This window comes from Nicotiana tomentosiformis, chromosome 4 (genome assembly GCF_000390325.3).
Source record: "Nicotiana tomentosiformis chromosome 4, ASM39032v3, whole genome shotgun sequence".
NCBI classification, from domain to species: Eukaryota; Viridiplantae; Streptophyta; class Magnoliopsida; order Solanales; family Solanaceae; genus Nicotiana; species Nicotiana tomentosiformis.
In genome coordinates, this window is record NC_090815.1 from 11,453,889 (window position 1) to 11,556,982 (window position 103,094).

The 103,094-nt window shown below is 35.4% G+C and overlaps 3 protein-coding genes across 5 annotated transcripts; all 3 read right to left on the bottom strand.

Annotated features, from left to right (window-relative positions):
• Nucleotides 1–14,214: 14,214 nt before the first annotated feature.
• On the bottom strand, nt 14,215–75,909 carry LOC104116849 (16 kDa phloem protein 1). 3 transcript variants are annotated; one of them, XM_070199559.1, is made up of 6 exons: nt 75,665–75,890; nt 75,341–75,409; nt 74,114–74,252; nt 73,849–73,984; nt 14,483–14,536; nt 14,215–14,299 (listed from the first exon to the last, which is right to left on the bottom strand). In XM_070199559.1, exons 1-5 carry the CDS (start codon nt 75,735–75,737, stop codon nt 14,486–14,488), a joined length of 468 nt encoding a protein of 155 aa, XP_070055660.1. In that variant the 5' UTR covers nt 75,738–75,890; the 3' UTR covers nt 14,215–14,299; nt 14,483–14,485. The 3 variants fall into 3 exon arrangements, with proteins under 3 accessions (XP_070055660.1, XP_009626087.1, XP_009626088.1); XM_009627792.4 differs by lacking the exons at nt 14,215–14,299; nt 14,483–14,536 and adding an exon at nt 72,647–72,956 and having other exon boundaries at nt 75,665–75,909; XM_009627793.4 differs by lacking the exons at nt 14,215–14,299; nt 14,483–14,536 and adding an exon at nt 72,647–72,953 and having other exon boundaries at nt 75,665–75,891.
• A 6,415-nt stretch (nt 75,910–82,324) lies between these two features.
• LOC104116848 (uncharacterized) lies at nt 82,325–88,738 on the bottom strand. Its single transcript, XM_009627791.4, has 4 exons — nt 88,620–88,738; nt 88,022–88,159; nt 83,342–83,529; nt 82,325–82,921 (listed from the first exon to the last, which is right to left on the bottom strand). The coding sequence occupies exons 1-4, from the start codon at nt 88,664–88,666 to the stop codon at nt 82,728–82,730; spliced, it is 567 nt and encodes a 188-aa protein (XP_009626086.1). The 5' UTR covers nt 88,667–88,738; the 3' UTR covers nt 82,325–82,727.
• Nucleotides 88,739–91,164: 2,426 nt separating this feature from the next.
• LOC104116847 (receptor-like cytoplasmic kinase 176) lies at nt 91,165–94,844 on the bottom strand. Its single transcript, XM_009627790.4, has 6 exons — nt 94,626–94,844; nt 93,277–93,575; nt 92,973–93,108; nt 92,728–92,870; nt 92,513–92,636; nt 91,165–91,875 (listed from the first exon to the last, which is right to left on the bottom strand). The coding sequence occupies exons 1-6, from the start codon at nt 94,675–94,677 to the stop codon at nt 91,442–91,444; spliced, it is 1,188 nt and encodes a 395-aa protein (XP_009626085.1). The 5' UTR covers nt 94,678–94,844; the 3' UTR covers nt 91,165–91,441.
• Nucleotides 94,845–103,094: the final 8,250 nt, after the last annotated feature.

Genomic DNA, 103,094 nt, shown 5'->3' on the forward strand with positions numbered 1-103,094 from the left:
AGATATTAAGTCTTTACTGTTGTCCAGTTCATCTATTTCTCTCTCCTTCACTGCCCTCTGTCATTTTCTTCTTGCTTTGCGACTTCAAGAGATCAAAGGTGTCATCTTTCACTGGTGAGTTTTTCAATTTTTCTAGGTGATCACGCCCAACTATGCCTTATAAAAAAACTAAGCGGTCGTTGTAAATATGATCCGGTTTACAAGTCCGGAGTCGACTCCCACAAAGAACTAAGGCTTAGCTACAGTTGTTTAATATCGCTAAAAAATACAAGTCCAAATAATTTCCTAATTATAAAGAGTATAATGTTTATTTTTTATCTAATTAACTAATAAATACTAGAAAGCAGTAAAACTATCAACTAACATAGATAAAATTATAGACAAGACTAAGGAGGTCTAGAGTTATGATTTCCCCAATTGTCGGAATCCTTTCCGCTACGTTTCCTATAAATTTGTCTAAGTCTTCTCTATCGACCATGAGCACTCTAACTGTCGTAACTCTCTCCCGAGTAATTATCACAATTTACTAGGCATATTCTCCTGAATTACGCTAGCTAGCATTAAGTACAGCTCACTCAGATCGCACCAAGGTTTCGTTATCCCTAATTCCACCTTTAAACCTCCGTATTGATCCCTCATATACGTTTAGGAGTGATGTTGTTCAACAACTAGCTAAATATGCACTCTCTCCCGAGTAATACATACTAAATAGGCACAGCTAATTGAGGGCCCTTCAATCAACCACAAGAATAATATAGTTGAACAAATAGAGAAAATACTACGGCAAATCTATATTAACATAACAAGAAAATCATCCTTCAATAGGTTCCATCAATACCCTAGATTAGGAAGTTAGCTACTCATACTCATAGTAACAATATCCCAAAGATTTTGCATAATTAAAATACAGAGTAAAGATGAAAAGATGTAGAAATGATAATTCTAACTCCCAAGAGGTGATTCCACTAGCTCTCCTTGCCTCTATCTTCCCAAAAACGTGGCTGCTGAAAAAACCCTGCTCCAAGTGGTGTTTTTAGGTATATTTATATGTATAGAAGAAACCCTAAACGTGTGGGCCGAGTCTTAGTCAAACCCGGAACGAATTAAGTCTTCAAAAGTCGGATTGGACTTGGCCTCAGGCCTGGCGTCGCTAGCCTAACGCCTGAAATTTGGCTGGCCTCGCCAGGCTAAAGCCTGGTCCAGCCTGGCCTTAGGCTGGCCTCGCCAGTCTAAAGCCTGGTCCAGCCTGGCCTTAGGTTGGCCTCCCCAGGCTAAAGCCTGGTCCAGCCTGGCCTTTGACTGGCCTCGCCAAGTGTCTCCTTTTCACTGTTCTCGAGCACACTTTCAACGTTTAAGTATCCATTTTGCTCTACTTTCATCTCCAATTCACCTACACATAAAATAGACTCCATTATGCACAAATAAAGTGTAATTTATCATTAAAGTATGTAAAATGCAAGGCACATAATGTACGAAACTATAAAATTATAGCCACATATCAATACCCCACACTTAAACATTGCTAGTCCTCGAGCAATCAAACTACACTTATTGATACGGCCTTTTTAAGAAATTCTCCTAACTCATTACACCAAGAATTTTTAAAATAGTTTAAGCACACAAGTGTGACATCCTCGCCTCAAGATTCGACTCACAAATACCATGCCTTATTCACAATTCACTTACTTACTCCGACATGGATGTCAATAACATTACCTTTTCTTTATGAATCATGTGCCCTCACCCAATCAAAGAGATTAGTTCCACACACAATAAATTTTAAGACCGTAGGAACTCAATATAGGAAGAATTCACTCGCTCTCAGAAATAATATTTATATGCTACAAAAGATGCACCATAGGCTTGCCCGTAGTATAATACTCTACTAATCGAGTTCATTCAGTCTAAGATCAAGTAGGACTTTCATTGGTTGTAATGTAGGCTGCGGGTCGGGTAGGATACATTTGGATATGAGTGACTACACCTCCCTTAAGCACTTTAATACATATACTTTAACACGCATCCCATACTTATGTCAAACCATAACTCCACCTTCACCTCAATATATATTAACTCCATATTTCTTTAAGCACAATTACATCAAGAGTCACCACTATCAAGGGATATTTTTCACAGCAATACAACTAATTTTTCGTTTCTTTTTTTTTTTTTTTCAATTCAAGTGGCTCTTACTTTTTCAAAACAATGCACCTTTCTCCTTATTTCATTAGTTCCACGCCAAAGCCGAACCAACCACCCCACACTTTAACTTTTACAAAGTTCATAACAATTAAAGTGCTCATGAGAGGTGAAAAGGTTCAAATATATGGTCGATTAAAATAAAGGGGTACGACTTGTAATGTGGTTACCAAAGAAACAAGATTATAGGCTCAACGGGGTTAACTACGGTACATAACATTTAGGTGGGTAAACTTTATATATGTGGCTTAACAAAGAAACGCCTATAGCACTTTCTAGACTGAATAATACTACTATTTCGCTTTGCAAACACACGGGGCAAGTTCTAGACATCAAATGTAATGCATATAATACATACAAAACCTCACACATACATGGCACATAACTCACTCAGGATTGGTATCATCGCGACATTCCAGTCAAAGCAGTTAAGCAAATTAGGAATCTACGATTTAAGGTACTTATGCGAGAGTCAAAACCCGAGCCTAAGCGTCACAACCATAGTACTAACTATTCTCAAGGCATAACAAAGCTAAGAGATATTGTTTCAATTCAATTCATGGCACAATGGTTCCTATTCCTAAAAACAAATAAAACTAACTACACTCGGTTCAAACAAAACCCTTGAAAAAGAACCGCGGTACAAAGAAAAATCAAGGGGAAATTGCTACACTACCTAACAAAAGAAAATCTTTTTGTCTTTTTTCTTTTGACTTAAATCCATCAAGAAAATTGTCTAATAGATCCATCGTCAGGAAAAGTCCAATCTTTTCTATTTTTGTTCTCTAAAAAAAAATTTAATTAAACTAACATAATTAAAATAGTATAGAAAGTCACCTAGACAATCTCCTCACCCCACACTTAAAATTGTGCATTGTCCCCAATGCACACCATAACTAATAAGAGGGTAAAAGAGACTCCCTGGTAGGCCAAAGGCCGAAGCACTAGCAACTCATGGGGTACTCAGACTTCTCTCAGGCTTGGTCATTCGTGCGGGTACTTCACACTTAGTTCAAACTATCTGGTTTGCTATTGAATCCTTCCAATAGTTTTGCTTTCCATGCTCCTAGAAAAGTAAAAATTGACACTACAAAAATAATAATAAAATAAAAAATAAAATAAAGCAGTAAAGTTGGGTTTTCTCCCAACAAGCGCTTGATTTAACGTCGCGGCACGACACGAATCACTTTCTGCCTCCACTTTGAACTTATGAATTGGACCCCAAATTTTGATTCTGCTCTATGATCATGCTGTTGGGGTGGTGGAATGAATCTGACTGGCCCAATAAAATAATGTAGTATTCTGCACTTCTTGGCCTTTAGATGAGATGTGTATTCCCGACTTTCTCGCAAGAAATATTTCAGAATGTAGGCGCCTTGTTCCTCATTCCTTGACTACTCAAGTGGCTCAAATGACTCTATTTCTATATCATCATCCAAACACAATGTGAAAAAATACTTGGAGTGTGGACCAATGCGTTCAACTACATAAATATTGGGACTGTCTATATCCTCAACACTAATGACACTAGAGTTAACTAAATATGTATCATCAATGTCCTTGCTTGACTCTAGTATCTCTTCTACAACATCGACATCATCAAATTCTAGTTGGTTGGTTTGGTCAAATTCTACTCTCAACTCCTCCATTATAATGGCAATTTCTGCAGCCCATTCATGCTCTTCTTGGCTATTATCCACAATGTAAGCTTGTTGCACTTTACAAGATTCAATTAGTTTATTAGCTTGAACCTCCAAGTTGTGAATAGTTGTCTCTTGCCTTTGTATCTGCAGTAATTTCTCATCATATTATTCCATGAGGCCCTTTAACATATCTTTGATCTCCTTCAGGTCAGCTTCCCAAGATTCTTTGTTCTTATTCACTTCACATGAAAATGTAGAACCATCAAAGTAAGGGGTTGGGGGAGGATAAAATATATAAGTACAACCATGAAAGTGACCATCTTGACCACCACACATATCACACACATTCCACACATAAGATTGAGTTGGTGCACATAACTCGCTCTCAGAAATATTTTAATAATTTTGCCAAGGGTGGTTTCCTCCACAATATGCATAAGGAGGATCAAAAGTAGAATTACCAACATCAAAACTGTCATAATTCCAAGATGTCATGTTTCTAAAATCAACAAGTAAAACAAAAATAACAAAAATCAAATACAAGAAAATAAAATAAAAGTTCAAACTTGCAACCTAGCAATATGTACACCAACATCTATACCGTTAGTTCCCCGGCAACGGTACCAAAATTTGATCACGCCCAACTATGCCTTATAAAAAGGACTAAGCGGTCGTTGCAAATATAATCCAGTTTACAAGTCCGGAGTTGAATCCCACAGAGAACTAAGGCTTAGCTACAGTTGTTTAATATCGCTAAGAAACATAAGTCCAAACAATTTTCTAATTATAAAGAGTATAATATTTATTTTTATCTAATTAACTAACAAATACTAGAAAGCAGTAAAACTATCAACTAACATAGATAAAATTATAGACAAGACTAAGGAGGTCTAGAGTTATGATTTCCCCAATTGTCGAAATTCTTTCCGCTACGTTTCCTATAAATTTGTCTAAGTCTTCTCTATCGACCATGAGCACTCTAACTGTCATAACTCTCTCCTGAGTAATTACCATAATTTACTAGGTATATTCTCCCGAATTACGCTAGCTGGCATTAAGTACAGCTCACTCAGATCGCACCAAGTTTTCGTTATCCCTAATCCCACCTTTAAACCTCCGTATTGATCCCTCATATACGTTTAGGAGTGATGTTGTTCAACAACTACCTAAATATGCACTCTCTCCCGAGTAATACATACTAAATAGGCACAGCTAATTGAGGGCCTTTCAATCAACCACAAGAATAATATAGTTGAACAAATAGAGAAAATACTACGGCAAATCTATATTAATATAACAAAAAAATCATCCTTCAATAGGTTCTATCAACACCCTAGATTAGGAAGTTAGCTACTCATACTCATAGTAACAATATCCCAAAGATTTTGCATAATTAAAATACAGAGTAAAGATGAAAAGATGTAAAAATGATAATTCTAACTCAAGAGGTGATTCCACTAGATATCCTTGCCTCTAGCTTCCCAAAAATGTGGCTGCTGAAAAAACCCTGCTCCAAGTGGTGTTTTTAGGTATATTTCCAAATAAAGCCTGGTCCAGCGTGGCCTTAGGCTGGCCTCCCCAGGCTAAAGCCTGGTCCAGCCTGGCCTTTGGCTGGCCTCGCCAGGTCTCTCCTTTTCACTGTTCTCGAGCACACTTTCAACGTTTAAGTATCCATTTTGCTTTACTTTCATCTCCAATTCACCTACACATAAAATAGACTCCATTATGCACAAATAAAGTGTAATTTATCATTAAAGCATGTAAAATGCAAGGCACATAATGTACGAAACTATGGAATTATAGCCACACATCACTAGGCTTCTTTGATTTGTATTTTCGATTTTTTTTTATGTTCAGATTTCTTTCATGATTTTTTAAATATTTTTGTTGCTATAATATTCTACCTCTGCTGTGTTTGTTAAGTCTAGTAAGTTTTCTCCTCTGTTTCTTTCTTTCTTGCGCTGTGTTCTGGATTTCACTCCTACAATTGCTTGAATGTTTTGTCGTTTTTAGGACAGCAAACTAAAGCTGGAAAAGATTTTAAAAGATCAACATATCTTTGTGATGTTGCTGACCACAATTCAGGTGAATTAGTAGTCAGATAACAATTTCAATGTTGGACTTGGGTCACCAACTCCTTATTTGGAATTGCACTTTTCTTTATGAATCCTGACAACAAAAGGATTATCAACGTTAGCAATTCTTCTTGAATTACTAATATGCAGAAGCCTTGGGTTGAATCGATTGTGAATAATTTAGCATATGGTGGACAGGTAGCTGCTCAGAGCTTCTATAGTGTAACATCTTTACATGTTAGGCGGCTGCCAAATGGTCAAATGGGAAGAGCACGGCTGCCAAATGGTCAATACACGGATTGGGGAAGAGTATTAGGCGGCTGCCAAATGGTCAATACACGAATTGGAAAAGCGGATAATCTTACGTTAATATTTACTATTAACAAATAAATTTGGTCCAAAAAATTAATCGAAGCCGTAGCCGAGCGACGATGACGGCGCGAGGCTTGCTTTCTTCTTAATTCTTTAAGAGCTACAAGAAGAGCAATTATATATATACCCACCAAAAATCTCTTCCTCTTCCAATATGGGACAATGTCTCATTGTCAAGAGAGGGAAACTTAAAATTTTACTCAAAAATTTCATTTTCCCTCCATTTCCCATTCACTCTCATTTTAAGATTATTTCATCTTAAAAATAACTTTTTGGAATTTTTCAAATTTTCAAAAATTTTCAAAATGCATTTTCAAGTGAAAATTGAAAAATTTATGAACAAACACTGATTTTGAGAAAAAAATAAAAATTCTTATGTCCAAACGGGCTCTTAGTTAAAGCACATAGTAGTTTAATGTTTTCAACATGTCTGCTTAGGATTTACTGGATATTTTGGTTATTTCAAGTTACGATTAATATTACTGCTTTATTAGCTGACTCCTTGTATATTCCTTTTTCAAAAGCGCTAAATCACCAAGTGGCTTTTGATTATCACTTGATCAACTACTAGCAGCTCAAGCAACTTCAAGGCCATTCTTATTGCGCTTTGACAAATTTGAAAATTAAGACTTCTCTTAATTATTTACAACTATGTATCAGCAAATGCTACTGGAAAGCTAGACGTTTTTGGGTAACATATGAATTACAAATAAAAGGATTAGAAAAAGTAACATTTTTTTAATAACTCTGTAGTCTTTTATTGCTCTGTTAAGTAATATTTTATTTTGGAACTTTTACTTTCTTATACTATATATGAAACTTTATTACCCTCTCTAATCATGTTTTAACTTAATTACATGGGTATATACAATTTACCAATTATATACAATTAGTATTAATGAGTATCTCTTTATATTATGAATTGAATAGAGAAATATTTATTTCTCATCGCTGCTCTCTCTCTCTCTCTCCCGGTCTCTCTTTCTCTCTCTCATTCTCTGTTCTTTCCCCAATTTTCTTCCTTCGTTTTTTTCTGCTTTTTGTCTTGTCTTTTTTTTTTTCCAGGAAATTCATCAATGAATTTTAATTGTTTCAATATAGAATTTTAACTTAGCAATTTTCTTTCATGTTGCACAATTGGTGTTCGAATTAAAATTATCAATCAATAAATCTTGAAGGTGTTTGATTCTCCATCATTGACATCTATTAAAAAATTTCAAAGATTTGAATTCGAATTTGGGTTTTCAAAATCTATTATTTGTTTGGATTGGATGTTGTTGCAAACACTTAGAAATCTTCTTTAGAGTTTATATCTCAATTTTGAGGGTGTATGGTGAAGATTAAACTTGATTTTGGCTGAATTTCAGATTGAAACTCGAAGAAAAAGAAGAAGAATATAATTATAATAATAATAATAATAATAATAATAATAATAATAATAATAATAATAATAATAATAATAATAATAATAATAATAAGAAGAAGAAGAAGAAGAAGAAGAAGAATGAAATTTGTATTTAAGTTATAAATATTTTCTTTTTACATAAAGTTGGTGATATGTATCAAAATTGTATTAAGAGAGGAAGTTTTGATTAGAATTTCAGAGAGGAAGAAGAACACACCACTTAACAAAATATATACAATCATATACAAAATACATTCAAAAAGACACATTGTATAAAATTTTTATGAAAATTATATCTAAGTTGTATGATGTTGTAGTTGTATTTAACTGTATAAAAATGATGTATGAAAGTTGTAGATAAGTTATAAATAAGTTGTATATTATATAATTTGTTGTATAAAATTTATTTTTAGTTTATATGTTGTTGTATATATATCAAATTTGTATCAAATACTTAAGGACCTCTTCTCTCCAAAAAACATCCTCGTCAGTTGAATATTTTGTTCCTTGATGTTCTTGCCTTTCGAGTAAAACCTTGGTGCCAAGCAGTGTTTTAAAAGGCATTTCTGGGACTCGCCCGGGGCTCGTCTTTGAGCGGGACACTTGCAAAACATCTTGGGGCTCATGTATGGGGTTTAGTTATGTGAGGCTTACGCCCCAAGCACCCGACCGTGCACCCTAAACACGCCTAATGCCCAACGCTCAGGGCTCGCCTAACAGTTCTAACGCAAATCACGTGTCAAATTTTCTAATTTATATCGTTGACCTTCAAAATTCTTTAACAAATTAATAATAAAAGTTCTATTCATCGATAGAAATATGAAGATTGAGCATAACTCTAATAATGAGGTATAATATTGCGAATTTATATCTTCACTTGTTATTGGCCGTGTCTTAGTTCATTTGTCCCTCCTTGTTATACACTTTTATTATTTGATATCTTAAACTAATTTGTATTTATTCATGAAGGAGTAATATTATAATTATCGTACTAATGATATTTTATTAATTATTTACTTTTAGGAAGGTAAAATGTGGAGTTTGATCTTTTTTTAAAAGAAATTGTAAGTTTTTAATTATTTGAAAGTTAAAGACATTATACGTGATTTGTATGCATTAGTTCTACTTAAGAATCATGTTAGATATTTTTTTTCTATGAGTTCCTTTAAGGGTAGCAAGTGGGCCGGTCCCGGGCCTACACGGGCTAAGTGGGTCGTTCAAACGGTTCCGGACCCGGACCGGTCCCAAATTAAACGGGCCAAATAGTTCCGGACTAAACGGTCTTTTTGTAAGGACCGGGACCGGGACCGTTTGGTCCCGGGCTAAACGGTCCCGGCCCGCGGGCTAAATGGGCTAAGTGGGCCCAATAAATTTTTTTTGTAGAAATTAGAGACAAAAGAATGTTAAAAATAATATCTAAGGCAATGCCTTGTAAAATTTATTATAAAATTATAACCTAAATTTTTAAATATTTTTTAATTCAAATTTAAAGTCTAAAGACGAAAATATTGTAAAGAGATATTTAAAGCAATGCCTTGTAATTTTATTATAGCATTAAAAATATGGCAATATCTTTCTTAGTCTTCATCCCTCTATGGAATGAGCACAACAAGGTGCTAATACTACCATTGAGAAGAAAAAGAAACTAATCAAGATGTGCCAAAATACAAGTTACATAATACATATTAATTTTTGTTCATACAAGTTATATGGTATCTCTTACAAACTTCATAAATCTATCAAGGTCCGGAGAAATTTTCGTTGGTGGTGTCGGAAAAGTAGCTTGGTCATCGCCACTTTCGGGCGAAGCAACATCCTCCGCAAGTTCAGCTAGCATTTTTTCGTAAGCTTCGTCTTCATCTGGTTGTGATTCAGCAAGTCCAAAATTTCTTCTTTCCGACCGGATCCAATCTCTGAAAAGTACTGATTTTTCCAAGCTCTCCTTCATAGACGCTCTATAATCACCAAGTTGAAGTTTTGCTTGACTGAAAGCGCTCTCTGATGCCACTGTTGAAACTTGAATAGTTAAAATGTCTCGGACCATCCTTGAAAGAATCGGAAAGTATTTTTCTTTGTCCTTCCACCATTCCAAAAGATTAAAGGAGCCGTCGGGATTCACTTCCTCAATTTCCTGCGACAAATAAACTTCAAACTCATTTAGTTGTGAAAAATCACTACTTATAGAACCTTGAGAATCCCTAAACCCCGCCCAAGCACTAAGTGCTCTTACTCCCGCAGTTCTTTTAGATGATTGAGAATCAGAAGAAGAAGGAGTCGGAATATTTGGTCTAGCATGATTTAATGCAACTTGATAAGTATTAAAAATAGTTTGAGCATTTATTCTAATTGAGGCTATTACTTCCGGAAGTTGAGACAATTCCTCATCTTCAAGTGCTAAACCATTATAAACAGTTTCATACCAAAAATGAGGACATCCTAATTTCATACAAGGATTTAACAAAGCAGAAATACCATAAATAGGGGGAATAGAGAAAAAATATTTTTTAAACGTTTTTCTCATAGAATCAATAGCAAGTTTATAAATTTTCCACCCTCTAAAAAATGAGCAAACAAATTTGCAAGTTCTGCAATATAAAATAAACAGTTAGAAATAGTAGGATAATATTGCCCAGAAAATTTATTTGTAGTAATATAAAAAAATTTTTTAAAAACCTACAAGTATTTTAACATTAGCCCAATCTCCATTTGTAAGGTGTTCATCATCATCACTTACATGTGCATTAAATGTTGAGTTTATGGGATTTCTATATTCATATGCAACAACCAAACTTTCATACATGTAATTCCATCTAGTTAGATAAGGTTTAGGAACCTTTCTTTCTCTTAGGCCAAATTCATCGCATCTTTTAAAATATTCTCTAAGTCTACTTCTACGATTTGAATAAAAAAGCCAGTTAAGAACTATTTTAACCTTTTCAATTTTAATATTTAAAATTCTCATACCATCACCCACAATTAAATGGTAAATATGACAAATACATCTAATATGAAAAATATCACTAAATGCAAGATTTAGCGTAGTGGTAAGCAATGCTATAGCATTTGTGTTACTAGTAGCATTATCCATTGAAATTGACATTATTTTATCACTAATGTAAAAATATCTACAAATATTTGTAACTGTGCTGGCAATAAACTGCACTATGTGACGTGAATTAATTATTCTATAAAAAAATAATGCGCTTTTGCATTATCCAATCCTCATCAATCCAATGACTGGTAATAGTAAGGTATCACAGTCGTTACCACTTCTACCAATATCAGTTGTAATAGCAACACGATAATTTATATGAGTAAATAAATAGCGCAAATATTGTTCATATTCATGTTTATATTTATAAATATCGCTCTTTACGATTGTGCGAGGAAAACCTTTATAATTAGGATTAAAAAAATTTCTAATATAATGCACAAAGTTAGGGTCAGAAGGAAAACTATAGGGTAAACACATAACAGTTACCATTTTTACCAATTCTTCCCGATATTTTTTTGGATCATAATATAAAATATCACCGGTAACAGTGTTAATTCCCGGTTGAAATTGATTTAAACCGGTACTAGGGTCAACCTGACTAGGAGTAGGTAGACTTTTCCCCTCGGCCAAAGCTTTCAGACGAAGATATCTCACTCTATCTTGAGGGTGTTTCATTATGTGTCTAGCCAAAGTTCTCGTCCCCTCCCCCCCCCCCCGCGATCCAGAATATTTAAAAACTAACTTCGTGCCACAAGTTTTACACTTAGCCTTATTTTCTGGAATTAGTTGAGTAAAAAATGGCCAAACGAGAGATGTTTCCGTCCGTTTGCTAGGTTGTCTAGAAAAAGTAAGGGTAGTAACAGGAGTATCAGATGGGGCATCATTTGGATTAGCAGGATTATCACTAGTTGGGTTAATATCAGGAGCATGACTAGTTGGTGTATCATCATCCGGTTGAGTTTCATCAAAATCTATTTCCTCGTCATCATTTTCATCAATAGTTGGATTAGAATAAAGAGCATTCATTAATTCATGGTCTAATTGTTCACCAGCTCTAATATTATGGCAAAATTGACTTTAAGTAAATTATAATAAACTATTATCGCTATCAAGAATAGCAGGTGTAGGACGGATATGGAGTTTGGTTCGGGGAGCCCGGGGTAGTGGAGGAGGAACAGATTGAGCACTAGATTCGTCACTCTTGGATTTTTTCTTATTTTTACCAAAAGATTTTTTTAAGGAAGCCATCTTAATTAATAAAGTAATAGAAAATAAATAAAAAAATAAAATTATAATATTAAAACTTAAGAGTTGGAACGAGTTTACCGAATTGACGAACAACTTGTTGAAAATTGATTATCGTTGAAGAGTTCAATTCACCAACTTCACAAATTGTAACAATAAAGTAAGCAATAGTTTATAGAAGAAAATTAGAGAGAGATTGTGATAGATTGATGATTTTATAAGAAAAAATGAAAGAATGAGAGGGTATTTATAGTTGAAAATAAGGAAAAAGTGTAATTATAAAAAGTTTGGGATTAAAACAAAGTTGGGGGGTTAAATGTCTATTTTATAAATAGCCAACGGCTATTTTTGACAGCCCAACGGCTATATTTTAAAAAAAATAACCGTTGTGACCGTTTGGCCCGCTAAAGGACCGGTCCGATACCGGGCCGGTCCCGATCCCTGGCGAGCCAAATGGTCCTGGGCCTGGCGGGCTCAAAGCATAGGACCGGCCCACGAGACCGGCTCAGGCCCACTAAAATCTGTCCAAACGGTCCTGGTCCATTTAGCCCGTTTGGCCCGCGGTCCCGGGTCTGGACCGACCCACTTGTCAGCCTTAAGTTCCTTTAATTTTCTTTTAATTTTTAACTTTTAATTTATATTTTATATTTTTTGTATTATTATGTTATTTTACTAATTTATAAATTAAAATTTTTAAAGATCCCTGGCAAGCAGGTCGTTTGGTGTCAGTTGATTTATTAGAAAATATTTCAAGACAAATGGCAACTCGCCAATTGGTTAGCCGAATGGACTGAAACATCAAACGATTCTACTATATTTCGAAAGAGTGTAACCAAATCCCTTAATTTAAATCACTAATAATAGATTGTACATAGATAATAGATTGTACACAGAGAGAGGCGATAGAAAATAGGGAAAGAGGAGAGGAGTGAAAAAAAGGAAAAAAATGTAACTGAATCCTCTAATTTAAGGCACAAATAATAAATTGTTAAAAATTGTAAGCAAAACTTATTTAGGACGAATAATATACAAAATTAGGATAATTTTAATAAATAAATTTTAAATATTATATAGGAACGAAAAAAATCCCTAATATTTTTTGTAGCAGATCTGTATCTTCTATTTCTTTTCTAGACACAACTTATTCCTTGCTGATAACAATATAGCTTTGTTGACACTGGGCCGGGCACTACGCCTCCGCTAGTATTAAAGAGAACCAAAGTGCCAAAAATGTGTTAATTGGTGAACCAGAAAAGATAAAGGAATTAGAATGGCGAATGATGTCAAAGTGCCCAGGTGAGGTCAGACAATATTAAAAATCTGAGAATGGAATAATAAGTCTAGGAAGATTGTAAGAAAAACTAATTAACTAAGCTGAAGAAAACTTTAAACAAGTCTTTAGCTTATTGATAAAAGCTAGACTAAAGAAGATATATATATATATATATATATATATATATATATATATATATATATATATATATATTGTAAATTTCTTTCTTTTAAATAAAATAAAACTAATATCTAAAGGTGCTACTCTTTTTTGTGGTTTTTAATTTTTTTAAATACTAAAAAACAGAAATAAAGGCTAAAATATGTAGATTAAACTAAAAAATATTTACATACTAAAAAGTGTTACAAATTTAAGTATACTCAAAAGTTAAGTGCTCACAATGTGCATGGTCAACGGTTAAATAGGTTTATTAGTTATCAAATACGCGAGTTTAAGTGTTTAAACCCGAATACTGTAAGTTTGTGTATCGACTTTGCAAATGTAAGCAAGTTTAAGTGGCGACCAGTCATTTCGCTAATATAATAACTTTCTTAATGCATTTTTATTTTGTCTTTTCTTCTTTTGGTAGGTGCGTTTTTTTTTTTTCTCTCTTGTGGAATATTCATTTGGTTTAGCTCGTTTTTCATTATTATATTCTTCTCCAACACTTACATATGGTGCATTATAATGAGCTTTTTCTTACGTTTAAAATACTTCAATTGCTTTGTCAAGTACAACAAACCAGTGGTTTTGGCAGAATTTCCGCAAAGGCCGTCAAAAAAACAAATTGTAGTCAGTAGTATTTGAACTTATAACTTTTCAAAGATTTTGAACCCCTTGACCGCTAAGTTATACTTTTGGGCTGTGTCAAAGAGGTTCAAAATTTAATATATAGAAATAAAAAAATAGATTTTGCCTTATATATACCGTGTAATATTTCGACGAAGGGGGTTCGGATGAACCCTTCCGTCCCTAAATCCGCCCTTGCAACAAACAGTCGCTTTAACATAAGAAAAAGTTGTGAAGACCTTCATCTTTACGCTACAACAGCAAAGTGTACAAAATCAGGCAAATACGTATAGGAACTAACTACTAAGAGTCGGAGCCAGAATTTCAAGCTTATGAGTTCAGAATTTTAATTGTTTAAGTTATTGAGTTCTAAATTAATAATTTACATATATTTAATGGATTTTTTAAGTTAAATACAGAATTTGAATCAAAGCTACTAAATTTCAGCCGAACCCGCTCCTAATACTCTAGCTCAGCCATGATAACTACTCAGCAGTCACTCTCCTTCCATCTACCATATTCTTCTTCTGCAGCTGTCTTCTGTCAAATTATTTAACATATCATGAGCCATTATATTCGCATTCCACCGCGAGGGGAAAAAAAGAAGAAGGAAGCATCGTTAATGGAAGCTGGCATTTTGGAAGAATTTTCTAAATTTGAGTTGAAGTGCATTTCAATGTTATTGATATACGTTTGGGATTCGAGTCTGGGAATAGCTCCGTATGGTGATTCTGGTATTGGGAGCGCGTCCGGATGTGGATTTGGAGGTCCGTAGGTCATTTTGAGGTCATTTGACGAATTTCGGAATTTAAAGGTTTTTGGGGATTTGATCGGGAGTGGTCTTTTTCATATCGGGGTTGAAGTTCGTAATGTAGAAGTCTGGAATTTCAAAGTTTATTAAGTTTGAATTGGAGGGTGATCCGTAGTTTCGATGTTATTTGGCGTGATTTGAGACCTCGACTAAGTTCGTAATGTGTTTTGGGACGTGTTGGTATATTTGGTTGAGGTCCCGAGGGCCTCAGGTGGATTCCGGTTGGTCAACATATCAACATGGAGTTTTGTTGTGTTGTTGAAGGGTCTGAGTTCTGGTGTAATCACACCTGCAGAAAAAGGGCCGCAGGTGCGATGCCGCAGAAGCGACAAGGCAAACACAAAAGCGGAGGTTGGCCAAAAGGCTTGGGCCGCAGAAGCGCGTACGCACGCGCAGGTACGCACGCGCAGATGCGCTGCATGGGGTGTAGGTGCGGGGGCTGTTGGGCCGAGGTTGAACCACACCTGCGATGGAATTTTCGCAGGTGCGGAGCCGCATGAGCGGCTGTTGGACCGCAGAAGCGGAAATCGTGGCTGGGCAATGTGGTTCTTTAAGAACGGGACTTCGCTTATTTTTCCTCCATTTTTCTTTCTGTTGGGGCTAATTTGGAGAGCTTCAAAGGGGGATTTTCATCAAGAAATACAAGGTAAGTGATTTTCACTTATTGCAAGTTAAATACATAGTTTGTATAAGGATTTAAACATGGAAATTAGTAGAAATTTGGGATTTTGAAGAAAAACCTAAAATTAATATATTTGAATTTTGACCACGAAATTCGACATAAACTTTGGAATAAATTATATATTTGAGTTTGGGGTGTTATGGGTAAAGTTTATTTTCGAAAATATTCGAATTCCGGGCACGTGGGCCCGAGGGTGATTTCATCGATTTTTCGAGCGGAGTTGAAAATTATTGTAAATTGAATTATAATGAGTATTAGGGTATATATTTATGGGTTTGCACATTTATTGACTAGTTTTGAAACGATGGGCATCAATTTGAGTTGTTGGAAGGGCTTGGGAGTCGGTTATGGAATTTCGGAGCGAGGTAATTCTCCTTTCTAACCTTGTAAGAGAGAATTAACCCCATAGGTGAACTAATTTAATATGTGCTTCTATTTGTAGGGGCTACGTACGCACGAGGTGACGAGAGTCCGTGCGTAGCTACTATTATGCTTATGCCCGATTTGTCTAGGACCCAAATCATGTTATACTTGCGATGTTTTTGCAACCTACTTGTTAATTTAATTGCTTAAATCATATTGAAACTTGGTAAAGGAATTGTAAAAGGTTAAACTTTATTTTCTCGACCGTTAATGAGAATTGGTAATTCCTTGAATAATTGCCCGTTAATAAATCTTGAATTGGTTGTTTTAAATGTATTTTATCTTTTATGGAGCGGGCAGAATGCCTCGGTAGCAGGTAGATGCATCTATGATTCGCGTCGTTTGACCCTCGGCAGTGCATATTTTAAATATTTATATTGGATTGGGTCGTACGCCCTCGGCATGATTTGCGCATGATTGAAATGTTTGCCTTGGAATTTATGATGATTGATATTGCTTCATTGGCCTGAGATACAAAAATGATAAACGGTGAAAAATAAATTTGGAAATTTCTTATTAACACAACAATTGTTTACTTATTTCATGATATTAAGTTTACAACCGTTCTACGTAATCCATACTAAATTATATAATTGGTATTTTATTTATGGCCCATGGTAAATGTCGGAGCCGACCCCTCGTCACTATTTCTTCGTGGTTAGGCGGGATACTTATTGGGTACGCGTTGATTCACGTACTCATACTACACTTGCTGCATATTTTTGTGCAGGTACATATACGCCTAGTGGCCTGGTGGGCGCAGAGGCACGGTTATAACGGGGATTTAGGTGAGCTACATTCTATACTATAATCCGCAGCCATCAGAGTCTCCTTCAAAGTATTTATATTTTTTCTGTCCTATTTATATTTCAGACAAATGCTGTATTTTATTTTACATTCCTAATTGATGCTCATGCATTTGTGACACCAGGTTTTGGGGTGATTATGGGTTGTCCTATATTGAAGGATTTGATCGCTGCGGGTGCCACTATTTTAATATAAAACGACCACTAGTGAAAGAAGATTGAATTAGGGTGTACATTCAGTCGATTTGATCCGTTTTGGATTACTTCGGTTCGGTTCGATCCATTTTGAATTTATTCAATCCAATTTAAAATTTATTTTATGCATAAATAAATATGTGATATACCCCTTTCATCTACATGTAGCTGATTAATATTATATTATGTCTTTGATGCATCACTATAAAAAAAATTATAATTAATAAAATAACATTATATGGATAAAAAAAATAATTAGATTATATCCATCCAAATAAAATACGAACATCCATAAAAAAATAAGAGAAATTAACAAAAAGAACATAAAGAAAAGAAAGGGAATAACAAGAGCATCTGGAGAGTCTCGATCCCAGGTGTTGTGCATGGAATTTCAGCACTTCAATCATGGCATCTTCTGTCATTTTGTGACATGGGGTGCCACTTGTTCCTTATGTAGACGTTTTTGTGGAAAATACTAGTATGTATATAAAACTTTATTCGAGCAACCGGGTGGCATGCCACCCCCAATTCCATACATAGATCTGCCCCTGTATATAACATATATTGAACATCATTTATCAGAATTTTTTTCACTTATGAGGAAAAGGAATCATGACCCATGAGCTTAAGAGGGTATTTGGATTGACTTATTTTAAGTGCTTGTTGGTTTTTAAGCATTTTTTTAGATTTTGTGGTGTTTGACAATAATAAAAAATACCTAAAGGCACTTATTTTTAGGCATAAAAAGTACAAAAATAAGCCAAAAGGCAAAAGTTGAGTATTACCAACTTATACTTTTGGCTTTTAGCTTATAAGCTACTTTTTAAAAATCAATCAAAACACCCTCTAAGTGTGAGACAAAATAGATGTATTTAGTTCCCTTTTTACAAGGGAAAATGACACCGTATAACCGCTCTTAAAATAATAGTCGAATAATATATATTATTTTTTGTATATATATACATTTTATATGTTATATACTAAAATTATATAAATTTTATATTTTTTTTTGTTACCAAATATAAATAATTTCTGGCGCGGTGTAAAATTAATAATACCCCTTTTTACAATGTAGTTACGCGGCCCATTGGGTGATTTAGAAAAATGGTCTTGAAAGTGGGTGTTCTTGATTTTTTTACTTTGCTTGACTCCCGCAACAATTTTGACCTTAAAGGTTTACAAACGGAACAAGCCGGAGTAAAAACAAATGAACAACAAAGGTGATTGAGTGTAATTTCCTGCGGCTTCTTCAACCATGTATTGCTCATTAAACAATTATTATTTCGCACAGTCCACAAACAAAATGTCGGTCGGTGTCAATTAGTCTTGTTTAAAATATCTTAGTAGTCAACCATATTTTAACTTTTAATTGTTGGATGAAGCTCATTCCTAACTTGTGACTGGTAAAAAGTATTAGCATTAATTAATGATTTGATTAACATATTAATGCATGTCATACAAATTAAATGGACTGACTAGACTCTCACTAATTACCAAATATTATATACAGTAAAGAATAAAAAAATGATATTGTATAGCCGCTATAAAAATAATAGTCAAAAAAATATATATAATTTATATATTTTCTTGTATATATATACATCATGTATGTTATATATAAAAATTATACCATTTTTCGTCTAGCAAATATAAATAATTTTTGACACGGGTTAAAAGTAATAATACCACGGATTAAAAAATTGGAGCTTAATGGCTAAGATTCTTAATTTATTCGTCCAAGTGTACGTAATATGTTGAATTATTTTGACTCGCAAAACCGAAAGATCGATAACTCACCATGATTTGATAAGAACTTCTTGCTGCTGTAAGCCATTATCTTCAGATACATTAAAAAAAGAAAACAAAATACTATATCATGTAAAGCAAATTGATTATTTTGACTATGTTACCAGAAAATCTTCTTATATAAACTGGATAGCATCCATGTCCTTAAGCAAAACAGCTATATATTCATCGAAATCAACGAAAATGTCTATTGTAAAAATCTTTCTTTGTCTATTTATAATTCTGATTATGGCACGACACACAGAAGCTCCGACTCAAGAGCAGAAAAGAAGCCAAGCCGAACATTTTCGAGTTTCTCTCGAGAGAAAGATAGCAATTATTAGGGTAGATTATGAAGATCATAACAGAAAAGAAAGAACGTACAAGTTCATGCATGAGTATTAAGCCTGGGGTACCTGATCCCCAACACCATTAATCCAAGAATTCCGAGTTATTCCTTCATATTTGAATGAAAGTATAATCGTATTTGAAGGTAATTTGTTGTAATTTGATGAGTTTTCTGAAGAGAATAAGCAGGAGCCATATTTCAAGAAAGCCAAAATACTAGTTGCATAGCCGAGCCAAAAAGAATGTTAGGGGCAGCTCTAAAGGCTGGACACTCAGGCCGTCGCCTTAAGCCCCAAAATTTAAAAGCCCCGAATTTATTTTAAATTCTTCTTATTATTATTATTATTATTATTATTATTATTATATATTATATAAATTATATAAATAATTAGTATAAAGAAAAGTGTTATAATTTTTTTTGTTATTTGATTGAGGTTATTTAATATCAATAAATTCATAAATTATGATAATTTTCTTTACTGATTAATTAGTATATTTGCTTCAGTCTTCAATTTTAATTTTACCCTTTTTATATAGAAATTAGGTTATATATCTATATTATTATAAAGGCATGAATAAAATATTAGAATACAAAAATAACCTTTTAATATTAAGTATAATAACTCACAATAAAAGGGCATAATCAGAATTCTAGACATTAGCCTTGTAATCCTATTAGTTTTAGAACATAATACTATACATTAGGAATCCTACATGATTACCTTTTGGAATCCTATTAGTATAATTATTTTCGGGCATAGATTTATAATACTACATGTTATACCTTTAGGAACATGTTAGATTTTATAGTAGTGTAATTACTTTCGATGTATAGACATAGTTTTAGCCATGTAATCTTATTACTTTTAGGATATACTTCTTAAAAAATTTCTATTACTAATTTAATTTGAAAACGTATTATGTTGTCCAAATCCATTTAAAAACATGAGAGCCCATATATCTATCTATATCTATATTATTATAAAAACATGAATAAAATGTTGGATTACAAAAATAACCTTTTAATATTAAGCATAATAACTCACAGTAAAAGGACATAATCGAAATTCTAGACATTAGCCATATAAACCTATCAGTTTTAGAACATAATACTACACGTTAGGACTCCTACATGATTACCTTTAGGAATCCTTTTAGTATAATTTTCGGGCATAGATATATAATACTATATGTTAGCATGTAAACCTAATACCTTTAGGAACATGCTAGATTTTCTATTAGTATAATTATTTTCGGTATATGGGTATATTTTTAACCATCTAATCTTATTACTTTTAGGATATACTTCTAAAAAAGTTTTTGTTACTAATTTAATTTAAAAATATATTATATTGTCTAAATCCATTTAGAAACATGAGAGCCTATACTATTATAAAAGCATGAATATAATATTAATAAGCCAAAATAGCCCTAAAATATTAAACAGAAGAACTCATATGAAATGACATAGCTGTAATAACTTATTTTTTTTGGACTATAATAACTTCTATGTTAATTTTTTAATATTTAATATTTTAAAATTAATACAATCTTTTCTATTGAATTCTTATGAAAAATATGTAGAAAGGTTTAATAAAATCAATTTCATAAGAATCCTCCATATTGGTAATAATTTACCACTCTATAATATTCAATACCAAAAAAGGTAATGCTAAACGGTCTGCATAAAGCGTTGAAATTGAGAAAAAAATTCCCATTATAATATATTATAATATTATATTTGAACTTCTTTCCTACTAAAATAATATTTTTTATTATTAATTTTTCGTGTAATATAGAAAAATATACCCAATTATTAAAGAACAATTAAGAAAATTTTTAACAATATAAATGTGTGAGAAAACAAAGAAAAAGGTTAGTAAGAGCCAATAACACTAATGAGATCTAAAAGTAGAATGTCAAATCGATAAAATTAGTGCTAGATAAAATTATAATTACGGTTAAATATTCAAACATGAGATGAACTAATATTAAGAATCTAAATCAACAGAAAATAAATTATATTTTATGTTAAAACCAAATAATCAAATATTTCAATTAAATATTTAGCAAGATAATCCAATTAAATTATTTTTTAAATTCATCATATGAGTAAAACTATTTTTCAAGTTAAAAAAAATCTTAAGGTACATAAATTTATTCCATAAAAGAGTGTTAGAGATTAAAAAAAATAGACCACAAAGTAAAAAAGATTAGTATAATATTAAGAAGGCCTTACAAGTGTTTAAGGAAGTATAATCAAAACTTAATCCTGGACAAGAATAAGCTTTCAACACTGTATTATAAAAAAGTCGACTCTGGTATAGTGGTATTATTCTTTGTAGATGCTCCCGGCGGAATCGAAATAATATTCCTATGTCATGCATTTCTTACAAATGTCAGAGCAAGAGACATGATATTGTTAGCAATAAGATCAAGTGATGTACAAGCAACGATTTTATTATGAGGTCGTACAACTCACTTTAAATTTGATGTACCTCTTCAAATAACTTGTAATGACCCGACTGGTCGTTTTGAGTATTACAGCCATGTTCCCCCATTTACTATTTAATTTATGCTTTACAGTTGTTATATGACTTGCCGGGGTAATCGGTTCGGGTCCGGTGAGGTTTTGGAATGAATTGAGACACTTAGTCTCCAAGATGAAAACTTAAGTTGAAAAGGTTGATCGGATATTGAATTATGTGTAAACGACCCTCGAATAGAATTTTGATGATTCCAATAGCTCTGTATGGTGATTTTGGACTTAGGAGCATATCCGAAAAATTATTTGGAAGTCCGTAGTTAAATTAGGCTTGAAATGGCTAAAATAAAAATTTAAGTTTGGAAGTTTGACCGGGGAGTTAACTTTTTGATATCGGGGTCGGAATCCGATTCTAGAAATTGGAATAGGCCTCTTATGTCATTTATGACTTGTGTGTAAAATTTGAGGTTAATCGGACTTGATTTGATAGGTCTCGACATTGAATGTAGAAGTTAAAAATTCTTAGTTTCATTAAGCTTGAATTGGAGTATGATTCGTGGTTTTAGCGTTGTTTAATGTGATTTGAGGTCTTGACTAAGTTTGTATGATGATTTAAGACTTGTTGGTGTATTTGGTGGCCTCGGGCGTGTTTCGGGGTAGTTTCGGACCAAGTTTGGCTGGGTTGCTGCTGCTGATGTTGTTCTTCGCGAACGCGAAGGGACTCACACGTTCGCGAAGAGGAAATTTGGACTGAGCCATTTTGTGATTCGCGTTCACGATTGAGGGCACGTGTTCATGAAGGTTCGAGGGGCAAGCCTACGCGTTCGCGATTGGGGCCTCTCATTCGCGTAAGGGAAAGCTGGCCTAGGTGAGTTTGGTCCTCGCGTTCGTGATTGAGCCGCCTGGTGAAGCATCGCGTTTGCGATTCCAAGCTCGCGTTCGCGTAAGAGAAACTCCGAGCAGCACAAAAATGTGCTTCGCGAACGCGTGGAAGCTTCCGCGTTCGCGAAGAAGGAATGCCTGGACAGAATGTTTAAGTTCTAAAATGAGACTTCCATTTTTGTCAATTTGGAGCTCGGAAAGAGGCGAATTTTGGGAGAATTCCAAGAAAAATAACGGAAAAAGTATTCTTAACTCAATATTGGTCAAATTACCCCAATCCATGATTTTTTTAAACATTTAATCAGTGATTTAAGTTGGAAAATTGTGAAAACCCTCTTGGTTTAATTTGAAGATTTGAGGGTAGAATTGATGTCGGAATTTGCTAAAATTTATATGGTTGGACTCGTGGTTGAATGAGAGATCGTATTTTATAACTTTTGTTGGGTTTCGAGACATGGTCCCCACAGATAATTTTTGAGTTAAATTTCGGATTTTGTTGTAAAATTTATATTTTGATATAAAATTAATTTCAATAACTTGTATTGACTGAATCGAATTAAATGTGACTAGATACGAGTCTTTCGGAGACCAATTCGCGAGGCAAAGGCATAGTAGAGTAAGGAACTACACGGTTTGATGTAAGTAACATTTCTAAACTTGGTTCTGAGAGTATGAATCCCTGAATTTTGTGTTATATCAATTGTTTGGAGGTGACGCACATGCTAGGTGGAGGGCGTGTGGGCGTGCACCATAGAAATTGTGACTTGAATAAATTCTGTAGAGTTGTAAAATTAATGAATCATGTTATTATCCGCATATTCTCCATGTGTTAGAAAAATTGAGCCGAGACTCATATTAAAGATCATGTTTAGGCTACGTGCCGATATTTTAGGACCAATAGGGTCGTGTTCCTGTTGAATTAATTATTTTGAAATGTATATTTCATACTCAGTCATGTTCATCCATTGTGAGAATATTTATGGGATCGAGTTGCGCGTCGCAGCATGCCATATTGACTTTATATATATTATTATTATATGGATCGGGGTCGCCCTCCTACAGGAGGCTTATAGGCTTTATTATTATATGGATCGGAGCTGCCTGCCTGCAGCAGGCCATATCAGCTTTATATCACGCTTGGGATGAAGGAGCCCCTCCGGAGTCTGCACCCCCACAGTGAGCGTAGATGATTTATATTCGGAATGGACTTCCTAGGGCATGTACTTGCCTTACTTATTTATATTTGTGATGAATTTCTCTGGACGTGGATCTTGTCTAAATCATTTATAATTTTGGGGATAAATTTACCCCTGGGTTGGATTTGGCCTTATACGATACTGAGTCACTAACTGTCAGTTGATGTATATATATAAGGGATGGAACTTCTCTGGGCTGGATTGGCCATATACAGTACTGAGTGACCGAGTAATTTATGATCGTGAGTACACGAGGTTTTCCATTGAGATGCCATATTTCTCATATTATTCAGTATTGATCTATTTTACTTGTATTGACTGTTGAACTTGAAAGCATGCCTATATTTATGTACTGTTATTTCTATATTGGAATTTACCTGCTGAGCTTGTAACTACTTTTAGCCCAAAGTTTAGTCTTGTTACTTATTGAGTTGGTTGTACTTATACTACACTTTGCACCTCGTGTGCAGATCCAGGTGCTTCCGGACACTGCGACTGTTAGAATTCAGAGTGTTATTAGTTAGAGACTATCAAGGTAGTTGCCTGGCGTCCGCTGACCTTGACTCTCTTCCTTTCAGTTATTGTATTATTCTATATTTTCAGACAGTGTTTTTATTAGTCAGACTTTGTTATTATTTAGATGCTCATGTACTCAGTGACACCGGGTTTTGGGAGTATATTTATACCTGTATTTGTGAGATTTTTCCACTGGATTTAAATATTATATTTTCAAACTTAAGAGAAATTGGGGTTTATTGAGGTTGTTGGCTTGCCTAGTATTGAGATAGGCGCCAACACGACAGTTGAGATTTTAGGTCGTGACATAACTGAAATAACCACCATAAAATATATCAAAGCAGAGAAATAGTGCTAAATTTATAAAGAAAGCAAAAGTGATAATATGGGATGAAGCGCTTTTGGCTAAGCGTCAAACAATCGAAATAATCGCCCAGAGTTTTAGAAATATATTGGATATCAATGAACCGTTTGGTGAAAAAAGTAATAGTTTGGGAGGTGATTTCTGTCAACTACGATTAGTAGTTTCAAAATTTCCCAAAGTAGAAACTATAAAAATTAGCTTGCCAAAATTATACTTATGACCTCAAATGAAAAATATTCAAATGACAAGAAATATAAAAGTAAGAACAAATCCAACATTCAGTGACTTCTTGCTTCGTGTCGGAAACGAAGGAGAGCATACAATAAAAGATGATTTGGTTCTTTTAGAACACTTGGTTATCAACTCCAATGATAATAGTAATGCATTTAATAAGGAAAATATTTCCATCATAAGATTGAAACGCAATTTGTGCAAAATTACATGATAAAAATTAAAGAGCTATCTTAGCTAGCAAATATGAATATGTTGATTAACTAAATAAAAGGTTGATTGCTAAGTTTTATGGTAAAAATAAAATATTTTTAATTTTTGACTCAGCAGAACATGATACCAACAATTACTATCAAGAAGAATACTTAAATACTTTAATACCAAATACCCTTCTACCGTACATATTTGTTGTCAAGTTCATTATTTCTTACGTATGTTAGTGTCACCATATATATATATATATATATATATATATATATATATATATATATATATATATATATATAATAGACTAAGTTAAAATTGATCTTCAATTGCATATAGGTTGATTTTGAAGAAAAATATTGTCACCACCCAAAAATTACACCTGTCGTGATGGCGCCTATCCCGATACTAGGCAAACTGACTACATCAAAAACCCACAATTTCTTTTAAGTTTGAAAATATAATATTTAAACACAATCCACAAGTCTCGCAAATATCGATACAAACTCTCCCAAAACCTGGGGTCCCTGAGTACATGAGCATCTATACATTATAAGTGTGGGAAAAATCTGGTCTATAATAATAATCTGAGGCTAAATACAATAACAAAAGGATAGGGAAGGAGAGACAAGGTCTGCGAAATATGGTAGCTACCTCTGAATGTCCGAAAAATCGACTGTGCGAAAGAATCAACACACACTGTATCTGGGATCACCTGGATCTGCACACGAAGTGCAGGATGTAGTATGAGTACAACTAACTCAGTAAGTAACAATAATAAATAAAGAACTGAAAGTAGTGACGAGCTTCTCAGCTAAGTCCAAATACAATACTTTCCAATATAAAAGAGTAGGCATGCTCTCAAGTTCAACATTTAAGATTTCACTGAAATTTTATATCAAGTTTGACCGAACCAGAAAATAATGTTTTTTGCAAAATTTCCAAATAGTGATATATGACAGCTGAAATGCAGCAAATAATGCAATCAATGCATCCTCTTAGAGTAACAGTCACTCAGTCCTTCCATTCACTCCAACCTCACAGTCACTCTTTCCTCACAGTCACTCGGCATTCGCACTCAGTCGGTACATGCGCTCACTGGGGGTGTGTACAAACTTCGGAGGGCCTTCATCCCAAGCGCTATAACAAGTCAATCATGGCATAAATCAATAAACATGATGCGACGTGCAACCCGATTCATAAATATCCTCACAATTAGGCCATCGACCTCACTCAGTCATCAACCTCTCTAGTCTATCGGACTCTCAAAAATCATGATAAGCAGCCCAAAAATAGTGATATGATGCATCAATAATAAATAAGAGAGACTGAGGTATGATATAAAATGAATAAACATGATTGAGTAAAAAATTACAATTTGAACATATTATTCAACCACAAAAATGACCCCAGTGGGTACCAACAATAACAGCATATGCCTAAGCATGATTTTTAATACGAGTCTCAGCTCAATTTTTTCTAACACGTAGAGAATGTACGGATATCAACAGATTATTCAACTACACAGTTCCATGGAATTTGACCAAGTTACCATTCCCATGGTGCACGCCCACATGCCTGTCACCTAGTACGTGCGTCACCTCAACGCAAATCACATAACACATAATCCGGGGTTTCATACCCTCAGGACCAAAATTAGAACTATTACTTACCTTAACCCATAAAATTCTTTATTCCGCTATGCCCTTGCCACGAGAATTGGTCTCTGAAAGCCTCGTATCTAGCCACAATTAATTCTATTCAATCAATACCAATTATTGTAATTAATTCCATAAGAAAATACTAATTTTCCAATAAAAATACGAAATTAACTCAAATATCGCCTGTGGGGCCCACGCCTCAAAAACCCGACAAAAGTTACAAAATCCAAAATCCCATCCGACCATGAGTCCAACCATATAAATTTCACCAAATTCTAACATCAATTCAACCCTCAAATCGCCAATTAAAGTCTTTGAAGATTTCTACCATTTTCAACCCAATCGTTACCCATTTGAATTCAATAATCTTTCCATAAACTTTATTGGTATGTGTATGCATAAATAATACTCTAACACCCAAGAATCATACTTTTAATTACCCATCTTTACTCCAACCCGAAATTGAAGAATTGGGGAAAGAAATTCTTACCTCTTTGAAGCCCTAGCAAGATCCTTGTGAAATCTTCAAATATTGAACAAGAATTGATGGATAAATGACTAAGTCTTCACTTTCTCTCTCTAAAATGGTCTCGCCTCTCTCTAAAATGTCAGATTTTGGCTAAAACATGAGCTTCAAGGGCTATAAATCGAAGTCGGGTCGGGTCAAAAATTAGAAAGAATGGAAGCACCGATGCAATTATGCGATCGTATAACAGGTATGCGGTCCGCATATTGGCCGCATAATTTGGCCTCAAAAACTGGACGTGACTGACCCGGTCTGCGGTCATTATGCGGCCCGCATTCCTGTTCTGCGTTCACATAATGCACCGCAGAACAGGTCTGCGGTCGCATAATGCACCGTAGATTTTCCTCAAATCTTGCCCCTCTCCTGATCCACTTTGCGACCATTATGCGGTCCGCAGAGTGATTCTGCGAATGCATAGTGGTCGTAGATATGACCCTTTTTCTGACAAAATTTTCCTTTACATATCGGTGCATTGTTCAACCCAAAAAGTCCGAGCCGCACAAAATCTTTGTTTCCATGGAACTGTCTATAATCTTTGTACTAATTGATCTACCTCGACACCACAAAACCTTAATTTCCTTAGCAAAAGTTCTTCCAGGTCATTACACATAAGACAACATCCGGTCAACCGTTCAAATTAATTTATAAACCTTGGAACTAAGTGTTCCAAATCATTCCAAAACCTCACCGGACCCGAACCAATTACCCCCGACAAGTCACATAACTAATGTAAGATATAAATTGAGCAGTAAATGGGGGAACGGGGTTGTAATACTCAAAACGACCGGTCGGGTCGTTACATTCTCCCCCTCTTAAACAAACGTTCGTCCTCGAACGGGTTTAGAATTATACTTGGAGTCTCAAATAGGTGTGGATACTTGCTCTATATCTCCCGCTCAGTCTCCCAAGTAGCTTCTCCGACTGGCTGGCCTCTCCATTATGTTCTTTGATCTCAACTTCGAATCTGCCGGTCTAAAGTGGCCACCGAATCCACATCATAAGTCAAATTACCGTCCAACTGTACTGTACTGAAATCCAAAATATGAGACAGATCCGCGACATACTTTCGGAGCATGGATACATGGAACACTGGATGAACACCTGATAGACTGAGTGGCAAAGCAAGTTCATAGCCACTTCTCTAATTTTCTTAAGTATCTCAAAAGGCCCAATATACCGAGGGCTCAACTTTTCCTTCTTCCCGAACTTCAACACACCCTTTATTGGTGAAATTTTGAGCAGAACCTTCTCCCCAACCATGTAAGCAACATCACGGACCTTCCTGTCGGCATAACTCTTCTGTCTAGACTGCGACGTGTGAAGCCGCTCCTGAATCACTTTAACCTTCTCCAAAGCATCCTGAATCAAGTCAGTACCCAATAGACTAGCCTCACCGGCTCAAATCAACCAACCGATGATCGACACCGTCTCCCATATAATGCCTCATACGGAGCCATCTGAATACTCGACTGGTAGCTGTTATTCTAAGCAAACTCCGCGAGTGGCAGAACTTTATCCCAAGAACCTCCAAAATCAATGACACAAGCGCGTAGCATATCCTCCAATATCTGAATAGTGCATTCGGACTGCCTGTCTGTCTGAGGGTGAAATGTTGTACTCATCTGAACCTGTGTGCCCAATTCTCGCTGCACTGCTCTCCAAAATTGTGATGTAAACTGTGTGCCCCGATCTGAAATGATGGACACCGTCACACCGTGTAGGCCAACAATCTCGCGGATATAAATATCAGACAACCGCTCCAAAGAATAATTAGTACCAACTGAAATAAAATACGCGGATTTGGTCAACCGATCTACAATCACCCAAACCGCATCAAACTTTCTCAATATCCGTGGAAGCCCAACAACGAAGTCCATGGTAATACGCTCCCATTTACACTCCAGAATTTCAAGTCTCTGAAATAATCCTCCCGGTCTATGATGCTCTTACTTTACCTGTTGACAATTTAAACACTGAGCTACAAACCCAACTATATCTTTCTTCATTCGCCTCCACCAATAATGATGCCTCAAATCCTGACACATCTTTTCGGCACCTAGATGAATGGAGTATCGTGAACTGTGAGATTCCTGGAGAATCAACTCACGCAAACCATCTACATTAGGCACACATAGCCTGCCCTGCATCCGTAATACACTGTCATCCCCAATAATGACCTCCTTGACATCACTGTGCTGAACTGTGTCCTTAAGGACAAGCAGATGGGGATCATCATACTGGTGCTCCCTAATGCGATCATATAAAGAAGACCGAGAAACCACACAAGCCAAAACATCCAATCTAACAAACGGGTTAGCCAAGGCCTGAACACCCAAGGCTAAAGGAATCTCTGCAACCGATAAATATGCTAAGCTGCCCAAACTCTCCGCTTTACGACTCAAGGCATCGGCCACCACATTGGCCTTTCCGGGATGATAGAGAATTGTGATATCATAATCCTTAAGCAACTCCAACCACCTTCGCTGCCGCAAATTAAGATCCTTCTGTTTAAACAAATGTTGTAGATTCCGATGATCAGTGTAAATCTCACAATGGACCCCGTACAAATAATGCCGCCAAATTTTCAAGGCATGAACAATAGTTGCTAACTCGAGGTCGTGGACCGGATAATTCTTCTCATGTACCTTTAACTGTCTGGCCGCATAGGCAATCACCGTATCGTCTTGCATAAGCACTGCATCGAGACCAATACGCGACGTGTCACAATAAACAGTATAAGACCCTGAACCCGTAGGCAACACCAATACTGGAGCTGTTGTTACATCCCGTACTTTAATATTAGGATGAGTCGTAGTAATTCATATGTGCTTGAACGGATTAAGACCATTTATGAGGTTATAAAGGATTTGTGACTATATTATTGTAAGACCCCGTAAGTTTAACAACCTTGATACCGTAATATTCATTTGATATTGTATTTTGAGTGGAACATTTTTGTAAAAGAAGGTTTGAAAAATATAATTTTATATAGTTATTAATATTACTACTTTCGAATATGCTTTAAATTATACATAATATGAAAAAGTTTATAAATAAGATTTTCTTTATTGTAAAAATAAAATAGAAATTATTTTCTCACAAGAAAAGAAGGTTATCTTTTTAACATTTTAAGAATTAAGCAGACGAAATATTTTTCTCTTTGTATGAGATTAGGAAAATTAGAAGTTGAGAGAATATATATATATATATATATATATATATATTTACACAGATATTTTAATGAAATAATAGTGTATATATTTATTTTATATGGTACCACATGACCATGATAGTAGGGTACATAAATAAAGTGTGTTAAAAATGGGTAGTATTTTAAGTAATTTGAGATAATTTTTAATTATGCGCGTAAATTGGTAATTATCAAAAATGGTTGGGATAAGAACATCACGTGGCAATGATATGTGATATATTAAAGTGACTATTGAATCACTTTGATAAGGTGGCATCTCTTAACTATAATACAATCATCCCCCCTCCCCCCCTCTTAACTATAATACAATCACCCCCCTAATTCATTAAGGATGTCTAAGATATTAAAAATCTTGAACCTTCTCAAGTTTGAATAGCAATTTTGCCAAACAATGAAATATGGAGAGAGCTAATTAGCTGATCCTCTCTTCAATCGTTCTTAGTTTGAATCGCAATATCAAAATTTAAACTCTTAAATTTTATCTTTACTCTTTCTTTCTAAGTGTATTTACTTCTTTTTCTTGCCTTTAATATGTGAAGTATAAATTTGACCAAAATAAAAGGTAAGTGTAGTATAGAGATAGTAGAGGTTGAGTTGGATATGTAGTTTTATTGGGAATGTTGAGTGTTGAGAGATTTGAATACAGGAATGAGAGCCAAAAGATGAGTTACGTGACCTTCTGATAATTCCCTAGTCGACAACACTACCTTCTATCTCACTGGTTCATGCGGCTCAGATCTCAATTTCTTAAGGGGTTCAGGTATGTTAAGGTTATCCCATCTTTCTTTTGGCATGATCCAAGCAACGATACGTAAACGTAATGTTATTTCATAAGTGTTTCTACTCTTAGCAGTTAAGGATGTCTACGTTATTCATTCCTGTAAAATGATATTCAAGCATGTCTAAGTATGTATCTAGTCCCTATTGAGGTATATGATAGAGATGTTAATATTTATAATATAGTGATACATGTACATGCATCTTCATGCTTTTATCACCGTGCTACGGTAGGTCGGGCAGTTACCACCGGCTGGGCAGTTATGCATCATTATTTACCGTTGGTTGGGTAGACATGCGTATGCATTTACCACCGTGCTACGGCCGGTCGGGCAGCTACCACCGGTTGGGCAGTTATGTATCATTATTTATCACCGGTTGGGCAGACATGCATATTCATTTACCATCGAGCTACGGTTGATCGGGCAGTCATGCATTTACCACAGAGCTACGGTCGGTTGGGCAGTTACATATTTACCACCGAGCTATGGTCGGTCGGGCAGTCATGCATTTACCACCGCACTACGGCTGGTCGGGCAGTTATCACTGATCAGTTGGGCAGTCATGCATCATACGATACGGATAATAGAAACAGTCTCAAAGAGAAGCATTATATATAAGTATGATAAGTAGGTATATATATGGTGGCACTTCAGAGATTCTGGTTGATTCTTATATGTCTTTAAAGTAATGTGGACTTACTGTTATGTTTCAGTTCTGCCTTACATACTCAGTATATTATTCGTACTTACGTCCTTTTGTTGGGGACGCTGCATTTATGCCTGCAGGTATAGATAATAAGTTTGGCGAGCCCTCATAGTAGACGAGACTGGTATTCAGCAAAGGATCGGTAAGACTCTACCTCATTCAAGGTGCAGCCGATTCTATGAGTCATCGTGTCAGAGTTTTGCTAAAAACTTATGGGTAGGCCGGTACCCTGTCCCATTTGATGTCAAATAATCTTAGAGGCTTTGTAGACAGAGTTTCATTTTGTACAGTATGTCAGTGGCCTTGACGACCCATATGTATTCATGTTTTAAGAAAGATGGTTCATTGATACAATGTTTTCCCACTTACAGTTGTATATTATGAGTGGTGGCCATGTGGGCCCATTATAGTTACAAAAGGAATGAGTTTGGTTAACTCGACCTATGTATGTTCTAGTTTTGGTCGAACGATCATGAATTACAGAGTGGTTCGCTCGGGTCTGGACGACACAGGGTGCCAGCCACGCCTCCCCAGGTTTGGGGCGTGACAAAGTGGTATGAGAGCGGGTTGTGTCCTAGGGAGTCTACAAAGTCGCGCCTAGTAGAGTCTCACTTATGGGTGTGTTGCGCGCCACATTTATAATTGAGAGGCTATAGGGCATTTAGGAAATGTTACCCTTCTTTTGTTTCCAGATCGTGCCATAGAGCTGAGTCGTAAGAAGTTAGTATGAAACTTTCACCAGATTTTGTATGCACCAGAGGTGCAGGTATCACAGTAGAGCTTTAAGGCGTAATTTTTACCTATGTGGAAGGGAGGTTATGAAAGAAACAGATGATACGATGCGAGATTGAAAAGTGAGTAAGGTAAAGGTAAAGAAGATACGAGATACTCAAGTACAAAAGATTGTGAATAGTCGAGACTTCAAATAGAGGTTGGGTTTTAGTTTAGTTTACAGAGGAGACCCTAGCAAAAGTTTTGTAAATCTCTAAGAGTTAACATTCAAGGACGAATGTTTCTAAAGGGGGGAAGGATATTACATCCCGTACTTTAATATTAGGATGAGTCGTAGTAATCCATATGTGCTTGAAGGGATTAAGACCATTAATGATGTTATAAAGGATTTGTGACTATGTTATTGTAAGACCCCGTAAGTTTAACAACCTTGATACCGTTATATACATTTGATATTGTATTTTGAGTGGAATATTTTTGTAAAAGAAGATTTGAAAAATATAATTTTACATAGTTATTAATATTACTACTTTCGAATATGCTTTAAATTATACATAATATGAGAAAGTTTATAAATAAGATTTTTTTTATTGTAAAAAAAAATAGAAATTATTTTTTCATAAGAAAAGAAGGATATCTTTTTACCATTTTAAGAATTAAGCGTACGAAAAGTTTTCGCTTTGTATGAAATTAGGAAAATTAGAAGTTGAGAATATATATATATATATATATATATATATATTTACATGGATGTTTTAATAAAATAATAATGTATGCATTTATTTTATATGGTACCGCATGACCATGATAGTAAGGTACATAAATAAAGTGTGTTAAAAGTGGATAGTATTTTAAGTAATTTAAGATAATTCTTAATTATGCGGGTAAATTGGTAATTATCAAAACTGGTTGGGATAAGAACATCACGTGGCAATGATATGTGATATTTTAAAGTGACTATTGAATCACTTTGATAAGGTGGAATCTCTTAACTATAATACAATCACCCCCCCCCCCCCCAAAAAAAAATTCATTAAGGATGTCTAAGATATTAAAAATCTTGAACCTTCTCAAGTTTGAATAGCAATTTTGCCAAACAATGAAATATGGAGAGAGCTAATTAGCTGATCCTCTCTTCAATCGTTCTTAGTTTGAATCGCAATATCAAAATTTAAACTCTTAGATTTTATCTTTACTCTTTCTTTCTAAGTGTATTTACTTCTTTTTCTTGCCTTTAATATGTGAAGTATAAATTTGACCAAAATAAAAGGTAAGTGTAGTATAGAGATAGTAGAGGTTGAGTTGGATATGTAGTTTTATTGGGAATGTTGAGTGTTGAGAGATTTGAATACAGGAACGAGAGCCATTCTCATACCTTTGAGACAGTTTGTTCTTCGATGATGATATGTTGTTTCTTTTTTCAACTTCTTATTGCCAAAAGATGAGTTACGTGACCTTCTGATAATTCCCTAGTCGACAACACTACCTTCTATCTCACTGGTTCATGCGGCTCAGGTCTCAATTGCTTAAGGGGTTCAGGTATGTTAAGGTTATCCCATCTTTCTTTTGGCATGATCCAAGTAACGATATGTAAACGTAATGCTCTTTTATAAGTGTTTCTACTCTTAACAGTTAAGGATGTCTACATTATTCATTCCTGTAAAATGATATTCAAGGATGTCTAAGTATTTATCTAGTCCCTATTGAGGTATATGATAGAGATTTTAATGTTTATAATATAGTGACACATGTACATGCATCTTCATGCATTTACCACCGTGCTACGTCCGGTCGGGCAGTTACCACCGGTTGGGCAATTATGTATCATTATTTGCTGCCGGTTGGGCAGACATGCATATGCATTTACCACCGTACTACGGTCGGTCGGGCAGTTATCACCGGTTGGGCAGTTATGTATCATTATTTACCACTGGTTGGGCAGACATGCATATTCATTTACCACCGAGCTACGGTCGGTCGGGAAGTCATGCATTTACCACCGAGCTACGGCCGGTCTGGCAGTCAAGCATTTACCACCGCGCTACGGTCGGTCGAAAAGTTACCACTGATCGTTTGGGCAGTCATGCATCATACGATATGGATAATAAAAACAGTCTCAAAGAGGAGAATTATATATAAGTATGGTAAGTAGGTATATATATATATATAGTGGTACTTCAGAGATTCATGTTGATTCTTATATGTCCTTAAAGTATTGTGGACTTATTGTTATGTTTTAGTTCTGCCTTACATACTCAGTACATTATTCGTACTGACGTCCTTTTGTAGGGGACGCTTGCCTGCAGGTATAGATAATTAGTTTGACGAGCCCTCATAGTAGACGAGATTGGCAATCAGCAAAGGATCGGTAAGACTCCACCTCATTCAGAGTGCAAAGTCTATGAGTCATCGTGTCAGAGTTTTGCTAAAAACTTATGGGTAGGCCGGTACCCTGTCCCATTTGATGTCAAATAATCTTAGAGGCTTTGTAGACAGAGGTTCATTTTGTACAGTATGTCAGTGGCCTTGACGACCCATATGTATTCATGTTTTAAGAAAGATGGTTCATTGATACAATATTTTCCCACTTACAGTTGTATATTATGAGTCGTGGCCATGTGGGCCCATGATAGTTACAAAAGGAATGAGTTTAGTTAACTCGACCTATGTATGTTCTAGTTTTGGTCGAACGATCATGAATTACAGAGTGGTTCGCTCGGGCCAGCACGACACTGGGTGCCAGCCACGCCTCCCCAGGTTTGGGGTGTGACAGCTCTTGTCAAAATTGTCTTGAGCTTCTAAAAGCTCTCTTCACATTCATCCAATCACCTGAACGGAGCACCTTTCTGGGTCAATTTAGTCATAGGCGATGCAATAGACGAGAAACCCTCCACGAAGCGACGATAATAACCGACAAAGCCGAGAAAACTATGAATCTCAGTAATTGAAGATGGCTTGGGCCAACTTTGAACTGCCTCTATTTTCTTCGGATCCACCTTAATCTCTTCACTGGACACTATGTGTCCCAAAAATACTACCGAACTAAGCCAGAACTCACACTTAGAAAATATGGCATAAAGTTTCTCATCTCTCAGTCTCTGTAGTACAATACTCCAGTGTCATGCATGCTCCTCCTGGCTACGTGAGTACACCAGGATATCATCAATACATACTACGACAAATGAGTCAAGATATGGTTGGAATACACTATTAATTAAGTGCATGAATGCTGTTGGGGCATTTGTTAACCCAAATGACATCACAAGAAATTCATAGTGACCATAACATGTCCTGAATGTCGTCTTTAGAATATCCGAATCCCGAATTTTCAACTAGTGGTACCCAGATCTCAAATCAATTTTGGAGAATACCATTACTCCCTTGAAGTTGGTCAAATAAATCATCAATACGCGGCATATGATACTTATTCTTGATTGTCACTTTGTTCAACTACCTGTAATCGATACACATCCGCATAGTACCATCTTTCTTTTTCACAAACAGAATCGGTGCACCCAAAGGCGACACACTAGGCCTAATAAACCCCTTATCAAGAAGTTCCTGAAGTTGATCTTTCAATTCCTTTAACTCAGCTGGTGCCATACGATATGGAGGAATAGAAATGGGTTGAGTTCCCTGCACCAAGTCAATACCGAAATCAATATCCCTGTCTGGCGGCATACCTAGTAGGTCTGCAAGAAATATATCCGAAAAGTCTCTCACTATCGGTACTGAATCAATAGTAGGTGTATCTACATCAACATATCTCACAAAAGATAAGTATGACAAACACCCATTCCCAACCATACGTTGGACTTTCAAATAAGAAATTACCCTGTTAGGAACATAATCTAGAGAACCTCTCCATTTAACCTTTGACAACCCCGACATTGTCACCGTCACGGTTTTGCGTGACAATCCAGAATAGCATGACATGGAGACAACCAATCCATACCCAGAATTACATCGAAATCAGCCATATTGAGCAATAAAAGATCAACTCTAGTCTCCAGTCCCCCAATAGTCACCACACATGACCGATACACAAGGTTCACAATAATAGTATCACCCACCGGCGTAGATACACGAACAGGTGAAACTAAGGACTCACAGGGCATATCCAGATAATGAGTAAAGTACGATGACACATACGAATAAGCAGAACCATGGTCAAATAATAAAGAAGCCTCACTATGGCACACTGAGACAATACATGTGATCACTACATCTAAGGCAACAACATCTGGCCAGGCAGGAAAAGCATAGAATCGGGCCTAACCGCCACCCGATCGGCCTCCCTCTCTTGGGCGACCTCTAGCTGACTTACCCCCACCTTGCGCTAGCTGGGCGGGTGGAGAAGTAACTTATGCTGAAGTCATAGTCTGACTCATCTGCTACACTGGACCTCCAGATCGACGAGGACACTGTATCCACATATGCGTAAATTCCCCGCACTCAAAGCAGCTCCCCGGTACTGGTGGTGGTGCGGACTGAATCGGGCCCCGAGAACCAGAATAACTGCTAGAAGCACTTGGTGCAAATAAACCCTGAACTGAAGGGGCACGGGACAAACTATGGGCTGGCAGGGCACTGAGAGATGACCGACCCTGATGAGAATTGTATGAACCATGGCTGGATGATGCACCACGGTGAACTGGATGACCCATTTGAGCGTGTCTGTAAGGACGACCCCTACCGCGGTAAAACTAACCTCCTGAAGGAACACCGCTGAAATCACCTGGATCACGAGGCCTATTAGCCTCCCTCTCGTCACGTTCCTGGCTACGGACCATCTCTATCTGCCGAGCAATGTCAACTACCTCATCAAAGGTAGCACCTGATACCCACTCCCGAGTCATAATTAACCGCAACTGATATGTGAGGCCATCAATGAACCTCCTAATCCTCTCCTTATCAGTAGGAACCAACCAAACTGTGTGACGAGCCAACTCAGAAAATCTCATCTCGTACTGCGTCATAGACATGCCATCCCGACGTAACTGCTCATACTGTCTGCGCAGCTCCTCTCTGCGAGACTGCAGCACGAACTTCTCCAAAAAGAGAATGGAGAATTCCTACCATGTAAGTGGTACTGCGCCAACTGGCCTGCTTCTCTCATAAACCTCCCACCATCTGAAGGCAGCCCCAGAAAACTGAAAGGTGGTGAACGAGACTCCACTGGTCTACAGAATACCCGTTGTCTGAAGTATCCGCTGGTACTTATCCAGAAAACCCTGAGCATCCTCTGACTCAGCCCCGCTAAATGATGGAGGTAGAAACCTCCCAAATCTCTCAAGTTTCCTCTACTCATCATCTGCCATAACGGGAACTACCGGGGCCTGAGCAGCTGCAACCGGCTGGGCTGGTAGTGCCCCCGGTATCTAAAGTCCCTGCACTACCTACTCTGGAGCGCGGGCAACAGGGGTATGAGTACCTCCCCCGTCCTGAGAAGTGGCTGGTGCGGCCTGAGCCGAAACCACCTGAGAAAGGCCAGTGCAAACTGTCAATATCTGAGTCCAAGCCTCATGTAGGCCTGGAATCTCAATGGGCACAGCTGGTGCCTAAGCGGGTCCCGCTGGCTCAACTACATCCAGAATCTTCTTCTGAGGTGGAGCAACTGGTGGTGCTATAGGTGCTGCTCCAACTGATGTACAAGCGATATCTCGACCTCTTCCTCGGCCCCGACCTCTACCACGGCCCAGGCATCGCGCGGCCCCAACTGGTGGCACTGGTGGCTGACCGTCTGATCCGGTAGTACATGTTCTCACCGTCTGTGAGAGAATAGAATAACATAATTTTTGTTTTCCTGGAATCAACCAGTTCGCACGATAGAATACAAGAACTTAAAACTTTCCTAAGGGTTCGGTAGCCTCTCAAAGATAAGTACAGACGTCTCCGTACCGATCCGCAAGACTCTACTAAAGGTTGCTGATGACTCATGAGACCTATGTAACCTAGGCTCTGATACCAACTTATCACGACCCAAAAATCACACCTGTCGTGATGGCGCCTATCCCGATACTAGGCAAGCCGACAACATCAAAAATCCACAATTTCTTTTAAGTTTAAAAATATAATATTTAAACACAATCCACAAGTCTCGCAAATACCTATACATACACTCCCAAAATATGGTGTCCTTGAGTATATGAGCATCTATACATTACAAATCTGAGAAAAATTTGATCTATAATAATAATCTGAGACCAAATACAATAACAAAAGTATAGGGAAGGAAAGACAAGGTCTGCGAAACGTGACAGCTACCTCTAAATATCCGAAAAATTGACTATGAGAAAGAATCAATACCCACTGTATCCGGGATCACCTGGATCTGTACACGAAGTGTAGGGTGTAGTATGAGTACAACCAACTCAGTAAGTAATAATAATAAATAAATAACTAAAAGTAGTGACGAGTTTCTCAGCTAAGTCCAAATACAATATTTTCCAATATAAAAGAGTAGGCATGCTCTCAAGTTCAACATTTAAGATTTCACTGAAACTTCATATCAAGTTTGACCGAAACAGAAAATAATATTTTTTCCGAAATTTCCAAAATAGTGATATATGGCAGCCGAAATGTAGCAAATAATGAAATCAATGCATCCTCTTAGAGTAACAGTCACTCAGTCCTGCCATTCACTCCAACCTCACAGTCACTCTTTTCTCACAATCACTCTTTCCTCAGTCACTCATCACTCGGCACTGGCACTTAGCACTGGCACTCAGTCGGTACCTACGCTCACTGGGGATGTGTATAGATTCCGGAGGGGCTCCTTCAGCCCAAGCACTATAACAAGCCAATCATGGCATAAATCAATAAACATGTTGCGACGTGCAGCCCGATCCGTAAATATCCTCACAATTAGTCCCTCGGCCTCACTCAGTCATTAACCTCTCCAGTCTCTCGGGCTCTCAGAAATCATGATAAGCAGCCCAAAAATAGTGATATGATGCATCAATAATAAATAAGAGAGACTGATGTATGATATAAAATGAATTAATATGACTGAGTAAAAAATTACAATTTGAACATATTATTCAACCACAGAAATGATCCCAGTGGGTACCAACAATAACAGCATATGCCTAAGCATGATTTTTAATACGAGTCTCAGCTCAATTTTCTCTAACACGTAGAGAATGTACGGATATCAAAAGATTATTCAACTAGACAGTTCCATGGAATTTGATCAAGTCACCATTCTTACGGTGCATGCCCACACGCCCGTCACCTAGCATGTGCGTCACCTTAAAGCAAATCACATAACATATAATCCGGGGTTTCATACCCTCAGTACCAAATTTAGAACTGTTACTTACCTCAACCCGTACAATTCTTTACTCCGTTATGCCCTTGCCACGAGAATTGGTCTCCGAAAGTCTCGTATCCAGCCACAATTAATTCGATTCAATCAATACCAATTATTGTAATTAATTCCATAAGAAAATACTAATTTTCCAAAAAAAATTCGAAATTAACTCAAATATCGCTCGTGGGGCCCACGCCCCAGAACCCGACAAAATTTATAAAATCCGAAAGCCCATCCAAGCACGAGTCCAACCATATAAATTTTACCAAATTCCGATATCAACTCGACCCTCATATAGTCAATTAAAGTCTTCGAGGATTTCTGCCATTTTCAACCCAATCTTTACCCATTTGAATTCAATAATCTTTCCATAAACCTGATTGGTATGTGTATGTATAAATAATACTCTAACACTCAAGAATCATACTTTTAATTACCCATCTTTACTCTAATCCGAAATTGAAGAATTGGGGAAAGAAATTCTTACCTCTTTGAAGCCCTAGCAAGATCCTTGTGAAATCTTCAAACATTGAACAAGAATTGATGGATAAATGACTAAGTTTTCACTTTCTCTCTCTAAAATGCTCTCACCTCTCTCTAAAATGTCATTTTTTTGCTAAAAAATGAGTTTCAAGGGCTATAAATCGAAGATGGGTCGGGTCAAAAATTAGAAAAAATGGAAGCCCCGATACAGTTATGCAATCACATAATAGGTATGTGGTCCGCATATCGGCCGCATAATTTGGCCTCCAAAACTGGGTGTGACTGACCCGGTCTGCGGTCATTATGCGGCCTGCATTCCTGTTCTGCGATCGCATAATGCACCACAGAACAGGTCTGCGGTCGCATAATGCACCGCAGAGTTTCCTCAAATCTTGCCCCTTTCCTGATCCACTCTGCGACCATTATGCGGTCCGCAGAGTGATTCTGCGATCGCATAATGGTCGCAGAAATGACCCTTTTTCTGGCAAAATTTTTCTTTACACATCAGTACATTGTTCAACCCAAAAAGTCTGAGCTGCACAAAACCTTTGTTTCCATGGAACTGTCTATATTATTTGTACTAATTGATCTACCTCGGTACCACAAAACCTTGATTTCCTTAGCAAAAGTTCTCCGGGGTCGTTACACATAAGTCAACATCATGTCAACCGTTCAACTTAATTTCTAAATCTTGGAACTAAGTGTTCCAAATCATTGCAAAACATGACCGGACCCGAACCAATTACCCTCGACAAGTCACATAACTAATGTAAGGCATAAATTGAGCAGTACATGGGGGAACGAGTTGTAATACTCAAAATGACCGGTCGGGTCGTTACATTCTCCCCCTCATGCTACTGAAAACTTAGATCCGGTGAATAGCTTATGTAATAGTACATATATGGTATATACAAGTTTTGACAATAACGTCATACATGCAGAACTTATGATACTGGTCAATGTGCTTTTAAGTATGTGTTTATCCCCGAATTCAACTTTTATTTTCCGAAACTAAAGAATATCCTTTTAAATTTGTGTGAAAATATTTTTCAGTATGTTTATGTTTTGTATTTGTAATAAATAAATCACAAGGACAAACATCCTAAATATTGGACTATATTTACCACGATATATTTTCTTACACGAATAACTATATGTTGCACTTTCAAGAGAGATATCGACATCGACAACAAGAGTACTGGTTATGGCAGAATAACTAAAGCATTAGAAGGAAACATATACAAAAAAACACCGTCTATAAAGAAGTGTTCGGTAAGATACCATAGATATCTTTAAACTACAATACATAATTATCTACTTAACATGACTAAAATTGATCATTTATGTAAGTTGTGATGATGTCATTTTATTTTGAATTCACGTATTATGCTAATGTAATAATATTTTTCGGCATTTGGTTGATTGTTGCAGTATTATATATATAATTTCTCTCATTAATTAATTTTATTGTTCTATAAATAAATATTTAAACCATCATGTGACATTATTAACGTGCAATACACGTTTATAGATACTAGTATACATATCGACAACATAATATATTTTGTTTTACAATGTTCTCTCAAACTGCATGAACACAAAAGCATTCACGCACCGGTTTTGTTTTAGTGTAATTCGACATATTATATTTGGTTATTTATAATTTATTTTAGATATTCACCAGTAAGTGCTACTTAATAGAATGATTACAATTATCGTTTAAATTGATCATAAGGAGTAAATATTTTTGACACCATTAATGCTCAAAACTTAAGTTATTACGTTATGTATGTTTATTTCTTTTTCTTGTTTGTGAAGATAGCCAAACCAAAATTTGTGTAACTCAATATCCGATAGTCCACCACTTTATTTTTTGTGCTTTTCTTCTTCTTCTTATTTTTTTAAAATTCGCTTATTTTTGTCTTAAATGATTAATTTATTGTTTAGAAAGTAAATTTTATTGTTAGTGTAAATATTTTATAAATAAATTTAAGGGCCTATCAATATGATCTCGCTTTAGGCCACGGAATACATTAAACCGCCCCCGTTAATATATATATATATATATATATATATATATATATATATATATATCGTCCGCTATTATTTTTTCTAAAGATATACTTTTTTTTTCAAGAATTAGCTAAGCTAAGAAACAGGAGCTCTCACAGCAGGTTAACTTCCATTATATTCCTGCGCAACTGTTTCTATATTATTAAAATTAATAGCATTCTGTCAAGAGAGGAAGAGACCAAAATAGCCAGAACATTTATGAACAGTTATAATATGACCGCAATTTCTTCATATTTCAAATTTGGAATATTCGGAACTTCCCCTAAAAAAATAATGAATGAATCTACAAATTAAGTACGTAGATATTGTTAGCCTGTTTGGCCAAGATTCTCCAAGCTGAAAAATGCCTTCTTCTTCTTTTTTTTTCGAAATTGAAGTATTTGACCAAGTTTTTAGTAGGAAAAAAAATATTTTTGAGTAAAAGTAGAAGCAGTTTTGGAGTAGTAGAAAAAAGTAAAAATACTTTTTTTGAGAAACACTTTTGAGAAAAATATACTTAGAAGCAGTGGCGGATGTAGCGTAGTATCAATGGGTTCAACTGAACCCATAACTTTTAACGCAGAGTAAATTTTTATATGTAAAAATTTACTAAAATTACAAAAATAGTAGATATGAACTCATAACTTTAAAAACATAATGGGCTCAATGTTAAAAATTTTAAAAGTTGAACCCATAGAATTTAAATCATGGATCCACCTCTGCAGTTAGAAGTACTTTTTAAAAGCTTGGCCAAACATTAATTAATGTTTAGAAGTATTTTTCAAATTAATTAGTGAAACATAAACTGTTTTTTACCGAAAAAAGTACTTTGGTACTTATCAAAATAAGCTGACTTTTCCAGCTTGGCAAAACAAGCTATATATTTTATCTGATGTTACTTTCGGAAAGAAGTTATTTTTTTATCAAAAGCAATTTCCACTTCTATTCAAAAATATATTTTTTTTCCTTTTTGGTCAAGGACTTAATGTAAATGAGTCCACAATAACACTCTGTCTAGCTAGTACTCCCCGTGTTTCAAATTAGATGAGATACTTTTTTTTAGTATGTTTCAGAATAAATGACAAATTTTTAAATTTAGAAATAATTAACTTTAAACTCTTCGTTTTACCCACTTTATCCTTAATGAGAAACTTTTATAACCACACAGACTCACAAAGCGTTTACTCCTTAAACTTTTAAGATCACAAGTTTCAAATATATTTTTTTTTTTTTAAATTCTGTGTTTCATCTGAATTTAAACGGCTTCTTGTCACGAATCACGATAAGTGTTAGCTGCTGATACGAATTAATATACTATATAATTTTAATTTTTTTAACTTTATATATTTAAACGAATAAAAGATAGTACATCGTATAAGTGCGATGACTTCTGTTGGCCTAAAGGTGTATCCACCATTCTATTTTATAGGAAAAAAGAAAAAGAGAGAATGGAAATAATTAATGAATACCTGTTGCAGTAGTGCTCTTGCGTTCTTGAGCTCTATAATGAACCAAAACATATGGATTTATTCCACCACCTACACCATATACAACAACACTATATCAATTTGCTGGATATTATCACTTTTAGCTTACGTCGAAAATTATTTATATTTAATAGTCGAAAAAATATATAAAATTTGTATATATATACATTTGTAATAGTATAATGCAAGTAAAGAGCAAAAATTATAACACTGGAGTGCAATAGATCGGAACAAAAAGACAAAACTGAAAAAAAAAAAAAAATTGTAATGGACTATAAAACTGATCTCCCAACAACAATAACAACAATCCAGTGTATTCCCACAAATAGGTATGAAGAGGGTAGTGTGCAGGGGCGAAGCTACAGCCTATCTAGGGTGGTCAATTGACCACTCTTTGTAAAAAAATATATATATATTATATATATAAATAAAATATTATGTTCTAGAGGTATATAACATATATTGAATACCATTTATCAGAAAAATTTTTCACTTCTTTTAAATTTGAACACCCTTAAGAAAATTTCTGACTTCGTCACTAATAGTGAGTATGCAGACATTACCCCTATCTTACCTATCTTATGGAGGTAGAGAGCTTGTTGAGATGGTTTGAAAAAGAAAAACAGTAGTGAAGAAGAAATGTCGAAAATAATAAAGACAAGAATAGTAACAACAGTAAAATAACAAATAAGGCTGACAACCGGGCCGGGACCGCGGGCTAAGTGGGTTTAACGGACTGGGACCGTTTGGCCGCGCAATAGATGGGCTCGTACCGGTCTCGTGGGCCGATTTTTAGCTTTGAAACCATTAGGACCTGGCTCGTTTGGCCCGCCAAGGGACCGGACCGGGCCACCTTATCACCACCACCATTCAACACTAATTCTTTTCATCTTGTCATTAGCCGAAAGTCTATCGGAAATAATATTTATGTTCCTTAAGAGAAAGGTAAGATCTGCATACACACTACCCTTCTAGATCCTACTTGTGCAAACTCACTGAGTTTGTTATTGTTGTCGAAGATTCAATAGTTTCAAACTTGTTTGAAACCGAGAGACAACTATTATTGTTGTATGTAAAGTATACTTTGTTTAATGATTCTATAAACATATTTACGCTACATAAATAATATATAGATGTCATGTGGCCATTTATTTTTACATTATTTATAAATTTTTGTTTAGGAAATCGCTATAGTGACTTGTAAATGCTCTTATCTTTCTTGCTATATGATAATCGTCTTGGATGTTATATGTCAACAATGAAATTTTAATGTGATTTAGTACTTATAGTTTTGATTCCCCCTACCCCCCCCCCCCCCCCAAAAAAAAAAATTTAATACTGAAAATTAACAAAGTCCATTCAATCAACTGCAGCCAGATGTAATTACTTCGCAAGTATAATTCAACCTCAACATAATCGCCGAAATTTGGATGTCATATCTGCAGGCTGCAGCTAAATGCATGTATTCGTTATGTTTTAGTTTATTGCTAGCGCCATACCATACCAACTCCAAATCTTGTTTATTTGTTGTGCATTTTAGTATGTGGCAGTTAATTATTATAAATTTAAAAGGTTCTGAATGGGGTAGATAAAGATTTTTAGGGACAAATGATTTAAAGCTGAAACACATGGTCCACTCCATTTTTTCTCTCTATATGGCTGCTCTATCTTCACTTAAATAAAAAAACAATAGAACAAAAAGAACCATCTTTTAGTGTGTCTTCACTATTTTCACTTGCATTTTTTTATTTTTCTTACATTTTTTCGTTAAACTATTTTTTTGGGAGAGCAAAGGAGAGTGAGTTACAAGGTGGACAGTCAAATCAAATGAAAACTCAGGTAACCAATGAACTACACTACTTAGATTTTTCGTAAAACCAAATTAGAATTACTGTTGTACTGGGCTAGACCGATAGTGATTGGGTCATAACTCATAAGAAAGATAGAATTTTCATAAAGCACTACAATTTAGAGCTCAATTATCATATGTAATTATAATTTTTCTAGTTACCATTCGTAATTACTATTCAGTTTGTTACTAACTTGTATCAACTATATTTATTTGTTCTTAATGTCTGTATCAACGCATCCAATACACTGAAATATAGTAATATATACCGTTATTGTATCACTGTATGTGACTCCATACACTATATTTACTGTTGGCATTTTGCTACAAATTATAAAAGTAGCTATGAGTTATAATTATTTCAAAGTATATTTATGTATGGTAAATACAGTGTATAAATTAATTATACCATATAATTCTTCCATAAAGAAATAGCTAAATTGGCATATCTGAATTAAGGTGGCACTTGGTTCAAAATTTTGAGAAGATCCTTTTTCACCCAAAAATTTTGTTACAAAAACTCGTCAAAGTTCAAAACTTAATTTGAGAGTCATATTTTTACCGGGACGTTACAGGATGTAGCTTATAACCAATGAACTAGTAAATTTTTTCGTGCTTTGCGCGGTGTGAACTTTTTTTATTATATTATGAATATCTTTCTCTAATATTTGATAATTAAAAACAACCAAAAAGTAAGTGTATACTATTAGTGTATTTCAAATATTTTTCAAAAATCGGTTGTGGCTTTTAGTTAGTTTTCAATTTACTATTGACATTTTGTTTGAAAATAAAAAATTGCAAAAACATTGTTACCTTTAATTTCTATGTTTTTACATAATGTTTGTAGTCTGCCTTTATTTTTTACAGATATTCGAATGCATATGTATCTCTCGCGCAATTAACTCTTTGTTTAGATCCCTAAATAAGTGTAAGTTTTTATATATTGTTTACCCGAAAAATCGGATAACGTTGAATTTATGTATGGTTCTAAGGGTAAGTAGATTCCTTTGATCTGAAGATAATAATACACGTATTTATGATGCAAAATAGAAAAATAATGAACAAAGATATTTAGTGAGCTTTAGAAAGATAGACAATGAATTCTTAATCCCAGGGAAGATGTCTTCTATTACAATCTATCTTGCCTTTTATAGCCAAGGATCACTACTTTATCTATAGCAACATAATGGAATAATATTACTAGTGGAGGACCCATGATGGTGTGTCTCCTCCTTAATTCCCGCCAAGATTCTCTCTTTTGGTGCGGTTGTAACAGCTTCTTGTCTGTGAGCTCGATACTGACTCGAGCTCGGTGTCGCATCGGAACCTCGGCCTTGGTTTCGAGCTTGGTGATCACTTTCGGGCATCGATATTCGGGACCTGTATCGGTCGATATTACCTCGGTCGATTCGGACGCCCCGAGCTCGACGTCCCCATCTTGGAATACGTTCGGGTTCTCCATGAAGATACCCCTTGACTGAGATGCCATCCTCGATCGATCTCCATGATCGAGGATCGGTTTTAACCGTATACAGATAGCCCCCTCGTTTCTTGGAAAGGAGATGACGAGAAACGATGTGATTTTCCTAAGGTTCGACCGAATCAATGATGACGTTTCTATCGACTTTGACTATGACGTGCGTGATAGTTGTCCCATCGATTTTGTTTTATCGAGGCATTTAATGTGTGTCAGTCGGTGGTCGGCCACCGCTAGAAACGAATTGCCATGCCTTATAAATAGTTTTCCCATATAATATTTTCCACTTTTGTGCTTCCTCTTTTCCCAAATTTCCTTTGATTATTTTCTCTATTTCGTTGCTTTAGTGCCGCTTATACCAGAGTTTTGGTGTTGTCCCCTCTTTCACCTTCCTTTGCGACTTTTTCTTCTCATATTGATGGCGAAAACTTCAAAAATCGTACCTCACAAGGAGAAAGCTTCCTTCTCACGGCCGTGTGACGATAAGGCGCCGGCGGAGCCGTCCGTTCAAGATTATATTCCCGGCCCATGTATTTTAAAAACTGATTTTAGGGTGGAGAACCCTTCGTCCGTTCCGGGTCGGTGTGAGCACGTATCGATGTATACGTGCTCTATAGCGGAGATTCACCTCGAGGCCGTCAGAAAAGATTGCGGCTGGGGTTCTGAGGTTGTGTTACAAATCCCATCCTCCGATGAGAGCGTCACTACCTACGTGGAGGGATTTTTAAGTGTTTACACCTATCCCTTTATGTTGGGAGCTGTCGATCCCGTGATTTTTGATTTCTGCAGAAGATATCAGGTCACCCTCAGCCAAATTCATCCTTCCTTATAGTGTATAGTCATCTTATTGCGTTTCTTCTCTATCAAAGCCGGAGGGTTGGATTTTTCTCTGAACCACCTTATACGACTGTCTCAAATTTATCGTGGACTAATTAGGCTACATCGTCGAGCATCGAAGGCTTTGATGTCGAGCATCGATGAAGATAAGGATCGAGGTTGGATGGGTCGATATATTCGAGTGAGGACTCGTGATCTTATCCCGGAGTAAAAGATGCCGTTTCCTGAAAAATGGAATTTCGACCGTAAGTGAGTCATGTTTGCTTTTCGTGTCTTTTTCCATTTTTGTTAATATTATTTTCTGATGTCCAGCTGCACCTTGGATGCCACAAGCTGTGCCTGATCTCGAGGATTGGGTTCGAAAGTTAGCCTCGACTTCATCCTATGCCGAGCGCGCTTGGCGTGATTTGGCTAAAGGTAGATGTTAGGCCAAGAATCATGGTGAGGTTTGGTTCCTGTTTCCCTCGAGGTATATTCTGCGTTCATTTCGTTATCGATTTTTCCTTTGTATATAGGTGTAACTAGGGATGCCGTTTTGAGGCCTTCGAGTGGTGATGAAGGAAACAAGTCCCTCGTCCCCGATCCTGGAACAGGGAAAAGAAAAGAAACGAAGGGCTTCCTCTCGGCCGGAGGACCCTAAACCCAAAACTCGAAAGGTGAGGAGAAAAATCATTGCCCTTTCGATCGACTCGGTCCAACGGCTGAGGGAGGAAGAAGAAGAAAAAGATAGCTCCTCGGCTTTGGTAGTCCGACCTACAGAGGTAGTCGAGGTTGCTAGAGCTGCTGAGCCGATGGCGATCGTGCCCATCGGGGTTGGTTCCGAAGACCTAAGTCTCGATCGGAGTACTCCGAGTGATTTGCTCGAGGCAATGGCAATGGGTCATTCACCTTCTCTTCCGTCTTTTTTTGAGGATGCGTTGAAGGAGGCTCGAGAGCTGAAGATTCCCGATATTGGTGCTGGCTCAGGTGCAGCAGATCCTTTTAAGGATTATTTTACTGGTGTTGATGACAGTTCCGATATTGGTGATGCTTCTCTTTTGTTAGAGGAAGCTCAGCGTTTTATTACTCGGGTAATGATTCTTCCATACTTGGCTTCTTTGTTCTTTTCCATACTTGACGGTTCCGATATCGGTGATCCTTCTTTGTTTTATTGGTGTTGATGACAGTTTCTAACTATGCAGGCCATCGGTAGGTTTCGAGTTGATCTTAGCCAGTGTGAGGCCGAACTCCGGAAGGTCCTAGGTGAAAGAGATGACCTTCAGCTTCTTTGTAGCAAAAAGGAGGAGGCTATAAAGGATCTTTAAGCGGATTTGGCTAAGGTTCGTGAAGAAAGGGTCGAGCTCGATCAGCAGGTGAGCCTCGTTCTGTTAAAGTATGGATTCGACTCGACTGTGGAAGTTAACCCTTCGTTGCCTCAGTTGCAGCAAAAGATCGAGAAGATCGGGCTACTTCGAGAGGAGGTCGATCAAATCTGGGCCAAATGCAACCAGTGGAAGGAGACTATTGACCGCCTGGCAGCGGAGAAAGAAACCATCTTAACAAAGTTATTATCAGCCGACGTTCAGCTTCGAAACATCAAGCAAAAGGTGTCGGTTCAGGCTAAGAAAATCGATGAGCTTGAGATACGACTTGCTGAGGCTAAGGCGGAGGTTGAGTCGTCGAAAGTTTTGACGGATAAGTCTATTGCTGTATATCGAGCTGATGCTGAGGTCACTCAGGTGGAGGCCCGGGAAGCGGCAAAGATTGCCGATGCTCGAGCTCATTGGGTTGCCGAACTTGTTAAGTATAGATCTCGGAGGGAGACCCTCGAGGAGATACATGCTCGAGGTTTCGACCTTACCGAAGAGGTAAGAAAGGCAAAAGAGCTTGAAGCGGAAGCTGAAGCCTTGGCTTCTGATGATGATGACGATGATAACGATGATGGTAGCAAAAGTGGGTCCGAGGATGGGGAAGACCCCTACCCAGAAGCTTAGAGTCTAATTCTCCATATCTGTAAATTAATTACGTAGGCAATTTTGTATATATATAACAAGGTCGATTTTGATCAATCAGATTTGGAGTGACGTTTTGCTTGTTGAGCTGTGTGGTGGTTAATCGTAAACTCTGAGTAAACGTAGCTTTTTCAATGTTTCAAACTTGATTGGGTCCTTGTTCGAACTCGGCAGCCCGTAGGCTTTAACATTTGAGTGTTTATTTCGAACTCGATATAGAAGTAGCCCGTGGGCTTAATATTCGAGTGTTTATTTCGAACTCAAGATAATGTGGTAGCCCGTAGGCTTAATATTCGAGTGATTATTTCAAACTCGAGATAATGTGGAAGCCCGTAGGCTTAATATTCGAGTGATTATTTCGAACTCGATGTTGAAGTAGCCCGTAGGCTCAACGGTCGACTGAGTATTTCGAACTCGATATAGAAGTAGCCCGTAGGCTTAATATTCGAGTGTTTATTTCGAACTCGAGATAATGTGGTAGCCCGTAGGCTTAATATTCGAGTGATTGTTAATTCTGGTTGCATAATAAATCTTAAGTCATTGTACATATGTTTTGGGGCAATCTATATGAGCATGGTTCATTTTGACCATTTTGGCTCTTACAATTTTTCCTCTATTGTTGTGAGAAGACTTTGTTGCATCTGAACTCGATGTATTTGAGGTCCTGGTGCCCCCGGTATTCGAGGCCGTTCGGGCTAAGGGTCGAAAGCCTCGGATACTGTTTCAAAAGCGCAGCACGATCGATGGTTGCCTCATTAAAAATCTTGCCATAAAAATCCATTTGGAAAAAATCGGTCTAAGAAAAAAAGAGTGCAACACGTGCTTTTGAGTAAAAGAATACTTCTGTTCTTTGTTCGAATTTCTGTACGGGACAGTTGAATAAATATGGGAAAGGTCGTACCTTAGCAGTAGTACCATTTTAGATGTGATACATTCCAACTGCTTGATAGCTGTTTGCCGTTTATGATGCCGAGCCTGTACGATCCTTTCCCAAAGTTCTCGAGCACCTGGTACGGTCCTTCCCAATTTGGTCCTAGTTTTCCTTCGTTTGGATTCCGAGTATTGATGGTGACTTTCCTTAACACCAAGTCCCCTGGCTTGAAGTGGCGAAGTTTAGTTCTTCGATTGTAATACCTTTCGATTCGTTGCTTTTGTATGGCCAACCGGATGAGGGTAGCTTCTCGTCCTTCGTCCGATAATTCAAAGCTGGTGTTCATAGCCTCGTTATTTGATTCTTCCATCATGAATCAAAATCTGGGACTAGGCTCTCCGACTTCGACTGGTATTAATGCCTCGGAGCCATATACTAAGGAGAATGGGGTCGCCCCTGTACTGGATTTCGATGTTGTTCGGTATGCCCAAAGGACTTCGGGCAGGATTTCTCTCTATTTTCCCTTAGCGTCGTTCAATCTCTTCTTCAGGTTTTGAAGAATAGTTTTGTTTGTTGATTCGGCTTGTCCGTTTCCGCTGGGGTGGTACAGGGTTGCTAGTACCTTCTTATTTTGTGGTCTTCGAAGAATTTTGTGATTTTGTTGCCAATGAATTGCTTCCCATTATCACATACTATTTCGGATGGTATCCCGAATCGGCATATGATATGATCCCACAAAAAGTCGATAACCTCTTTTTCTCTTACTTTCTCGAACGCCTGCGCTTCAACCCATTTAGAAAAATAGTCAATCATAAACAAAATAAATCTGGCTTTACCTGGGGTCGATGTAGGGGGCCGACGATGTCCATTCCCCATTTCATGAATGGCCAAGGGGATAGGACCGAGTGAAGTTGTTCTCTGGGTTGATGGATCATTGGAGCAAACCTTTGACATTTATCGCATTTACGAACAAATTCTTTTGCGTCTTTGCCCATATCGATCCAATAATACCCTGCTCTGATCACTTTTCGAACTAACATGTCGGCACCGGAGTGATTGCCACAAGTGCCCTCGTGTACTTCCCGGAGGATGTAATTGGTATCTCCCGGACCTATGCATACCACCATCGGTCCATCGAATGTTCTTCGATATAACGTTCCGTCCGCAGTCAAAGTAAATCGAGCAGCTTTAGTTCGAAGGGTCCTGGACTCTTTGTGGTATGAAGGGAGCTTTCCGTTTTTTAAGTATTCAATATACTTGTTTCTCCAATCCCAGGTTAAGCTTGTAGAATTTATTTCGGCGTGCCCTTCTTCGATTACAGATCGTGAAAGTTGAAAAACAGTTTCCGAGTTCAAATCATTCACCTCGACCGATGATCCCAAATTAGCAAGCGCATCAGCCTCGTTATTCTGTTCTCGTGGAACATGTCGTAGACTCCATTGTTTGAAATGGTTCAAAGTGATAAGCAGTTTGTCCAAATACCTTTGCATTCTGCCTTCTCGGACTTCGAAGGTTTTGTTTACTTGACTCACCACCAGTAAAGAGTCGCAATTGGCCTCAACGACCTCCGCTCCCAAATTTCTAGCTAGCTCGACACCTGCAATTATGGCTTCACACTCGGCCTTGTTGTTAGTTAACCTAATAGTTTTAATAGCTTGCCTAATAATGTTACCCATGGATATTTTAAAACTATGCCTAGCCCGGACCCCTTCACGTTCGAAGCTCCATCCGTAAAGAGGATCCATGCCCTCGTCGATAAATTTGATTTTAACAGTAGTTCTTTTTTGACTTCGGGTACGAGGGTCGGCGTGAAATCGGCCACGAAGTCTTTTAAAATTTGAGACTTGATGGCCGTTCGAGGTCGATATTCGATATCATACCCGCTGAGTTCGATGGCCCATTTGGCCAATCGGCACGATAGTTCAGGCCTATGTAAAATATTACGAAGTGGGCAGGTGGTTAATACGCTTATGTGGTGGCATTGGAAGTACGGTCGTAACTTCCTAAAGGCGCTAATCAGCGCAAGCGCCAATTTTTCCAAGTGCGGATATCTAGTTTCCGCTTCCCCTAAGGTCCGACTTACGTAGTAAACAGGAAATTGCGTACCTTCCTCTTCTCGAACCAGGAGACTGCTTATGGCGACTTCTGATACTGCCAAGTACAGGTAAAGTTTTTCGTCGGTTTTTGGAGTGTGCAGCAGTGGTGGGTTCGATAGATAACGTTTCAGTTCTTGTAACGCTAGTTGGCATTCCGGTGTCCAAGCGAAGTCGTTCTTCTTTTTGAGTAGAGAGAAAAATTTGTGGCTTCGATCTGATGATCTCGAAATGAATCGGCCTAAGGCTGCTATTCTTCCTGTTAACCTTTGTACAGCTTTCACGCTGTTCACGATGGTGATGTCTTCAATGGCCTTGATTTTGTCTGGGTTAATCTCGATTCCCCGATTTGACACCATGAAGCCGAGGAACTTACCCGAGCCGACTCCGAAAGCATATTTTTCGGGGTTGAGCCTCATGTTGTATTTCCTCAGAATATCGAATGTTTCCTGTAAATGGGTCAAATGGCCCTCTGCGCGCAGGGACTTGACTAGCATGTCATCAATATAGACTTCCATTGATTTACCTATTTGTTCTTCGAACATTCTATTTACTAGGCGTTGATAAGTAGCTCCTGCATTTTTTAGCCCGAAGGACATTACGTTATAAAAATATGTTCCATATCTGGTTATAAACGAAGTCTTTTCCTGGTCTTCCGGGTTCATCTGGATTTGATTATACCCGGAATAGGCATCGAGAAAAGTAAGGATCTCGTGGCCGGCCGTGGCATCGATCAAGTGATCGATGTTGGGCAGTGGATAAGAATCTTTGGGGCATACTTTGTTCAAGTCTTTATAGTCTCTACACATTCTAAGTTTGTTTCCCTTTTTAGGCACTACGACCACATTGGACAACCATTCGGGGTATTTTACCTCTCTAATGGATCCTATTTTGAGCAGTTTAGTTACCTCATCTTTTATGAATGCGTGCTTCACCTCCGATTGGGGTCTTCTTTTTTGCTTCACCGGTCTGAATCTAGGGGACACACTTAGTCGATGTGTCGTTATGTCCGGCGGAATTCCTGTTATATCTAAATCGGACCAAGCAAATCAATCGATGTTATCGATAAGAAATTGAATGATTTTCTTCCTGAGTTCGGGGCTCAAACCCCTTCCCAGGTATACCTTTCGTTCGGGCCAGTGTTCGATCAGAATGATTTGCTCCAATTCCTCAATAGTTGATTTGGTGGCATCGGAGTCATCGGGGGTCACGAAGGATCGAGGGATCCACTGGTCATTATCTTCTTCGATGCTCTGCTTACCTGGCTGGTCGAGGCCAATGTATTTGGTTGCTATTTGGCGTTCCGGTCTTCGACTGTGCCTCCTTTTGAACCCGATCCATTCACCGGCGAAGACGAAGATGTTGGTTTTGCTTCCTCGATGGAGAACATTTCCTTTGCAGCTGGTTGTTCTCCGTACACTATTTTGACACCTGTCGGTGTTGGGAATTTGAGGACCTGGTGTAGGGTCGAAGGTACAGCTCTCATGTTGTGGATCCAGGGCCTTCCGAAAAGGGCGTTATATCTCATATCGCCTTCGATCACGTGAAACTTTATTTCCTGAATTATTTTGGCGACGTTTATCGGTAGGGTTATCTCGCCTTTGGTGGTTTCGCATGCCATATTGAATCTGTTTAAAACCGAAGTTGCGGATATGACCCGGTTTTGTAGGCCGAGCTATTTTACGACCTTCGATCTGATGATATTGGCCGAGCTACCTGGATCAATTAACACACGCTTAATTTTAATTTTATTCATGAGTACGGATATTACCAGTGCATCGTTATGGGGTTGGATGATTCCCTCTACATCTTCATCATTGAACGATAAAGTCCCTGAGAGAGTGTAATCTTGAATTCGAGATCGCTTTTCCCTCACAATCGACATTTTAGTGCGTTTGAGCATAGATACCTGAGGGGTATCGACGTCGCCGATGATCATGTGAATGATGTGTTGTGGTTCTTCTTCTTCGTTTTGCTTGCCGAAGTCCTTGTTTTTAAAATGTTTCTTCGCCCTATCACTCAAAAATTCCCTAAGGTGCCCTTTGTTGAACAAGCGGGCTACTTCCTCTCTTAATTGTCTGCATTCTTCCGTTTTGTGACCATGGGTGCCATGATACTCGCATATTTGATTGGGATTCCTTTGGGCCGGATCGATCTGCATGGGTCGAGGCCATCTGGTATCTTTGATGCGTCCGATAGCCGATACGATGGCGGATGCATCGATGTTGAAGTTATATTCCGATAATCGAGGAACTTCTATAGGATCGGCATATTTATTAAAGCCTCTCTTGCTCATAAGTCCCTGAGAATTTTGCCCCTGATCATACCTGCGGTTATTCCTAACTGTCTCATGTGCCGAACCGTGGTTCACCCGATCTGTGACATACGGCTGGTATCGGTCTCTGTTTGACCTTTGTTCTCTGTTGGTTTCCTTCAGAATTTTAGTAGTTGCGCGGTTCTGACGCGTGGGTTCATACGGAAATCCCAATTGATCATCTTCGACCCTGATTTTCGATTGATACCGATTGTGTATATCCGCCCAAGTAATTGCAGGGTATTCGATCAAGCTTTGTTTCAGCCGACGTGATGTTGTCGAACTCAGTCCGTTCAACCCTTGGGTGAAAGCTTGTACGGCCCAGTCGTCTATGACTAGTGGCAAATCCATGCGTTCCATTTGAAACCGGGATACAAATTCCCTCAGTATTTCGTCACCCCTTTGTTTTACTTTGAATAGATCCGATTTTCTCGTTGCGACCTTTATGGCACCAGCATGTGCTTTTACGAACGAATCTGCTAACATGGCAAAAGAATCGATAGAATTTGGTGGCAAGTTGTGATACCAGATCATTGCTCCTTTTGCGAGGGTCTCTCCGAACTTTTTCAATAATACGGACTCGATCTCATCGTCTTCCAAATCGTTGCCTTTGATGGCACATGTATATGAGGTGAGATGTTCGTTAGGATCGGTCGTACCATTATATTTGGAAATTACGGGCATACGAAACTTTTTTGGGATCGGTTTCGGGGCCGCGCTCGATGGAAAAGGCTTTTGTATGAATTTCTTAGAATCCAGCCCTTTCATCATGGGCGGAGCCCCCGGGATCTGATTGATCCTAGCATCATATGTTTCAAATTTTTTATCGTTGGCTTCGACTCGTTTTTTGAGTTCCTCGAGCGGTTTAGCAATTTCAGGAGCGGTTCCTGATTCTCGCTCGTTCGATTTCACTGTGTCGGGCTCCGTTCTGGGGGTTACTTCTCGAAGAAGTGGATTGGAGTTTGGATTACTTTGCATATGAGTTTGGCTCTGCAACTGAGCTATCTCTACTTATTGGGCTTGTAGCATTTCGAAAATCATACGCAAGCTGACCCCGATTTCCCCCGTGCTGTGGGTGTCTCGGGCTATGGGTCGAGCGCCACCCTGAACGCTTCTTTCCTGCTCGGAACGCTGATTCGCTTCTAGAGCTATTCGTGAATTGATATCTACTAGTACTTCGGCTCGAATTTCGGGTTTCTCGATTCGAGCCTCGTTGCCGTTGTTGGGTAGCCTTTCGGCCACGGGCACCAAGTTGTTGGTTTCATCCTGAAGGCCGGCTTCGAGGCCGATTGGCAGAGCCATTGCTGGTTTGTAAGCTGGAGTGTACTGTATATTTGTATCAAATAATCACTTGTTATTCTTAGCCCCACTGTGGGCGCCAAACTGTTTACCCGAAAAATCGGATAACGTTGAATTTATGTATGGTTCTAAGGGTAAGTAGATTTCTTTGATCTGAAGATAACAATACACGTATTTATGATGCAAAATAGAAAAATGATGAACAAAGATATTTAGTGAGCTTTAGAAAGATAGACACAATGAATTCTTAATCCCAGTGAAGATGTCTTCTATTACAATTCATCTTGCCTTTTATAGCCAAGGATCACTACTTTATCTATAGTAACATAATGGAATAATATTACTAGTGGAGGACCCATAATGGTGTGTCTCCTCCTTAATTCCCGTCAAGATTCTCTCTTTTGGTGCGGTTGTAACAACTTCTTGTCTGTGAGCTCGATACTGACTCGAGCTCGATGTCGGATCGGAACCTCGGCCTTGGTTTCGAGCTTGATGATCACTTTCGGGCATCGATGTTCGGGACCTGTATCGGTCGATGTTACCTCGGTCGATTCGGATGCCCCGAGCTCGACGCCCCTATCTCGGAATACGTTCGGGTTCTCCATGAAGATACTCCTTGACTGAGATGCCATCCTCGATCGATCTTCATGATCGAGGATCAGTTTTAACCGTATACATATATATATATAAGTGTTATGCATGGTATTCAAACCAACCTGAATCAAACTGACATTAAGAAACTGATATTCATTTCGTTTGATTTGATTCAGTTTGATATTGAGGAGATAAGAAAAATCAACTGATATATAAATATATTTATTTTTTATATAATGTTTAATCTTTATACAAGGATTTTTTTTAAAAATTATGTCTAGATATGTTTGTGATTTTCTCGTGAGATGTAATATTTATTAGAGCTTTTACGGTCATTCACTTTCATTTACTTTATATAATACTTGAATATTCTAACGTGCACGATACCTTTTCATCAAATGTTGTCGACTGCTTCACTTGTAAATATGGGGGGAAAATTGATTTAATTTGAAGTAAGCACCTAATTATAATTTAGAGTCACCACCTAGCAACAAAAACAATCAATTCAAGTAAGAGTAGTGGTATTATGGTATAAGGCCAAATGGTGAAAAATCTATATGAACAATATAAATGTCCGTGTTAAGTCCTGCAAGTCTGTTTGTATCCACCACATTTATAGCTGACTCCATTCCTGGTAAAGAATTTTTACTAACGTTAAGTCCAACAAATAAGAAATTATCAAAATAAGATAATCATCTGTTGTGACGTGTTTTGGATATCTATTTGCAAAATTTTCCATTTACAAATACAGCAAAATAAAGTAGAATAAAATAGAAGTACATATTAGAATCAGAAAAAGATCACAAAAATAAAACAAGTTTAACTTCTATACATCGACAATCTAAAGGAATTGAATACTATCAAAGCTCCTAGCAAATAACTATAGATAACTGATCAAAAAATGAAGAAAAATAAAGATCGTTATATACACAAAAAAATAGTTAAAAAGAACTAATAACTGCATTGCAATAAATAAATTAGTTCATTTTCTAATGATCCCATCGATATGTGATCAAAATTAACAATAAAACTCCTCCGCATACTAAATCAATTGAAGAAGAAGAGATAGCACTATTATGAATAATATCTATGTAAAATACACAATCTATTTAAAATAGAGAGAAACTGCATAATTTTTTTCTTTTCACCTTGAATAACAATTATTCTAGACAAAATTGTACGTTAATATTGAATTAACATATTTGATATTTACGAATTCAAACTAATCATAATCAATAAAATAATTACATAGTCTAAGTCGTAGGAATCTAATATGAAAATTTGGAAGCCTTTTACAAATTGTACATCCTATACACTTATTTTAAACAAAAATTTTAACACGTATGATATTGCAAATGCACTATTAAACAAAATAACTATGCTTTTTCTTTGTTGCTCAACAAATTAAGAGATTCTTTGTTGCTCAACAAATTAAGAAATTTCAGCCACCTTGCAAGCAAATGTTTCTTATCTTGTGTAATCTTAATCTTTTAAAGAGAAAAATAGGAACAGGATTGTCTCTTTTGCAACGTCTGTCCTTTGATGTCCCTGCAATTAAGTTGGCAATAAAGATGAGAAGTTTTCTGTAACTGTTTTTATGATTATTGAGATGTAATAATATGATAGTAATTAAAATGATCAATTTTCAGTGAGTGGAATGAAAAAAAAAATAAAAATAAAAGGAAAAAAGATAAATAGTAATCCTCATCTTTGAGAGGTGCCACATCAACTCTACTATTCTCAGGATATATATATATATATATATATATATATATATATATATATATATATATATATAGATGACAAGTGTTTTTTCTTGTGTGATCAGCCCCCTAAGATCTATCTTCCACGTTTTATCAGTAAATTGTATCTCGTGTGCTTTGCCATTGTGTTTTAATAGTAATAAGCACGTTTCAACCTTAGTGGATGTTATACCGCTGATTGAAAATTTTCTTTTTAGAAAAGAACAAACAAACGAGTCAAATTATAAGACAACTGAGGTTTGCTCAGTTGGTAAAGCACCTCCACCTACGACCGTTAGGTTTTCTGGGTTCAAGTCACGTTGAAGGACTGGAAGTTAAGTGCGGAAACACTATAGATCCTCCTAAATTAGGAGGAATAAAAAACGAGTCAAATTATATAGGCATGAAGTCCATAATATGTAGATAGAGGCAGATACATGATTTAAACTCTATGGGTTCAATCCTGAAAGTTTTTGCCATGAACCCATTGTATGTTTAAAATTATGGGTTCAAACCTACTATTTATTATAATTTTACTAAATTTTTTATACATAAATTTATATTTCGCGTCAGAAGTACTGGGTTCAATTGAACCCAGTGTTACAACTTTACATCCGTCTCTGCATATAGAAAGAAAGTCATTTAACCACTTGAATTAATAAATAAAAAAAGGCACTTTTCATAATTTTGATTCAGTCTGGGAAAATTACACTACTAAAAATCTGCTAAAAACCGACCAACTATTTTCGACCAACGTTGGTCGGTCAAAAAAGCGACCAAACACCGTCCAGGTTGGACGGAAACTAGGGAAAAAAACATTTATATTTTTTTAAAATTAAATACCGACCAACGTTGGTCAGCAAATTGGTCAACGAATTGACTAAGCTGGTCAGACAAGAAAATTTTGGATTACCGACCAACGTTGGACGGTAATCTGGATCCAATTTTTTAAATTTTAATAATTATTTTATTATTTAAAATATTTTATAATATTTAAGAATTTATATTTAAAATTACCGACCAACATTGGTCGGTTAATGTAGGGGAAGCATTTACTGACCAACTTTGGTTGGTAATTGTTATTTTCTGCAAAATAACCGACCAAAGTTGGTCGGTTATTACGTCAACATTGATCAAACTTTCGAATTACTTTTATATTTACTATCTAAATAATATAAATGTAATTCGTTAACACTTTTGTAATACAAATAATTAATACACTAACATATACTATATATAACATGCTATTTGTAAATTTATGTGAACACCTAATTTTTTACCACACCCAAATTCTATACTATTTTAGTGTAAAATATTTCTTTTAGGTCTAATCTTAATATTTTAAACTTTTATCTTACTCTTAATAGGTTTTATTTGAAAAAATAAATATTAAAAACTAAAAAAAAATATTCACATTCTTAGGGTCTAAGTTTATTTCTATTTACAAGAGAAAAGAAAATTTACAAAAAATATTTGGTTTCTTTTAATTAGAATTCAAATAAGTATGCTATGGTATCTTTTCTTAGTATTATTTAAATTATATGCAAATATTTAATTTCCTTATATTTTTCTTAGTCTAAAAGAAGTGGGTTCATATTTTTATTTATGTATTTTACCTTACCTTTTCTTTAAATAAAAGAAGTAAATAAAATAACATATTTTTAATAATAATAATAAATAAAAAAAAGCGATCTTACCCAATTCCCAACTTCCCCACTTCCCCCATTTCACTCACGTCCCAACCCCCATGTCCCCAAGTCTTTCACGCACACACACGATCACACACCTCAACATGCTCACGATCTTACACCACTTCACAAGCACTGGTTTTCTAAGCACTAGAAAACATCCATATACTTCACAAATAAAGGAGGCAACGAGAGGAGGGGGAATTTTTTGAAAAGAGGAGACAAAAACTTTGAACAGAAAGGAGGAGTCCAGTTTTTTTTTAAAAAGAGAGAAAATTTTGAACAGTAGAGGAGAACGAGATTGAGAGAAAAAAGAAAGAAAGGTTCGGAGTCGAAAATCGAAGTATCCTTCGTGGTTTTAAATTCGTGGGTTCAAATCAGCATATTGTAAATATTTTCTTTGTTGTGAAATATTACAAAAGGTAACACTTAATCTCCTCTGTATATTTTAAACATGATTTATATGTCTTCTTAAAGTCTAAAAATTTCCTTTAATTCGTTTGTAAATTTTTGTTAGAACTATTTTGTTTGCTATCTTTTCTTTTTCTCTGGTAAGATACAGAAAAGTGGCTAAAGTTTGTTATTCCTTTTTGTATCTAATATTTAATATGTTAAAAATACTTTTATACTAATTCATGAATTTGGAGGCAAGATATAATGAGAGTTAATATGTTATTCTCAATTAGCTAAGTCTATATAGTTTGTAAAGCTCGGTTTTGTTATGAATTAGTAAATCTAATTTGGGATTGATAATATTAATTAATTTTAATAAATTGATCAAATTGTTTCGATAAGTCAATGTATTAATCAAAGGACTTTATCAAACAAGTTTAGTAAGTTGACAATATTTTTAAAGAATTCGTTGGTAAATCTAGTATATTTGGTCACGGTATTCAATACATTTATTTTACTCTTCTAGATATAAAATTCAAGTCATGGTCTCTGAGTTTTGGAATTAGTTTGTATTGGTAATGTACTTACTGTCAAATAGATTTAATGAATTAAATTATTGATTCAAAGAATTTTATATCCGATTTTGACAGACTGATTGTATTCTTTAGTACAAGCTATTTGTTTTAGTCACATATTATTATTATTATTATTATTATTTTTGATAAATATTTATTTTCTTATTAGAACGTAAGATAAAAGTTCTATATTTTCCACAATATCAACATGTGAATATGGAATCTGTTTATACTAACGTGTGCTTTGGTAAACGAATGGTTTCATATCATGTTTGATGCCTTCATATCATTTTTTTTCTTTATGATGGATTAATAGTTTGAGATATATGTTTGTTCAAATATTATAGCTTGTTAGGTATATATGATCGTTGCAAGAAGTAAAATAATTAGCATGGTAAGAATAAAATATTTGTAAGGCAGCGAGATGAGTCAAGAACTAATTTAAGACTCGTAGAAATAAGTAAACAAAAAATAATGATAAAGAAATATAAAAAAATAAATAAATGGAATACTCTGAATGCGCTAGTATTCTTTAGGCGCGTGTTAACCAATCAATTATCGTGATTATGTACACGTTCGCGTGACATAGGTACGATTTCCCAAATTAAAGGCAAAGAATGCGTTCGCACAACTTTGACAAAATAATATTAAAATTAATAAAGTGTTATTAATTGTGTACACGTATACGTGACATGATTCATGACATATCAAACAAAACGAATACACGTACGCGTGATTCGTTTCAAGATAATTTCATAATTATGAATAATAAAGCAATTAAAAGCGGTAAAAAGATAAATGTACATAGGTTCTAAAAATGAGTAATTAAATAATTTAATTAAGCCAGGTATGATTAAAGCGACCGTGCTAAAACTACGAAATCCGAGAGTGCCTCACACCTTCTCTCGGGTTAACAAAATTCCTTACCCGGTCTTCTGTGTTCGCGGACCGTAATTCGGAGTCAAAACTTCCTCGATTTAGGATTTCAAATAAACCGGTGACTTGGGACACCAGAAATTATCCCAAGTGGCGACTCTGATTAAATAAATAATTCCATTTCAAATAATGTCACTTAAATTGAAAAAACTCCTTTCTTTCCTATTCCCCCGGGAAAAAGGAGGTGTGACAATTGATTCATCGACTTATAACTTACTTAGATGCATCGATGAATATTAAAAATAAAACGTTTGACCTATATCGACTAATAGTAAAAATAAAACGTCTCGACTTATATCGATTAATCTAGCTATGCTATGTATTATTAGTGATGAATGAATGAAAAATAAAAGAATTAATACTAAACATCTGTGACATATATATATATATATATATATATATATATATATATATATATATATATATATATATATATATATATATATATATATATAGATCACAAATTAAATAAACGAAAGAAGATATTAGTATTAAGTAAACGAGTTAAATTAATAGGTCAAACATGGTCAAACTTTAACAAGCTATATATATACACACTAACATATACTATAAAAAGCTATATATATAGTTAAAGTATTACGGTGAAGTGTGTTTGTATGTGTATATATATATATATATATAAGAACACGAAGCGCTAGGACCACAGGATCAGGTTCTTTTAGGGATAGACTTGGGAAGATACTAATTAGTATATATACCTTATCATCAAATATATCTATTTGTAAATTGATTCATCGACTTATAACTTACTTAGATGTATTGATGAATATTAATCGATGATTCATCAAAACGTCTCGACCTATATATCGATTAATCTATGTCATGCATTATTAGTGATGAACGAATGAAAAAAGAAGTTATTAGCATCAATTACAATATAGTGTATGTGTGTGTGAGAGAAATTACTCACATACTTAATTATAACTTAGAAAATTTACTTAGATAGATGCTATTATAAGTTATTAAAATTAAATAGTTAATATAATTATTTAAAAAGATTATGCTTATAGTTTATAATTATTTATAATATTTGCATAGTTAAATAAAATAAATGCTTGTAGTTTATAATATTTTTTTATAGTTTATAATATTTTAAGAAAAAAACACAAAAAAAATGAATTTAAATTTTAAAAAAAAAAAAAAACGACCAAAGTTGGTCGGTTTTTGGTCAAACGGTCAGCACTTAATATACCGACCAAAATTACCGACCAACTTTGGTCGGTAATTCTAAAATCAGAGAAGTGAAAAACGGGAAAAACCCCCATTTCACTGAAATTTTTTCCTCTTCACTCTAAACCTTCCCCTCTCTCCTTCTCCCAGCCCTCCCCCTCGCCGTCCAGCCCTCACCCTCGCCGTCGCCGTCGCCGCTGCCACTGCCACTGCCGCCCCTCTCCTTCTCCATCTCCTAAAAATTCTAAGTTTGAATTACAACCCATTTATTTATTATTTCTAGGTTTTGTTAATTAGTTATGAATTAGTTTTAATTGATTAGTGTTTCAATTATTTGAACATTGCATTTTATTGAGGATTAGGGTTTAGGTCTTGTTTTAATTAGTTTTATTAATTAGTTTTATTAACTAATTAGTTTTGTTAATTAGTCAATTAGTTATGAATTAGTTTAGTTTAGGGTATGGGTTGAATTTCTTTAGTTTAGTTAGTTTATGTTTAAACTCGTAGGATATGAATTGTAATTTTAGTTTTTAGGATTTGTTCTTGTGAATTGAACTTTTAGGATATGAATTGAACTTTCAAGATATGAATTTGAACTTTTAAGATATGAATTGGACCTTTTGGATATGAATTGAACTTTTAGGATATAAATTGGTGTAATTAGGAAAAAATAATTATCTTGAATTAACTAAAAAAGATATAATTAATTTATAATTATAGAATAAATTAATTTGTTGTTGTGAATCGAACTTTTAGGGTATGGATTGAATTTTTTTAGTTTAGTTAGTTTATGTTTAAACTCGTAGGATATGAATTAAAATTTTAGTTTTTAGGATTTGTTCTTGTGAATTGAACTTTTAGGATATGAATTGAACTTTTAAGATATGAATTGGACCTTTTGGATATGAATTGAACTTTTAGGATATAAATTGGTGTAATTAGGAAAAAATAATTATCTTGAATTAAATAAAAAAGATATAATTAATTTATAATTGTAGAATAAATTAATTTGTTGTTGTGAATCGAACTTTAGGGTATGGGTTGAATTTTTTTAGTTTAGTTAGTTTATGTTTAAACTCGTAGGATATGAATTGAAATTTTAGTTTTTAGGATTTGTTCTTGTGAATTGAACTTTTAGGATATGAATTAAACTTTTAAGATATGAATTGGACCTTTTGGATATGAATTGAACCTTTAGGATATAAATTGGTATAATTAGGAAAAAATAATTATCTTGAATTAACTAAAAAAGATATCATTAATTTATAATTGTAGAATAAATTAATTTGTTATTGTGAATCGAACTTTTAGGGTATGGGTTGAATTTATTTAGTTTAGTTAGTTTATGTTTAAACTCGTAGGATATGAATTGAAATTTTAGTTTCTAGGATTTGTTCTTGTGAATTGAACTTTTAGGATATGAATTGAACTTTTAAGATAGGAATTGGACCTTTTGGATATGAATTGAACTTTTAGGATATAAATTGATGTAATTAGGAAAAAATAATTATCTTGAATTAACTAAAAAAGATATAATTAATTTATAATTGTAGAATAAATTAATTTGTTCTTGTTTTATTTGTATAGATGGAACATCGTACTTGGATGTACAATAGAAATTATCCTAATCGGCGGGGATTGCGGGAGGATTTTGTAGAAGGGGTTGATGACTTTATTAGACATGCAATGTCACTTCCACCATACCAAAGTGAAGGAGTAATTAGGTGCCCTTGTGTCAGGTGCGATTGTATGAAGTTTAAAAAATCGGAGGAAGTTAAGCTTCATCTTTATAGGAAGGGGTTTATAGAGAATTACTTTGTGTGGACTAATCATGGAGAGATCGATGGTAGCCGTGGGATATTTCATAACATAGTTGTTGGTGAAAGTAGTAGGTCGGTGGAGAATACAAATCTTGATTCTAGAATTCAGGATATGGTTGCGGATGCTTTTGGGGGTGAGCCCAATGAAAATGTTGAACAAACTCCTAATGATGACGCAAAATATTTTTATGAACAGTTAGAGGAAGCTAGTCGTCCACTACGTGAAGGAAGTCTGCACTCTGAGCTGTCTGTTGCAGTTAGATTACTAAGTATCAAATCTAATTGGAATATTTCTCAAGCAGCCATGGACTGTTTCATTGACCTTATGAGTGAACTAGTTGACCCTAATATCAACTTACCTGGTGATTTCTATAAGGCGAAGAGATTGGTTTCTAAGTTAGGACTTTCGTCAATGAGAATTGATTGTTGTGAAGATGGTTGCATGTTATATTATAAAGATGATGCAACTTTAGACAGTTGTAAATTTTGCGAAAAGCCTCGTTTCAAGAGGCTTTCCAGCGGGAATATGGTCGCTGTCAAGGCAATGCATTATTTACCTCTTATACCTAGGTTAAAGAGGTTATATGCGTCGATGAGTTCTGCTCCTCATATGAGATGGCACTTTGAAAATAGAAGACCACCTGGTGTTATGTGTCATCCTTCAGATGGAGAAGCTTGGAAGCACTTTGATAGGACATATCCAGATTTTGCTAGTGAACCAAGGAACATTCGGTTAGGTCTGTGTGCGGATGGCTTCACGCCTTTTTCTATATCTGCGACACCATATTCATGTTGGCCTGTCTTTCTTACACCTTATAATCTACCACCTGAGTTGTGTATGACTAGTCCATATATATTCTTAAATTGTATTATCCCCGGTCCACGTAATCCGAAAAGTTTGATTGATGTATATTTGCAACCTTTGATTGATGAGCTAAAACAATTGTGGTATGATGGTGTTGAAACATATGACATATCAACCAAGCAGAATTTTAATATGCGTGCTAATTTAATGTGGACTATTAATGATTTTCCTGTGTATGGAATGTTGTCTGGGTGGATGACTGACTGCTGGGAAGCTAGCTTGTCCTTACTGCATGGAAAATAGTAAAGCATTCACTTTGAAACATGGCCGAAAGCAATCATGGTTTGATTGTCACCATCAATTCTTACCTGATGATCATGAGTTTAGAAGGATGAAAAATGCATTCAAAAAGAATAAAGTGGAATATGATTCTCCACCTCCGATACTTTCAGGTGAGGAAATTTGGGAGAGGGTCCAGAACTTTAGTAAAGTTACTGAGGCTCCACCTTATAGATTCTCCAGATATGGTGTTAATCATAATTGGACGAAACAGAGTATATTTTGGGAGTTGCCTTATTGGAAGGATAATCTTCTCCGACACAACCTTGATGTCATGCATATTGAGAAGAATTATTTTGATAATTTGTTCAATACAATGATGGATGTTAAAGGTAAGACAAAAGATAACCCGAAGGCTAGAATGGACTTACAAGAATATTGCAGGCGGCCTGAATTATACTTGCAGATAGCAAACAATGGTAAGGTGTTCAAGCCCAAAGCAAGTTACACATTCACTTTGGAGGAAATACGACAAATTTGTGATTGGGTTACGAAATTAAAGATGCCTGAGGGTTATGCGTCGAATCTTGGAAAAAAAGTAGATATGGAGGTAGGGAAGTTGAGCCATTTGAAAAGTCATGACTACCATGTTTTCATGGAGACCTTAGTGCCTATTGCATTTTGTGGTTTGCCTGAAAGAATCTGGAAACCCATCACAGAGATTAGTTTGTTTTTCAAAGACTTGTGTTCTACCACATTAAGGGAAGAAAACCTACTTCGGATGCACCAGAACATCCGTGTAATTTCTAGTAAGATGGAAAAAATATTCCCATGTGGTTTCTTTGATGTGATGGAACACCTTCCAATACACCTTGTACACGAGGCACGACTTGGAGGGCCTGTTCAATGCAGATGGATGTATCCTTTTGAGAGGTAATATTATAAGTTTGATGTAATATTCTATTTTATTTGAATGTTCTTGGCTAACATGAGATTATGTAGGACAATTGGCAAATGCAAACAATTTGTTAAGTAGAGGAATAAGATTGAAGGATCTATATGCGAAGCCTATCTTGCAAAGGAAACTGCACATTTTTGTTCTTATTATTTTGAGAGTAACGTGGCATGTTCTAGGAATAGGCCCAATAGGCACACGGTCGAATATGTGAATGATCCATTATATCCACCAATATCCATATTCAATCAACCAGGCCGATGTTAAGTTTGAGTGATATGGAGTACAAGTCAGCTACACTTCATGTGTTGCTAAATTGTCCCAAAGTTGTACCATTTCTCAAGTAAGTATTGATTTATTAGTTATCAAAATATAAAATTTACTGTGACTACATATTGATGCAACTACTAAAAATATTTGATATGTTACAGTCACTTCGTGGGTCAATTTGGCTATGATATTGTATATACGAGATTTGATACGTGGTTCAAACAGTTTGTAAGTGTGTGTGTATATATATATATATATGTAGTGAATGTATAAAAATTAATTCATAAGTTGTGCTAACTTATGAATTTTTTTAACTCTATGTAGGTAAATAATCCAAATAATAGTGTAAATTAATTTTTGAAAGATATATCTTGGGGACTTGGGCTTCAGGTCACAACAATGTCTAAGTACGTAGTGAATGGTTATAAGTTTCATATAGAGGATTGCTCTAAAAATAAAAATAGCAACAACAACGGGGTGTGGGTTCAAGGTGGTGATGGCAACCAAGTTGGAGATATTGATTATTATGGTGTGGTCAAAGAAATATTACAACTAGAATATACAGATTGGCCATATAAGAAATTGATACTCTTTAGATGCAAGTGGTTTGACCCAAATCCAACAAGAGGTACAAGAGTACACAACCAAAACAACATAATTGAGGTTGATCATACGAGGGAGTATGATCGCTATGAACCTTTCATAATTGCACATAACGTTAGGCAAGTGTATTATGCTCCTTATCCATTGCGGCGGAATAAGTCCGATTGGTAGGTTATAATAAAAACTAAGCCTGTAGGTAGGGTAGAAGTCGAGAATGTGTTAGATGTTGCATATCAAAACGATATCTCCAATGTTCACCAAATAGTGGACGATCAGTTAGAAAATGATTTGGAACATCCTGAACGCATATTGGAAGAAGTTGAGATAAATGAAGTAACAATTATAGAAAATGAGGACGAAGAATCAACTGATGAAGCTCAAACAAGTGAGGACGAAGAATTCTCGGACGAGGAACAATACGTCGATGAGGATTAAAAAGTTGGTTTTTTAAAGCACTCTCGTTTTATAGCTAGTTTCTTATATGTTTCAATCTAAATGTGTATTATATTATGCAGATGGCAGGCAAGGGTCAAGGTAACAATGACCCTACTAGTTCTCGGGGTCGAGAAAAGGGTAGGAAGGGAAAGAGGAGGGTAGAAAATAATACTCCCTCTTGTCCACCCTTTTCAGAGATGCCTATGTCTTATCCTCCACCACACGGCTATACTGAGCTGCCACAGCATCACGAGCCGTACACCTTCATTCAGACACCCAGTCTTCCATCACAGGGCCACAGGACTATACGTCCGACATACAGTCCAGCTGCCTCACAGCCATCTGCATCACATCCACATGGATCACATCCCTACATATCACAGCCACATGGATCGCATCCACCCATGTCACAGCCACTCGGGTCACAGCCACTCGGGTCACAGCCATCGGTATCACATCCACTTGGGTCGCATCCAGCTATGTCGCAGTCACAGGGATCGCAACCATCTTCATCATCGACTCCATCTATTGCAGGCCTTCGCCTGCGAGGCATTAGCTCTCACATGCCTCTGATACACATGCTTCGGATGGTGATGACGAGGTAGTGCATTATGATCGATATGGCAGGATCATCATAGTCCCTGAGGGTGATGGGTAAGTGTTATTCATTATTTTTGCGTCTATTGATTTGTAACATTTTTACTAAGATATTAATGTGTTTTTATTGTTAAATTGCAGGTTCAGGCCGGGTAATAAGACTACGAGGATAATCACCAATGCCATCAGAAAGCTTTATGATGGCCCTTATGCGACTTGGACTGATTGCCCATTCTCACTGAAGGAGCAAATTTTCAATCAATTTAAGGTATAAATGTTCTTTTAAACAGTTTAATAATTTATATTTATGATATTTCCATCTAATATTTAACTTTTGAAATACAGAGCAAGTGTGTATGGGAAGACCGCTATAGCGCGGAAGTGGCTACAAATTTTCATCATAAAGCTCGCAAGAGATTGGCGGATGCTTTCTCGGATGCTAGAAAGAAGAACAAGAGGCCTGGCTGGTTACTTGAGAATTTGTGGAATGATTTGCAAAGGCAATGGCTTACCGCAGAGTTCTTAGAGAGGAGCGAAAAAGGAAAGAAAGCTCGCGCATCCGAGAAGGGAGGCTCCTTGCACACTGGAGGTGCGATCAGCCTAGGGACAATAAAAAGAAGATTGGTACGTAATTGCTTAAATTATTTTACTTTTCTAAGTATATCTATTCTGTTTATTAACTAAATTAATTTATTTTCAGAAAAAGAAGTATGGGCGTCCAATGAGTCATGATGAGCTATTCAAGGAGACACATTTTGTGAAGAAGAAGAAAGAGGGGGATCAAGATAGGTGGGTCGAGGACCGGGCCTCGACTGCATATGTAAGCTTTCAATTTTATTTAAGTATTATAATTTACTTTTATAAAAAACTTGAAATACTGATTTAATTTAAAATAATATAGGGTCGCTACCAAAGTAACGTGGAGGAATTTATCCGTAGTCATCTAGCTGGTGAATCGGATGAGCCAACCTAACCTTCGGACGAGGATGCTGAAAGAATATGGTTGGAGTCTGTTGGCGGTCCAAAATGGGGGAAGGTATACGGGCTTCCTACTAAAAACTTCCATCGCTATAAGTGTGGAATGTGAGGAATAGGGACTTCCTCACAAGGCGAGCAACTTAATAGGGAGAGCCTCTCCGCTATGCGGGAGACAGTGACAAAGCTCACATCAGAGCTAGAAGCGGCCAAGGAAAGAGAAAGGCTTAGAGATGCTCAATTCCTTGGCATGCAAGTTCAGATCAGAACTCTCCTATCTAATGGAGCTTTTCCGTTGCCCCGATCTCCTGAGTCATCTCCAGAGGGTCGACCTCCACGTGATCGTTCCTCCCGCCCTGCTCGTGATCGTTCCTCCCGTCCTCCCCGTGATCGTGCTTCCCGTCCTCCACAAGACCGTTCTATATATCGTCTTGTAAATGAAAGTTCATCAGACGGTGATGATGATGTTGTAGAAAATACCCCTTGACTTTTATATACTTTGAACTAGACAAATAGAACCAGTTTTGAACTAGTTATAATTAGTTTTAACTTGGTTTTGAATTTTTATGTTCAATTGAACTTTAATTTGTTAGTTTTAAAGTATTTATTGAATGTTTTGGTTGTTGTTGTTGTGTTGTTGTTGTTGTTGTTGTTGTTGTGTTGTTGTTGTTGTTGTTGTGTTGTTGTTGTGTTGTTGTATTGGTATGCTGGCAGGTGGTGTAGCTGCCAAAACAGGCATTTTATGCCAAAATTAAACCCAGAAAAACCGACCAAAGTTGGTCGGTTTTTAATAAAAAAAATAAATTATTCCAAAATACCGACCAAAGTTGGTCGGTTAATGAACATTGAATTCCCAGAATTCAACACTACCGTCCAACTTTGGTCGGTATTTTGCTTGCATTGTTGAAATTACCGACCATAGTTGGTCGGTAATGTTTAATTTTAATTATTTTTAAAAAATATATATTTTCAATTACTGACCAAAGTTGGTCGGTTTTTTTAATTTTAATAATTAATAAAAAATATATAATTTAGTTAAACCGACCAACTTTGGTCGGTAAAATTAAATTAATAAAATATGTTTCCGACCAAAGTTGGTCGGTAAGTAATTAAACTTGTCAGATGGTCATTTTAGTATACCGACCAAAGTTGGTCGGTAATTTCCGACCAACTTTGGTCGGTAAGCCATTCCGACCATCAAAACACCGTCCACACCGTAATGGTCACGTTTTGGTCGGTAATTTGCCATAACCGACCAACGTTGGTCGGTATTTTTGGTCGATTTTTAGCGAATTTCTAGTAGTGTTAATCAAATACTGGACTGTTGGCAAAGATTAACGCTTGTGTGTATTCTATTCTTTAGTGATGAAAGTAGCAGAAATAAGGATGTTGAAGTGAATGTGCGGGCACACTAGGATAGATAAGATTAGGAATGATGTTATTCGGGAGAAGGTGCACGTGGTTCCCATTGATGACAAGATGCGGAAAGCGAGGCTTAGATGGTTCGGACAAGTTCAAAGGAGAAGCCCAGATACTCCGATACGGAGGTGTGAGCGGCTGGTTGTGGAGGGCACAAGAAGAGGTAGAGGGCGGCCTAAGAAGTATTGGGGAGAGGTGATCAGACAGGATATGGCGAGGCTCCAGATTTCCGAGGACATGACACTTGATAGGAAGATGTGGAGGTCGAGTATTAGAGTTGTAGGTTAGGATGTAGTTGAGTCTTGACTTACTTCGTACCATTGTGAGACTAGCCAGGTAGGGTTTTTGTCTAAGATAGCTAGTGACAATGTTGTGTTTTACTACTTTGCTTTTCAGTGCATGTCCTATTTACTAGCTATCGCTTTTGCTTTGCATCTTTCTTCTGCATTTCATGTTGTTCCTATTTTTTCTATGATTGTTGTGGTGATACTAATATTGTCTCCTTTTGTCTTTTTGTTTTCTTGAGCCGAGGGTCTTTTGGAAACAGCCTCTCTACTCCTTTGGGGTAGGGGTAAGATCTGTGTACACACTACCCTCCCCAGACCCCATTAGTAAAATTTTACTAGGTTGTTGTTGTTGCCGTAAGTTTGTACTCTTCTCCAATACTTGCATATGGTGCATTATAATGAGCTTTTCTTACGCTTAAGATAACTTCAATTGCTTTGTTAAGTAACGAACAATCACTTTAACATAGCATAAATATAAGAAAAAGTTGTGAATATCTTCATCTTTACGTTACAACAGCAAAGTGTACAAAATTTGGCAAATACATATAGGAATTAACTGCCAGAGGCCGACTCGAGATTTCAAAACTTATGAGTTTGGGATTTTAATTGTTTTAAGTTACTAGGTTCTAAATTAATAATTTATATATATTGATGAATTTTTTAAGCTAAATACAAAGTTACTGGGTTCAGCCGAACCCACTCCCGATACTCTAGCTCCGCCCCCTGCTAATTACTCAGCAGTCACTCTCCTTCCATCCGCCATATTCTTCTTCTGCAGCTGTCTTCTGTCAAATATTTAACATATCATGAGCCATTACATCGTGAGGGGGAAGGGAAAAAAAAAAAGAAGCATCGTTAAAAATTCATATGATCATCTATTAAAGACAATCTATGGTATGTGTCGGTTATAACCATATATCGCAGGTTAAATTTATAGCCAAAAATGGACCGGCCTTAAATCCCATTAAGTTATACTCGTTCAAGTTGATTGTGTCTTTGTAAGGTGAAAATAGAATATATATATATATATATATATATATATATATACTCTCTCCGTTCCAAATTAGTGAGGTACTTTTTTTTTAGTCAGTTCCAAAATAAATGATTCATTCTTAAATTTGGAAATAATTTAATTTTAAACTTTTTATTTTACTCATTTTACCCTTAATGAGAAGTTTTTATAATCATACAAATGTCATGACCCTACAAAGGCTTTACCCCTTAAGCTTTTAAAACCACAAGTTTCAAAAGTCTTCATTTTTTTCTTAAACTCCGTTTCAAGTCAAACTACCTCATCTAAATTGAAACGGATGGAGTACTTTATTTTGTGCTTTCTATTCACGTAGATTTCTTTCATTTGATCGATTTTGTTTGCTATCTCGCCTTTTTAGTTTCCTTTTTCCTTTAAAATTAAAGTTTTCAAGAAAATTTTACCAAGATTTAGTAAGACTACAAGGTTTGTAAAGTTTGGTTGGATTCAGCCACCTTAGGCTAACATGTGTCAATTGACACCTTTGGCCGGAAAATACACACTATAGCTAGATAAAAATTTATTTTTATGTATTTATATTATATGTTGAATCCCTTTAACTATTTTTTGTATCTATGTCTTTCTATTTTGATACCCCTTAGAAATTCCTAGTTCCCGATGCTGCAGCTGAGGGTTCAAAAGAATACCTTAGGGGTGAAAGTGAGGCCAACTTGAATTTCCCCACAGTAAGATTGATCACTGCCCACCACACTATATTTGCGAGGATGAATTTCAGCTCTTCCATTCTCCACGCCCAATTCAATCAATTCCTTCAAATAAATACTACAAGTGCACAATTGATTGAATGTAAACAATATAGTATAATTGACAATCTAGTTAAATTGACTTACGACAACTTGTATTAATCTTCGTATCAAGTCTGATATGATAATGTAAACGAAAATTACTTACGTCGCTTCGCCTAGAGAGTCATCTGAGGAAAAGGTATCATGATCCATGAGCTTAAGTATAAGCTTGTACTGCTTATCTGTAGAGGGATACTCTACCCTGAAATTGAACCTCTCATTCCATTCTGGTTTACTGCCTTGGCCTGCATTGTCAGTGAGCAAGAGTTTGAGAAAATTGTAATTAAAATAGATTTATATAATTCCCTTTAAACAATTCAAACATGTATTGGTCATTGAAAGTATTTTGACTCGGAAAAACAGAAGATGGATAACTCATGATATCACATAAGACCTTGCTGCTGTAAGACATTATGATCAGATACATTATGTATGGGCTGAGAGTTGGTCAGTCAAAAAATTTCATGTTCAGAAGATGAAAGTATCAGAGATGGTGATATTGAGATAGATGTGTAGGCATACCAAGAAAGATAAGATTATGAATAAAGTTATCAGGGACAAGGTGGGAGTGGCACCTGTGGAGGGCAAGTTGCGGGAAGTGAGGTTGAGATGGTTCGGACAAATGAAAAGGATAGACATATATAGATGCCCCGGTTAAGAGGTGTGAGAGGTTGATCATGGCGGGTACGAGGAAGGGTAGAGGTAGGCCAAAAAAATATTAGAGAAAAGTGATTAAAGAGGACATGACATTGCTTCAACTTAACGAGGACATGACCCTCAATAGAAAGGTATGGAAGTCAAGAATAAAGGTTGAAGGTTGATAGGTAGTCGCGAGTTTCTCCTAGTCTTACCACTAGTAGTAGTACTATTCCGATATTTTCTTATTCTGTCAAGAGAGGAAGAAAACGAAATAGCAGAACATTTACTCTGTGCGTTACCCACACGACATATGAACAGGTTACAATATGACAGCAATTTCCTTATATTTCAAAGTTGAATTTAGCACTTTCCCTAAAAAAGAATAATGAGATTACTATTTTATCAGATGCAATTACTTCAAATTTCTGGCCTGAAGTGGAAACTGTGCATCTTATCGTAGTGCGGGGCTAAAGAGTCCAATCAGACTTATAGCTTGTTTGGTCAAGCTTCTAAAATTAGCATTTTAGCATAGTATTTTTCAAAAAAATATTTTTAGTAAGAAGCATTTTGTGTATGTAATTAATTTGAAAAATATTTTTGATATATAAGTGTGATACATCTGTTGGCCTAAAGGTATATCCACCATTCTATTTTATAGGGAAAAAAAGAGAGAATGGAAATAATAAATGAATACCTTTTGCAGTAGTGCTCTTACGTTCTTGAGCTCTATATTGAATCAAAACATATGGATCTATTCCACCGCCTACACCATATACAACAACACCAAATTAATGTGCACTAGTATTATGCAAGTAAACAGCAAAAACTACAATACTAGAGTACAATATATCGGAACAAAAAGACCAAATTGAAAAAACATTTGTAATGGACTATAAAACTGATCTCACAACAACAACATATATATCTAATATTTTCACAAGCGGGATTTGGAGGGGATACGCAAAGTTTATCTTTATCTTATGGAGTTAGAGATCAGCTTGATAGAATTAATAAATACCCAAGAATTCGTTGTTTTTGAGACCGCGAGCGTTGACAAGATTGACCTCCATTGTTCCAAAGATGGTCGACATCTCTCACCTTCCAAAAAGAGAATATGATTCAAAGAAATTAATTGTGAATGGCTGAATGTTAACAGTGAAATTAGCAGTCAAAATTGATATGGGTGGAGAATTCAAAGAGATTCTAGTCTTTAGACAGTGGACATAAGGTGGGAATTTAATTATTCCTTTGTAAGTTGCCAGCTTATCAAATCACATCATGGATTCCAACTTGTATTTTCTAAAAGGGTGTTCCTATTAGGGCTCTCATACTTCATGTTCGGTCAAATACGGTCGAATTCAATAGTTTTAGCTAGCGTTTGGTCATATATTTACAAATTTATTTTAAAAAATGTGATTTGAATGAAGTTTGGTTTGAAAATGTGTTTGGACATAAGTTTTCAAAACATGTTTTACTTTTTTTTTTAAAAAAACATGAAACATGACTTATACCCACGAGTTCTAAAAACTATCACAAATATCAAATAGTATATTCATCAATAACATTCATTGTCATTATCAAAAATCATAATCCTGAACATAAATAAATTTGGTACAAAACTATCATTTTTATAATGAACTACATAATACACTATCAGATGACCAAGAAGACAAATCAATATTATTATAAAATAATAAATTGTGAGATATTTTATAAAATATAAAAGTTTGGGACAATTTTTAAAAAATATAATAGTAATATTTTGGGCCAAAGCTAGTTTTGGGTTTGGGGAATTTGCAAAGATATGAATAAAATATATGAACAAATATGTATTTGCTAAAAAACAAATTGAAAAAAAATTGGCAAAATCTATGGCCAAAAGGTCCTTAGTTTAAAGTATGTATTTGTCTTTAAGAATTTATTAAATATATACAAATTATTAATTTAGAAATTAGGGACTTAAAATAATTAAAATTCTAAACTCATAAGCATCAATTTTTATTTTTATTTTTGCAAGATTCGAACTAGAGACCTCGTTAAAGGTAAAGGATCATATCTTCCAACCATCCTTTTTTGTATGGTAGCTAAATGGTCTATCGGTCGTGGCATTTGTTCCCTTTTTAGGGAATTTCACGCTTGGAGCTGGATGCTTGTAACTTTTTCCTTCTGATCATGAAATTATTTAGAAGTATATTAGTTATGTGATAAATTGTTTGCCTGCATATATAGAGTTTATAATATTATTTTAACATCTATAATATATTAATTATGATAAAAATAACATTAATTAAAGTAATGGTCGAAAATAAATTAAACATCACATCTACGTTAAAGTATGAAGAGTTTAAAAATATTATATTTATGGAAGTTGTATAATTTATTTTTTGGAACGCCTCATCTTAATGGAGGGATGATTTGAATATACTAATAATTACTAGTACTCCTAATTAGAATTATTTTCGAGTGAATAAGGCCGAGGAGAGCGATCCTAATTAGAATTATTTTCATATACTCAAAGCTCTAACACGATAGAGATTCTTGATTATTGGTGAAAGTCTGACCTGGTTGACAGGAAATCGACTGGCTGGTAAGCAAATCATTATGTCGCTTTCAGAAAGCTTCGTACGTTTCAAAATTAAAATTGAACTGTTCATCTGCTTTGTTGGACAAAGAAACAGAGTTCACACTTAATTAGCATTGTTTAATGACTTCTCAACTACCATAGGCTAGTTGGTGAGGTCATTGATTATTCTAACATAATTGTCAAACTAATTGCTCTAACTAGCAAGAATAATTATTTTATTGTTATAAAATATAGCTCAAAGTAACAATATAGAACAAGAAAAAACAAGCTAAGAGATATAGAGAGAAAGAGAGAAGAGATTCTTATTTCTTCTTCAATTATGTCTCTTTTCCTATCTATTACAAGGCCTTTATATATGTATGAAAATATTGAAAAGTGAAGAATCACTATTGTAAATATGTCATTGAACATATCATTAAACATTATGGAGGAAGATCATGGAGTTACAATCATAACTCCATAAGTATTAGAGTAATGTGAGTTATGGAGATAATGGAGAAGAGCAGACATCCACCATAATTTAATTTTTCTTATAACACTCTCCTTGGATGTCCATAGATAATGTGCCTCGTTAAAACTTTGTTAGGAAAAAACCCTATGAAAAAAAAATCCTAGTGAAGGAAAAAGAGTATACATATCATGGAATAGGCATTGCTTGGTGTCTCGTTAAAAATCTTGCTAGGAAAACCTAGTGGGATAAAAACGTAGCTAAGGAAAAAAGAGTACAACGTGTATTTGCCTCCCCCTGATGAAAACATCAATTTATTTCACCTAGATGATGTGTTTCGATCTTGTATACCAACTTCTCAAATGTTGAGGTTGATCATGCTTCGTTGAATAGAATCACCAAATTATCAAGCGAACAAATTCATTGAACATCTATTTCATCGTTCGGTGAAGATTGTGTCTGATAAAGAAATTTAATGAAATATGTGATTTATTCTGTCTCCTTCGACATATCCTTCTTTCAATTGAGATAAGCAAACAGCATTGTCTTCACTATTATTGGAGTCTTCTCTTCAAAGTAAAGGCACACACAGGTTGTGTGTTGAGTGACTTGATTTATCAGTTGCTAGTATATTGACATTGTTGAATAAGTATAAATAATTGATTGCCTTGTGAAATAATAATATGGCAGTACCCTCACATACAAATAGATTGTTTGAATAACGATCTTCAGAAAATGTCTGCATTTGCATAACCAACAAAACTTTGGCAATATTTGTTAGAATAAACAAATATATATCAAGGATTCCTTTTGCAATATAATCCTAATAATATTCTAATATCTTCATATAGGAATAAAACTATATCTTGCTTGCATATTGTTATGCTCATAGTTCTAGCAAGATACATTAGTGCACCAATTGCACTAGACACAAAAATAATTCATGTACGCCATGATCGCTCTAATTCACATAAGAATTTGCTGAAACTTTATTTAATAAATTTCTTGGGAACCTTAATATGTTTCAAAACAATTTAAATCCTTTAATGATTTCCATTATACGCATATCAAGTTTTTCATGTATTGTCAGATTAAAACCTAAAATGACTACATCCACCACAGGAGAACATGTCTCTATATAATCAATGCCAGGATATTTACAAATCTTCTTGTGTCACAAGTTGTCTTTATGTCTATCAACTCGACCTTTTTCGTACAAGAACACATTTATACCACCACTGGCTTTATACTTTTAGGTGTTGGGACTATCCGTCAAACTTCATATTTTTCAGGTGAAGTCAATTTTTATTGAGTATTTTTCATTTGGCCAATCATTTATCTGTCCAAATTTCATGACAGATTTGAGCCCAAGATCCTCGTCAATATTAATAATATTGAGCGCTACATTATATTAACAATATCGCCGACGATCATTTTGCATCGGTTCCATCATCACTCAATAAAGACATAACTTATCGAGATCTCATTATTTTCAGGTACCTGAGCCTCTCCCATGAGGTCTTATGAAGTGTTATGTCGTGATACTCTTCTAGAGCACTTGCATCCTTATTATGACCATCTTGAACATTTGCTCATCTCCTTCTTCAAAGAGTTTTATCTTTGAAATCGATTGGTTTGTTACGCTTCTTACGTGCCATAGATTTTGTCCCTCGTGGAGTTTATTCTATTTGGAGCATTAGCAACTGAAATATGACATTTAGCAAATGCGTCTGGCAATAATTTGCAAATGAATTATCACTTGAACTTCAAGTTCATATTTTCTTTTACGAGGATCTATATGTATTCATAATAATTCATTCCACGTATCACTTTTTTAGCTGCACATTTTCTCCCCCTGATGTTGGGATCACCATCACATTTCTCAACCTTCTTTGGGAACTCATCTTTGTATATTGTGGTGGCATAATTAAATTATATAGCACATCCATATTTCTAGATGAAAATTATTTAGTTCCTGACCCTGAACCGATTGTGATAGGGAGTATTTATCATAACTTGTTGGCTAGATGCGTACAAGTGCTACTGTCTATTAAATAATACATCTCATACTAAAAAAGATTTGAAAGTTTTGTTCTCATAACCAATGGTTTAGCTATAATTGGAGGCATACAATTTCTGCTAAACCAACTTGGATTTAAACCAGTATTATCAAGATAAATTATCATAATTTATATTCTGGAATTGTGCTCTAATAATTTGAGCAAACAACTTTGCAAAAACTAAACTGTAAGTTGGTAACAAACGCATATGTGACCATACAATAGATGCATCTATTAAAATCATATAATAGTAAATGGTCCACATGACAGTTGACTGAGCCCATATATATATCACCTTTTATTCGTTCCAGAAATCAAGGGATTCAATCCCAACCTTAACTGGTATATCGTGAGAATAAGCAACACAAGAAATTTTTTGAAGAATCTTCTATTTCTTCAATATATGCCAATGTGAATTCTCGATTAATTTTCGCATCATAATTGAACCGGGATGGTACCGGTCATGCCAACTAATATTTGTTTCAATAAACCTCTAATTTACTTGTGGCATGTGATTCCATCACCATGCTTATACTTGTGTAGTGCAATAGAAGAAAAGTCGAGTAACCTTTCATGTTTACCTGGTATGATTATAGTAATAGGAAGATAATCAATCTTCCTTTCATGTATAGTCTCAATATGCCAACCACTTTAGCTAATATATTTGAAAATCAAAAAGTTTCTTTGGAGACTTACTACAATATCAATGTCATGAACAATTTCACTCATCCGGGTAGTAACAAATTAGTTCTTTCGGAGCTTTTAATTGATTTTATACTACAAGATCTTTTGCCACACTATCCATATGGTGAATGTCTCATTTACGGAGAAAACCATATAATAATAATTGTTATAGTCAAAATCATCATAAACAAAATCATTTCTTGCATTAATTTTGCCTTTAATAACCTTTTATAAGGCACAATAAAATATTTTTGGCGTATCACATGTACGCGACCACTCAAACCTCCCTTAGAGGTGAGTTGTGTGGTATTCATTCAATCATGCAATTGCATATCTTTATTCATTCTTTTTATCACATATTGTTATATTCACCTTCAAGAATAAGCCTGCATTCTCAATGCTTATTATAAGTGAGATTCTCTTCAAATAATGGAGTATAACTATCGCGACGTGCTTTATAAATTTTTCATACCAATTTGATGGTAAATATTGCCTTCACCCTTTGAAGGATTACTTTAATAACCCCTATTGTTCTCCTTTTATAGTTACCATAGTGGTGTCAATTATTATTTTGTCTCTTGTCATACCCTCGTACATTCATACAGTCATGAAAAATTATTTTGTCTTCTTTCAGACTTATCATATACTGTTATCACATTCGCTTCACTCTTTTCATCAACATAAAGCATTGGGACTTGAACCCACCATCTTCCTCTCAATCTTTGGCATAATATGCCAAAATTCATTAGGACTCTCACTCGAGCCTTTAAAATATTATCATGTATGGTGGTCATAAATTTCTTAAAATTTTGTAATGGTAATGACATCACACGTCACAAGACTTAATTATGGAAAGCATCGTCGATGGACAAATTCATACTAAATCTTTGTGGAAGGCTAGTACAGACATCAAGAAGGCCAAACACTTTAATTTACATATTACCGCACAAGTCCTCTACCGCATCCTTCAATCCAAAAGCTCAAAACATATTTTCCTACTTCCCTGCATAACTCAGAATTTAAATTGGAGAGCTTATAAGAAAAGTATAAATAACAAATCACTAAGCACCCCGAAAATAAAGAAAAACTTATATTCCTTGATTTCACACGTAAAAGAAAGCAAGACACCATATTCCAACTAGAGAAACTTAAACCAAAATTATTGTCTAAAAACAACTATATTGCTGGGCTCCCACATATAAAATATGTCATAGCAGAATTTGAATAGATACGAAATAATTATAGTGAAGTACATGCATATCTCATGTAAGCACTCCCATCGGTTAGCACTAATAGAAAATAAAGATTAGTAAAATTTGTAGCACAACTGAAAATCATAGCTTCTCAAGTTTCACTACTTGTCACAGGTAGTTCCTATTTACATCTAATGACCTGTTAATCATAAGCATTAAGAAAAAAACTTCACATGATGTACCAACACAAAAAACTTCATGCATCAACAAGTACACATATTGCACACAATTTAATGCAAAGGTGGAAAGTTTAGAAAGGGTGAAGAATGTATCTGTGCACTATAAAGTTTCTCCGTCGGTGCATTCTTTAGACTTTTAGAACTAATTTTTTAGAGACTCGTGCTCATACTGTGCTATGAAATATAGTTCAAAATAACAATATATAACAAGAAAAAACAAGCTAAGAGATATAGAGAGAAAGAGATGAGAGATTCTTATTTCTTCAATTGTATCTCTTTTCTTATCTATTACAAGGCCTTTATATATGCATGAAAAGTGAAGAATCACTATTGTAAATATGTCATTGAACATGTCATTAAGTATTTGAGAGGAAGATCATAGAGGAAGATCATGGAGTTACAATCATAACTCCATAAGTATTAGAGTAGTGTGAGTTATGCAGATAATGGAGAAGAGTAGACATCCACCATAATTTAACTTTTCTAATAACATTTACAATGAAAACCATTATTGATTGGAAATAATACAGCAAGGTTTCACTTTCCTTGCCAAAATCAACACTTTTGATGATGAACTTATTTATTCTTATACCAGTAATCAAATGCACACAATCACACTAATCACAGTGTTTTAAAATTTAAAAGAATCACAGACTACGCGATTTAAAAAAAGAAGTATATAGCAACACTTGTTAATTCTGTAATTGCCTCAACAAGATCCGATCTTTCCTGCGAGCATAGATTTGGTGCTTGGAACTGGAATTTCACAATGCTAAATGTGCAAACCTCTTATCATTTGTATGAAAAAAATTAGAAGAGCCCCACTGGAGGATGTGAGGTTGGGAGCAGCAAGCATGGCAGAATAGATGTAGGTCATTTCTTCTCCACACTACACGATTCCTGAGATGTGCAATCCGTGGACGAGTTACTAGCTGGTGGAGGCAGGTCATCTGAAACCCTTATCCGAAACGTTTGCTGCTTCTCTTCATTCCCCGGGACATGTACAAGAGCTTCCATAATGAGTATCTCCCAGTCGCTTGGTCGTAAAAATGATGACCATTTCTCCTCTGCTCCAAGTAGTTAAACAACAGCAGTACTAGTTAGACAAGTAGAACAAGTATCTTGAGACAATTATGAACCTGTATGTAACAATAAACGTCTTTCTCTTCTAATCTTTTCTCTACAGTAAAGTAGTAGCAACTCATTCGAAAACAAAAAACCCAGTTAGTCTAGTTATATTCCGTTTTCCTCGTTCTCAATGGAAAGCTAAGCAATCTGAAGATACCTATGATAGTCAAGAAATATCTGCTCTACTTAATAGATTTATCAGTTGATAATGGGAAAAGATTGGAACTTTTTGCAGGAATTTGACCTTATCACCACCACGACTCAAAAACAACGGATAAAATATTCCACAACGCATCTGGGAATGGGAAAAAAAGACAGAGAATGTCTACTCCAAGCAATATTTAAAGAACAGCACAAACCTCCATTACGAACTGCCTTTAACTGAAAAATTCCAGTGCCTTGTGGTCCAGAGACAGGGAATGTGCATGATACAGAATGCCTTTGGTGAGCTACTGCTAATGATGCATTATACCAAGGACCTCTAACAATGGGCTCCCCAATAGCATCTATAATCGTCTTGTTCTTACTGGCTTTCTCCAAGGCCTTGCTGCAAAAGAACAACAAAGGATGAAACAAGAAAATTGCAATCTCAATAGCCAGGATACAGAACAGTAAACCCCCATCAAAACCCTCGCTACCCCTACAGATACCAGTTTATATATATATATATATATATATATATATATATATACATGTGTGTGTGTGTATATGTTAAAATTTACCACCATAGGAAATATGTGGAATATAGAAGAAAAAGATCAGTTTTATCTAAAGCATCACCAGTAAAGAAATTTGTAAGATCATGGTAACTAGCATGTAAGATTCTAGGTTCGAGACGTCGAATCAGGCATTGATGCTTGCATCCGGGTAGGCTACCTACATTACACCCTCTCGAGGTGCAGCCCTTCCCCAAACCCTGTGTGAACGCGGGATGCTTCGTGCACTAGGCTGCCCTTTTCATGGTAACTAGCATCACATACAAAATTCCAGAAACCATAAAAAGGACAGCTGCAATTAGCTCCATTATTCAGGGACATGATTTGTAAAACTTGGTCAGAAATACGCAGAAGAAATTTCATGCACTACATCTAAGGGATAAGATGAATACGGAAGAATGGATAAACAAACTAAAATTTCATAAGGAAACTATAACCCTTATCAAAATAAATATATTAATTCAAAGAAACTACAAACCCAAGCATTGATGGCTAGCTTAAGTGAAGCTTCAAACAAACTGCCAGTTGAATTAGCTGGCATTGAATGCACACTGTTCCCAAATACACTGTCATACACATTATTTGTTGCATGTTTATAATAGTCTAGAGATACTTTCTACTTTTCATAAGATGGACAGACAAGATGTCAACCACTGCTGCCCAAAATTATGGACATTGTAGAGCTCAAAGAAGTAAATTTATGCAGCAAGATCAGCATTAAGAAAAACCTTTTAGGCTAATTTCATGCTAAATCCTAGTTATTCTGTGTGTTCATCGAAGCAAGCCCATTAAGGGCACCGCAGTTTGCACTCAATGCCTTGTCCATCTTTTCTTCTCTCTTTAAAATATCAATGTTGCTCCGTCATTTGACTGATTAATATACTTCGATAGCTTAGGCGTTATACAAGCAACTAACTCCTTATTTTGAAACATTATTGAAGCTATATACATGTACATAGAAACATTAAACAGGTTTGTCATAATTTCTGAACACAAAAGCTAGTACACGTAAATGACATAGATATGCAAAGAAAGAGGAAAATTTTAATATTATAGTCAGAACGAGAGCTTTCATGGACTTATTTCCTTGTCTTGTCTTTATGTTTTCTTAATTTTCTTCAATTTATAGGATAATTAGGTAATCATCCAGTCACCTAGGCATAGGGTCTGTGCCAATTGAAGAAGATAAAATCACAATTTGTTTTCCAACGCCTTTTACCCAAAAGATGGGCGCAAGGGGGAACGGGAGCAATAGTACGATTTCAACAGTAAACCAAACAGTAGTACTACAATTTGATTCAAAATAGTTTCAAAATTAAAACGGCATTCTGGTCTGGAAAATTTTCAAAGGTACTTCTACGATTTGGTTTGGTATCCCAAATCAAACAAACAGCAATGGATACCGTTACCTAAACATTAGTGTATGCTGAAAAACAAAAGCGAAATCCAGGCTAACACCACCATTTTAACAAGAATTTATGTAACAATTAATCACAACTTATGTTCATTTTCCCAGCAAACCATATGGCCACTGATTTGTATTTTTTCTAGCCTCCTACCTCTCTCCCTCATGAATATTAACTTCCATTTTAGAAGCAGGAGTTGCTAATTTAGCGATGGGGAAGAATTGTTTCTTTTATATTGATTTCATGCACATTTTACCATAGGAATTTCTAGTGAGAGATTGATAAAACAAGATGGATATTTATAGTGTAAGCTATTTGCAAACGATTTTGTAAATTGACAAAGCTAGTGAAAAGTCAACTACAAGCTAGAACTATGGAGATATACTCTAGAGGGCAAGGATGTTGTGATAAATAGAGTAAAGAAATAATAGATGTGCTGCAAGTTTAGTCAGTATAAGAGAAATGGGGTGAGATGAAATTAAACAGGATTATGGTGCCTAAATATAATAGACAACTCATACTTAGTGATGCATCACTTAGTCATGAATAAAATGCAACGGAAGCCAAGTATCCATAGAGGTGATATCAACTAGCTGTGTGATTAGATTCGTCATTGCAGGTACCCCTACACTAAGTCTAGTCTTCGAAACAAGATATATTAGTTTGGGTAAAGATTGTATGCTAAAGTAGAAATAAGTGTGAGGCTGAATCCTAGTTTCATAAAACCCCTAATTTGTCCTAAAGAAAAATTATTGGATATTGGAACGAAACTGGGCTCATATAGGGAAATTGATATTGAGGATTCAAATAACCAACACCTGATGATGTTGAGGCGTACTAGCTGTAAAGTCAAAACTCTAGGTCTTCACAGCCTTCCAAAGTGTGGAAGCCGGAAATCTGAAACTTTTTTATCAGATCTGAGCCTCGCTAATAAACCTTAGTCATGAGGAGCCGAAATCTAAGACTTTCTTTTATCATTTCTTCTTACCCTTCACTGCATAAAAGTGCCAACTTGCAGATCATTTATAAGGCATCTATGAGAAGATAACAGATTTAACCCAAACATAACCTTTCAACAATACTAGTTTTCCAAATAGGTGAGCAAAACATGATATAAAAAGTATAGTGTACACGAAGTTAATTGAAATAAAGTAAAGTACACCCAAAAGGTTGAGAAGGAAAAACAGTCAGTGATATTCAGCTAAAATATATGGAGGGTTCATGGTACAAATAAATGCCGAGGTCTACATCTAATACCACAAAATATGACGTACCAAAAGAACTAAGACAAATCTTTATCCATCATTCTTCTTCCTCTCTCCTTTTCTACCAGTGCACACCTCAAGTTCTTTTATCCGGGAGACATCTCCCTTCTCCCCCACCCCACCCTACCCACCCAGCCCCCTCCTCACAAAAGAGAAAAGAAAAGAACAAGAAAACACTCTTGTGGCTCATTATTATTGCGAACAAAGTCTTCCATGTTCATCCCTCCAATACACCCTTTATTGCAAATCATTTTCTCCTTCCCCATACATCACTCCTAGTTACTTCCTCCAATCCCTCCCCAGGCTTGAAAATCTTACAAAGGGAAGGAGTAAAACATCATTGGAGAACCCAAGTAGCCCCTTCAAAACAGAGATCCATTTATGGTCGTAGTTCTTCAATTCTCTCGAATAGCAAAGTTGAGGCTCATTACTTCTCAAGCTCTCAGTTAACTACCAATAGTTCACCACAAACATCACTGTAGTAAATGAGCCCAAGGTGACCTAAAGTTGTTATTCCATTTTTTTGTTAAGAGGGAAACCCGCAGCCGCTACACTTGGTGTGCACTGGGTAAACCCCCCCTGTGTAATAGCCTGCAAACCACACGGGGGAGGTAATCCGCACTAGGCAAGCCATGTGCGACAGGCTCAATCCAGAAGGCCTTGAGGGGGATTCGATCCCAGGTCATCCGTGTGGATGACCGCCCTCAAAACCAACTGGGCAATCCCGAAGGGTTTGTTATTCCACCTTTCCGGTATAAATGCACACATAACAGCAAAAGATGCCAAAATATATATTCTTTTTTTCGGATTGTGAAAATGGTTGTTCTCCTTTTGTGATGAATCATAGAACTAACATAAAATGCCAAGTCTGGCTCTAGACTTGCTTCACAATTTAAGGTGGAATAGCATATCACTAAGATATTGAACAATAGCTTAAGAAGATTCAGCAACACGGTTGAGAGCATCTCAAAAGGTGAGCTTTCAACCATCACTTTTGCTGTCAGAGATTATATCATATAGAAGAGCTCAACTCACCAGAGTCAAGGTTCACAAAATTATCTAAAATGTAAAATAGAAGTTCAATTTTGAATATATTCATATTGGCAACGAAGAAATCTTTTGTTTTTCGGTTTGTAAACTCAGTGGATAATGATCCCGTCGCTTTATCCTTCTCTACTTAAATACCAAACCGGTTCACCAATCAGGACTCAAACTCATGATGTGCTCCAACTACACATCCCGCACTGTACGTTGGACCAAGTTCCCGGGGCCAAGGTCTATTTTGGGTATAAGCATAGGGTCAAATCGATCCTTGACTTAGAATTCTTCCCTCCTTAACTATTAAATGGGAACTCCTAATTTCTAGTGGAAATAATAATTTTACTACAATCTTATCTAATACGAGCAGATAAAAAACAACTGAAAACATAAAAATCCAGCTGAAGAGCATTGAAGCCCATAATCATATTATAAAAGTCTCATAGACCATAAAGGATGAAAAAGAACAAACGTGAATATGAAGCAAAAAGGCAGGCACCCCCCCCCCCCCCCAAAAAAAAAAACACACACACACACACACAGGTATTCTAATATTGTCAAAAAAACAGCAGGATAAGAGCAAAAAAGATAGAACCGGGGGAAAAAGGGTAAACCTGCTGCAGCTATGATATATAGAGAGATCATCAAGAGCACTTAGAGCAACTCCTCCTGTTAAGCAAATCAAGGTCCCTGACACTATCCTTCTCCCCCACGTCTTCGCTTTCCCTTCCTCCGCCACCACTTTCTCCGAACTATATCATAAGTATTACTCAATCAATTAATCATTCAATGAATCAATCAATCACTGTGGCGGAGCCACTCTAAATAAAAACCTTAATGAAATACCTGACTTTACCACACATTTAGTGGCGGATCCACATACAGTAAAAGTTGTTCAGTTGAACACCCTTCGTCTAAAAATCATACTGTGTATATAGAAAATTGTACTGTGTGCATAGGTCAAAAATTACTTTCAATACATAATATTAGATTTTGAACACCCTTAATTAAATTCCTTGCTTCGCCATCCACCTTATACACCTCAATTAGTTCACTTTATATATATTCTATACCCATTTCATTCCTGTTATATTCATTTCACCGTATCTTCAGTCTCAAATCTGTATACATACTTCTATTATAAGTGATAAGCATAGAAAAGAAAAATTAAATATGACATGAAATTGGTAATTCAAAAGAAAATTAACTTACTGTGATGGATTGCGACTCAAGAAGGAGATAAATCTTCGCCCCGACATGTCTTTTGTGAGTCTCTTCAGCACGAAACCTCCCTTAAACCCCCAAAATCAAATATTATGTCAATTATAATTTATTGTTCTTCTGCAGTAGGTTAAACGACGTCGTTTCTTTGTGTTTTTTAGTTTTGTTTTTAAAGTGAACAACTTTTGTTTGCTTAGAGCGTACAAAATGCTTGATAATTGACGAAGAATTTCGTAATTGAAATGCAAATTATCTCTAGCACTTCTTTTTTAAAGTTACATGAATATTTTCTTAATACTTTTCTTTCATTTTCCTCAGATTCAGGGATTGTTTCAATAAGTTTATGCTGAGGTTTCTTAATTTAGGATTAACATCATTTGCATTTGCTGATTTCATCATTATAGTCCATAAATTTTTAAAAATTCCTGAAATTTGCTAGTGGTCAATTTTTTTTTTCGTATTTGAAATTGATCTTTTTCTATATTGAAGAGCAATTTAAATATTAATAATATATTAAAGTAATCCAAACTAATCATTGGCCACTTGAAGTAATATTTTCTTTTAAAAAAAGATTATTATTGGCCACCGAAAACTTTTCGAGTTCGTTATTAATTAAGCAAAAGAAAAACTAATTTTGTCATATTACATGCATGTCAAAAATCTAAATTTTAGTTGATATGGAAGGGTAAATGAGCAATCTAGGGTTGGGGAATGGGGATTATAGTTAATGATTTTTTAAATTTTACTTTTTTTAAATATTAAATATTTAATAACTAATTAATTTTTTGCTCACGGGCCGGCCCAGGCCCAGCCTCGGTCAAGCCTCAAGGGCCAGCGGATTGTCTTGAGCCGGGCTTATAAGCCTCAGTTTTAAATGAGCTAAAAAAATTCTAGCCCAACCCTAACCAAGTAGCAGGTTGGTTGGATTGGCCTCACGGGCCAAGCCCATTTTGACAGCTCTATTCCTTCTGATCCAATTTATGTGATAATAATTATCAAAGAGATTTTTGTTACCACATTTTAACTATTAGTAATTGTTTATACATTGTTTATATGTAGTTTCTAAATGTCGAGGGTCTATCGAAAACGGCCTTTTTACCTGCACATGTAAGGCTTCGATGCTGCATACACACTATACTCCTCAGACCCTACTTGTACGGTTTATTGTTGTTGTTGTTATTTCTAAATCTGTAAATTTTATTTCGAAAAACTTAAAAATTTTATATCCAAACTTACATTGAGAATTAAGTATTTTGATATCCATAATCCAAACCTTATCACACAAAAAAGTGGAATATTGGAAGTCTTAAGTTTTAAGAATAATAGACGAAAATACTATTAACAATTTAGTTTTTGTAGCTGGGTAAAAAAGATAAATTAAAATTGGAATAAATATTTACACTTCCAACTTTACTTTAAAATTTTCTAACTTTCAACGATCGACATTCTACCCTCAATAACTATACGTCAATTGTAATTATGAATTATTAATACCTCTTTTTTATCCGCAGACATTGAATTTAAATATTTGTTTGACTTGTAAACTAGTTTATTCTTTGGTTGTTAAAAACATAGTATACAATACTAAACAGTTTTGGCTTCTAAAACCTGTGAAAGCAGTATAAGCAGTATAATTGGCATCAATTATAATATAAATTGGAACAAAGACAGTACAAATAAACTATGACAACTAATGCAACAGACAGATTCTGCTAATATTCCAAAGGAAAGTTTTAGTACCAAACCTCGTCATATTCAGTGTATTTAGCTTAACAATATTTCACTTCTCCTACCACTAAGATCCTATAGTTTTCCCTCAGACTATGGGAGAACTTTTGCATCAAGAAAACTTAACTTACTGGGATATGATGTTTACACCAATCAAATGAATACATAAATCCGTCATCACATATCTTATTATTACTAAATTATAGTTAACCAATGCACATTTTCACCTCAATAACCATGGTCAATTAAGGTAGTTTGATGTAAATATTGGGTGCCAAAAAGTTTTTACCCTTCTATATTAGGCAATGCTTGATCCTGCAAAATGAGGGCCACAGTATAGACAGAAACACAAAACAGTCCAGTGAAGTGAAAATATCATAATTCAGTTGAAAGCACTTTAGTACAGTCAAACCTCTTTATAACAGTCTCATTTGTTCTGATATTTTTTGGATGTTATAGAGAAATGTTGTTGTAGATGATTGTATATTATAATATAACATAAAAATCGATTCCGAGAAAAAATTAATTTTTATAGTGAATGACTGATATATTGAGATGTTATGGAAAGGTTTGATTGTATAACATAACATAAATATTTATTTCGGAAAAAAACTAGTTTTTATAGTGAATGACTGTTATAAAAAGATATAGTGAATGACGGTTATAAAAAGATGTTATAAAGAAGTATGACTGTAGAACATAACGTGAGCAGAATTCTTTTCTCTTTTCTTTTCACAAAATTAACTATGCGTCAGTCCCAAACAAGTTAGGATCACCTATATGATTCCTCACTAACTTTTAACAAAAATGTTAAAAGTCCTTTTCCTTCACATCTTTGGCTCTCAAAAACTGAAAAGTTATATACAACAAAAGGCTATTTAGCATCAGTGTAAAGATAACATCAAATGCTAAATTTCCAGCTAGATCAAATTAAGAATTGTAGACTGCTAAGTTGCTTGGTACAAATTTACGACATATTTCCTAGTTTCCAAGATTCAGTCTACCTAGTAACATGTTCCATGATTTTCTCTCATTTCAGGTAAGTATATATGGTTAAAGCTGTAGTCATTCATTCTCATGCCAATTCAAGTAACAAGCTGAGGAGAAGCAGCTGGCCTCGGGTAAGACGAAGTTTTTCTTCTTGAAGCTTCATCGGTACAGGTTCTAAGATGTCTCCTTTGCGTTTGATCACGTTTGAGACTTCCTGATTCATTTGAGTTCTGAAGTTGCTCTAGTGCCTTTACGACCTCGTGCATTTTGGGCCTGAATTTGGGTTCTAATGCCAGGCATTTGACTGCAAGAAGTGCTGCCTTCAGTGCTCCTTCCAATGAGTACTGACCTTCTATACGCGGATCCATAATACGAAGGACTTTTCGTTTACTGGAAAGAAAAGGCTTAGCCCATTCAATTAGATTCTGCTCCCCGTGAGGGCGGTTTTTGTCCACCACTCGACGGCCTGTCATCATTTCTAGAAGAACAACCCCGAAACTGTATATGTCACTTCTTGCAGTTAGATGGCCTACACAGGTGAAAGTGACAAATCACAAAGTGAAGAAAAATTTTACTCCAGGAAATCAGGGTAGAAAATGGTATACTAGCATTCACTCGGAAATGCACTAATGATATATCGGACCCGATATTTAGAAGCGGAAAGTTTCAAAATTTCAAAGCCTACACGGCTCTTTCAATTCAGATGGCTAAGAGAATATCCCAAACAGGAGAATCGGGCCAATGAATATGTTATTTATTCATTTTAGTAGACGCAATAATCTATCTTTAATATGTCTAGATGGATAAAATATGAATGGTTAAAGATCAAGAGGACTAGATTTTGGTGAATAGGATCATATAACAGAAAAAGGCAAATAGCAATACATTTCTAGTTTCTTTTAGAACACATGGTATTCAATCTTCCTCGTCGAGTGCGAAAGAATCTTAGACAAACAGAGGACAATCATGAATTAAAGAGAATAGATAACTCTTAAGAGAAGCATTATATACACGTGTGTGTAAGCATTATATACATATGCGTGTGTGAGTGTGCGTTTCAAAGATCAAAAGGGAACAAAATTGCCTGAAGAGGGGGATGTCCGGACAGAAACAGTTGAAGGAGTAATCCAAAGATGTATAAACTAAATTAAGAGAGGACGTATTACCTGTGGCCATATACTCGGGAGCTGCATAACCATAGGTGCCCATTACTCTAGTAGATACATAGCTTTTACCGTCCACTGGCCCATCCTTTGCCAATCCAAAATCAGAAAGCTTCGCATTGTAATTCTGTCAGTTCGTGGCATGGAGAGATTGTAAGAGGACTACACAAACATTCTTAAACTTTTAAAAGACTAACTTTAAAAGTTGTTTCACATACAGCATCAAGCAAAATGTTAGATGACTTGAAATCGCGATATATAACTTTAGCTTCCGGACTGTGGAGATAAGCCAGTCCCTTCGCTGCCTCAAGAGCAACCTTCATGCGGAGATTCCACGACAAAGGTTGGAAATAAGTACTCCCTGTTCAAGATATAAATAACAAAAGTTGAGTCATGATGTTATATGGATGATATTATTGATGTCCCTAAATACGAATGATCGTTTTAGACAAGCTATACTCACTTCTGAACAGATGATTTTCCAAACTTCCCCTAGGCATGAACTCATATACCAAAAGCCTGTGTTCATCTTCTAAGCAATATCCAATCAATTTCACGAGATTAGGATGAGAAAGCGAACCAAGGTAATTGATTTCTGCCTGTAGTAAAAGTTTGCCAAAAAACCATTTAATCAACTTATCAAGATCAAGACACAGATAACATGACCAGCTAACTACATTATAGTTAAATATTCTATCTTTAACAATTGTGATACACCTTTAATACATTGATCAACCTCGGAAATTTAAAGGGGAAAGTTTATTTACCAGCCATTCTTTGTGACCTTGAAAGCCCTCTTGGTTCAATCTCTTAACAGCTATAACCAAACCAGTTCCCGGCCGTGCAGATTTAAATGTATGCTCATCGATCCAACCCTTAAAGACACAACCAAAACCACCTTCTCCCAACACACTATCCGGACGGAAGTTCCTCGTGGCTACTCGGAGTTCATTGAAACTAAAGCTTTTCAGATTTGAGGATTCAAGGATCTCATTCTGGCTTCGAGGAGTCAACGGAGCCGATGAATATGAAAGCCTACTACTCAAGTCTCTTCCATCACTTGCTCCTGCAAAAGAAACGTGGTTACTTATCAGTTATCTCTAGTAATATCATGTCATAGTCACAAAGGCGGATGCAGCATGTTTGCTACGGGTTCAACCGAAACCAGCATGTGTGAGTATATATATTATATATATATGCAAAAAGATCCTAAATTTCCAACAAATATTAAATTTCGAACTCATAATTCCAAATTTAGAAATTTTCCATCAACCTTCATTTCCACTGAGCTATAGAATCTTGAACATAGTAATTGTCTACAAAAGGTTGAACTATGATAGCAGCCTAAGAAAATTGTTTTACTATTCTCATAACAGTTTGGAGAAATATTTTGGTACATAGAGATCCAACAGATCCCATATATAAGCCAGAAATAGTCTTATAAACCTAGTACACAATTGTTTTAATTGATCCTGTAAAAACTAGAGACCATGATTTTAAATCAAAATTGAAAAAATATCCAAGTTGAATTATGACAGTTGGAACAAATATCTTAGTACAAAAAAATTGCCTCTATACTGATCCATAGATCTCAGAAATAACCAGGAAATAGTTCCATAAACCTTATACAAATTTCTTCCAACTGAACCTATAAAATAACACACCATGGTTTTGAATCAAAATGGTTAAACAACAACAACAACAAAAAAACCAGTGTAATCCCACAAGTGGTATCTAGGGAGGGTAGGGTGTACGCAGACCTTACTAACTTGAGAAGGTAGAGAGGCTGCTTCCGATACACTCTCGTCTCAAGAGAGATCTGAATTAGAATATCCAAGTTGATTTATAGCTAGATAACTTTATAACAAAACCATAATTTTCCATAAGTAGTAAAAAAGATTCTACCTCCACCAGTTTCATTAGAAAATCCAAGTTCATTTTATAGCTAAGATAACTTTATAACAAAAACCAAAATTTTCCACAAATAGTAGTACTAGAAAAACAAACTTAACTTTACCAGTGAATATATCTCAGCTAATTTAACATATTTTTGATGTTGGTTTTAAAGAGGGGATAAGATACAACAACTAGATAAACTTAAATGAATTCTATTTACCAGCGTGAAGAGGAGACTCAGCTTTAATTCGAACACTGATACAAGAACCCATATAAATTTGGCAACTAAAGCTTCAATCTTTCTTCTTCTTCTTTTTCAAGAAACTAAAAGGCAGAGTGTAGACTGTAGGATTACATAAACTTAAACTTAGAAAGGGAAATCAAGAAAAGCCAAAAAAGACCAAAACAAAGAAGTGTGAACAAAAAGAAAAGAAAATGTAAGTATATGTTAGAAAAACAAGGAACTTTGTTGGGTTGGTTTCACGAGAATCTCTTCTAAAAACTTTGGCAAAGGGCCAAATCTACAAAAGGTTACTTTGACCTTTCTTCTTTGTCTAGTCAGTTTTGTAGTCTTTTTTGCAACTTGCTTTTTGATACAAACACATATACTTTATATTATCTAATATTCATACATAAAATAGACTCAACTTAATTGCAATTCAACTACTAACAGTTGGCTTTTTGTACTCTTTGGATTAATATAATCTTTTATGTGTCATCATTAACTTATAACGAACTTTACCGTGCTCACATACACGTAATCTAACTCTTATTTCCTTCTTAGTTCATTTCCAAGAGAATAAATTTTTCTTATCTAAAAATACATTAATTTTAACCTTTTATTTTACTTTTAACTAGCAGTTTTTATAGATACATAAATATATGTATATAATACTCTAAGGGCTCATTTGGCACGAGGGGTAAGGGATAATTAATCTTAAAGTTAAATTTGAGATGAGTTTATCTCATGTTTGATCAGGATAAAATCGTGGTATAACTAATTCCGAAATTAGTTTGTAGTATTTTGTTTTCTTCCTATAGAAAAGTGGAATAATTAATCTTAAAATAACTTATTTCTCAACCAAACGACCCTACGTTTTAAAAGATGTTAACTTCTTCTTAACATATGTGCTAATTAAACAAAAAACAAATGGCTGATGCACAAAGCGCTCCGTAATTATGCAGGTTTCGAGAAAAAGCCGTACCCCTACAGGTACGATGTAGACAACTTATTCTAGTTCAATTATTAATGATTACTTTCACATCTCGAATTTACAACTTATAGATCACGCAAAAATAACTTTATCATTGCTTCAAAACTCGCATTTTGTACTAATTAAACATATTCACACACACATATATATATATATATATATATATATATATATATATATATATATATACCGAGGGAGCAGACAAATAGTAAATGGAGGGTAGGACCAGCTTAGCTTCTAGGGCATTAAAGCTTATCTTGTGGCTGCTGGCACTCATGTGCTCTGGGCAGAAGAAGACAAAGAGTCAAAGAGTGCATTTGATGCAGCCATTTTCAACCATTGGATTCATCAAATCAAGAACAGTCAAATAAGTTTGCGGTGTTGGATAAGGAAAATTCAATTTCTAGAAGGTTATGTTTATGTTTTTCTTTTAGATTTAATTATTTGATCTCTGAAATTCATTAATTCCATTAATTTGAATGGATCTACTCGAGAGTTAAAACGGTAGAAATGACACCATATAGTAATTCTAGAGAGACTGGTATTTAGGCATTACTCAATGGATCCTGAATTTAGTTTTTTAGTTAAATTTTTTAGAACGTAAAGTCTTAAAATTAAAATTTTTAGTTTAAATTTTTAGAAGGGAAAAGGTCCAAAAATGACCTTGTGGTATTCGAAATGGATCAATTATAACCCTCGTTTAAATTTGAATCCAAAAATGACCCTACCGTTATAAAATGGGTCTAATAATGCCCTTGTGTTATTCAAAATGGATCAATAATGAATAAACCGAAAAAATATTGAACCGTCAAATTGAAAAAAAAAAAGATTTTGCAAAATATTTTTATTTTTTAAAAACTAATGCATATGTAGTCCACTGCTTTAGGAAAAAAAAAAATTTCAATAAATTTCCAGTTTTTTAAAAATTTTTTTCTAGTTTTTACAAAATAAATACTTTAAAAAAACTAAAAAGACTTTAAAATATATATTCTGCAAATTCCTTTCTTTTTTTAGTTTTTACAGAATATATATTTTTTAAATTTTAAAAGCATTTTAAAAAAAAAATTCAGGGCATTATTGATCCATTTTGAATAACACAAGGGCATTATTAGACCCATTTTATAACGGCAGGGTCATTTTTGGATTCAAATTTAAACGAGGGTTATAATTGATCCATTTCGAATACCACAAGGTCATTTTTGGGCCTTTTCCCTTTTTAGAATAAAATAAGTACTGGATAATTCCTAAATAACCGCTCTAAAAAATAATTATTTGTATACTTTTCACGATAATGCATTTTATATTAAAAGATTATCTATTAAAGTTTGAAATGAGACCTTTAATTGAAAATGAGGGGTTATAGCCCTTTTTTTTACTAATATTTATAGGGAAAAGGTCAAATTTATCCATATACTATTTGAAATTAAATAATTTAGCCCTTCATCAAACTTTTAGTCCACCAATTTTGTTATAACTTAGGATTCGAGTCAATTTACGCGTATCTCAACTAATTTCACGGAATATTTATTATCTTCCATCATCAACCGGGTAACTCTGTCAAGAAAGGCTTAGACGGACGAAAAGTATTCACCTATTGTTTGCCTTCTGGAATTTGAACCTTAGGTTTAAGTTTTTTAACTTAAATCATTGATCACTAGATCACATTCAGACCCTTGGCGCATTTTTGGTTCACCATTACCCTTGTTGTTAAGAAAAATATCGCTTTTGCCCGTGAACCCCCTTTGAAGCTCCAATCTGAATGTAATTTTAAACTATAGTAAAAAAATAAGGGGTAAATTTATTTTATTTTTTCGAAGAATTTGGACATATAGAGTCCGTTCATTTGGCCCTTGAATTTCTATAAATGACAAGAGCAAATACAAGACTACTTGCTAACAACAAGATTATGAATAAATCATAAGGGGTTGTTTGGTAGAATGTATTAGAGAAAATAATGCATGGCTTTTTGTATTATTAATTCCTTATTTGGTACACTTTTTCAACATATGTATTACTAATGCAAGTATTAATTCTACTACATATTTGGTATTATCCTATGTATAACTGATACAAAGCAAAATTATGGTATTAGCAATATCAAGGCTATTAATGCATGCATAGCATGGTTAAAGATAAAATTATCCTTAAAGTCCCTTAAAGCCCCTTAAAGCTAAATAATATTGAGGGTATTTCTGTAAACAACTAATTTTCTTAAAAATCATGCAATGCATTTTAATATTTAATACACCACACCAAACAGTAGATATTAAATAATCTCAGCATAACTAATGCTTGCATTATTAACTCATGCATTACTAATCACAACATTACTAATATACCTTATTCGGTATTATGCTTATACACCCTACCAAACGGCCCCTAAGTGTATTGTGTAAAATTAAGCCATTTTTGACGGTACAAAGAGAAATTTGAAATATTTTCTTATACATTATATTAATGTTAATTAATGTTGGGTGTGTGATTAGCTGTTTAAAGTCAATTTGTTGCAACTAAGGTGGCACCAACTGTATTTTTCATTCCAATGTGTAAACTGTGAAGCTTTAGTTAGCTTTCATAAATGGACAAAAGATAACTAACGTGTGGTGGGGGTTGTCTCATAATTGCCTCATAAATAAAAGAAGAAAGGAGGAGCAGACACCTCATTTTTACTTACGTCAGACTTGACATAACGATGCCGTAATATATCTATATATATATATAAAAAAATTATTTGCAGTTGATAGTTGACATTTTAAATAACCATGAAAGAGAATATATGTATACGCAATTTACGCACACATAAGCAACTTTTGGAGCAGATAAAAGATTTTAATTTTATGAATTTAAATTTTGAATTTTATTATAATTTATTTATTTCGAAATTGATATACTTAATTAATATATTTATAATATATATGCTCAATTCGATCTAAAACTACTGTGATTTAAGATGAACACATGTATTTCCTTCTACGTTTGTCCCTTCCAATATTTTACCTTTTTGTTAGCTTTATTTTAGTGAATGTAGCCATAATAGAGAATATACATATATACACGTAATTTTATACGGATCGTTTATATTAGCAGATAAAGAAAAGTTAATCATTGTATAAAATTTCACATCACTTATATGACGTTTGGTTTTGATACCACATAACTAATGTATCGAGTTTGAAGTTCATTTCTTCACTTTGGTTTTCAAAAATAGTCATAATATTCATATGAATACCAAGTCTAAAATGACAATCAACCTCTCGATTGGTACGAGAGATAAGAAATAATTAATCTCAGGATTAAATTTGAGATGAGTTTATTTCACATTACGTTGAGATAAAATTATGATTTAACTAATCACGAAATTAATTATTCCGATTGTAGTATTTTTTTTATCTCTATGGAAATGTGAGATAACTAATCTCACGATAACTAATTATAAGATAACTTATTTATCAACCAAACGATCCCTAACAAAGATCGTCCTTATCATGGGCGTATGTCACCGGTCAATATCACCTTCTTTCCTTTATACTGTTCTTTTTTGAAGTATTAAACTAAATAGTGTCGCCCATTAAAACGTTTAAACTAAAAATAGTTAGCATAATATATATATATATATATAAAATTGTATATAATTGATGAATAATAATCTATATATTATGGTCAGCAAAAGTACTAAATGGTGAATCTATTAGGGTAAAATCGTTTTCTTTTTTCTTTTTCCTTACTTTGTATTTGGATTATAATAATCGTTCATGTGCATGAATTTTAAAAAATTCTTATCGCAATCTTACAAGTTACATGCACCCAGTCAAAAGGAAGAGGAAAACTCAACCCCAATGTGCCAAACTAGACCGAAGCTTCGAACTGACTGTTGGGACTTTGACGTCTAGTCTCTACACAAACATAATATCTTTTCTAAGTTAAAACGTTTTATCAACTGATGGTAACATTCTCAATATACTCAGTTATAGTTTAGTTTTAGCTCTAGTTACATTTTCCCAAAGCCCGGGTTTTCATATTTTTCACTTTATAGAATGGACGTTTATTTTGTTTTCTATCCTATGGTCGATGTTCATATTAGGGTTCCGAATTATCTAGATGATTCGTGTTCTTAACTTTTACGGTTTTCACTGAAAAGTCGAAATTAGCTCAAGTGAAGGAGCTCTCAACTAAAAGATCATAAGTTTCATTCTCGCGTTTAAGGTCCATTAAAGGGGTACGCTCGTTATAGGATTTTTTTCATACACAAGACTCAGAATCTAAAACACTTTTGATTAAGAGCTTGAGAGATAATATCCATTTCAACACAACTTTTTATGGATTATGCAAGATGTTACTGTTGGGTTTTTAAGCTTAAATGTAGCTTAAAATTATTGGGGTTTTAAGCTTAAATGTAGGTTAAAAGAGAGTGAATGGGAAATGGAGGGAAATTGAAAATATTTGAGTTTCCCTCATTGACAAAGAGATATTGTCTCATATTGGAAGAGGAAAAGATTTTGATGGGTATATATACAATTGCACTCACTACTAGAAATCCGGTAAAAATTGACTAAAAAACCGACCAACGTTGGTCGGTAATGGCCAAAAACCGACCAAAACGCGACCATTTACCTGTGGACGGTATTTTTGTGGTTGGAAAGGAATACCGACCAAAGTTGGTCGGAAATTACCGACCAACTTTGGTCGGTCAATTAAATTCAAAAAAAATATTGCAAAAAAAACCGACCAAAGTTGGTCGGTATTTTAATTATGTAATAAAAAGATTCACCATCTGGGAATCGAACCGGGGTCTATACTGTGGCAGGATACTATTCTACCACTAGACTATTGGTACATTTTGTTTTAAGACTGTCTTTTATTTGATTTATACTCTTTAATTGTATTTTCGCACGAAAATAACCGACCAAAATTGGTCGGTTTTATTAAAAAGTAAAATTACCGACCAAAGTTGGTCGGTTTTTTTAAATGACCCGTCGAATTAACCGACCAATTTTGGTCGGTTTTTTTAATATTAATTTTTATTTATTTTAATTGAAAAATCGACCAAAGTTGGTCGGTTTCTTGAAACACAAATTTCGCGGGACTCAAAAATAGTTTTCCGCATTTTTGCGCCAAAGAAAACCGACCAAAGTTGGTCGGTTTCGTAAAAACAAAAAAAAAAAAATTAAAAAACCGACCAAAGGTTTGTTGACCGACCAAAGTTGGTCGGTCGACCTTGGTCGGTTTTTGCCGAATTTCTAGTAGTGACTTCTTCTAGCTCTTAAAGAGTTAAGAAGAAGGCAAGCTTCGCGCCGTCATCGTCGCTCGTTCGGCTTCGGCTACGGCTACGGCTACGGATTTGGTCAATTGATTGATTAATATTTTGGACCAAATTTATTTGTTAATAGTAAATATTAATAGAATTGTTATTAAATATCCGATTTTTTGTAAATAAAATATTAATATTAAATCCAAACGTAATAGTATATGCCCTTCGCTTTTTGTAAAAGACATTTACAAAACAGTCTGCACCTCTTCGGATTTGAAGAACAGTTTGCACCTCTTCAGATTTGAAGAAACAGTTGACACCTCTTCGGATTTGAAGAGTTGCACCTCTTAAGATTGAGCTCAACATTGGCTATAAATACAGTCCATTCTCTCAGATTTTCCATACGAATTTCTGACTTCTTCTCCTTTCTTCTGCATTGTTTTAACTTCAAACAAAGCAACAGTAAGTGTGATTTGCTACCGATCTTTGTGTTCGCTAAAATACTGGTGTTTGAAGTATCGCTACACCAGTGTGTAATTCGTTCTATCCTGGGAGAAAATAATCCACAAACTTGGGTACTATGAGGGGATTAAATTCTTTAAGGAAACACTATGAATTCAATGGACTCGGATTAAATTCTGTTTCGTTTACATTTTTGTTTATATGTTATTTTATCTTCTCTAGAATTATTTTACAAATACAGTTCAATAACAAGCTTAAGGAATTTAATATTTTCTGTATTTGTGTTATACTCATTGTTTCTGGAGACTAAAACCTGTGTGGTTTTCTACTCCAGTGGAGATTAAAATCTACGTGATTTTAACGTTTGTTTGTGTCATTCTTTTACAGAAATGACGAATGACAAGGGAACCAGACTGTCCCTATGGTAACTGCCAATGCATCGACAAGCCGAACAACACCGACATTGGCACCCGCAGAAAAACCCAAAAAAGTTTTCGGGATTGATTTCAAGCGCTGGCAGCAGAAGATGTTCTTCTACTTGACGACTTTAAGTCTGCAGAAGTTCATTAAGAAAGATGTTCCTGTTCTGCCCGACGAAACTCCAGAAAATGAACGCTTTCTCATGACTGAGTCGTGGAAGCATTCTGATTTTCTATGCAAGAATTACATTCTTAGCGGACTAGAGGACGATCTGTATAACGTCTATAGTAATATAGAGAAGTCAAAACAACTGTGGATAATGCTTGAAAGAAAATACAAAACGGAAGATGTCGGGTTAAATAAATTCGTTGCCGCTAAATATTTGGACTATAAAATGATAGATAGCAAGTCTGTTATTACCCAAGTCCAAGAATTGCAAGTGATTATTTACGATCTCCTTGCTAAAGGTATAAGTCAAATTAATACTAATGTTGAAAGTATTAATTATATTATTTCTACTAACAGAATTTTCGCTGAAGGTCTTGTCATCAATGAAGCGTTCCAAGTTGCAGCAATGATTGAGAAGTTGCCTCCTTTGTGGAAGGACTTCAAAAACTACTTGAAACACAAACGAAAGGAGATGTCCCTTGAAGATCTTATTGTTCGGTTGAGAATCGAAGAGGACAACAAAGCTGCTGAAAAGAAAAGCCGTGGAAACTCAACAATAATGGGAGCAAACATTGTTGAGGATAGAAAGAGGAAGAAGTCTTATGGACCGAAAAGCAATCCAAGAAAGAAGCGGTTCAACGAAAATTGCTACAACTATGAAAAAGCTGGACACAGATTTGCAGATTGTCGTGATCCAAAGAAAGACAAGAAGAAGGGTCAAGCAAACATGGTTGAAAAGCACGAAGATATCGATGACTTATGTGCTATGCTTTATGAATGCAACCTGGTGGAAAATTCAAAGGAGTGGTGGATTGATTCTGGAGCCACTCGCCATGTTTGTGCTGTTAGAGAAGCGTTTGCTACATATGCTCTTGTTGGACCGGAAGAGACGCTTTCTATGAGAAATTCTGCAACGGCCAAAATTGAAGGATCTGGAAAGATATTTATGAAAATGACTTCTGGTAAGGTGGTGACCTTGAACAACGTCCTTCATGTTTCCGAGATTAGAAAGAACTTAGTCTCTGCTGGACTTCTTGTTAAGAATGGGTTTAAGTGTATTTTTGTATCCGATAAGATTGTAATAAGTAAGAATGGAATATTTGTAGGAAAAGGTTACCTCACTGAGGGCCTTTTCAAGATGAATGTAATGGTTATTGAGAATAATAATAAAATTTCA

Coding starts and splice junctions, on each gene's coding strand:
- LOC104116847 (XM_009627790.4), bottom strand. CDS start 94,677: ATGGGTTCTTGTATCAGTGTTCGAATTAAAGCTGAGTCTCCTCTTCAC. Junction 93,109..93,276: donor AAGGTCACAAAGAATGGCTG/GTAAATAAACTT, acceptor CTTTTACTACAG/GCAGAAATCAATTACCTTGG. Junction 91,876..92,512: donor TCCCGAGTATATGGCCACAG/GTAATACGTCCT, acceptor TCACCTGTGTAG/GCCATCTAACTGCAAGAAGT.
- LOC104116848 (XM_009627791.4), bottom strand. CDS start 88,666: ATGTCGGGGCGAAGATTTATCTCCTTCTTGAGTCGCAATCCATCACA. Junction 83,530..88,021: donor ATATATCATAGCTGCAGCAG/GTTTACCCTTTT, acceptor GTTCTTTTGCAG/CAAGGCCTTGGAGAAAGCCA. Junction 82,922..83,341: donor AAAGGCAGTTCGTAATGGAG/GTTTGTGCTGTT, acceptor TACTTGGAGCAG/AGGAGAAATGGTCATCATTT.
- LOC104116849 (XM_070199559.1), bottom strand. CDS start 75,737: ATGTCGACCATCTTTGGAACAATGGAGGTCAATCTTGTCAACGCTCGC. Junction 73,985..74,113: donor GACTCTCTAGGCGAAGCGAC/GTAAGTAATTTT, acceptor GTGCACTTGTAG/TATTTATTTGAAGGAATTGA. Junction 14,537..73,848: donor GCCTCACTTTCACCCCTAAG/GTATTCTTTTGA, acceptor ATAATTTGACAG/AAGACAGCTGCAGAAGAAGA.